General features: G+C 46.0%; 1 protein-coding gene across 2 annotated transcripts; it reads right to left on the bottom strand.

Annotated features, from left to right (window-relative positions):
- Positions 1 to 50,976: 50,976 nt before the first annotated feature.
- Positions 50,977 to 138,133, bottom strand: UACA (uveal autoantigen with coiled-coil domains and ankyrin repeats). Of its 2 annotated transcripts, none has more exons than XM_084782530.1 (17): positions 137,877 to 138,133; positions 86,407 to 86,540; positions 80,728 to 80,816; positions 77,781 to 77,845; positions 76,945 to 77,002; positions 75,898 to 75,968; positions 75,694 to 75,800; positions 73,234 to 73,415; positions 71,310 to 71,347; positions 68,213 to 68,281; positions 65,901 to 66,008; positions 64,072 to 64,104; positions 63,067 to 63,165; positions 58,115 to 60,820; positions 56,314 to 56,466; positions 54,555 to 54,620; positions 50,977 to 51,169 (listed from the first exon to the last, which is right to left on the bottom strand). In XM_084782530.1, the coding sequence occupies exons 1-17, from the start codon at positions 137,958 to 137,960 to the stop codon at positions 51,098 to 51,100; spliced, it is 4,134 nt and encodes a 1,377-aa protein (XP_084638656.1). In that variant the 5' UTR covers positions 137,961 to 138,133; the 3' UTR covers positions 50,977 to 51,097. The 2 variants fall into 2 exon arrangements, with proteins under 2 accessions (XP_084638656.1, XP_084638657.1); XM_084782531.1 differs by lacking the exon at positions 137,877 to 138,133 and adding an exon at positions 89,245 to 89,523.
- Between the last annotated feature and the right edge of the window lie 6,046 nt (positions 138,134 to 144,179).

Below are 144,179 nucleotides of genomic sequence, written 5' to 3'. Positions count from 1 at the left end.
CGCCCAGCCTCTGGGCCGGCTGGTGGCAAGTCCCTCAACAGGGACACAAGGACAGTGGACTGCCTTCTTGAAAAATAAGGCCACAAGGCCTAGGAGGCTAAACGCCCTGAGTCCCTGGGGACAGGCAGCTTTCGAGGGGTGCATCTTGTCACCAGGTAAGGCCTGAGGTTGGGGTGCAAACCTCAAGCTGAATTAAAAGCCCGCCAGCTTCTTAGATACCCAGTCTTTGGGAGGTAGCCCGTGTGTGGCACCACCTGGACGGGCACCCTCAATCCTATTTTACAATCCCTGGGTCAAAATGGTAGTAGCTTCTGCCATACCACTGGAGACGATCATTTAGAGTGAACTGCAGGCTGAGGTAGGCAGGACGCCAGACTAAAAACTGATACTGTGGTGGCCAAAAATGGACATAGCTCAGTCAGGTAGACCAATGTAGCCTTGGCTGGAGACTTTTGCACTTTCCAAGCCTGGAGCTGCTGCCTTGAACCTGCACCTCAGCATCAGACCACTCCCCTTTCTTTGTGTGTGGGATCAAGCTCTGAGGCCCTGTAGTGGTGAGAGTCCTGCTGAACTGGGGGGCGGGGGTGGGGGCGGGGGGTATAGAATTGGAGTAAGAAGAAGAAAGCAACGCCCAAGAGGATAACTTGGGAGCAGCAATAGCTCCCCAAGTCCACTTTCATTGCTTACTGTGTCCCTCACTGCCCACTAGGGGCTAGAACACTGGAGACAGTGTCCCCAACCCCCAGCCCAGCCCAGCCCAGCCCCACCTTCCCACAGCTCTGCAGTATGACTTGCTTTCTCTCAGCAGGTGTGTCTGCAGGGACAGTATAGACCCGGAGCCGGAAGTCCTGCATGGCCTCCCAGCCTCAGCATGGCTCCCATTCTCCAGGGCTCTGCGAGGCACATCTGCTGGCCTAGACGAGCTGAGTTCCAATGTCTTTACATGCACCCTGTTCTTTCCCACGTATCTTGTTCTGCCTACAAAACCTAGGGTAGATTCTTTTTAAGAAACTGACACTCACCTGAATCAGAAGCCGAAGAAAGCAAGTATGGATGCTTAGTTTATGACAAGGTCAGAAGCCAAAGGATAAAAGGAGGGTGAGGAAGAGGAGAGGAGAAAGGTTTCATGGGAGGAACCTAGTTCCAGCTTCCAGGGCTCCACAGAGCTCAGGCAGGCTTGCTAGGAAGTCTCTGGCCTACACACTGGTGCTCTGCTGTCTGCAATGGTGAGAGAGGCCCAGAAGCTTCGCCCAGCCCGTGGGCTGGTGGCTTGTCTCTTGGCAGACAGACAAGGATGGTGGTAAGTCCATTGCAAGTTGAAAATAGCTTTTAGTACACTAATCAACCAAGAATCATAGCTCAGCACCAGACTACATTAAATGTGTTCAGAGCACGTCCATTAGCCTACAGTTGGGCACACGTTATCCAGCAAAGTCTATTTTAAAGGATCAAGTATCTCGTATAATTTATCAAGTGCTTGCATCAAAAAAAAAAATGCTGGCACCGCTATGTACTGTGGACTGTGAGCTGCTTTCCCTCATTACTGAGAGCTACGGTTTTCCAAGATGTTCAGCATCAAGTACTATTGTAAAGCTAGAAGCCATGCACGCTCCTGTAATCCCAGCACTGGAGAGGCGGAGACCAACCAGACAGGCCAGCCTGCTTTCAAGCTTGTAGAGACCCTGTCTACAAAATCAAGGGTGGATGGCACCTGAGGAATGATACCAAAAGTTGTTCTCTGATCTTCACACAAGCGCATACCAACACATCTGTGTGCACCTTCACACGCACACTCACAAAAGAATACCATAGTATATAATCGAGATGCAAAATTTGAAGTTTATTTTCTATTGACTGCGTATTGCTTTTGTACTGTTTTGAGCTGAGCTATGGTACCACAGGGACCATCTCTATCCAATGAAGGCGTAGCCAATGATGTCAGTCATTGCTGAAAGTTTAAGATGGGAGTAGCGAAGCACCGTAGATTTGTCAGCAGGAAAGCATCCAGGACCTCGGTGTGAGCAATTTCTGTAGGAGGATGAGGGATCTGGGTGGTTGGGAAACTCTTTTGAGAAGTTCTGGTAGAAGAATAGAGAAATGATATTCTATCTAGAGAAAGAAAATGGCCCCGAAGAGGGGCTTTTAACACAGGAGACTTGAGGGCACTCTGCCTGCCTAAGGGTCACTTTACAGAGGAGGTTAATAATGTAAGACAAATGGGATGACTGCAGGAGAAAAGTTCTCGGAGCCAAGGGAAGAGAATCCAGGGTGGGGGATGGGTGAGCCTCTGAAAGGAGCTGTATTAGTCAGGGTTCTCTGGACAAACAGAACCAGTACAAGAGCTAGTTGGCTGATCCAACTTAAGACCTAGGCTACAAGAGGGAATGCACGCCTGACACCGCCTGGATGGTCAGGAGCCAGAGGCTGAACAGCCCAGAGACTTAGGATAGAGCCAAACATGACTGGCAATAAATAAATAAATAAATAAATAAATAAATAAATAAATAAAATGCTTCCTAATGATATTCTGCTCTACTCATATATGGGAGTTCATCAGAAAGGCTTTGTCAAGCTACTGATAGGAGCAGATGCAGAGACCCACAGCCAAATATTAGGCAGAGTCCCTGAGAAGAGGGGAAGGAAGGATTGTAGGAGCCAGAGGAATCAAGGTCACCACAAAAACATGGCCCACAGAATCAACTAACCAGGGCTCACTGGGGCTCACAGAGACTGAACCAACAGTCATGGGCTGGGTGGGGGGGGGGGAGCCTGCATGGGTCAGAGCTAGGCTCTCTGCATATATGTTATATTTATGCATCTTGGTGTTCCTGAGGGACTTCTAACAGTAGGAACAGGGACTGTTTTGCCTGCTTTGGGGACTCTTTTCCTCCTATTGGGTTGCCTTGTCAGCCTTGATACGAGGGTATGTAGCCAGTCTTATTGTAATTTGTTATGCCATGTTTAGTTGATAACCCTGGGAGGCCTGTATGAAGGGAAACAGAGGAAGAGGAGTGGATCTGGGGGAGAGGGGAGGCGGGGTGGGACTCAGAGGAGATGGGGGGAGGGGAAACTGTGTTCAGGGTGTAATATATGAGAGCAGAAGGAAAACAAACAAACAAACAAAACCAATAACAGGCTGCCTCACACCCAAGAGGCCGAGTCCCTGGTTCAGTCTGTCAGGATGAGCACCTCAGCCACTCCCATCTGGCACTGCAGCTGGAAGTTTCTTGGAGCCTTCTTCCTCAGTCATGATGGGAGACTGGCAACCCTGGTTCTGGTGTCAGTGAAGGATGTAGCAGATGCTGCAGCAGCAGCCACAGCCGCAGCACCAGAAACCAACTGGCAGGCAGCAATAGGAAAGGCCGAGTGAGCAAGCTGGGCGGTCAAGCAAGCAGAGGCTGAATAACCAGCCCGTGCCCCCTTTTATCTGGGCCACCGCACTTGAGGAGGGCGATCTGCTCCCACATCAATCAAGGCATCCAGAGGCAATTCTTCAAGCCAGCCCCCCCCTCCACCCCACCCCCAATTCCGGTGATTCTAATTTGTGGCAAGTTGACATTAAAACCAACCATCACAGCAGCAAAGGCGCTCCCTTCGCTGTTACCTGCTGGCCTTTGTTCCACAGATGGGAGAGCCAACCAGATGGCCCCCGAGAGTATGCATGCGGGAAGTGGATGAGAAAAGGTTGAGCAAACCAATGGGAGCCAAAAATTGGAGGCTCTGGTGCCAAAGCGAGGGATTCCAAGCTCCTCCTGAGATGCGGTTTGGTTGGGATGCTAGAGCATGTGGCCTCAAGGCCAGCTAGGTGTGATGCCAGCGATGGCACTGGGGACTCGGGTGGAGTAATGCATTGTGGAACGGGAGATGATGGAAAGGCTTTGAGTCCGCATGAATCTGGGTTAGAATCCCACTGCGAAGAGCCAGTAGTCTTGGGGAAGGGCTCCATTCTTGTTGGCCTCTCCTGTAAGCTAACGGGAATGGGCCTTCCCATTGGATGACAAGATACTGCGTACTTAGCTTCGTAGTGAATACATGGTCAATGGATAGTAGCTAGGAGATCAGGACTTCAGGAAAAGGGGCTAATTTTGAACGCAACAAGGGAGGTGATTCAGTGTTGGCCCTACCAGGGAAGCTTGTCTTGGGCTTTTCCTATGACCTGGCACTTATGAGGAGACTAAGAAGTGTGTGTTGAGGGGCTGGGGAGATAGCTCCGTCTACAGAGTGCTTGACATGAAAGCCTGTGGAGCAGAGGCTGATTCCTATCACCTGCCTGAGAAGGCCAGGCACAGTGGCAGGCACACCAGGGAGGTAGGACCAGGAGAACTGGGATTGGGGGCCAGCCAGCTGAAGCTAATTAGTGAGCCCCAAGTCCTAGTAAGAAAGCCTATCTCAAAAAGGAAGATGGGTGGGTATGAGAGACAATACCCAGGATTGACCTCTGCCCTCCACATGCACTCACACTCACGCACCTGTGTACACATGGGTTCACACATAAACATACAAAATATTAGACCTATTTATTGAATAATTTGATGATAGGCACCAGAGTAGATGAGTTGGTAAACAAATGATATATGTAGGTGGATGGATATACAAATAAATAGAATATAGTTAGGTAGGCAGATAGGACCCACCATAAAAAAAATTTAGTCTCAATTTAGAACACTGCAATCTAGAACTTTCGTTATGAGACTGTACCACCTTCCAGTAAAAATAGCCAAGCCATACACGAGAGTCGTTTCTTGTTTGGGAGCAAATGCAACAAGGAGGGCCCAGTGATCACACAGCCGCTCGCCAGGCCAAGCCAAATGAGCCACAGACTAACAGCTCTTGCAGCCTTGTTATCTCCTAATAGGGCCCACCAGGGTTTTCAGCAACATGCTGCCTAGCTGGTCTGTCTTCAACAAACTTCCTCTCTGGCAGCCAGACAATTCCGCTGGCCCTAATTACCCAGAATCTACTTCTGCATCAGATTCCTCCATCTCAACCCCAGATAGGGCAAGAAGAGTCATAATACACCCCATGTGCACACCCCCCCACCCCACTCCTGCCCCCGTCCGCTGCCCTTGCCGATCCCCAGCTAGCAGGATTCCCAGCCCCACCAAGGTCAAGGCTGACACAGGCAGAAAGAATGGCTCTCCAGCTGGCCCCTCACTCGTTCTCACCAACGTCTTGTCATCCGCCTAATTTATTAGTGTCTGAAAACCGAAGCTTTGAAATCCATCTAATTTAACTTCTTCTTCCCGCCTGCCTGGCAACTCTCCTGAAGTTTAAATAAGCCAGAATTGAAGTGTGTGGGGGCGGATGCTGGGCATTCAAGGAAGAAAGGCCAAGGAGAGGAAAAATAGGCTGCCTGACATTTTCTTTCAGGAGACCCATTTGTTAGGCTACTCCAACTCCCTCCTTGGCGTTCTAGGTGATTGCAGGTTTAAATATTCAGCCTCCTCAGCCAGGGTCGGCCACACATGCCTTCTTCCCTCCTGCAGACCAGGAATTTTGAAGGGTTAGTAGCAGCCAGGCTCAAAAAGCACAGCCTCTTATTAAAGGCTGGGGAGCCAGACTGCCCTTTCCAGCCTGCAGAGGCAAAGTCCTCCAGCACAGACCTTCCTGCTCTCCAGTGGCTGCAAGGGACTTATATATGTATATTTTTTTTTTCAGGGAATTTAACATTTTGAACTCAAAGCTGAGCTACTAATAAAGTCTGCATGCAGATTGTCAATCTAAATGATTTGGAATGGTATGGTTTTAGGGTTTTTTTTATTTTTTTGTTTTTGTTTTTTGGGGTTTTTTTGGGGGGATTTGGTTGTTTGGTTTTGTTGTTGTTGTTTGTTTGGTTTGATTTCTGGTCTGTTTCACGCGTCCCCCAGGACTGTCTCTGCGTCAGAGTACTGTAGGGAAAACAGGATAGGTTTTAAGATGACCTCAAACTACCTGGAATCCTCTCAAAACCAGAGAGTAAATTCAGAATATTTTTCCGTTTTTGTTTGTAGGTGATGGTGTGGAAGTGACTGGACTTGGGATCCTAGCCTGCCCATCAACTGGCAACAGAGATTCCTGCTGTGTGGTGTAGTCCTGGCAAAGCGCTTTAATCCTCTTGTAGCCCAGTGCTCTCTATCATAAGCCGGGTCGGGATGGCCCCTTCTTTAAGAGAGGCAGAGGAGCTAAAGGCGATCTCAGTTAAGGCCCCTCAGGCCTCCTGACCAGGGTGGCCAGTCAGTCTGAGTTAGGTCTGTCCCTCTCAGCCTGACCCGAGGTGTCAGAGCACTCTAATGGAAGATTGTAATGTCACAGTCGGAGCGGTCCTTAGCCACCCTTCCGTCCATGCGTAAGTTCAGCAGGCAACACCCTTTGATATGCAGAAGAGAGAACCTTTACATCTTCTTAGGTATGGTTAGAGCAACTCCAAGTGCAGCCCCTCACATTACCAGAAGAGACACTGGTGTTTAAGACTCCCAGCCAGATAAATAACAAAGAACTGATATATTAAGGTTTTTAACTGGAGGGATTATATTTGGATGTGGTGAATCAACTGCAACAGTGTCTTAGTTAGGGGTTCTGGTGCTGTGATAAAACACCATGACCAAAGCAACTAGGAGAGGAGAGGGTTTATTTGGCTCACACTTCCATATCACTGTTCTGCATAGATGATGTCAGGGTAGGAACTGCAACAGAGCAGGAACCTGGAGGCAGGAGCTGATGCAAAGGCCATGGAGGGGTGCTGCTTCCTGGCTTGCTCCTCATGGCTTGCTCAGTCTGCTTTCTTGTAGACCCCAGGGCCACCAGCCCACAATGGGCTGGGACCTCCCCCATCAATCACTAAGTAAGAAAATGCCCCAAGGCTTGCCTGCAGCCATATCTCATAGAATTGTTTTCTCAATTGAGGTTCCCCCCCACCCCATCAGATGACTATAGCCCGGGTCAAGCTGGCATAGAACTAGCCAGCACAAGCAGTAAATATCTTTTCTATCCATAAGGTTTCTTCTCGGTAAATGGTAAATTTCTAAATATGTTTTATTTCTCTTCCTGGAAAGACCTCTTATCCTTGGAAAGGAGACTGGAAGCAGCTGCCTTCCAACCCACCCCTTTACCAGGTTCCCTTGGGCCACATCCATATATGGTTGCTCAGACCTTGCTAGCACCTTTCCAATAGATTCGATTACATTGTAGACATCATTATAACTCTTTTTTTCCCCTTTGGTTTTCCAAGACAGGGTTTCTCTGTGTAGCCTTGGCTGTCCTGGACTCACTTTGTAGGGCAGGCTGGCTTCGAACTCACAGCGATCCACCTGCCTCTGCCTCCCAAGTGCTGGGATTAAAGGCGTGCGCCACCACTGCCTGGCCACCATTATACTGTTAAAGAAATGCAAGTACTAGACCAGTGGTTCTCAACCTGAGCATCTCGACCTCTTTGGGGGCTGAACAATCTTTTCTCAGGGTCACCCAAGACCCTTGGAAAACACAGATATTTACATTACAATTCTTAAACAGTAGCAAATTTAAAAGTATGCAGTGGTAACAAAAATAATTTTATGGTTGGGGGGGGGTTACCACAACGTAAGAAATTATATTAAGGGATCTCAATAGCCAGAAGGTTGAGAACCTCTGTCCTAGAGGCTGGCACTATTACACAGTTGTAGGATGCTTGCCTAGCATTCATGGAGCCCCAAGTCCCATCCCCACCAGTACATAAAATGGGCGCAGTGCTCACACCTATAAGCCCAGCACTCGAGAGTAGATGCAGGAGGGTCAGGAACTCAAAGCCATTCTTGACGACATAGTGAATTTGCAGCCAGCTGAGATACATGAGGTTATCTCTTTAAAATGAACTAATAAATAGAAAAGAAAGGAAACAGTGTCAGTAGCTTTTGAAATTTTTCCTTTTTAAACACTGTACAGAACTGTCTCAATGTGCTAAGCCATGGGCTTTCTGTCCCCTCTGAGTCCTGGACTCTTTCATGGTGTCCTCCGACCCCATTCTGATGTCCTGTGTCCCTCTATCCAGGTCCTTGTTGAAGTTCTGGCTTCCTATTCTAACCAGGATTGCTGGTTAGGAAGGAAATCCCAGTGGATAGGTATTCACCTAGTTTGCCTGATTCAGAGAACAAGCTAGTGTTCTTACATCCTCCCAAAAGTAAGCGGTTCAGTTTGGTTTCTGTTGGTATGGTAAACACCATGACCAGAAGCAACACGGGGAGGAAAAGGTTTCTGTGGCGCCCGCGCCACCGTGGTACTGAGTCGAGGGCAAGAGACTGCGGATTTAACACACACACACACACACACACACACACACACACACACACACCGGGTCCTTCGTGCTAAGAGAGCAGCAGCCGCGGCATCAGTTTATTATTCTCCTCTCTAGAGTTCCAAAGAGCTTTCTAGGCAGCAAAACAGAAATCCTCCTCCCAGGTGAAATCCCTCAAGAGGTGATCGCACACAGGAGAAAAAGTCTCAAGGAAGGGAGGGGGCGCATTCTCAGAGCAGTAAACACAATTAGCTAACCAAAATAAACACAGACATTCAAGCTGCTAGAAACAGGACATGAAACAGCAAGACAGGCAGGCAGCCCAGTCGGGCCTGGTTCCTACAGGTCCCCCCTTTATATAAAATACAAATGAGCTTCTGTCTTAGGTTGCCAGGACATTGGTTTCCTATCTTACCCTTCATTGGAAAGGCTTTGTACTTCATTTGGGACAAGTTCCAAACTTCTTAGCTGCTCTCTTATTTTCTCATCCTCGCTCCTAAGTGCATCTCTAACAAGACGCCATAACGAAAAGGTAGCGATAGGAACACTGTTGGACCCTTCATTTCGTAAAGTCCTCTGGAGATCAGACTTCACCTGATCCCAATCTTGGGTATTTAGCTCTCCCGATACCATAAACCAAGGACTACTCAATTCTATTGTTTTTATAAAATCTTTAACACTCTCATGCTTAATCCCGGTGCCTTGATCCTCTAACAATCTCACTGCTTGATCCACCAGAACCGTGGACAAACCTGTGGCACCTATTTCCAATAAACCCATTTCCTACCTCCCTGAGGCGCTGGCCAGCTTCCCTGGGCGATCTGTCAGCTTCCTCCCTTCTTTCCCTGATCTTGGTGGAACCTCCACTTGTGGTGCCCTCGCCACTGCGGTACCGAGTCGAGGGCGAGGGACTGCGGATTTAGCTCATGTACACACACACACATACACACACACACACACACACACACACACACACAAAATAACACAGTGGGTCCTTCGTGCTAAGAGAGCAGCAGCCGCAGCAGCAGCTGTGGCAGTGGTTTTTTGTTTTTGTTTTTTTCCTCTCCAGAGTTCCAAAGAGCTTTCTTATAGGCAGCAAAACAGGAATCCTCCTTCCAGGTGAAATCCCTCAAGAGGTGATCGCACACAGGAGGAAAAGTCTCGAGGAAGGGAGGGGTGCGTTCTCAGAGCAGTAAACACGACTAGCTAACCAAGATAAACACAGATGTGGAAGCTGCTAAAAACAGGACATGAAACAGCAAGACAGGCAGGAAGCCCAGTCAGGCCTGGTTCTCACAGGTTTCTCTCTACTTACACTTCCAGGTCAAAGGCCATCACTCTGGGAAGTCAGGGAAGGCACCTGGAGCAGAGACGGCAGAGGAATGCTGCTTACTTACCATGTTCTCTGGATTGCCCCTATACAGCCCAGGCACACCTGCCTAGGGATGCTGCTACCCACAGCGGTCTGGGCCCTGTCACATCAGTCATCAGTCAGGCATCTCACAGACATGACAACAGGCTAATCTATTCTGGACAATTCCTCAGTTGAGGGTCTGTCTTTCCAGGATCTCTAGATTGTATCAAGTTGATAATTAAACCAAGCAGCCCAGCAAGCGATGTTATGGTGTTCATCTTGGTACATGTGACTCTCTGGGGCTCTTTGGTATTCAAGAGAGGATAGCTAGGCCCTAAAGAACTGTCCACTCCATTCTACTCTGACAGCCTGTCGCTTTCTGCGGCCGATGGACTGGCAACGTCGTGTATCAGCTCCCGGCTTCACCCAAACCTAGCAAAGGAAGCTTCCCAAAGTGTGCCACCCTGCTGAGTGGCGCAGGCCTCTCATGTTGGCTTTGGTTTCCTCTTCTTGTGATTTTGGTAGTGTAAAGTGTCTCCCCGGTCTGTGAATTGCCAGTTCATATGTTTTGCCCAGTTTTACATAATTTGTTATCAATTTTTAACAGTCCTTTATATATTTTATATATTACTTTGTTGCTGTCATCTTCAAAATTTTGCTTCAAAGACTTTCAAACTAGGTTATATGAATCTTACTGCACAATTGATTTGTCAATCATTTTCCATGTGTTTCATTATAGATAGGTAGATAATAGACAGACAGATAACCCAGTCCTTAATTGATTATAATCCTATGCAATGACTGGTCAGTTATTTTTGCTTTTTCATTGTTTTGGTTTTTCAAAAAAATATGTAGCAAAATTTGCCATCCCCACCGTCTTTAAGTGTGCCGTTCAATAGTGTTAAGTATAGCCACATTGTTGTAAAAGTATATAAATGTATGATGTCAACATATTCGAAAGCAAGCAGCAGACTTTGGATTTCATGTAAATCTCATTACAACAATACCACATATGCAACACTAATTTCTAATTTGCGCTCACAGTCAGCATCCTTCATTTATCTCAATATTTTTTGACATTTAAAAAACTCGTCTCAATCTGCTACCTCCTCAGTTTCATCCTTGAAGACCTTCATGCAACAAAATCTTTAATTTTGTTGTCATCAAATGTGGTCTTTTTTTTTTTTCTCCCTGAGGATAAAGGTTTTGAGGGCCATGAGTTATTGGCCATTTCCAAATGGCAAAGGTTATTTTCCAGCAACATCTCCTGCTCAGCTTTACGGTTTCACCTTTCAATTTTAGACCTCACATCTAAATGGCTTCACTTATGTGCAGGAAGTGAACACTCAGTTTATTCCTCATGGTGGACGCATTTCTGCCAATGTCGTGTGTTCTCCTAGGTGGCTAGTGGGGCTTTAGTGAAAAATCTGCCGGTGTGTCTGTCCTCCAGCTCCTCCCTCCAGTGCATCTGCTGCTCCTGAGGCCTGGGACCTTCATGTCTGTAGCTTTGCCTCCTGCCTGCACATCTTCCTGTCCCCCACATCAACGTCTCTCTTTGGATTCTCCACTTTCAGCTTTGATAGCTTGGCGAGGGGGGGGGGAGGGTCTTCTATAATTCCAGACAAAATTTTACGTAGTGTTTCTTCAGTTCTTCAAACCCTGTGTCTGTAGCCAGCCTCCGTAGTCACCTTGACCCACAATTGCGCATCTGCCCCTGGTCTTTCTACCCGACAGATTCCTGGACACTAAGATATATATTTCTGTTCTTGAGAGGTTAATATCACGCCATATCACTAAAAACTTGCCATAACTCACTTTGAAAATAAATAAAAGCTCACATATTGGAAGTGGTTGTGAGTCCCCATGTACAAAGTCAAGATGTGTGAAGAAGAATGACTCCAGCCCTTGGGAGGTGGAGGCAGAAGAACTGGGGTTCACAGGGATGTATGTGATGAGTTGCACGAGATCCCATCTCAAAACACCAAACAACGAAGATGCCTCCATGAACATCCCTTTAGGGTTCCCTCTCCTGCTGTGAGAGCAACAGGAAGAAATTTCCTTTGGGTTTATTTTGGGGGACTGAACTCTCCAATTCTCTAGGATGGCATCTAGGCCAAGAGAAGATCTCCAGATCCCTGAGTACCATCGAGACAGGAAAGTGTCACAGAGATACTCCCTTGTCTCATATAGTCTCTGTCAACGATCCCCAAGTCTCCTCTGCGCCTTCTATCCTTCTCTCAGACTCCTGCAGTCATCCTGCGGCTGCATGAAGTAACCTGAGAAAGGCAAGGAGACTCCACCTGCCTGCACACTCCACCAAACCATTCGTCCTCTGGCTCTTAGGACTTTATAAAGCTTTGCCGAGAAAACCAGGCGCAGGTGCCCTCAGATCTCACCCATATGTCAAGGCCTCCGCAGGAGCTTGGGGATACAAAGGGAAGATGTGAAAGTTGCTGGAACCCAGGGCCTTGAAGGGTAAGCCACACAGAACTGGGATATTAACATCTCAGAGAGGACACCAGCCTGCTGGGATCAGCAGATTTGGGATTCTGGGAAGCGGAGGTCTACAGAGTAGGCATCCAGTCAGGGGATGTTGGCAGGGCTAAATGCTGACTTACAACAGGATCTCAGAAGAAAGGTTCTTCTTGGTGGGGCTCTAGCCTCTTAGGAGGCCGTGCTACTGACTAGCTGGTGCCTCTGTGGGGTGTGGTGAGCACATTGTGGGAACAAGAGAGATAAGGCCTAACGTGGCACAGATCTTGTTTTTACTTGTGTTCGCTGACGAGTAACTGATTTTTGTTACAATTACTTCCACCATAGATCTCCCCCCCTGTCTACGTGCCTGGTAGCACAATTCTAGAAATAGCTGGGTGAGTAACCGTGTTCTAGCCTGTGGCTGGCCTGGGCTGGGCTGAGCCACATGTGGAAACTGGGCTGCTCCGGTGTGGAGGGTGTCAACAGCAGTGTTGGAAGAGCACTGTTCTTCAATAAGTAGACTGGATCACACCGCAGCCCTGGGGTTTCCTCTTGGTCCTCAGACTAATGAGGGATTCCTGGGCCAGGTGGGGAGCCCTGGGTACATCATTTCATTACCCCCCACTGCAGCACTGCTCATAGTTTAAACTTGGAAATATCTGCCTTGATGAAGTAATGACACCCAATCAAAGGCAGGACCGCACTCACCTTCAGCATCTCGAAGGTCTGTGGAGACCCTAGATGAGACTTGGCCATACACAGGTGTGAGGCGCTCTGCTGCCTGTCTGATAAAGATGCTCATCTCTGTCCCACACTCTCACTTCATAGCTTCTTCCTCTGCTTACTCTAGGTAAGTAAATACTGTTTGATTTACCCAAGTGATGTCTGCATCGGGGGTTTCCTTTCATCCAAACCCACTGTTGACATTTATACACACACACACACTGCAGCACTTGTACAATTTCCTGTTGCCTGAAGAGCTTAACTTTTAAAATGTAAAAACAGGTGGGGCAGGGGATCCTTCTGCTTGCATCTTTGCTGTCATTTCTGTCCTAGAAGGAATCAGCATGCAATGGCCTGGTTGCTTCTTTCAAGGTAGAGTAAAAATACTGGGAAGATGGATTGGAGGGTAAAGCTCTTGCTGCATAAGAATCAGGACCCAAGTTCAAATCCCCAGAAGTCATGTGAAAAGCTGGGTGTGGCAGCGTACACCCTGACTCCCAGAGAGGCAGGACCTTTGAAGTTGCTGGCCAACCAGTTTCATTAAACTGGTGAGCTTCTGGATTAGTGAGAGACTCTGCCTCAAAACATAAGGTAGAGACAAACACATGAGGACACCTGGCGTCTACTTCTAGCTGCACCCTGCCTCTCTCAACAAAAAGATTAAGGTAGGCCAAGGAAAAGATATGTCTGTCTGTCTGTCTGTCTGTCTGTCTGTCTGTCTCTCTCTCTCTCTCTCTCTCTCTCTCTCTCACTCTCTCTCTCTCTCTCTCTGTGTGTGTGTGTGTGTGTGTGTGTGTGTGTGTGTCTCCCTCTGTCTCTGTGTCTCTGTCTCTGTGTCTCTGTCTCTGTGTCTCTGTCTCTGTCTGTCTGTCTGTCTGTCTGTCTGTCTCTCTCTCTCTCTCTCTCTCTCTCTCTCTCTCTCTCTCTCTCTCACACACACACACACACACACACACACACACACACATGCACGCTTTGGTTTTCATGTTCTGTTTTGTTTTAAAATGTGGCCTTGAACTATTACATCATATCGTGACTATATAGCGTTGGTACTCTGCACACAGACTAAAGACAGGCAGCTACAGAGTAGATATCCCTGCAGCCACTACACAGGGCAGGAAGTAGGACACAGTCGGAAATCTCTGTTTATCAGAGGCATCTTCTTCCCCTTGCTGACTGAGACTTTGGACTCAGTACCAACCTTGTAAGCTGCCACTGGACTTTAAGAAGCCCTGAATTACCTGGAGAATAACTCAGAGAGATTTCCCCTCTCTTAGCCCATCCTTGCACTCTATTTTTTCCCTCCTCAAGCAATCTTTCGAAAGCCGAGGTAAAATAGCTGGTTTTCAGCATATACACTGAGTGTGTTGTGTGGCGGCTTCTCTGGAATAGAAACGGTCCCCTCCCAGCAGGAAGAGTCTGGCAATGTCAGGAAACAAGTAAAACTTAGCAGGCTCAGGAAACACCAGAAATTTACAAGACTTGCAAGGACTTTCACTGAGGATTTGTAAGCAGTAACCTCTACTCAGAGGAGATGACTCTCCAGCCAGGCATCTGGCTGGGCTGCGGGTTGTTAGGGGAGCTTCAAGGAGGAAGCTGTTGTGAGTCATCTCCCATGCTGGGCTAGGGATTCCTGTGATTGCAGCTGCCTCAGACTCACCCGTAGTCCTGTGAGTTCTCTCTCACCCTGTTCCTATAGGCAACCCCAGGAAATGTGTTGGCACACAGAGCTACCTATGGATTGCATCATTTCTTTGGTCTGCTGTCAGGGCCCTGTCTTGGGTGAGTATACGTTTGTCCACAAGTCCCTTGGAAGTCACACAGCAGAACTGGCTCCTAAGCCAGGACAGACAGAACCAAAGATGAATTGGGAGGAGAGCTTACTTGGTCCCTGAAGTGGGTGACAAGACGTGTAACTAAAGCTGATCTCTCTGAGCGTGGAGCATTTGCGAAGGTAATCTTGTCATGGCTGCTGGCCTGGTTAGTTTTTGTTCTCTTTTGTTTTGGTTTTGTTTGTTTTGTGCCAACTTGACACAATATAGAGTGGTGCAGGAAGAAGAACCTCAATTAAGAAAATCTCTCCATCAGATTCCTTGTAGACAAGTCTTTCTGGCATTTTCTTGATTAATGATCTATGTGGGAGGACCCGGCCCAGTGTGGATGGTGCTATCCCTGGACTGGTGGTCCTGGTGGGTATAAGAAAACAAGCTGAACAATCCATGAGGAGCAAGTGTATAAGCAGCATGCCTCCATGGCCTCCTCTGGAGTTCCTGACCTGAGTTCTTACCCTGACTTCCCCTGTTGATGAGTTATGACCTGGAAGTAAACACTGAAATTGACCCATTACCTCCCCACGCTGTTTTTAGTCATGGTGTTTTAACCACAGCAGCAGAAAGAAAACTAACCCTACCCCACTCCCGATGTGGTCTGGGATGGAGTGCCTCCTGACTGTAGTGATCAGTGGCATGTTCCCTACAATGGGTAATAAGCACGTGACCAAGGCCAACTCATCTGATGGAGCATGGTGGGGGAGGAGGAATCAGGGATTTTTCTGTCTTCTCTGAATAGTATGGGGTAATGTGCCTTCTTAATGAATGGGGTCCACCTCTCAGGGATGGGCACTCCCCAAAGTGAGGGTCGACCATGAGGCTCTGGCAGCTGCTGCATAGCCTTTGCTGTGGGCAATGAGACATGAAGCAGAGGCTGAGTTGACTGCCCAGAAATGACTTGCCTGTGTCGGAGAGGGTGTCCAGTGGGGAAATGCATGCAGTTACTATCTTCTGCATTAGCCTCAGGTTTGGCGGGGAAGATGGAAAACGGAAGCTGAGTTGGAGGTGTTGGCTTGCTTCTTTGCACAGATGGCTAGTTGCAAGGAAGAGTCCAGACTAGAAGTGTGCTACAGAGTCCTTCCTGGGAATCCGGAAACTTGAGACCTCTGGGAAAAATGAGACAATGAAGAGAGAGAGAGAGAGAGAGAGAGAGAGAGAGAGAGAGAGAGAGAGAGAGAGAGAGAGAGAGAGGGCAAGACAGAAGGCATAGGAGTTACCCCTTAGACCCAATCTTTGATCCTGAGGAAGGGGAAAATCCATGGTTCCACACATAATCAGGGGCCTTAGTATGGCCCAGCTCAGGAAACTCTGATAATCAGAGTTCACTATGCATCTTAACTGCTTGAGTTAGGAAAACCTTCAAACAAGCAGCAAAGGCTCCTCCTCTCACAGCCTGCCTAATGGCCAGGGCATGAGTGTGGACGGGGTCAGCCTGAGTGCCAGGAAGCTGAGAAACTGAGTCATGTAGCTCCTCATCTCCCATCAAGACAAATGCTGCATGATCTAAGACATTGCAGGGGGCAGGGGCACGGCACCAGGCCTTGATGGACAGACAAGCGCTTCAGGAAGAAAGGGGTTACTTTTGGCTTACAGTTTAAGAAAAGATACTGCCTGTCTCGGGGAAAGTGTGACTATGGCAGTAGCAAGAGGCACAGCTGATCACCCTGAGCTCAGGAAGTAGAGAACAGACAGGAAGTGGGGCCAAGGTATAAAGCCGAAAGGCCCCATCTCTAGGCACCCACTTTCTCCAAGGGGCTCCACTTTCTAAAGGTTCTACATCTTCACCCCCCTTCCCCAAATAACCATGCCACCGGCTGGGGACCAAGTGTTTAAACATATGAGCCAATGAGAGACGTGTCAACACCTCTGTACTCAATGGGGCCCTTTTGATGAAGCAATCGATATCGATGATAGGATTGTTCCACACTGTGCTGGGCCCTGCTAATGTTTCTATTTTAGTATTCTCTTAGCCACCCAAGGCTAACAGGCACTTAGGATGAATGGCAGTGGGCTTTCAGAGATCCTGCCTGCCCTCTGAAAACTGTTTTCATTATATAATGATAAGCCTTGGGTGCCTTACAGATATAGAAAAACATCTGGAAGGACAGTAAAAAATAGCAATTAAGGAGTTTGAATGAGGCACCCTGAGTGAGGGAAGAAGGACACTCCCAGGATCCATAATGTAATTGGATAAAAATCCCAGTGCCAGAACGGCTTACCTCTCTGGGTTTTTTTGGCTAGGGCCACATAGTCCATAAGTCTATTGTCACGGCTGTTAGCTGATGCTGGAGTTAGATGGTAAGACTCTAGTGCTAAAGACACTGTATACTTTGGCTGTAGGACAAGAGTCTGGGACTCAGCTGGAAGCTCCCTCCCATGTGGTTGGCATGCATGGTGTTAGCAATGCATGTCAACTAATAGCAACTAATATGCATGCTATTAGTGGGAAATTGTCACTGAGAGCCCTGCCCTGCTGCGGACTCTGGGTGCTACAATACCAACATGCCAGCAGGTAAGATGTGTCCTAAGGTGTAATAGTGGTGTGACCATTAGGGGTAGAACCAGCTACTCTTTGATTGTATCTAAGGCCCATTTAATGTACAGTAACTCATGTTTAACACTGTAAACCCAGAGAGAAGCCTATGGCTTGGGAGGTGATAGGCCCCAGTGAAAAGCAATGCAAATATTTAGTTAAATGAATGTAATGTGTCTGTCAAATTGCCTTCTAATCATTAGCAAGGATGACTATAGGTTACTGCTGCTATTAACTTTACTTAGTCATGGAAGAAAACTTCTTTTTGTAGTGTGTGTGTGTGTGTGTGTGTGTGTATGTGTGTGTGTGTGTGTGTGTATGTGTGTGTGTGTGTGTTGGGGTTTCCTGCTGAGATGCATAAATGGCCAAGCCTATGCTGTAGCATAGAACCCAGTGCTTTGCCATAGATGGTAGAAAGTAATCAGACATCTGCTATATTCCCATGCCAAGACTTAGGGGACATCATAGAAATGGGGAGGGAGGCATGGTACGTGCTGTATAATCTCAATTACCCAAGTGTATGTACAAGTTGCAGAATCTAGAAGGCCACACCAGCTGAGCTACTTGTGACTGGGTGACTTAGTTCTTGGATTCTTGTGTTTTGTTTCCTGTAATGCACATACTAAAAAGTAAAAGGTTCTTTAAAACCTTTAAAAAAAAAGAAAAGAAAAAAAGAAATGGGGAGGGATTTAAGAGGCAGAGGAAGGGCTAGCTTTCTAGGGATACAGCTTTCAGGATTCATCGCTCTGCCTAAGGTGGGCTTTCCAGTGATACAGCTCACACAGGCTCCTGTTAGTCATCTTTTTCTGTGCTTCTGTAAGTCAGCCCAGTAAACTCCTTGGTTTGCCAGGGTAGACTTGGGTAGGATGGTTTCCTTGGTGTGTCACTGGTGCCCTGTCTGGAATTATTAAACACGCGTTCATGTCTCCCCAGGGAAAGTCATATCACTCAGGGAGACCCTGGGCTTGGGGACTGGTTCTTGTCTTTCTATGTTCCGCAGCCTGTTCTTCCTTCTAATTAACTCCATGCCACAGCTCACGATCGGACATCTGTCTATGCGGTCACTTGTGGTAGCTGTGGAGAGGCACGCCCTTCTACTGACTTCCTCCCTCCTGTGTGATGGTTTCAGTGAAATACCTTCATTGTCTTGGGCATTTGAATGCTTGGTCTTCAGTCAGGGGTGCTGTTGGGATAGGCTCAGGAGGCGTGGCCTTGTTGGAGGAAGTGTGTCACTTAGAGGCAGGCTCTCTCTGCTTGCGCTTGTAGTTCCAGATGCGGGACCTCAGCTTCTGTTCCAAATGTCTTCTGTCTGTCACCTGCTGCCTCTGTCCCATTATCATGTACCTTAACCTTACGGAACCATAAAACCAAATAAACTCTTTCTTCTGTAAGTTGCTTTGGTCAGTAAAGTAACTAAGACACTTCCCCAGCAGCTCTCCACAGCTCTACCCGGCAGATGCAGGGCCTGGGTACCAGATCTCCCAGGAAGGTCTGAAGCATCCACTGCATCCTGACAGTCTTGCAGGATGTTTTCCCAAAGATTTTTCTCCATGTCTTGAACCCTTTCCCAGACTTAGTCTTTCCCAGCTTCCCCCATGACTAAAGGTCTCATTCCTTTAATTGGTCCTTCATCCATCAGGGTCCACTTCCCTGATTGAACACAACTCCATGGACTTCCGTGATTACCACTCTCTTCCTTTCCCTACAGTGTTGTTATCAGGTAGGCACACATCCTTAAACAAAGCAGTCTGGTTGTGTGTCTCCTATCTTTGAAGTGAGTAAAATTGGTTTGTTTTCATTTTTATTTTTATTTTTTTTTGTCTTGCTTTGTTTACCCAACATTATGTTTGCAAGCTTTACCCACGTTGTTATGAGAAGCTGTGGCTTGCGTTCTCTGCTGAGAATGTCTTTGTCTGAATAGCTCACCCTTAATTTCTTGCATTCTGTTGTTGATGAACATTTGGGCTGTCCACTGGGACTATTTGAATAATGCTGCTGTAAGCACTCTTGCATCTGTCTCTCCGTGCACCTGCTCACTTTGGTTGAATGCATACCGGAAGGAGAACTGCTGAGTCATGGCACGTGGGTCTTCCAGTTTAGGAGGAAAGAATCAAAACTGGTGGGTTTGTTACTTCACATTTCCATCTTTACAACTGGTGTTATCAGTCTTGGCACGTCAGGCATTCTGATGGGTGTATAGGGAACACTCATTTGTATTTAAAGTTACTTTCCCCTGACAGTGAACTTGGACACATCTGCAATTATTTATTAGTCTTCCTTTAAGTGTCTAGTCTGCCCATTTTTTCCCATCGGGTCCTTGTTTGGTTTATTTTTTTTTTTCCCTCACTGAATTTAACATATCATTACATATTTTAATACCATTGAACATATTTGGAATATAAGACTCCACTTTCATCTGACGTGTCTAGTTCGACGAGTGTTGGCATATGTAGAATGAGTTTGTGAAAAGACAACCCTCCCTCAATTGAATTTTCTTGGTTGCCTTGACAAAACTCAATCACTCAAGTACAGTACGTGTAGCTCCATTTCTGGATTCCCCTCTGTTCCTCCACCTACCTCCCCACCGGCAGGCCTTGTCTTGGTTGGTTTCTGTCAAGTGGACACAGACCTATCAGGGGAGAGGGATCTTAACTGAGAAAATGGCCCCCATAAGATTGACCCGTAGACAAGCCTCTGGTGCATTTTCCTCATTAATAGTTGATGTGGGAGAGCCCAACCCATTGTGAGTGGTGCCTAGCCCTGGGCTGGTAATCCTGGGTTCTATAAGAAAGCAGGCTGAGCAAGCCATGAGGAGCAAGTCAGTGAGCAGCATCCCTCCATGGTCTCTGCTTCAGTTCCTGCCTTGAGTTCCTGCCCTGACTTTTCTTACTGACAAACTGTAACCTGTAAGTGTAAGCTAAAATAAACCCTTCCCTCCCAGAATTGCTTTTGGGGTCATAGTGTTTTATCACAGCAACAGACCTCTATCTTTTTTCCTCAAAATTATCTTCCTAATTCTTTTGTAATTTGAATCTTTTTTTTCTTTTCTTTTTTTTTTTTTTTTAACAAATTATCTTGTCAATTTCTGGTTTTAAAAACTCTGCTGGGAATTTTTTTGTTGACTCACAGATTCATCAACTCTACTTGGGAAGAACTGACATGTGGTACCATGAGCTCTGTAATACACAAATACAGTCTGCATGTACATGTATTTAGACTTTTACTTTCTGTCGATAATGTTTTGTGTATGCCTTTTACTACATTTAGTATAATTTCCTATGTTTTCTGACATTGTGTAAAATGAATCTTTAGTTTCATTTTCCAGTTGTTTGGTTCTAAAATGTAAGTTTACGATCATTTTATATATTTTATTTGTACCTGCGGCTTGGCTAAATTCATTGTTTAATTTATAAGACAGTATCTCATAGAGCCCAGAATGGCCTTGAAATTGGTCATGGAGCTGAATTTGGACTTGAACTCCCGACCTTTCTGGCTCAGCACCACCATACCTAACTGCTGTGTCTACTTTTTAATTGTAGTAGCTTTTCTTGAGAGTCTATGAAGCATCCTGTATAAATGATCATGTCACTTACAAATGAGGGCAGATTACCTCTTACCTTTAAAAAAATCTACATAAAGATCGTGTTTTTCCCTTATCTTATTGCAATATTTAGGATCTCTAGTTCAAAGCTGAACAGTTACAGTGAGCCTCAGCCCTGATTGGGTTTCCCAAAATGACCTACTACAGTTGGGGAAGGGTTCTTTTCTAGTTTACTTTTATGCAGTAAAATATAAATACTGAAATTATACACCTCTATTTATTATGTTAATATGACAAATTACATTGCTTGATTCTCAGATATGATGTTAATTAATCCTGCATAAAACCTATGTAGTCTTGGTATGTCCTCCCTTTTCTAGTATGTTGGGCTTAATGAAAAATATTGGTCTTCTTTGTTTATTTGTTTGATCAACTGTTTTGTCTTGACACTGTCTTGCTATGCAGTTTAGGCTGGCTTCCAGTTCATTCTGTGACCCAGGCTGAACCCCTGGAGCCCTGGGATTATACGTGGGTATTGATGCTCTCAATGGTCTATCTTGCTTATGAAGTGCTTTCGTTCTTGCCAATTTTTGGTATTAGAGCTAGGATGGTTTCTAATACTTATATAATGGTCCCAGATTCTACATTTTCAAAGGATTTTGTGCAAGATTGGTGCAACAGTTAATCTTCACTGTCAATTTGTCTGCACTTAGAATCTCCTAGGAGGGGCTGGAGAGATGGCTTAGTGGTTAAGAGCACTGCCTGCTCTTCCAAAGGTCCTGAGTTCAATTCCCAGCAACCACATGGTGGCTTACAACCATCTATAATGTAACCTGGTGCCCTCTTCTGGCCAGCAGGTAAACAAGCAGACAACACTGTATACATAATAATAAAATAAATCTTTTTTAAAAAATCTCCTAGGAGACGTTCCACTGAGAATGCCCTGAAGGATATTTCTTTCTTTTTTTTTTTTTTTTAAAAAGGGGGGGATTAAAGGAGTGAAGGTCCACTCTAAACAGGAGTGCACCATCTGCAGGCTTGAGTCCAGGACTAAAGAGAGGACAGGAGAAAGAAAGCTGAGCACTGGCTGTCACTACCCTCTGCTTCCTGACTGCGGACACAAGGTCACCAGATGCTCTACACTCCCAAAGCCAAGCCTCCCCTGGCACAAACACTGTATCAATGACAGCCAGGACCCAAAATAACCCCCACCATTTTATGTTGTCCCAACAATAGAAAGAGTAACATGTACAACTGGTGTCATTTTATTGAAAAAATTGTATTTTTCAATAGACTTTACCAATAAAGCTATTTGATCTTGGAGTTTCCTCTATGGAAATTTTCTTTGACTATAACAAATGAGGGTTTTTGGAGTGCCTCGGTTGGTAAAATGCCTGCTGTACAAGGGCAAGGACTTGAGTTTAGACCCCAGGACTCACATAAAAGCCAGGCATGGTGTTGCACATCTGTATTTCTAGCACTAGGGATGGGGCCAGGCAGAAATAGGCAGATTCCAGAGCTCACCGGTCAGCCAGTCTAGAGAACTGATGGGCTTCACATGGGAGAGCCTGTGTCTTATTCAAACAAACAAATAGGAAAGTGGCAAGTGTGCTGGCTAATCTTGTCATCTGGACACACCTAATCCAGATGACATGACCCTCGATCCATCAGGTTAGCCTGTGGCTTGTCTGGACTACTACTACTTCTTCTTCTTCTTCTTCTTCTTCTTCTTCTTCTTCTTCTTCTTCTTCTTCTTCTTCTTCTTCTTCTTCTTCTTCCTCCTCCTCCTCCTCCTCCTCCTCCTCCTCCTCCTCTCTTTGTTTTTCTTTTTCTTTCTTTCATCCTCTCCCCTCACTCCTCCTCTTTTTTTCCTTCTTCTTGAGATGTTTCTCTGTGTAGCTCTGGCTGTCCTGGAACTCACGCTGTAGACAAGGCTGGCCTCGAACTCACAGAGATCCACCTGCTTCAGCCTTCTAAGTGCTAGGGTTAAAGGTGTACACCACCACTGCCCAGCATGTGACATTTTTTTTCATTGCTAATAATGTGAGAAGGCCCAGCCCACTGTCAGTGGTGCCATCCCTGGGTAGGAGGATCTGGCCTACATAAGAAAGCAAGCTGAACTAGTCAGAGGAAGCAAGCCAGTGAGCAGCCTTCCTCCATGGTCTCTGCGTCAGTTCCTGCCTCCAGGTGCCAGCCCTCATTTTTTTTCTCTGGCTTTTCACAGTAGTAGACTGTAAATTGTAAGCTGAAGGAAGCTCTTCCTCCTAAATTGCTCTTGGTCAGTGTTTTTATCACAACAAGAGAAAGTAACTAGGACAGAGGAAAACATGAAGGCTCTCCAACCCCTACCTCTGGCCTAGATGAACACACACTTATGTATGCATGTGTGTGCACATGTGTGCGCATGCACACACACACTAAAAAAAAAAAAAACCAAATGAAATGTATTTAGAGGGGCTGTTCTAAGTTTCTGTTTCCCTGTTGCCAGCTTGAATATTTGATTTTTTTCAGTGATTATGAGTCTTTTGTTATAAAGCCATTGATAATACCCACTTCCCTCAATCTTTTAAGGCCTGTAGTCTAGAGAAATAACTCTCATTTATTCCTGATCCCAGTCATTCGTCCACTCTGTATTCAAGCTTAGTCTCGCTAGGTGGGAGTTTATCAATTTTGTCCATCCTCTCAAGGATGGCTTTATGAGTTCATCTTTATTTATCACATCTCTTCTAAGTGGATTTTCACCTTCATCTTTATTATATTTTTATACATAGTAGAGATTTGCTTTGCTCTTTCTCTTTGTGTTATTTTTAGACTTTAAAGGTGACTTTGGACCTCTCATCACTTCTAGCAGATGAGGTGAAAGCATCTCTATAAGCTCTGTTTCAGTCAAGTCTCTCACAGTGAGATGTATTCTCTCAGGCTGCGGTCTTCAGTAGTGTTGGCATTTATACCTGGGACGAGCAGCTGAGGTGCCCCTTTAACCAAAGTGGACCTGGCCCCCAGGTTCTCCCAGCATCCCTCAGTCCTACCTACCTGTTACAGGACATGGCTAGCACACTCAGCCCTCTCCCTTGAACTTTTCATCCCAGGGGCTGGAATTCCTCCCCCGCAAGAGCTCTTCGCTATATAATCCAGACATTTTGTGCTCTCTCTCTCTCTCTCTCGCTCTCTCTCTCTCTCTCTCTCTCTCTCTCTCTCTCCTTCTCTCTCTCTCTCTCTCTCTCCTTCTCTCTCTCTCTCCTCTCCTTCTCTCTGCATTTTCTCTCTTCTCCCTGTGTGTGTGCTTTCTCTCTATGGTCCCCACTCCTAACTCCCCCTGCTCCTGATTTTCTGTCTCCCTCTGCATGGTGACTTCTTTGGCCCTATTCTTGGGACCAGGGAACCTGCCTGAGAGCTGCCCCCAATAAACCTGCATTTCTATACTCTAGTTTGGCTTAAATTTTGTCAGTAGAGATAACCTATCAAATATATTTTTTCAATTTTCTTGGGATTTCTCTTCCAAAGTGTACATTACATAGAATTGATACTATCTTTAAATGTTGGCTTTAGCTGTTTTATTTTAATTTTATTCAATTTGTATGAGCGAACACATCTTACAAGTTTCCAATTCTGAATTTATTCATCTTAGCTATTTCTCCTGTTGGTGTAATAAAAAACACCTCAAAAAAGTAATTTAAGGGACAAACACCTTGTTGTGGATCACTCTGAGGGTGGCAGTTCATCCTGATGGGGAGTCCTGGTGGCAGGAGTGAGGCTTCTGGCCACAAGGCAGAAGTAACCAGGAAGCAGAGAGGGATGGATGCTCACTTGCACGCCATTCCCTGTCTTCATGTTCTTCCGTCCAGGACCCTATCCATGCGATGGAGCTGCTCATATTCTGGGTGTGTGTCTCCCTACCTCAGTTAACCTGGTTAAGACAGACATACCGAGGCTAACCCAACCTAGACAGACCCCGTAGGCCTGCCCAGACAATCCTTTCTTAGGCGACTACGCATCTAATCAGTTGACAATCAGTATGGACCATCACATTCCCTCTTTGGACCTTTGCTGCACCACATCCCACCAGCCACTGTGATCTTCAGTCTGATGTTTAGTACATATTTTGTCTTGTTTTTCTTATTGTTCCAAGGAGGGGAGAGAATCCAAATTACGCAGCCCCGTGTTGCATTTGCTTTTATAGTCACATGGGATTCAGCAAGGTCAATTCTTTAATATAAGAGCTTTGTTACAAGTGACCTTGGTGATCTTTGCCAAATCCAGTGAACTGGCTTTGCTCTTGAGATATGAGCCCGTTGGGGCACCAAGGTTTTTTTGTCTTTGTTTGTTTTGTCTTTGTTTTTCTTTGTTTGCGTTTTGTTTGTTTGGGTTTTTTTTTTTTTTTTCCTCTCTTCTGGTACAAAATTCAGGATCAGACATTTTTTCATGAGGATTTTCTTTTCTTTCTTTTTTGTTTTGTTTTGTTTTGTTTGTTTTTGTTTTTTGTTTTGTTTTGTAGCCTTGGCTTTACTGAACTCACTTTGTAGACCAGGCTGGCCTTGAACTCACAGCGATCCACCTGCCTCTGCCTCCCGAGTGCTGGGATTAAATGCGTGCACCACCATGTCCAGCTTCCATGAGGATTTTCAAGAAATACTCAAAGTGGGGTCTTCCATTCCAGCTGGTCTTTGTTTTCTGTTCAGTTTATATTTCTTCCTCTTTTTCTTATATTATTTGATTCCTGTTCTATCAACCTAAACATCTCTTTGGGGACTACATTCCTCTTCAACAATTAAAAGCATTTTCTAGAATTTTCTGTACAATTCTAGGTACTCCTATAGTTTTCCTAAACCTTGATGTCATTGTTAACTCCCCAGCCATGCATGTCTTTGAAGAAGAGACACCATTCTTTGTAACACTTCCAGTCCCACCCAGATCAGTGACTTAGAAAAAAAAGAAACTGGTCGTTTCCATTCTGCCTCTCCTCAGAACAAACTGCCTTGAGGAAGCATACCTGTTAGGCTCCTCCAAGAGTTTCGCTTCCCAAAGCAATAGTTCCAAGTCTGTGCAATCCACCAGTATCTGAGAGTCAGGACAAGAAAGCCCAGACATCAGGTGCAGTGTTAATAAGTAGCTATTCTCCTGGTGTGTGAGAGATTCTTTACTTATCACTATGTTCAGAGCTTGAAGGAGGGTGGAGAGCACTACTTACTGGACTCCTTGAATCCTACAGTTGGACCAACCTCTTCTTAAAATGATGCACCTGCCCATTGTCTTAGAATGAAATAGTCCCGTGCTCTCAAGCGTGCCATAAAGAGACCATGGATCTACTGAAGAGGGTGCCTCTTTGGCTCAGAGGCACATAGATCTAGTAATGCGTTCTTCATTAAATTTCCCTGAATAAAAATCTCATTTCCCACCTCATGAATTAGCTCATCTATCTATCTGTCTATCTGTCTGTCTATCTATCTATCTATCTATCTATCTATCTATCTATCTATCTATTTTTGTCTCAACTGATTGCCTGGACCAGGAACAACCTCATAAGATTCTGAAATCCACAAATGAGTTTAAATTATGAGATTCTTAATTACGATAAGGAAAGCCCAAACTAAGGAGCGGTAAAAATATCAAAATTGGGGTAAATTGAGGGGCATATATAATGAAAAACAAAACAGAGTTTCCAGTGTGAAGCGGCAGGACAGGGCACAGCTTACACCCACACACTATGACTTGGAGCAGATATACCTGGCCTCACAGAGGTCCTGTTCCCTCCCCTGTGGAAAACGGGGCAAGTTAAGCCCACCTAGAAGAGTCTAGCGAATGAGGCATGTACTGGAAGACCTGTGACATAGTAAACATTCAGTGATATTTCTTTTTGCTTAAAAAAAAAAACATAAAAAAATAAAAAAAATAAAAAAACCCTGACCCCAATTCCTTCCTTACTTAAGGAAGTCCTGAGGAAGGCTCTCAGTAATGCCAGAAACCAAAGAATCAGGAATACTGGCAAACAATACATGTCAAAGAAAATATGAGCCCGGAGAAGGAGCAATTCAGTCACCAGCACCCTGAGATCTTTGTGAAAGCCCTCCCAATACTGAGCTTTGATCCCAGAGTTACAACCATGCTGTGCAACTGATGGTGCCAGATACTACTAAGTCTACCTGAAACACAAGAGAACTAACGTAGGCTCCAATGTGCTATATGGCTTGCAACAGTTCTGCCTCCAGTCCTGGACGTTCTTCCCATGGTGCCCTTGACATGGTGTGGGTCACCCCGAAAGAATGGCCATCATGATTTCTGCCCCCACCCCAAACACACACACACACACACACACACACACACACACACACACACAGACTTAGTGTATGGCACTCCCATTTTTTTTCTCATTTAGTTCCCACAACCAGGAGTTCTGACCATTTCACAGATGAGAAGCCTCAGAGAGGCCAAATGGCCCAAAAAGCACACAGCTAACACAGGGGCTAACCTCGGGTCATCTGACAATCTGAGAGCCCCTGATCCCATGGGTCATGATCGCCGTAGAGCAGATGAGGACAAGAGGGTGGTGGACCATTGCACAAGGAGCACATCCTCCAGCCCCAGGGGAGCACCAATATGAGTGGCTCTGGCTTGCGTGGTCATAGCAACTAACGCATCCAGTCCTCTGCCCAGCTCATTTAGCATAATTCTCAGCAATCTGGTGATTTATTGATGACTCGGAGTCCCCACTGGGCCAGCGTGAGGATAATCAGATGAATAAGGAGCCTGTGAAGCTGGATGCGCTCTGAGCCAGCTCCCACAGAAGGGACTCATGCTGGGATTCTGCCTGGAGCCAGGCAGGCAGTGGATGCTTCTGGAGTAGGGTAGGCTCCGCATGCTCTTTTGACTGCAAGTTGCTTTTCTCAGGACTGGGAGTTTAAGAGGTAATGGCGCTGGAATTTCCTTGTTCCAAGAAAGGCAGTGGGAATAGCATCCATGGTCTTCCCCAGAGACAAGGGAACAGAACCCCACTTTGTGGGTGTGGAAAAGATCTGCTCAGGAGGAAGGTATCCCTGAGGTTTGGCAATATGTGAACAATCACCCTACTTGATCACAATCCATTGGCCCTTCATTGTGTTAGTTATCTCTGAATCCCAAACACCCCTCCCCCAGGTTACTGGGGCTTCAAACAGCCACACTGTTTTAGCTACAACTCCATGGGTCATAATCTACAAGGCTGGGGAGATGCTGTACAAGCCTGAGGACCCGAGTGTGGAACCAAGGACTTCCAGTGGCACGTGTCTATAACCCCAAGCACACTGGGGTGAGAAGGGGACAGAGGGTAGGGCAAGACAGATCCTCAGAGCTTGCTGATCAGCCAGATGAAGTCGTGGCATCCCAAGAAGGCCTCTCTCCAAAATGTAAGGTAGCAGCCAACTGAGGAAGACATCTGATACCAAGCTCTAGCCTCTGCCCACAAACAAACACATTAGGATGGCACAGTGAGACTAGTTGAGCAGACCATAGATGGCAATGGCCACTGGCTGGGTACCTCATTCCACCTACCACCTCACCCCCACCCCCACCATCACCCCACCCCCACCCCCACACAGCTCTCCAGTGAGGCAGTTGGAGGAATTTGTTAATATCCAGAGGGAGGGTGTTCAGGGAGCATAAGTGAAGCTGAAACATACCGAAACTAGGATTCCAAAGCCGGTATGATACACTGCCTTGGTCAAAGTAAGTCAAGAAGCCAGATTGGCTTGGAGAGGTGCAGATACACTCACTCTCCATCTGTGGCCAGGAAGGGCTGCTGTCACAGCAAAGAGGAAGGCACAGGGACGAGCATCACTGAAAGTTGAGCTAGATAAGAGTTAGCAGAGGATGAGGAAGAGATGCAATCGGGTCCAAAGACAGTCCAACCAGGAGGAGGGGCACTCAAAAAGCCCTTCAGAGTTGGCCCTGAATATGACCAGCCCACAATACTTACACAGACCAGGCCCATGTCTGCTGCGTTCCCCTGTTACCTACTACTGTGAACCAAGGCAGCTAGGAGTCAATGCTTCTGGAAGCTTCTCTCTGCCATCCAGAGTTGGGGAATTGGGAAATCCTTCCTATTCTTTGGCTGGGGGGACTCTGGGGTAATGGTCTGAGGGATCTCCCTGGGGTTGCCCACAGCAGCAGCCTGCAGGATAACACACACTCTGTGTCAGCTTCTTTTCTTTCTTGCCTCACTTTACTCCCCATTGTTTCCTAAGATCTCTTTCATATTCGTGTAGGGTGCGTGTGTGTATGTGTGTGTGTGTGTGAGAGAGAGAAAGAGAGAGAGAGAGAGACAGACAGACAGAGACAGAGAGACAGAGAGAGAGACAGGGAGAGACAGGGAGAGACAGGGAGAGACAGAGAGAGACAGGGAGAGACAGAGAGAGACAGGGGAGGGGACAACATCAGATGCCATTCATCAGGACCCATACACCTTAGTTTTTCTGACAGGGGCTCTCACTGGCCTGAAGCTCCCCCAGTAAGCTAGGCTGGTTGGACAGCGATCCCCCAGAGCTCTGTGATTACTGGTGCTCGATATCACATCTGGCTAACATGGCCCATAGGAATCCAGCTTAGGTCCCCGTTCTGCGGAGTAAGCACTGCATCCATTGAGTCATCCCTCCGGCCCCTGTCCCAACTGTTATTGTGCTCAAACTTCTCTTGGGATCTATGTCTGATGAGACTCAAACAAAGACAATGTGATAGGCATAAAAGCAAATTCTAGAAACCCAGAGCCACCGTAGTGACCAGTACAGGACTATACTCCAAATCAAACTGCCACCACCTTCATGAGTTCAGCTGTGCCTGCTTTGTAAGATTACCACAGCTGGGCTTGTAAATGGTTGACCATCCCTCATAGAAGGAGGGGCAGAGAAGAAAGAATATTTCTGCTGACATATGACATAGTTGTTATATACAAATCTAGCACAATTCTTCTAACACTATCATTGTATACACAATTCTGCACTAATTACCCATGACCTCAGGAAGGGGCTAGAAGTACACAGGCTGGGAGGGACGAGGGACCGCCTCAATCTATGTCTCCATGAAGGAGTTATGATCCCTGCCTGGTGCAGACTTTCTAGCACGGCAGCTGTAAGGTCGCCCACTCTGCCCACAGCCCTTCACTTACTGATCTGTTAGTAATTCTAATAAACGCATTCTCAGAATGAACTTTGCTTGACTCGTACCTGTTTGTTATTAGGGCCTTTTGAAGAGGGGAAGAAAATAGGATGTAGAATGTGTTGCCTAGCCCCCGGACCCCTGTTCCATATAAGGAAATTCTCACAACAAATAGCCATGCAATTCCCCCAGGTTGGGGAGACAGTCTGTGTTTGAATCTGCCTCACTACTATGCAAATATTTAATACTAACATGACTGCTATTTATAGACTCTGAAAAGAGGTTCAAGAGAAGCAGAGCTGGGAACTCTAGAAAAGATACTTCCAGAAGGATGGGTGACATCTTCCAATTATGAGAAGACAGAAATAAGTCATCTTACAGAAGCAATTGCAGAAATGCTGTGTTTTCCCATGATGCTTCAGGGGAGCCAGATTTTTGTTTCTGACAAAGGGCAAGAGATGCAGCCTTAAGAGACAGAGAACAAAGTTTTCCACCCTCAGCCTTTAAGATGAGTGATGGGGGCAGGCCAAACTCCAGAATGTGCTGTGGCTTGCAAATCCCCGAGAACAGTAGACAGGACTTTGTTAGGGTGGGCTCCACACTAAGCCAAGAAGGAGGAATGGGCATTCCAGTGCTGAGGCTGAGTGTGCACTGCTCAAGGTAGCAGAGAAGGCCACGCCCTGCACCTCCCATCTTCCTCATCAGGCCAATGGCCAAGAACACAAAAGGTGAAGACAGGCAGAGTGAAGAAGAAATCAACACCAGATTAGGAGCCTAGCAGGCTTCTTGGCTGAGCAGCCAGCAAGACCTTGGGCTCCTAGGCTGATAAGCTCTTGGTAGCTAAGGACCGATTCAGGGCTTTGTTCTCAGTCCCAGCAGGTTTGCTGAACGGCTGAATGAAGCTGAAAACCGAACACAGCACAGACAAGGCTTGACACCAGCTACTGTCAACACGGGACAGTGTCACACCCACTCTCCCTGCCTACTACACGCCTTGCCAAAGGACTTTGGCCAATGTCTAGAGACCATTTGGGGCTATCCCAACAGATGTGTAGGGAGAACTGATGGTGCCTAGTGGATAGAACCTGGATGGGGCTGCATTACTTCCCAAAATGCTAAGCAAAAACTGACTTAGCCCAGCACATCAGTAGCAGCGAGACTCAAGAATCTTTGGTCTAAAGAAGTGATGATAAGGCCGAATGCATGAGTGAATGAGCGAATGCGACTCAGGACTGTGTGAGTCCTGCAAACGCAGGTGGGTAACACAGTCTCTCCCCCAAGAGCTCCCACTGCAGAGCAGAAGGAATGGAAGTCAGGCCAGGACATGAAGCAGAGATGGAGGATCAGCACGGACATGGCATGTTCTTGGCAAGTTGTAGACACCACATGCAACCCAGTGTGCCTGGACAGCAACTGGGAAGAGCAACTGAGACAGGCCTCGGATGGCGCTGGTGCTGCAGTAAGACCCTAGGAGCTGTTGTCCAGGCACAAGGCTCAGGACGGCTACTGAGCATGGTAACGTGACCCGATCCTGTTCACGGTAAATATACTTAATAGCTCCGGTTGAAGAATTATTCCCTCCAGCTAAGAATTAGCACAGGAATCTCACCCATAAGTCTACCACGATGACCTCATGCACCAAACAGAATATCCTGGAACCTTGGAGAATACACTGGAACACTCTGCCCATACAGATGTGTCAGATTTTTTTTTAAAGTACAATTCAGTAATTTTTAATAAATCTGCAGAACTGTGCAATGATCACTATAATCCAGTTTCAGAATATTTCTGTCACCCCAAAGAGTCCCCTGTGTGCACTTGTACTCAGTCACCGTTCCTAAGCCCAGCCTGAGGCAGTCACCCATCTGCTGCCTGTCTCTTCAGAGCTGCCATTTCAAAACAATTCAGATAAATGGAATCATGCAATACCTGCTCTCCTGCCTGCAGCTTCTCTCGCTTAGCATGAATCAGCAGTCGGTCCCTCTTTATTGCCAAGTGACACCTCAGTCCCGTGCCCACTTAAAAATCTGTGCTGGGTATAGAATGAAGGATGCAGCACAGAGAGAGAGGGTAGATGCTAAAAGACCAGTTAGGGGACTGTGGTGGCCAGAGAGAAAGGATGACTGAGCATCAAGCAAGAGGGATGGCGTAAGAGGCAGCAGGGCCTGAAGGTAGCTAACAGTAGGGCAACCCAGGAGGCTTGCTCACAGGGCGGGTCTGTCTGGGCAGAGAAACTAGGATAGAGCTGGATTCCCACAGGGCTAAGAAAGGGAAGGGAGCACCAGAGGTATCCATACCTGTATGAAGGGACCTGGTGCTGATCCACCAGATCCAAGCATGGCTGGGCCCTGATGGTGGCCTGCTGGGAGACTGGCTTCTAGGGCTTTGCTATAGAGATAAAAGTAACAAGTCTGTGGAATGTAAAAATGACACAACTCTGTGCGGGGCAGCAGGCTGGGGACAACAGAAGTCTAATCAACCTCAGCAGGTTCAAATGATGGGCCACAGCTAAATCATGCTGTCAAGGCCCAATGGCCAGTGTTGCTCTGGCCACTTACTGTGTCTTCCAGGGTGTTGTGACTACAGACATACAGGAAAAACCGTCTCAAGACTCGACGCATGCTCTGGGTTAGCAGGGTCAGCTTTGCTCAGTTGCTTGCAAAATGGAGGGCGTCTTCACCCCAGAAGGAGGAGGAGTTGTGCCTGCTGGAACCCCCAGGATCCCCAAGTGCATGACCACTGCTCGCTAGGTCCACTCCTCTTGGGGATTCTATCAGGCAAGCCCAACAGATTAGCCAGTCTCTGGCATGCCTCCCCACAGAGTGCTGAAATGAGAAGACTTCCTGTTTTGTTTTGTTGTGCAAACTGTTTTTAGTTCATCTTGTGCTGCTACAACAGAAGGGCTAGGTCTGGGTTACTCGTAAGTTAATGAAATTTTTAAAGTTTATGATCTGGGGGCTGAAGTGTTCACACGGCATGGTGTTGGCATCCTGCTGAGGACGTGTGGCATGGCCTGGTGGAGAAACAGAGAACTGGCCATTCTGTAGAAGAGGTCACATGGAGAGGCAGGAAGCCAGTAAGGTGTAGGGACTGCGGTGGCTTTCTTACTATGGTTCTCTGCTAGAACAAAGCAGGGTTCCAAGACGCTGCCCTCCCCACAACAGCCTAGTTCTCACTCACCTCCACGACTTGAAGGTGCACCGCCTCCCCAAACTGCCTCACCCTGGCCTTTACTTTGCAGCTCTACAGTGACACCTGTTGCCTAGCCTTCCTGCGTCCTGGAGCAGAAGTTTATCCCAGTCTCTGAGAGCTGGCGGGTAGGAGAGTGAGGAGAGAGCAAGAGGGAGCTCATCATCCTGTTCCTCGACACCAGCAGGGTGACTCAGGGGCCACAGAATGTCCAGACCACTAGGATAATGGACAGCTTCCTTTAAGAAAGTCTATTCAGATTTCTGAGTATTTAAGCGAGAACCTCAGCCTTCTGTTCTTTGTGCCCTACTCCTTAAAAGAAGAACACCCTAGAAATATCTATTGCATTTTCTAAATTACACAATTAGCACGAGCTCGGTTGGCCAGATTTAGAAAAATAAGCATTGCTAACTTTTGATCATTTTCATTTTCCTCTCCATATAGACTGTATGGCCTGAATATTCATTCGTTCATTCATACATACACATAAACACACACATACTCCACAGATTTTCTTACTACATAAATTGGGATCAACAGTATAATTTTCAGCTTAAAATTAAAAATAGCTCTCTATCATTAAGAGATGGCTCGGTTGGTAAAATGCCTGCTGCACAGGCTCAAGGACTCCGGCACTCAGAAGCCAGGTACAGTGGTTTGTGCCTGTAATCCCAGTCCTGGGGAGGTGCCTACAGGCTCACTGCAGCAGGCAATAGAGGAAGATACCAGTCATTTATCTCCTGATTCCACTGCTCTACACACACACACACACACACACACACACACACACACACACACACATGCACACGCACACACATGCACACGCACACACAAGCATGCGTGCACACATGAGCACACGAGCACACAATGGAGTCTTCCACGATACCCTTTATAATCAGGGTGGCTGGTCTATCTATTTCCCTGTTCTAGCCTCTGTAGTGTCTCAGGACCTGGGTCTGGCTTTGGTGACAGCTATGTCTGGGGCTGCATTGCTGTGTGGGGCTCACGAATCTTTCCCCAGACACCTCATGAAGCTTCCCCCCCACCTCCCTATCTTCTCATTGGACCTGCACGTCCCTTCTGGTAGCCTTGTCGGGGTGTCTGCACCCTCCCTTCACACATCAAGGGTGAGCTCTGCCCTGGCTCCTTGTTACTCCCATGGACTGGTTCTTGTTACTCTAAGGTGGCACAGTCCTGCCGAGGCCACCATGGCTCTCTCCTGCCACCTTCTGCCCACTTGCAATATATATATATATATACCACTAACATCACCCTTCCACAGCAGGGAGGACAAGGAGGGAGAAGACAAGTTTGAATCAGCATAGTTTAAGGGACTTAGGAGTAAAGTCCCTGCACAGTTTCTTCTCAACAAACTACAACTGAACACTTCACCAAAACAGACTCGCCCTAGCCATGCCAAAGCGGAGCTACAGGCCTTGGTCTGAAATCGCCAAGCAAGGATTCAAATGGGAACGAGGCTGTCTGAATAAACAGAAAGAAAGGGAGAAAGGAGGGAAGGGGGAGGGGGGAGAGCAGAGGAGGGAGGAAGGGAAAAGGGAGGGAGGGAGAGAGGGAAGGAAGAGAGACAGAAATGGAAGGAGGGGTGAGGGAGGGAGAGGACAGAGAGGCCCGGTCTAGGCACTCCTGTGTTCTGCTGTCTGTCAGGCTCAGCACCTGGGGAGAAAAGCCTCTGGAAGACAGCTCAGGTCAAAATGGGGAAAGGGCTTTGTAAAAGGAGCTGTCCTCCGTGGGCAGATCTGTTAGGCAGTTGCCAGACGTCGTGAGGTTTGAGCAGAGGTGGCATCACTGTGACTGTGAAGATGTAGTCCCTTCTTCTTAAGAAATGACTGGAAAACCAAAACCTCTGTGGGCCCTCTTTACTGGGGTCACTTGGGGGTGTAGAGGCCTCGAAGGCTGCAGAGAGATGTGTGGTTACTTCCTAAAGGTGAGTCCTGGAACAGAGTCCGAGGCTCTTTGTTCCTGAGAGAAAAGAAGCAATGTTTGGAGTCACTGGGTCAATCACAGGGTGCTCCATGCTCTGCAAGCCATAGCCACGCCAAGGCCAAAGGCTTGAACTCCCATGATCCTTTGCCAACACCCCTGTCTGCACCCATACACACCACAGCTACTGCAATAGACACCCATGTGGCACTTACTCATTTCCTTCTAGTCTAGTGCAGAGAATGGCCAACCGAGACGACACGTGAGTGCCTGAATGGACAGTTCCATTTGCATTTGGGAGAGGTGTGAAGAAAGCAGATTCCTGAAGGGGGCCTGGGGGAAGGCATAAAGGCATGAGAAGGGATGAGACTGAGACAGGAGTTTGACAAGACAGTGGCCTTGCGGAGCCACGCATGGGCTGAGCAAGGTAGAACACAAAGCGAAAGAGGCGGAGACAGTGTTCCGCATTCTCATTTTGCCCATAAAAGACATGGGTGTCACCGCAAAGGCCACGGAGGACAATGGCAGGAACACGGCGAGAAGAAAATGATGGTGGCAGAGCCTCAGTTCCAAGGCAATCTGGTAAGACTCCTTCCGGGTGCAGTAGAGACAGCAGCTCGTGGATGGCTCCCACCCAGATTTTCACCATGGTGTGTGGCTCAGGGGAGAGGTGTCTACCTGGAGATGCTGCAGCGTGGATACCATCTGGCCTAGGAGCAGGGTGGATCACGGTCAGCCTTCTGCACTCAGACGTACACAGTTTCACAGATGGGGAGCCATTGCTCTAGAACAGTCCATTCGCCTTTACTAGTCTGCTTTCACAAACTGACCCAAAACAAGCCCAGCACACCACTGATGGTGCGACAATTCTATACAGAGAAGGACTTTAGGGAGCTAAGACTCCCTCTTCAACAATAAAGACCAGTATTAGCCAGGCGGTTGTGGCATATGCCTTTAATCCCAGCACTTAGGAGGCAGAGGCAGGCGGATCGCTGTAAGTTTGAGGCCAGCCTGGTCTACAAAGTTAGTCCAGGATAGCCAAGGCTACACAGAGAAACCTTGTCTCGAAAAAAATAAAAATAAAAATAAAAATAAAGACCAGGGTTGTTATTCCTGGTTGAAGAATTCACTCGCGGATGTGTTAAAGTGAGTCCTAATGGTGCAGATGAGCCAAAGTTCTAGGTATAGCCTTGAGTCCATTTGCAAGCATTACAGCTGGACCGGCTTCCACTATGCTCATAAATATTAACTAATTTCCCTTATTGTCCTGTCATTATGCCCCCATCTTGGTGTCATTGACTTTACAATCAAGTCGCTAGACCAGAACATAGAATTCTGAGAAAGAACTTGACAGAACTAGAGACGGGCTGGTCAGTCCCAGAGGACCTGGCCACAGCTTTGAGGACACACTGGGATGTCTCCCTTGAGGATAGGGCTAAATCTCTTATGGTGTGAGGGTAACAAGGTTAGGGTCTTGTTTTTGCATATTTTGAAGTGTAAGTGTGGACATTGTTGGTTCAGGAAAATCCCACCACAAGCACCATCCCAAGGTTGTGAATTCATGTATGTCACAATGCATGAGCGATGGCTGTGACCCCCTAGTGACCTTCTACTGATCCTTTTCTTAGTTCATGCTTCTACAGCAAGACCAGGGAATGTGGGGCTGAGAATAAAGCAAGGAGGGCAACGGCAGGTGACCTACAAGTGGAAAACACAAGACGATGAGCGTGGCCCACATCCCTGTTGCTCTTCCCAGAGCAGGACAAAGAGATGGGGACCAGGCCAGTTGGGCAGTTTTAGAATCACTATACTCTCCCAGAATCCCTTCTCACTGAGGTCCCTGGCTGTCCTGGACTAGCTTTGTAGACCAGGCTAGTCTTGAAGTCACAGAGATCCATCTGCCTCTGCCTCCACAAGTGGTGGGATCACAAGCATGTACCACCACACTGGCCATTCTTCAGACATTTAAACTAGAGCCAACAGATCCCCCAGATGGCCAGACACAGCCCTCAGGATCTGGATACAAGTAAGTCCTGTGTGGGACTCTCAGAGCCTGTATCCAGGTACCCAAGCTGCTCCTGCTGTTAAGCACATTTTTCAATAACACAGCCCGCATTTCACAACTGTTTATATAAGAAGACTTTCAAAGACAAGTGGGTTTTGTTTATTTAATTTTGGCCTTCCAGATCTTAGCTGATTTCTCTAACTGGGGGTTCCCATCTTAGGGGACCCTGCTGATAACCTCTAGCACCCACTGTCCTGGACTCCTTTGAAACCAGTGTCTCAGTCACATAGCCCAGAGCCACCAGGATGACAAGCTTTCCCTGGGCCTAGCATCTAGGAATAACCGTGGTCTGTGTAATAACTAACTTCTGAGACTTGGCTGCACAGATTTTAAAGCCAGCCTTGTGTCTTTCTGGTTATCCCATTAACTGTGTGATAACTGTTTTCAACAAATACTTCTCCTCTTTCATAAAAATTCATGTATCTGAAACTCTTAGCTCCCACTAAGTAGACACTGAAAGGAAGTAGCGCACTAGCCACAGGTGAACCACTTGAAGTGGAGCGGGGCCGCTTCGCTCAGAAGCCTGCTTCTAGTGTGCGGTTGGCACTTCCTGTCTTTAGTCTCTCCTTTCATGCAGCGTCTCTTCCCATCGCTGTCATGGGGACGACATGGGGCTCTGACCTCTAGAGCTGCTGGATTCTGCTCTGCTCAAGGGTTCAAGACCTCTGTGATCACATGTACATCTCTGCCAAGCTCAGTGGCAGAAACGGCGACTCCAAGGTTGGTAATTCAGAGAAAAGGATGAGAATATTATTAGTTCAATATTGCAGAGAATGGATAATCACAGCAAGATTAGAATCTCATAACACGGGTGTTCTAAAAAGTGTTTTTGTGATATTAAAGTATCTCTCTCTTTATTCAGGTCCAGACACCGGGTTAAGTTAGCTATTCAAGGTCACACCAATAACCAGTCTACCTTAGAGCCAGAACCGAATCTTGCTGATGCTTTGCCTTTCGTGGAGCTTTATAATTCCTCATCATTAACTATGTCCTGGGGTGGGAGAAATTGCTTCTTGGCTTTTGGCTAAGGTCAAGACCACTGATTCTACCTACTCCACACTCACTCACAGGGTGTCCTGTGAGGGAAGTGAGCTAAAGATTTTGCATGCTCTGGGCAGATGTCTACCAGTGAGCTTTCTCCCACAGCCCCATTATTTTTATTTTGAGACAAGGTCTCACCAAGTTGTTCAGGCTGACCTTGAACTCACTGTGTAGCAATCCTCCTGCCTCAGCCTCTAATATCTAGGATATAGGCCTGTGAGGAAGAAACTTCCTGCATAAAGGCAAGTCCTTTGCTTAGCATGACTGAGGCCCTGAGCTCCTGTCCCGTGTGTCATAAAAATAAACAATAAAAAACAGAAGAGAACCCCCAAATTCCAGGTGAGCCCACTGAAGCAGAAAATATATCTCTCACTTGTTTCAAAGTGATGTCGTCCCACCATCCGTTTATGTTCCCACTAGTCCAGTGCTCTTCTAGAAAGTTCTTGGCAAGCTTTTCTCTTTGGCAACTCTACCGCATTTGTTTTTGTGTCGTGGGCCTCGGCTTCTCCTGTTGCACTTCAGGAGGATGAGTAAAGGAGATAGAGTCCTTAATATACCAGAATGGAGCACAGAAGACACTGGTCCGTGAGGACAGTGCTCAGCTTTCCCAGTGACATGCTAACCCACAGAGAGCCTCTAGTTCCCACAGTTCTAAAGATGCTGTCCTCTACCTTAAAGGTTGCTCAGGGTGAGGCGTAAAAACCCAACAGTCTCAGGTTTCTCTGGGGTCCTTGGAAAGCTCAAGGCTGAGTTTTCAACCCAAGATCAGTTATTGAGTGTGACCATCAGGACAGGTTGGAAAGACGCGGGCTGCAAGCCAGGGGATGCTGGCGGCTCCCAGAGGCTGAGAGGCAAGGACTGGATGCCGCCCTGGAGCGAGCTGCAACCCATGGACACTTAGCTTTTTAACCTAGGACAGTGGTTTCTGATCTCTGACTTCCAGGCAGAACTGTGAGAAAATAAATTTCTTTTGTTTCGGGTCTCCAAGTTCAGGGTAATATATTAAGCCTGACCATAGGAAACTAACAGACTGCCTAGTCAGGGAGTGAAGAATAAAAGGGAAAATTCCCTCACGAGGAACTTCCCAGGAAGCTTCCAGAAGTACAACCTGAGTTGTTCCTTGAAGACAGAGGGAGTTACAATAGAAAGGAATTTCATGAAGGGAACAGTCAGTATTTCACCTGGTGGGGATGAGCTGGGCAGAGCAAGGAGGCCAGAGAACGTGGGTGATGTGGTGATGACTGGGGAACTGTGTGGGGCGTTGCTGTACCTTGGCTCCTTGCTCAGTCCACACAGTGGCTTCCACAGGCTCTCCTCAAACACACTTAATAGTGTCAGTGGTGTCAGCTTGCTCTTTTGCTGCCTGCCAACAAGCCACAGCGTTCTGATCCGCTGTAGAAAAGTACTACCTCTCTGAGTCCATTTGACTCCTTTTTGAAAGAGCTATTAAGAGCAAATGACTGACCAACTGTTGATAGTTCTCTTAATCACCTTTGTGGGATGGTCCTGAGCCGTGCAGATCATGCTTGACGTGGGCATAGTGACCCACGTGGCAGTCAGATGGATTGGCTTCCGTAAAGAGAAGCGCATCGCTGATCTTGGCATTGGAGAGTGTTGTGATGTCACTCGAAGGTCCCAGCTGAGCTGATAGGTTGTCAAAAACAAACCAACTCTCTTTCATACAGTTGCTAATGCACCAGAGTCCAGAGATGGTCTGAACACACTTTCTCCTCTCTCGTTGGCAACTACACGTTAGCAACTAGTTTTGGAGGAAGACGGAGCTCTGTCAGGTGAGGCTTGCCTCGAGAGTGCATGGATCACCGGGTTCCATCCTCGGAGCTTCACAAGCATGTGAGGTCGCAGGCGGTCACACTGCATCCTATCACTCTGAGAGTGGAAGTGAGGAGACCAGAAGTTCATGGATACAGTGTACAGGCCAGTCTGGGCTTACGTGAGACCTCACCTCAAAAACAAGAACAATGACAAATAACAAAACAAACAAATAAGCCTCTCGTTTTCCTTAAGGGCATTCCTCAGCTCACGGGTTCTCCTAAATCCCTATCATCGGTTCCAGGCTGTCATTTACTGTTTTCAGACACAACTGTGGAAATACTTGAGAGAAAACAATAGATTCTGAAACGGAAATAAAAGACTCCTAGAAAATGATGACGGAAACAAACAGGCAAACCAGCCCCAGACATCAGCGATGGGAGGGAGCTGCTCACTGCTTCACGTTGTGCAATAAGTCAGTAAATAAAAGGAAGATCAAGGGCTGGGCATGGTGGCGCACGCCTTTAATCCCAGCACTCGGGAGGCAGAGGCTGGTGGATAACTGTGAGTTCAAGGCCAGCCTGGTCTACAAAGTGAGTCCAGGACAGCCAAGGCTACACAGAGAGACCTTGTCTCAAAAAAACCTAAATAAATAAATATATAAATAGATTGAAGATCATTGAGTAAAAAAAAAAAAAATTTTTTTTAATGTCTGATTAACCAAATCTGATAGCAATTTAGATGCCAAACTATGAAACAAATATCAAATAATGGTTTAAGAATCAACAATAATATATAAATACTAGGGAAACTGTTAGATGCAGGGGGCCACGGAGACACCTTGGGGGGAGGGGAGATAAAGTGCTTTCTGCACAAGGACCAGACTTTGGCTCTTCAGAAGAGATGTAGAAAGTTGGGTGGGTACGGAAACCACCTGTCACCCAGCGTTTGGGAGGCAGAGACAAAGGACCTCCTGTGTGAGTTAGGTCGCTAAACTAGCCTAGTCAGAGAAGCCCAGTTCAGGGAGGGACCTACCTCCATGAATAAAGTGGAAGTGTTATAGTTAGCTTCAGCTGTCAACTTGACACGCCTGGGAAAAGGGTCCCTTTAGATGGCCTGTGGTCACATCTGTGGGGCATTTTCTTGATTGCTAATTAATGTTGAGGGCCCACCCCACTAGGGTGGTGCTTTCATGGCAGGTGTTGCTATGGAGGCAGGTGAGCCTGGGTTCTGTAAGGAAGGTGGCTGAGTAAGCCACGGAGAGCAAGCAAGTAAGCAGTGTTCCTTGAGTTCCCGCCATGACTTCCCTCAGAGACGGACAGTGGTCAGGACATGTAAGCCAAACAAACCCTCCCCCCACCAAGCTGCTTTTGGTCAGTGTTTTACTGAAGCAACAGACAGCCAGTGTCAACCTCTGGCCTCTGCACATGTGCACACATACATGAACATGCATTGCACACATGCACGCATACACCACACACACACACAGACAAAATGCTGTACCACTGTATGGAGCGTTGATGATGTGATACCAATGCCAGATACAATGAAAGACTGACAAGATTTGACTGTAAAACTATTTTCTAAACCTCAGAGTGAAGAGAAAAAATTTAAGTGTGTGTGTGTGGGGGGGGGGCGGGGAACAAAATTAGGAAAACACTGCAACTGTATAGCAGAAAGTTGGCGTAAGTAGATGACTCTTAGATGCAGAGGCCAAGGCAACCTCCTACATCTTTCTCTTCTTGCCCACATCCACAAATGGGACAATATGGGATACCCACGCTTTGAACACAGGGAGGACCAGCCAAGCTCTTGCTTAGATGCAACAGAACTGATTCTGGTTGACCTAACCAAGCAAGCGATCCCAGCTGATTCATGGATGTGCTGAGAAGGCAAGGAACCAAGCATGGGCCAGGGCAACCAGAAAAAAAAAACTTCCAGATAATGCGGAAAGCATGCCTGGTGAGAACACAGCGGTGGTCTCACCCTACATGAGATGCCCTTTGCGCCAGGAGCTGAACTTTGGTGTGACCCCAACTATCCCTATCAGAGAAGTGGATTCTTACTGTCACTGCTGTTTCTTTGCACTGTTCTCATTCTGTGTGTGTATGCGGGCACACACACATACATGTCTATGATCTTGTATATACGGCCTGTGCATGTGCACATCTCTGTGTGTCTAATTTTCTTTGTTTGCATGTGTGTACAGCAGATTTGTTAAACTGGGAACGCCCAAGGATTCTCCCATCTCACCAGAGGAACACTTGCAAGTATAGATGTGTGCCACTGCACCAAGCTTTATGGGGATGCTAAGGATTGCAATGGAGGTCCTCACACTTGGGCAGCTGGCGCTTGACCCATAGAGTCATCTCCCCAGCTCCGTCCCTGCTTCTTAATGCTACCCAGTCCCATCATCAACCCTAAGGGTAGGCCAATAAAATGAACTGGTGTCACACGCCTGCACCAGAAGCAACTAGGTCGAGGAAAAAGCACCTATTTGGCGTTTTCAGCCTCTCGTTGGGCAGATGGCTCTTCATCTTCTCCAGACTCATAAAGCAGAGGGTTTTCTAAATATCTATTATTGGTGGCTAGACACGTTTAAAGTAAAATTTGGTTTACAACTGTTAACATGTTAGCGATAATTTATGGCGATATAGATTAATTTGGACACAATGCATTTTAGTCCCTGCCTCAGAAAATGTTACAGAGTTCTATCTCTGAGCAGAAGGAAACTACAGCACAGGGTATGGTGGTACAAAAAAATGGGGGAATTTTGGGTATGCCCGAGTATACTAAAGCAAAGGGTGTCGATGACACTCATTAAAGCAAGGGAAGGTTCTACGAGGAGCCACTGGGTCTGGAAAGGAGATGGGCTCCAACCAGAGGAGCCAGAAGCAGTGGGAGTTGGTATCGAAGCATCAGGGTGGGGTCAGGGAGCAGAGAATCACTAGGAGGAGAAGGTGGCGTTGGGATTCAGAGGGATTTCAGCCAACTAGATTAAACCCGATTCTTCCTGAAGATCCAGACCTCACCTGGGGAAATCCAGAAAGAGGGGTCTGAGCAGCTCTCTAGGGTGAGAGACAGAACTTGCGGCGCTCTTAGCTGTAATGGAAGTTATCAGGACTTAGATGGGGAGGGGCCCAGGGGAAGCTTGGGGAGTCCACCTTTAGTTTGGCCAAGCCCCCACCCCCACCCCACACAAAAATTTTTTTTAGCACAGAGGCATAAAGGGGAAGACTTTGGTGGTGGAAAGAGAAGAAGGATATATATATATCCAATACGTAGGACTTTAGGAATTTGTTTGAAAAGTGAGAAACAGGATGACATTTCCTTGTGCACCCAAGCCGACTCAAAGTATAGACACCTACCCCTTAAAGAAAACACACACACACACACACACAGAAGCCCAAGAGACTGCACAGAGACCGGAGTTCAATCTCATGAATGTGCAGCCATGCATGTTGTTCCAAAGAACCTGTTTTGGTTTTTGTATTTATTTTTATTCATATGCCTGTCTGTCACACGCATGTAGGTGCCCATGGAAGCCAGAAGAGGGCACCGATCCTCTGGAGCTAGAGAGTTGGTGGTGAGCTATAAAGGTGGGTACCGGGAACTGAACTTGAGTCCTTTGAAAGAGCAACAGGTGCCCTTAGCTGCGGAGCCTTCTTTCCAGCAAGGCCAGTGGAAGAAGCACGTTGGCAAGCTGTGCCACCCACAGCATGTGCCCTCCCAAGTCGGCAGCAGCTTGAGAAGATGCCAACTGGTGTGCTGGACCCACAGGGGCAGAAACCAGGAACAAGTGATCCTAATGGATGCTGCGTGCGGTGCAGCAAGCGTATGCTCTCATCCTCCCGTTCGGTACAAGGAAGTTCACACTGAGGTCAGTTCCAGAAAAGCAAGCAGGACAGGATGTGTTTAATCAACTGTTTTCTGGGTCAAAGTCACTGCTTGCTTCCCTACCCTTTTTAGCACTGACTATCCCCACCTTTTCCTTTCTCATATTGAGGGGGAAAAAAAAGCGCAAGTCACTTTAACCTAATAAAATAAACACAGTGGCATTTGTTTGGGGACCTAGAATACACACAGAAAGGCACTAGCGCTTTATTCCGGTTAGACATCAAGTCACAATTAAACCTTCCTCAAAGTCTCTGTTGTCCTGGTAACTGCTCGCTGCTTAGAGAACATGGAGGGTGCGATTGCCCAAAAGGGTCTGGAAGGAGAGCAAGTGCTTATTAAGGAATTCTTTCTGGTGCTCACAGCGCGGCAGCCATGTCAGGCGGCGGCGGCGGCGGCAGATCTGGAGGAAAAGCCCTCCTTCCAGGTCCTCCCCACGCTGCTGCGATGGCTCCGGGCTCTGCTGCAGTGAAGTGGCTATGCATATTACAATAACAAGCCCGCCGCCGCCACCGGTACACCAAAAATATTGACAACAAATAGTATTTTGAATAAGCAGATGGTAAATCTCCTTAAACACATTCAGCTCTGACGGATATATTTAGACGCAGATGAATAGTCGCTGGGGATTTTTTTTTTTAAAGTGTCAATTGGTGTGAATGAATAAAGATGGTTTTAAAGGCGCTGAACTGCTTAGGGATTAGGGCCAACTGGAACAATTTACTTAAAGAAAAACGGAAAAAAAAAAAAGGGGCCTCCAAGCTAGAGAGAGTGTCTCGGTTTCTAACCGAAGCCGGTCCTTAGCCCTGAGTCTTTCACCTGTGCCAGGTCAGCACTCTCCACTTGCCCACCTTTTTAATTGTGCATAAATGAGACCTTGCAGCTCCATGGAGCCAATGATTCTGGCAACGACAAAGTGGGGAGGGTTTAAGTAGCAGCCCTTTTTATTGTGGTTTAACAGATTTTTTAGCAAGAAGACTGAGAATATAAATTGGCTTCATTTTTAAATCCTGAGGAAAATGCCTAAACAGCCCATAAGGTCCCACTTCAGGCAATTAAAAAATGCTTAGAATAGCAAGCCAGAGGGAGGGGGGGGGGAGCACAAAATTTATTTGGACACTGTAGAGGGAAAAGGTTACCGATGAGACCAACTTCGTTCCCACATTGTCTCCGAGTCCCTTCTGTGAACCTGGCTCCCAGTTTGGGGTGGGGGTGGGTGGGGGTGGGTGGGGGGTGGGGTAGCAATGGTATAAGGAGTAAGAAAAGCATGTCAGATATGACATGTTTTTGTCCCAGCAACGTAAAATATGTTCCGAGCATGTCTGTAATAAAAATGGTGGTTCAGACTCTCTCTTCACTAGCATGCCTGGGCCAAATTCTAGTCCTTCATGACTGTGGAGGTGCCAGTAGAAGGTAACGCCGCTAGGGGAGACATAAGGCACACGTTCCAATCCCAGCAACCCACAGAAAGAAGCAGGCCTCGTGGTGTGTGCCTGTAGCCCCAGATCTTTGGGGACTAGCTGGACAGTCAGGCTGGGCAGAAAAAAACATGAGCTCCAGATTCCGTTGTGAGAACTTGACTCAAAAAAGTAAGGGTGAGGTCAGTGGAGGCTCTGGCCTCCACATATGCACATAGAGGCAAATGTGCTCACACACACACACACACACACACACACACACACACACACACACACGAGAAGAGGGGGAGAGAGAGAGACAGAGACAGAGAGAGCGCCCATTTATTAACCTCTGTCATTCTCACACTGATCTGTAACCTTCAGTACCCACTCAGGAGGGAATAGCTTTTTTTCCCCAAAAAGTCCCATCCCCACCGAGGCGATGCTGTCACTCAGCCTTTTGCAAGGTACCATTTGGAAATGGCCTTCACCCTGTGCTCCTCATCTCAGAGAAAGCTACTTAATGATGCATAAAACGAATTATTATAAAATAAGACGGACTCCGCACGGCAGCTGCTCACAATGTGGAAAATCTCAATTTTTCATGGCCTGTTTTCTTCGAAAATGTGTGCCCTTTCCCCATCCTTAATGCGTTCTGTATATGTAAAATAAATACTCCTCACAGCAGGACCCTGGCTCAGAGGCCTTAAAACCTAATAAAAGAGTCCTGTAGTTTAATGGTCCTTAAATGCTCAACATCTTTTTCACTTAATGTAAAATCCATCTGATCTAATAGCCGTGACTGAATTATAGATATATAATTTTTTCTATTAAATGTTAATCTTCTGACTTGGCGCAGCCATAGACGCTCTAAATTATTAAGAAGGCAATAACCTCTCTAAACTCTTGCCAGACTTCACGATATTCCCAGGTCTGCTATCATAAAAAATAAATCTGCAAACCTGCATACAATAAATAAGAGTCTTGCCTATTAAATAAGACAATTCAATAGCAAATATCAATTATGAGGACCTTTGTTTCCTTGATGTCCCCTCCTCTTTCACTGAATATAAATTCATATATACACATAAATATGTATACATCTATATGTGACTGAATGCCATGTCTATATAAGGAAAGCAGCCTTTAAAAAGTTTTCCTCTTGGCCAGGTGGTGGCGGCACACACCTTTACAGTACTTGGGAGACAGAGGCAGGCGGATCGCTGTGAGTTCGAGGCCAGTCTGGTCTACAAAAGTGAGTCCAGGACAGTCAAGGCTACACAGAGAAACCCTGTCTCGGGAAGCCAAAAAAAAAAAAAAATCCTCTTTTTCATTTACATACGACGCTTTTGTTATCTTCTTTTGGTCGGATCCATTCATTGGTGATGTTTGTTCAAGCAGGCATAAATAATGAAAGTGCCCTCTAATACATAAGGGCTGCCCAATTATGCTAACCACAGCTCTTCCACTGCCCAGGGAGGCTTGTGGGAGGGCGGTCTCTGTCCTGGCTTCATCTTTTTATTTGAAAAATCTATATACTCACTTAAGGTGAAGGTACAGGGTCAGGGAGAGTGTTCTGTGGGTACCATATCCAATGCCTTAACATCCTTCTACTGGGCCCTGCTAATGATTCCTCTACCCCCACCCCCACAGCACCACAGACTAGTAACCAAACTCCCCTCCTTCCCAAGACAGGGTTTCTCTTGTGTAGTCCTGGCTGTCCTGTATTCACTTTGTAAACCAGGCTGGCCTCGAACTCAGAGATCCGCCTGCCTCTAACTCTGAGTGCTGGGACTGAAGGCATGCGGGACTGCACCTGGCGGTAACCAACCTTTAACACATGAGTTTGAGGGGACATTTAAGATCCAATCAGTAACAAAAACTACACTAATGCCACCAGAAATTTTAGAATATAGGTACACCTAGTGGTTAGTCACTGTACCAATATTTAATTTTAATAGATAAAGACTTGGCAGGGATGGTGTGTGTTGTGTGGGCACATGCCCCATTTTTGCAAGTATGTGAAGGTCAGAGGACAGCCTGAGGGGACGGGTTCTCTCCTTCTACAATGTGGGTTCCAGGGAGGCAAGTCAAATTTGGTGGTAAACATCTTCGCCTGGTGAGCCATCTTGCCAGACCAATCTTTAACATTTTACTTTTGTGTACGTGTGAGTATCTTTACGTATGTATGTGTGCCATGGGCATGCCTGCGGCCCTCAAAGACCAAAAGGCGGCACTGGATCCCCCCAGAACTGGAGTTACAGTCTGATGCGAGCTGCCTCTTTGTGTAGAATGATCTGGAAGCCAAACCAAGGTCCTCTGCAAGAGCACTGAGTACTCGTAAGCACCGTGCCACTTCTCCAGCCCCTCCCCTCCGCTGGCCCAGTTCCAATGGATAATCCTTAAGATTGACTGTAGGTTAGGGAACAAAAAAAGATTGAGCTTGCCTAATGAGGCAGTAATGATAAAAAAAAAAAAAAAGAAAAAATAACCCTAAGGACTGAAGGATAAAGGACCACATTCCTGTGAGAATTCAGTGACTCTCCCAGAGAACTTGCAGATCCTTAGATGATGGGTCACCTCAGGTCTCACAGTCTTTCTGAACATAAGTGGCAAAGGCCAGCATCTTCCATGATCTATGCTCCACGGACTTATGACTAAAATACCTTAGTCGTCAATGCTTCGAGTGCCATTTCAGCCTGGCACTTCAACAGGTGAGTGGGTGACTATAGGGTTGGCCTGAGAGGGTCACAGACAGACAACAATGGCTGCCATCTTCCATGTGTGGGACCCTATCAGCTTTTACTCTAAATTCTCCAAAGGTAAGAAACAGAGCACTAACTTTCCACTCTTCTATAAGGATACTTCAAGGCAATTCTAAAGAAAAGAGTTTTGACAGGTGAAGAAATGCAGACACGGGGAAGAAGGCTCAATGGCGGACAGCACATGATGCTCTTCCAAGGGGACTCAAGTTGTTCCCAGAACCTGTGTCAAGAGGCTCAGAACTACCTGTAACTCCAGCTCCAAGAGGATCTGATGCCCTCTGCTGGCCTCTATGGGCACCTGCACTCATGTGCATAAACACGAAATTAAAAATAAAAACGTAAAACACAAAATAAAATACGCATAAGGTTACTTACTTCCCCAACTACCAAGGAAAACATAGTTCTGAACATGTTTTCAGTTCAAAACATCACTCTGTTGGCCATCAATGCATGGTCCAAAACTCTTTAAAATGGAATTCAGGACAAAAAACAAAACAAAACAAAACACTATTAAACATAACTATGGAACCAGATGCCACTCGTGTAAATTTTATCTACCTCAAGAATTAAAAATAAATCAACTCTGATTTTTCATTGTTTACACACTGAAGAAATGTGGAACATGCTGACTTATAAAGGATGAAGTTATGCCATCTGCAGGGAAACGGTGTAATGGAGATTGCTGATGGGGGCAGGCGTCAGGCTACGAGGTGAGGATTAACATCCATTATGTGCTCGTGTGGAAGTGCCCCTACGTAACCTCGTGTTAACACACGCTTTTTCAAAAAAAGAAATATGGTGGCAGAGCCTTGGTATGAGTGGTGATTTTTTTTTTAAACTGTATTCTGCAAAGATCAAGTTAAAGAAAAAAACTTGGTTCAGAATGCTCAGGGATTATTCAGACACAATTTGCAATGGAAGCAAACTAAGGGGCTGGGAAGATGGCTCAGTGAAAACCTGTCACACACGTGTCAAGAGCGGAGTTTGGGTCACCAGAACCAACTTATAAAAGCCAGACAGGAATAGTGGCCACCTATAAGCCTGGCACCAATAAGGCAGAGACAGGGGCTCCTCAGGGCAAGCTGGCTCACTAATCTAGCTGATTATCAAGCTCTGGGTTCTATTGAGAGTCCCTACTTCAATAAGTAAAGTGGTGAGCAATAGATAAAGATACCCAACATCAGTTTAGGGTCTCTATGTGTGCCCATACATACATGAACATCCATATGTACAATAATACACACAAGCTCAGCTGAAGTCCATTTGTGCAATTACTTGCTAACCATCAAATTAGTGCCTTTTAGTGTGGACAGTAAACAAAATATTAATCAAAATAAAGACATAAATTCTCCATAGAAAGATGTGGTTTGTGAAAATAGCTGGTTAGAGAATTTACCATAAATATGTCTAATCCCATTATCTCCTTGCTGTCTTATTCTGGCAGCATACTGCATTGTGGCCCTGTTGCCTAAGACTTCAAGATGTTTCCCCAGATCAATTCTCTAATGCTAATTTTGAGGAAAAAAAAAACCCTTGCATCTCACATTATTAATCCCATTCGGATGATGGTCCTATAAATAAGCCTGAAACATTTGGAGGACGCAAGTATAATGAGTGCTTATTCACAACAGTCGCAAATGTCAAAGCAATTGCAAAACCAAAAAAATAAAGTCAAGTTTTTGACACTTTTGAGAAATTTCGCACATCATCTCTCATTGTTCTCATTTGAAAGACTCATGGCGAGACGGGCCAACTACAGGTTAACAGAAGGCTAAGGCTCCACTGAGGACACCAGGAGTCAGTCTTCTTACCGCTTCCTCCTCGCACATCCTGACCCCACCCGTTCTCGAGCTGTGTAATTCAGCACTGCCAAACAGTCACGAAAAGGAACCTACTATAAAAAGTATTCATATAAGAAGAAACGAAAAGCCGAGGGCACTCGTTGCAGTGCTCAATAAAGATGCACCTCGGCCAGCCACATAATCCACTCCTCCAAAGTATGGGAGCGAGGCTTGAGGGTCACACGAGGAAAAGCGATTTCTGTTTGTAAGCCTGTGTGTGCTCATGTGTACATGTGGAGGCCAGAGGCTGCCTATCCGGCAGCATCTTCCTCAGGCTCTCTCCACCTTACTTTTTGAGACAGGGCTGCATCCTGAATCTGCAGCTCACTGGCTGGCTGGCCTGGCTAGCCAGTGAGGCTTGGAGACTCTGCTGTCTCTGCCTCCTTGGTGCTGGGATCCAGGTGCACATGAGATCCAGGTGCACATGGGATCCAGGTGCACATGAGATCCAGGTGCACATGGGATCCAGGTGCACATGGGATCCAGGTGCACACTGCACTGCTGTGCCTGGGGAGTGGGGGGAGAGGGGGGGTAAATCTGGATCCTGGGGATTGAACTCAGATCCTCATGCTTGTCTGGAAAGCACTTCACGGAGCCATCTATCTCCTTAGCCCCTGGAAGGTCTTTTGATCCACTTAAAAGTAGCTATCAGCTAAGTTAATTTCTCCAAAATCCATCTTTCAGTGCTTACTTCATCCTACACATTTTATATGGACCCACTCAGATGGCTCATATTTTATTAGGGACTCAACCATTTTTAAAATGTAGTTTTAAAAATAGTATAATAACTAGAGTGTGGAGACACAAGCCTTAAATCCCAGCACTTGGGAGGCAGAAGCAGGGCAGATCTCTGTGAGTGTGAGGCCAGCCTGGTCTACAGAGTGAGTTCCAAAATAGCCAAGGCTACACAGAGAAACCCTGTCTCTAAAAGCAATAAAAAAGAATTTTTAAAATGTATATAGTTGAGGCAAGACAAAGTTCATGCTTATGTCACCGTGGGAACTGAATGTACATAGAATATAAGCTTCGAACTGACTGGAAACTCAGTGACATACTCATCTCATTAGAAAAATAAAATTCCAGGCTGGTGAGGTGGCTCAGTGGTTAAGAGCATAGTCTGCTGCTCTTCTAGAGGTCCTGAGTTCAATCCCCTGCAACCACATGGTTGTTCACAACCATCTATACTGGGTACATGCAGATAGAGCACTCATACGATAAATTAATCTTTAAAAAAAAAAAGAAAAAGAAAATTTAACAATGGAACAAAATATATTTTATTTTATTTATATTATCAGAGTAAGGCCCAGAAGAGCCACAGAGTTGCACCCAGAATGCATAGCACCAGCAGGACAGGCTCCGGGTCAGCTGATGCTAACACTGAAGGCCTTGCCGCATCTGTATGATCTGCATTAAGATTGTCTGCACATCTTCATCCATGTGACCCTGGAGAGAAGGACGAGGAGAAGAGGCCATGTGTCATCTTTACTAACTCCAAAGGTGAAGCCTTTATCCTTCCTAGGGCACGCCTGGCTGTGCCTCCCAGGTGAACCCATCGTCCTGGTGAGAGGACCCCACACGAGGGGCTCTTAACCTTAAGACCAGAAAACCAATGGACAGCAATGGCCTCTCCTGAGTAGCACTGTACGCATTAGAAACAGGGTGAGCTACAAGAACATCTCCCATGGCTGTTGTGGGTCTTTCTTAAAGTGTGTGTGGCATGCATGTGCGTATGTATCCTCGACCGTTGTCTACCTTCTACACAGAGGCAGAGTCTGTTGCTTGAAACCAGAGCTTGCCGGCCTAATCAGCCTGCTCCGGGGAGCCCAGCTCTATTTCCTAACAGCTGGGTTTAAAGGCTGGCTGCCACACCCACTCAGCACTTCCTTGGTGCTGGGGAATCTGAACTCTGGTCCTCAAGTGCGCATGAAAAGTGCTTTGCCCACTCAGCTGGCTCCCTGCCCTGCTCCTTCAAGGAGGAAAACAACTGAGGAAAAAATAATTTCCATACTTATAATTTTTACATAAGCAGGATGACACATCTCTGCAGCTTGCCTTTTCAGTCAAGATTATAGCAGTCTTTCTCCAGAGTCAGTTAACTGTTAATTTTTTTATGTAATATCCACTATATACACATATTACATTTCTTTGCCTCTTGCCTAATGTCAGACATTTAAGATAAAGATAGATGATAGATATACATCATATATATTCCTATATCCATATACATGTATGCATATATATACATATATATATATAATTTTGCAACTCTACAACATACATATATATGTATAATCCTTAACGCCAGACACTTGGAGAAGAACTAACTGGCTCATAAGGCAGGCTCAGCACTGGGTGTATTGTGAACAACTATAATGCCAGTGCTCAGTGCTCAGTGCTCAGTGCTCAGCAAGTGGAGGCAGGAGGATCAGGAATTAAAGGGCTGCCTGGACTTTATGAGACTTGTCTCAAAAACAAAACAAAATACAATAACAAAAAGCCAGATCAATGTTTCATTTTTAAAAGTACTACAGAAAGTTCCTTACTAGAAATAACAGTTTACACTTGCACCCAACAGGGTAATAAAAGACCCATTTTCCAAACGCTCGGGCAAAACCATAGGTAAAGAAAGGTACCTCTTATACATCTGCATCGCCCCTGTGGCAAAGTTGAGTGTGTCAGTCATTTATATTTTAAAGGAAACTGTTTAAAAAGTTTAAAAGTGGGGGCTGGAGAGATGTATAGGAATGGTTGCTGTGCAAATGTGAGGTCCTGGCACTCACATAAACACCCTGGGCAAGGCTGTAAGTTCCTGTAAGGCCAGCATCGCAGGGCAGAGACAGGTGGATCCCAAGCACTCTGTGGCCCATCAGCCTGGCTGAACACAAGCTAGCTGAATGTGAGCTTCAGGCTCAGTGTCTCAAAGCAAAAAGCGCAGAGCACAGAGTAACAAAGACACGCAATGTCCTACTCTGCCTCTACATGCACCTGCATACTCCTGTGTGCACAAGACACACACAAACACACACACACACACACTCTTTTTTTTTTTTTTCACACTCTCTCTTTTAAGTATCAGGGCTAAGCAGATGTGAGTCTGTGGTAGGCTCACACACCTCATCTTTATTATTAATGTATTTCTGCAGTGTCTAAATAGGTTTCAGGAGGACCTATGAATATAAGAAGTTTTGTCTCCCAAATCTGTTCTTACAGCAGCAGGGTGTTTAAATTGCAAACGTTAGCCACAGTTGACTAAACTGGATCCATAGTTAACTGTAAGATGCCAGACGGGCAAGACGACTTCAGATGCCAGCTGCTGTGGTTGCTTCATTAGGACTCAGCAGAAGACAACTTTAGATTTCAGAAGCAGCCATTATACACAGTAGAAAGGTCTGAGAAATCGCCATGTTTTCTTGTTCTGCCCCCTCTGGCCAAGACCAGGATGTTTCCCATCCTTTCTATTATCAAGCTTGTGTGTGTGTGTGTGTGTGTGTGTGTGTGTGTGTGTGTGTGTGTGTGTGTGTCTTGCTCTACCACTGTCTTCCTTATCCCGGTGAGATAGCATCTGTCACTGAACCTACAGCTAGGCTGGTGGCCAGCCTCAGTGACCTACCTGTCTCGGCCACCCTGGGAGCTGTGTTCTCGGCACTTAGGTAGTCATGCCTGTCTCTTACCATGGGTTCTGGGATCCGAATCCAAGTCCCCATGCTTGACCAGCAAGTGCTTCCACCCAGTAAGCCACCTCTCCAGGCTGCTCTGTGCATCTCTATTTCCCTCATAAGCTTCCTACTCTGTTGCCCATCCGAGAGGCAGCCGGGAAGCACCCTCCATGTCAACCCTCTTCCTTCAGTGCTCCTCTATCCATATAGAAAAAGGAGACTGTTGGTTTTAAGAAGCCAATGTCAGAAAGTATGTTTATTATTTAACTGGGTTCTCTGTTTAAAAAAAAATGTTTCTTTGGAATTTGCTCTCAGCACCCATCTTTTCTACTCCCCCCCCCTGGTCTTTTACAGAACAATGTGGCCTAACACATTTCAAATTCAAATAATTTATATTATCCACCCCCCCCCCACGCCGCCCCCTCCTTCCCCCCCCCCAAACTTGTCATTCCAGCATTTGTTTCTTTCAGGACATCTTCCTGAACAATCTATTCTGAGAACTAGGGAGAATATTCACATGGCTGCCACCGAGCAGACACAATCCATCGTCCACACCCAAAACATTTTCTTAGCATACACTTTTTTTTTCAGGCCTTCCGGGGGAACACAAAAGAAGGGATTTACAATCTTTTGTTTCACCGAGTTTAAGGCGCCAGAAGTAAGTAATCAATTATCTCATAACAGATCTTTTCTTTTTTCTTTTTTTTTCTTAATTACTACAACTCTGTGCATACCTCCTTTGTCCTTTTCCGACTTTTCAAGTGTCCCCTACTTCAAAGAACGCCCCCCCTCAGCCCCCAGGAAAAGTATGCACCCCTCTACCCTCACTCTTCCCGCTGACAGCCACGTGCCATGTCAAGGCACCGTCCCAGCGAGCGACACTGTTAACGTGAGCTGCCATCATGTGTTGCCAAACTGTCTGGAGGATGAGTGACAAGCAGATGGAGGCAACACTAAATTTAAGATGTTGTGTTGCTGTGTAGCTTTGTAAATTGTTCTGGGAGATAGGCAAGCCATGATTAAAAGAAACACAATTATTTTTAAATAAGCATATGGACGAGAGCAACTTCAAATGTCAATTATATTCATGTTAAGTTTATCCAAAACATAAAAACACTATTTCTTTTTCTCAAAAAAACGAACAGTCTTTCCAGAGACGCCGCTGTTCTTACCTGGGCGGCGCTGAGGAGGTGTCTCCGGTAGACAGCAATGACTTCCTGGTGTTGTCTGTCAGCCTCCTAGAGCCACAGGAAGGCAGACGAGGGCATTAGCATGCACATAGCAAGACCAGGAGGCTCATGGCAACGCTGTGCCGAGACCTCCCGCAGACTGGCAGCTCAGTAAAGGGCTCCTTCCACTTTAGAACAAAACCACAGATGCTGAACCAGGGGCGATGGGGCTAGTGTAAGACTCTCCCACAATCCATAGCACTATTCCTGGGAAAGCACGGCCACTTGCCCTAAGTCACTGCCTCAGCTCACTTCTGCTGCCGTGAACCTGCCAAGCCATCGGCCATCTTATGCTTCAGGCTACCGTAAGAACCTCCCAGCTTGTCTCCCATGTCCCCTTTGTGATGTGCTAGTTCTAAGCTAGGTCTTCCTTTTCCCAGTGCTGGCTTAAAGTCCTCAGGAGGGTGCCTCCTCATGTGTGAGAGAATCCAAACTCATTAGCTTGGCCTTTGGAGTCCCCACAAATAGTAAAAGCCATATCTTCTTTTATATTTATTTTCATTATTTTAAGTCTATGTGAGTGTGTGTGTGTGTGTGTGTGTGCTTGCATGCGTGTGTTGGATGCATGTCTGTGTGTGTGTCTGTGTGTGTCTCTGTCTCTGCATGTGGTGTGTATGTCTGTGTGTGTTGTATGTGTGTCTCTGTCTCTGTGTGTGTGTGTGTGTGTTGCATGTGTGTGTGTGTCTGTGCGTGTGTATGTGTGTGTGTGTGTGTGTGTGTGTGTGTGTGTGTGTGTGTGTGTGTGTGTAGAGCCCACAGAGGCCAGAGGTATCAGATCCCATGGGGCTGGAGCTATTGGTCTTGTGACTGCTCAGTGCGGCTGCTGGGGACTGACCCTGAGTCTTCTTTAACAGCAGTACATGCTTTTAATTGCTGAGCCATCTCGAAAGCCCAGGCCTTCAAAACAAAACAAAATAAACAAAAAGCCTGTGTTGTTGTTGTTATTGTTATTGTTAATTATCACGAGTCCCCCAGCACCTCTGCACTGCTGCACCCTCCTGCCTCCTGTCACTCCCTGGTCATGTTGGCTACAGCCCACCTCTGTGAGTCTTTCCACAACCATTTTCATGGCCTGGAAGACCCTCTCCCTTCCTTTCACCCACCAAATGCTTTACAGGTTCAGGCCAAGTTCATCCTTCTTCGGGACCAGTTCCCAATAGAGATGCTAGCCTTTCCCTCCTGGGAACAGCTGTTCGAATGTGACCCCCGACTCCATGGGTGAGAAATAGTTCCCTGTCACCAGCGCCCATAGGTAAGAGGCGATTAGATCTAATTGATAGTGACATGATTAGTGTCATTGTTACAGGCTTCTTCCTGTCAGAATGGAGTCTGTATGAGAGGTGAACCTGGCCCCTCTTGCTTCTGCATTCCTGTGTGATACTGCCACCATTCCGTGACACAGCCAGCCGGGTCACCAGAGGCAGCCCCTCCAGAGCCACGAGCCAAGTAAGCCTCTTTAAACTATCCTGGCCTGTAGGACGGTGGCGAAGGCACAGTTCAGGGAGAAAATGGCACAATGCTTACTGTAGTGGCATACAGTAGGCACCAAATAAATGACACTATCATTCTATAAGTAATGGCACTATTAAACAAAGATTACACACTTCCGTGTGAAGTCAGCCACAGATGCACTTGATCTACACACACACACACACACACACACACTCAGATGGCCCCGCCCCTCAGTGCCCTGGACACTCACAGCCAGCTGCTGCTGCAGATCTTTCACTTGGTGTTGCAGAGTATCCACCAGCTGGCTCCGCTGCTTGCTGGGGCTGCCGCTCACGTAGGGGAGCTGGGAAAGGCCACTGAGCGCCTGCTTTAGCCTTTCTACGTCGTTCAGAAGTTCACTTATCTTTTGAGAGACAGAGAGAAATTGACATTGTAGGAAAACATACACCGTCATTTCTAATGAACATCCTTGCACGGAAATCACTCCCCACTTGAGACAGAAACTTTCAACAGCTGCCAAGACCCCACCAACAGAATACACGGCATACGATTTGTACAATCTCTTGGACTTAATTCCCTTCAGTAAATTTCTTCCAAAGACAATACCAAATTGAGAATAAATATATACGCCCTAAGACTGGAGCATGAACTTAGTTATCTATGCATAAGAAAGGGCCTGAGGCATAAGAACTGTCTTCCAGGTGATGTTTTGAACACTGAAAAGGGGTTTTATTAGATGGAACATGAAAGCAAAAGAGCTTGGCTCATTTGCACACAGAATTAACTTATGTGTTTTCTTCTCATCAAAGGTTGTATTATCCTGTTTTTGGGGGGAGGGTTGTTTTTTTAAATTTTTTTATTTTTAATATATTTTATTAATTTATTCTTATTACATCTCAATGGTGTATTGTCCTGTTTTAAAATTTTATTTGTGTGTGTATGTGTACACGCATGCACACAAATACACATACACACAAAAGCACACTTATGTGCGCAGTACCTATAGAAGCCAGCAGATGGTGCCTGTTCCCCCAGAGTTGGAGTGACAGGGGTTGTGAGCTAACCAACATTGGTGCTGAGTCCTCTGGAAGAACAGCCGGCAAGTGCTTTTAGCTGCTAAGCCATCTCTGCAGTCCCAAGAGTTGTGCTGTTTAATAACTGGCCACGTGTCTAAGCAGAGGCTGGAATTAGCTATCACAATGACGGGTTGCTGCTGCCTAACAACCTTGCACATAAACGGAGAGGATTTGAATACTAGGTCTTACGGGAAGCTGTGCTGCTGCTGAGGGCTGGGTCTGAGCCTCCTTTCCCTCATTCCGGATTCCCCCAGAGGGGAGTGGCCATTTCATAATCACTTAGTGAACGCATTAAGCTGCGAGCGGTCTTCCTAGCTCATCTCCATGGTACAAACTAGACATTTACCACTTTCAAAAATAGTATTGCGCACCTATTCTGTAAAATTGGGCCGTACAGAAGAAAGCCGAGAGAGAAAGATAAATTATAAATCCTGCTCCTAAAATGTTTTAATGAGTGGCAAAGCTAAAATGAAGCCTGCGATTTTGGAGGAACTGTGGCTCTGGGCTAGACTGGGCACTGAGGATTTCAGGGTAAAGACGAGATGCACAGGGCACAGCAGAGCACAAAACGAACAGAGCTTGCCAGGCCAGGGCTACGGACACACCGTCGGCTGGAATGCATGCTGGCTTGAGCTCAGTGTAGTGGGACGGGTGAGAAGGGAGGTGGGGGCTGGATGCTCCCCAGTGACTTGTGTTCTCTCAGTCAGAAGCCACTAGATTCTTCTGTCTCCTCACTACAGGAAAGTGGACCTTAATCTTCTCTTCTTCCCTACTTGTGAGCTGAGGGGACAGAAAAAAAATGTCTTTGATCTTTGTGCTTTTTCAATTTACTTTTTTTTTTTTTTTTTTTTTTTGTGCTTCAGCAATGGTTTTGTAGGCCTGTCTGCCGGACTGTCTGCTGAGGAGTCACACCCTACCATGCAGCCCTATGCTAGGGCTCCTCCCCATAGCGACGCAGTTTAGTGTCATGCCTACCTTACTATCCTTCGCTTCGATCTGCTTGGCAGATTCCTGTATCCTCTGCTGCAGTTCCATGACCGTTGTCAGGGACTTGTCACATCGCTCCTTCTGATCCCTGATCTCCTGGTCAATGCTGAGATGGAGCAAGTCCTTCTGGTCCTTAGCAGAGGACTTCTCCTCACACACTTGGCTGTACTTCCTGTTCAGACTGGCCAGCTTGTCGTTTAAGTTGGAAATCTGGGTCTCCAGGTCATTCTTTGTGTCTTTATATTTCGACATGTTGACGACCTCTCGGGTCTCCAAATTCTTGAGCGCCTGCTTGGTGTTCTGCAGCTCTGTCTGGAGTTTGGACACTTCCTTGCTTTTGTCCTGGCTTTCCTCTTCCTTTTCTCTCAGGCTGGCTCTCAAGGTTCCAATCTCCCTCTCGAGGGCCTCCTTTAGCCTCAGGTGGTCTGCCAGGGGCATGGAGGACGTCTTCTGCTTTTCCAGCCGCTGCTGGAGCGTGCCCACTGTCTGCAGCTGGCTCTCCAGAGACCTCTGCTTGCTTCTCAGCTCCTCCTCTAAGTGTTCAATTGTGTCATTGAGAGACTTTTTTAGCGCCTCCACCTGCTCCAACGGGACGGGCTGTTTCTGCAGAAGGCTTTGGGCTGCGAGGACCTCGGCGGTCTGCCTGGCCTTCTCTTCCGCCAGCTTCTCTCTCTCGCTCTTCACAGCGCTGTATTTCTGGGACAGGTCCTGCAGCTGCTTGCTGAGTTCCTCTGTCTTCCCGCTTAGGGCTCGCTGCGTCTCCCGGGCCGCTTCCACCAGAGCGCTCCTATCCTGCAGCTCCCTCTGAAGGGCAGCGAGGTCCTGCCTCAGACTCTCATTCTCCTGTTTGCCCTTCTTGGCCTCTTCGTCCCTCAAGCGACACTTGTGTGTCTGCTCTGACAGCTGTTCCCTCAGTCCCTTCTCTGTAGCCTTGAACTTGCGTTCGCACTCTTCCAGTCGGGCGAGGGGAGCGTATTTCAGCTTGATGCATTCTTGGATGGTGTCGAGCTCCTTTTTCTGGGCCTTAATTTCAGCATGCAGCGTGACGATCTCCTCTTGGCCTCGGCGGTAGTCGGCCAGGACGGCCGTGTTGGCATCCTGTGCCTCCTTCAGGCTCTGACTCAGCGCGCTCACCTTTCTCGAGTGTTCTTCCAGGCTCACGTAGTCAGCCTTCATCTGATTCTGAGAGTTCTCCAGATTCCTTCTCAGGACCTCATTCTCATCTCTTATTTTTGAAAACTCCTGGCTCGTGTCATCAAACTTTTTCTTCATGTCAAGTAAGGCTCGGTTGGTTTTCTCCAATGCGCTGTTCAGCGAGGCCTTCACTTCCTCGTGGGTTTTGGCAGGCACATACTGGCTACTCAGAGTCTTTTTCAAGCTGGTGTTTTCGGACGTAAGTGCCCGCATTTTCTCCTGATCATCACCACATTTTTTATTAAGTTCAGACAGCTGCTTTTTGAGTTCAGCAATATTGGATTTCAGACCCATTAGTTCCTCTTCATGTTTTTCGGGAGCTACGAACACAGCTTCCAGGCGGCTGACACTCTTGGTCAGCTGGTCCTTCTCCATCAGCAGCCTCTCTGCTTCTAGCTTCTTCTCCGTGTATCTCTGCGTCAAGTCAGAAAGCTTCTTATTCAGGTCCTCCACGGTTACATCATGCGACTTCTTCATCTCCTCGCTGACCCTTACAGGCACGTAGCGCGTTTTCATCTCCACCGTGAGGCTGTGCACCTGCTGGCTGAGGCGCTTGTTGTCCGCGCGGGCGTTCTCCACTTCCTTCTGCAGTGCCTGGTTTGTGAGGGTTAGCTCGGTGACCTTCTTCCCCAGTTCTCCCGACTTCTGCTCCAACCTGCTCCTGAGCTGCTCATGCTCCTCAGGTTTGACGTGATGGGCGAGCTTGGCCTGAGCGCTCTCCAGATCCCTCTTCAGCTGTCGGATCTCCCCCAGAGAGTTTTCATAGTCTCGCCCCACCTCCCCCAGCCTTTTCGCTTTCTCGTTGACCTCATCGGATAACGAGGTCTTCATGCCTTCAAATGTCTCTCTGGGGATGCAAAGGGCCAGCTTTGCCGCCAGCTCTCTCAGCTGGCCCTCCAACTCCACCACCCTTCTCTCCTTCTCCTCCCGCTCCACTCCGCACGTGCTACATTCCTTCTGCAACCTCCTGTTCTCTTCCTTCAGCCTGCCTTCGTCCCTCTTAAACTCTTCCACCAGCATCTCGCTCTGTTTGACTTGGTTTCTCAGCTTTCCCACCTCTGCTGAAGCGCCTTCGTACTTGGCTTTCATGTCCTTCAGCTCCTCGGTGAGGCGGTGGCTCCCTGTGGCTGCTTCACTGGTCAGGTGCTCTTTCAGGGCAAGGAAGTGGGTCTGCATTTGCTTGACTTTCCCCTCAGACTCATACATCCTCTTCTGCACATCCTTGAGAGCATCCTCCAGCTGTTTGATCTGATAGTCCGACTCCTCCTTGACTCTGTCACATTCCAGAGCGAAGGCCTTGCACTCTGCCACCTTGTGAGCCAGTTCGTTTTGGAGCTTCAGCTGTTCTTGCTTGGCCGAGTCACAGAAGGTTCGCATAGCTTCCAACTCTTTCTTTAAAATCTCATTTTCAGAGTATGAGGTCTGACTGTGTAAAGACAGCTCCAGAGGTCTTAACATAGACCTGCTTTGCATATGGGTGGGGATGCCGGGAGATGAACACTGCAAAAGAAAAAAAAAGACATCAACCTCAGAGCCCACAGACGACACTGTGCTGACTAGTATTTCATAGAGGGTTCTAGACAGTATCCACGTCAGCAATCAAAGGGTTTCCATATTAGTAAGATGGGAGAGATGGGAAGGGGGAAATAAAGGAGTAATTTTTATAGTAGGAAAAACAGTTCTGGGTAGGATTTCCTTAATACACTCAAAACATTTTGAGAGTTCTTTTAAGGCAGTTTCTAAAGAAAATAGCGGCAGTCCCTGGGCTCAGTTTCCTTTCTCCAATCAGCATGCTTCCATTCCATAAGAACACCAGTTCTAACAAAACACACTGTTCCATATGTTATAATATAGACCCTGCCTGGAACTTCAGGCTCTAAAGCAAGCCATCAGAACCCCCAAGTAAAAACTGCATTTTAAATGTGTGAATTATTTCACAGAACTATATACTATTAAACTTCTATTTATGTATTTGTTTGCGTGTTTCTTTGTTTTGTGAGGCACGCATTTGTGGAGGTATGACGACAAGTTTTCAGAGTCGCTACTCTCCTTCTACTGCGTGGGTCCCAGGGTTTGAACTCAGGTCGTTAGGCTTGCAGGCAGCTGCCTTTACCAGCTAAGCCAACAGGCTGATCCACACACATTATTTTCCCAATATGTTTTATTTACTGCCCTTTAATTTACAGATGCAGAGCCCAGGAACATGGATATGGAATGTTAACTATAAATGAGTCCTGGATTTAAATGGCACTTTTCACAACTACTTGTAAGTAGGCCCTGGGGTTTTCTTTTTGCTTTAAAAAAAAAAATTGCTTATATAAAAGTCCATCACAATGAATGCATACTGACTGAGGAAAATGTCGCCATTGTCCTGATGGGAAAGTGACTAAATAGGGCACACAACATGATCACACCCACTGAAGGAGGAAGGAGGAAGTAACAAATTATGGTAAGGACATAAAAGACACTGGCCATGCGCTCTCAACACTAAGCCTACAGTACCTACACTTTTATTGTAACTGAACTTTTTATCTGAAAACATAACTACAGCCATTAAGGGCACCTCATTGCTCTTCCAGAGGGTGCACGTTTGATTCCCAGCAGCCACATGACAGCTCACAACTGTGTGTAGTTCCAGGAAACCCAATGCTCTCTTCTGGCCTCCATGGGCGACTGGTATGTGGTGCACAGATGTACATGCAGGCAAAACACCCATACACAGAAATACAGTTCTTTTTAAAAATGCATACTGATTTTGAGGTAAGAAAAATTATTTTTCTATAGTTTATCATAGCCTTATTGAGAGTTCTAAACTTGACTCCTTTGTCCAAAACTTTAGAAGAGTGTGATTTTCAAAGCCTTCCTGAATCTGCGTACTAGAACTGGAAAACAAATGACACCCAAATCCCAGGTGCCGGCGCTGATGAACATGCCAGCAGCCCTAGGACAGTGGAGAGCACAGAGAAGTCAAAGACGCCTGGTTCAAGGCCTACATATGAGCCCCTTACTGGATAAATCTCTCTCCTGCCGCCCTTTAAGTCTTTGTAGGGGATCACATGTGTATCAATGCACACACAGTGCACAGAGCAGCACCTCCACCAGAGCTGTGAATACATTGCTTACTGCTCGGTTTCACAGGCAACCTCAAAGTGTCATCCATGAACGTAAAGACAGAAAGCAATATCCTCAGCCTATTAACTTGTCCTAAATTTTAAAATGCACATAAGTGTCCCAATGTGCTTGTGTAGTGCAATGGCCTTCCAGATGTACACATCTGTCTAATCATAACCCAGATCAACATAGAGAAGTTCGCAGCAGCTCAGGAGCATCATCATCCTCGACTGCAGCAAGAGAGAGAGCCTTTTCCAAGAGGCCTGGGGTGTCACTGCTCACTTACATGCTATTTCCCTATTTTTATAGTCACACCACCACAAGTTCACAGGTAAAAATAATGTAGGCAGTTTTGAAAAACTACAGATGCTGAAGATGGTTGAGGAAGAGGGCCTGGAAGGGAACTCCTAAAGAGAGGGGAAACAGAAGTCTAGCGCGGCACCTACACGCCACCAGCTGCATGCTCTCACAAGGCCTGCAAGGGGCATGCAGTTAGGGCAAGCCATCCAGCGCTGCCCAAGTGGCAACAGACACAGAGACGCTAAACAGAGAGTGGATTTTCAACTCAAGTTCAGTTCTGACAGCGCTACCTGCTGTGAAGAAGAACAAAAGAAAAGAATTTAATCGTTCTGTACCTCGTAATATTTGAATCTGTTTTTCAGAGTCTCGATGGTTCTTAGGCTTTCCTCATGCTGCTTTTCTTTAGCTGCCAAAAGGGACTTCAGCTTCTCTCTCTGAAACAGGAAGGAGAGTGCAGAGTAAACGGCCCTGAGCTCAGGGTGCAAGGGGTATCTGTCTCCCCTGAACGTGGGAACTGGAGTTATGTTGGGACCTGGCTGGAGGGATTCTCCAATCTGGTGGATTTTAATTATTAGCAGAGTTGCTAATCCATAGAAATATTCCAACAAAATGTATCTCTAGAGGCAGTAGTGTCAAATATTTGAAATTTTGTTGTTTTAAATTTTTCAGGCATTTTCTTTATAATTAATTAGAATTGTTTGTTTTCTTAACAAGTTTCATGAAAGCTACATTCAAAAACAGTCTTCCAATGCTAGGCGTGACAGTGCATGCCTTTGATCCCAGCACTCGGGAGGCAGAGGCAGGTGGATCACTGTGAGTTCAAGGCCAGCCTGGTCTACAAACTGAGTCCAGGATAGCCAAGGCTACACAGAAAAACTCTGTCTTGAAAAAACAAAAAACAAAAAGCCAAACAAACAAACAAAACAGTCTTCCAGTCACACACCAGTTCTTTTCCCCTTTAAAATTTTACTTTAGTAATTGAGAGATTATTCTAAATGGTGCAGATGAAGAAAACATGATGCAATTCTACTAGCCAGACCTGAAGTTGACATTATGTATGTCTGTGTGTAAAGTCTATATGTAAAATGTCTATATGTCATGTCTTTATGTAAAGTTCCATGTACAAAATCTATACCTAAAGTCTATACTATGACCAGGTCTATATGTAACATCTGTATGTAAAGTCTATACTATGTGGAGTTCTATATGTAAAGTCTATATGTAAGCAGAGTCAGAAACAGCACTCCTGTTCCTCTCAGTCAGGACGCACATGTTCACTTCTGTACCAGCCTCCATTCACAAGGCACCTGTAGGCTTCAAATTATAGCGTAGCACCCTACCTCGCTTTCCAGGTCATCGGCAACCATTACTTCCTAAGGGAAAGAAGAAGAAACATGTTTTCATTCTTGAGCATTTACCTTAAACAGCATGAGCCTGGAAAGTAACCTGAGAATGCGTGGTGCATGTCCTTAAAATTGGGGACAAGGATGTGAGGAGACGTGTGTGTCCTGCGTGCTGTCATTCGTTCTACTCGCTAACTGCCACAGCCTTCGGTCCTTGTGCTGATGAGCATCACCTTGGTCTCTCTTTCTTGGGTACCTATTAGCTCAGAGCCCCTTGTGCTGATGAGCATCACCCTGGTCTCTCTCTCTTGGGTACCTATTAGCTCAGAGGCACTCATCTGCTCTCCATCTCCTACTTCCCATACTTGCCAAGTCTTTACCTTTCCCTAGATTGTGGGACATTTTCCCCGTTTTATTTTTGGAGTCAGAATGTTCCCTCTTTAAAACATCCTATTTTTAACACATAGGTAAAGCATCCTCTTGTCTCATGGATAATACTAACAGTGGACAGTCTGGAGTTTTATTTTTGGATTTCCTTTCCCTCCAGAATGCATTGCTTCTGTACCTCTCCAGTGTGTGCTTGGTACCCATGACCTGGGACTGAGACTCTCCAGGGATTTCTGACACTTTGGTTTTTCCTCATTTCCAGAGTGAGCGGAGGATTCAGGAGCTCCACACCTGGGTGTAACAAGGCGGCTTCACTGCGGGATGATCTGATTGGGCCTTCCAGCTAAAGGGCTCCTCATTACAGTGTCTAAAATCAACTGCAACATTAGAGAACAGCAGCACCGAAAAGACAGCCATGGCATACCTCTTCCTCACCAACAGAAGCATCTTTCAAGACTTCGCCATGGCAACTCATCCTGGATAAGATGGGCACTCAAGGAGCGGCGCAGCTAAACTACACTACAAGTACTGTTTCCTTTCCCCCCTAAAACAATGGCTTGTGGATATTTCTTACATTTGACATTTCTTTCTTTCTTTTTTGGGGTTTTTGTTGTTGTTGTTGTTGTTGTTGTTTTTTGTTTTTTGTTTTTCGAGACAGAGTTTCTCTGTGTAGCCTTGGCTGTCCTGGACTCACTCTGTAGACCAGGCTGGCCTCGAACTCCCAGCAATCCGCCTGCTTCTGCCTCCTAAGTGCTGGGATTAAAGTCGTGCACCACCACCGCCCGGCTTACATTTGACATTTCTTACACATCCATTTGAAAAGGGGTTTTGTTTTGCTGATGTGTGTTTGTGTGAGCATGTGTGCACATGAGTGCAGGTGCCTGTGGAGGTCAGAAGACGGTGTCAAATCCTCTAGAGCTGGAGTAACAGGTGTTTGTAAGCAGCTGGGTGTGGGTGCTGCGCCCTTTGAGGGAAGAGCACATGCTCTTAACTGCTGAACCACCTATCCAGCCTACACGTCCAGCTTTGTACACGCCAGAGGAGGCACCACAAGTCACTGCCTCTGGGATTCTGCCTGGAACAATGCCCCTGGTCTGCCTCCTCACCCCATTTGGCTTTCCTACAAAATTCAACAAAGCAAGCTCTCCCGCCAGAAAGCCCCTCAGGTACAGCAGGCCATGGTGACCTGTCCTCTCATCTAAATGGTCAGCCTGTCAAGTGTGTGTGTGTGTGTGTGTGTGTGTGTGTGTGTGTGTGTGTGTAGTAAAAGTTTTGGCCCCAATAAGATTACAACACCCAATAAGGGCCATGGCCCAATGTCACCTCCTTCAGTAGCTTCACTTGAAGAGATGAGCCACGGGCAATGACGGACTGTGGATGACTGTTCTGGATGGTAAACAGATTTTGGATTTTTTTTTTTTTTAATTCAGACTCCTTACCTCATTCAGCTGTAACTGTAAACCATTGACTTTATCCAGGAGTATTCTTTGCTCTTGCTGAGTTTTCCTCAACTTCTCTCTCAACTCTTCGTTTTCAATCTCTAGAGCCTTTAATCATAAAGACGACACAATCAGCCTGACAGGGCAGTGGCACAGGGAGACTTTGGAAGCGTGCTGCTGTCACATACAGCCGTGAACAGAGAGAAGAGTCTTTAGATGATACAACATACAACAAATGTTGTGGTTGCTGCCGAGAAGGTTCAGCAGTTGGGTGCTCACTGTTCATGCAAAGGACCTGAATTAGGTTTGCAGTACCCATGTTGGGCAGTCACCACCTGCAACTTCAACTCCAGAGGAGCTGAGATCTTCTGGTTTCCAGGGGCACCCACATTCACATGCATGAGCATGCATGTGCACACACACATATGCACACACACAAATAATAAATATAAATAAATACAACAAAAAATATTTTTAAAAGTTTTCCGTGCATTTTGTCTTGTTGGAAATGCTGGGCTTCACTCAGGGCCCTGCTCATGTCAGTCTCACTCACAACATGATAGTTTCAACACCTCCAAACACAACTGAGAAATCTAAAAACCAACAGTAAATTCGCTGTATGATAGCTGGAAAGTAGAAGCAAAACAAGAACACATAATTGTCACTGTGATCACTGAGAAATAAAAGGAACTTATGGAAAGAAAGTAGCAAAAAGATGTGCTTTTGCTTAAGAATTCTCAGAATTAATCAGGCGCAGTGGCACACACCTGTAATCCCAGCACGCAGGGAGGCAGAGGCAGGTGGAGCTCTGTGAGTTCAAGTGCAGCCTGGTCTACAAAGTGTGTCCAGGACAGCCAAGGCTACACAGAGAAACCCTGCCTCAAAAACAAAACAAAACAAAACAAAACCCAAACTTATGAGAACATTCCAGTCCTTTTCCTAAACTGATCGTTTAAGGTGTCTCTGATAAAATATTATCATCTCACACATAAGGGCTTAGTTCACGTGTTTTGCTTTTATTTTTAGGTGTGCATGTGGGGGTGGGGAGGGATGGAGGGAATGCAATGTCACCCAGAGGCCAGAAGAGGGTGCAGGCGGTAGGGGAGGTAGAGGAGGCTGTGAGGTGCCTCTCATGGATGCTGGGAATTAAACTCAGGTTCTCTGCAAAAGCAGTGCATGCGCCTAACCACTGAGCTGTCTTTCCACCCCCACTCCCAAGCCTGCTTTTTGAGACAGGGTCTCCCTCTGTAGCTCAAGCTAACCTTGAACTCATGACAGTCTTTGTACCTAGCCTCCCAAATGTTGGGATGACAGGCATAAGCTACCGCATCCAGCTAGAGTCTACTTTAATGCTACACAACAAAGTAAACACTCAAATAAAATGGCCTCGTTCTATCATACTGAAAGCAGCTGCTCAATTTAGTTTGATGGTAGTTCAATCAAGGAAACTAATTAAGGTTCTTTCTCCAATATAACCCATGTAATAATGAATTCCTTCTGGTAACCAAGCGAAAGGGTAGTTAGTGAAGTGCAATTATTTTTCTTAATCAAGACAAATACTCCTTTAAGCTCAGGTTCTATTTCCTTAACAATTAGTGGCTCTCACTTCTACCACCACAGTTCTCTAAAATGAACATAAATGTATGGTGTATATGACAATAATATATCATATCAGATATACATTTTTTCTTTTTAAGCTCCTTCTGCTTCTACACAGTCTTTTTTTTTTTAATTTTTAAAAAAGATTTATTTATTTATTTTATCTGTGAGTTTTCTATCTGCATGTACACCTTCACACCAGAAGAGGGCATCAGATCCCAGTATAGATGGTTGTGAGCCACCATGTGGTTGCTGGGAGTTGAACTCAGGACCTCTTGGAAGAGCAGCCAGTGCTCTTAACCCCTGAGCCATCTCTCCAGCCCCAGATATACATATTTTCAATGCTCTAAGATTTAATTACATAACATTTGTAAGAAAGGTCAATTCCTAAGGAAGGAAGGGTGAAAAACCATAATTTTCCTTAATGCCTCATCCATTTCACCTGCCATCTTGTTTACTCTCTTCTTCTCACTATAAGCAACATTCAAATTATTTATTTATTTAATGAGAGAGAGAGAGAGAGAGAGAGAGAGAGAGAGAGAGAGAGAGAGAGAGAGAGACACCAAAGCACCCAGGGAGGTCACCTGCAGAAAGCGTGTCCCAGGGTTTGAAGTCAAGCTATCACACTTGGCAGCAAGCACCTGGCTGTGCTGAGCCACAGACTCTGCAGTGCTTTGTAAGGCGGGTGACATGACATGCTTTTCTCTTTTTACCTGTAAGTTGTGGTGGTCCCTCTGATTTGACTTCATGTTTCCTTCATCTTGAGTGTGTGACAAATTCCGCTTTGGTAAAACATTACAAAAACACAGGTTAGAATGTATGAGGTGACATAAAAATATATTTCTCTTAATGCAGTGTTTCTCAGCCTTCCTAATGCCGAGACTCCTTAACACATACAGCTCCTCATGTTGTGGTGACCCCAAACCATAAAGTTGTTTTCACTGTTACTTCATAACTGTAATTTTGCTACTGTTATGAGCTGTTATGTAAACAGCTGTGGTTTCCCATGGCCTCAGGTGACTCCTGGGAAGGTGTCGTTCCACCCCCAAGCTTGAGATCCACTATCTTAATGGGTGTTACACTCATAGGTGTCTTCTGATTCATATTATGTACCATTTCCCCATCCACACCACAGGGTGGCAGTGTTTCTACTAAAAATCCCCAAATGGACTGCTTCAGAGATACAAGCATTAAGTAAATCAGATTTTTAAACTTCTACTAAAGATGCTGCTTAACTAAAGTCACAAATGTTTAAAAATAAAAAGATGTATAAGAGACACACAAAACAGAAAGCCATTCTATAAACTGCCACCCACTTCCTCACAGGAAGGAATCCATTTAAAAACACTGGTGGAGGGAGGGATCACGGTAACTTTGAAAGACAGACAGCATGGGCCTCGTTACTTCTCTGAGCATGGCCGGAACAAAACCTCCAGAAGCCAGTGAAGGAAGAGGTGGGGACGGTGCAGCCAGGCTCACAAAGAGCTCCACGGGGCCAAGCTGGGTACGGGGTCTGCCTCTGTACACCTGCTGCTGTGAAACTCTACTCCAGCTTAGCGTTACCAAAACCACAATGCGGCAGCTGAAGACAAATAACCTCCCTTACCGTTCACTCACATCCATCTATAAATCTGCACAATAATCCAGCTAATCCAGCAAGCTATTTCTTCTGTTCTTGAATTGCTTTTATGTCTTAAAGCTACTGGTTCAAGGTTAAATTCTCCAAGAATCTTTCTTCTTTCTTTTCTTTTTCTCTTTCTTTCTTTCTTTCTTTGGTATGTTATATTACTACTGGTTTGAGTTTTGTTTAATCAAGTTTTTAACCATCATCTGAGCAGGTCTGGATGGAGAATCAGAAGGCAGGACTCCACTGCAGAGGTACTGTAGCCACAATGTGGTCTGCACTACGTTCCCAGCTTCATCCATCAGATGGCACACGGCATCCCCAGATGGAGTGCCATTTGGCCATCTCTCTGCCTTCCTCCCCTTCCTAAGCCCTGCATCACCACTCTCACCCTGCCAGGCTCAAATATACCACAGCAACTCCACCCACTGAGACTCGGTAGCCTCTTCAGGCACCTCTGGCTGCCTGTGGCAGTGCTGCACACGGACCGGGGGCTTCCATCCTGTCCCCTGCTAGTCACTAGCCCTCTGATGAGACACTTCCAAAGTCTGGAGCATGCAAAACCCTTCTTAATCTGGCATCTGGCCTCTTTGCACCGTGTGCACACCACTGTTGTCACACTGGCCTTAGACACACCCTCTCAGCAGAGGCTTTGGGACAGGCCCTTCCCCAGGAAGTCTCCCCCAACAGCTTCCACTTTCTGCATCTTGACTCCTCCATGCAGCTGGTCTTCACAGATCTGCCGCGCATCTGTTACTAACCGGAGCACTCCAGGAGGGCAGGGCGCAGCCTACCATGCATCCCTCAGCACTTAGAATGGCAGCTGGCACTACCCGTGTTCCACAAAGGCTGTCTGCCCCTGACCACTACATCTTGGCTCTCTGGCACTAGGCACACAGCCAAGAACAAACCCAATCTACAATTATCTCTATAAATATATTCAGTAGATCAAAGAACCATGGGATTTGGAGCTGTTTGTCTTACTGTTCCCAGCAATATATTGATTCTGAGCATTTGCTTAGGTAATTGTTATATCCACGGAGCAAAGTTCCATTTCCATATGGATAATCAATAACTTTCTTTTAAGTAGATGTGCATTTCAGATCGTTAGCTTATCTGAGGAACAGGGAAGACAGAAGCAGTTGCTCCAGACAGAGACGTGAGCAGCAGACAAGGCCCATGCATGAGTGCGCGCTGCGTTCTGACGGAGTGAACGGGAGCCCTGTGAAGCCTCAGCCCGGCCTTCAGATGACATGGGAGGTGAAGGTGATGCAATGAGGAGGAAAGATGCCAGCAAAGTACCTGGTTCTACACTCCCCGCCCAGAGCAAAGCGGGGAGCCTGGGAAGGAGTGGCCAGCAGAAGAGGAGGGCTGCCAGCTGCCAGCGTTAGCTTTGGAGCCAGGGTGTCGTGAACCAAACCCAGCACTAACTTGGAGAGACGAGAGGAGAATGTAAGACTTTCACTCAAACCGGGAGGCCAAAGGGGAGAGTGGGCCACAGTGTTTGTTAAATGACCTGTTAAAACTAATACCAAGTAAAGTGGTTTCTTGTGTTATCCTGCTACTTTTTAAATAAGTTAAGCCCTCTGTTAAATGCACACAGCAAAGATGCTAAAAAGAAATAAAAACATTAACAGTAGCATCTCAGTCACAACATATGATCAGTTTTGAATTGTTTTCAGCAGGGTGTGCTGGTATATGCCTGTTATCCAGCATTCAGAAGAGGCTGAGGTAGGAGGACAGCCAGACCAAGGACAACCTGGGCTACATAGCAAGGCTCTTGTCTCCCAACACAAAAACAAACCATTTTTTTCTTCATTTATTTCATTAGAAGCATCTTCTAAAACAGTATAATCAGCACTATTGTTAAGGCCAAATTCTCTTGAAGAATCTCAGTAAGGCCTGCATCTCATACAGAAGAGGTGGGATGTACCAGGCCCCAAGCAGATGTGACTTCCTCCTGGAAACTGGGAACTAAAGCCCCTTGTCTGAGGCTGAACAGCACAGCATTATTAACAGGACCTCAATGCCCTGAACACCTACTTTGTGGGCACTGACTGTCTGAGGGCAGACAGCATGTGGTTAAAATCAAAGGAACCCTGTGTGTAACCACTAGCCAGATTTAAAGAAGACATTAGCTAAATGGTACAAAAAAATAGTTTTTAAAAGTTAAAATGAAGGCACACCTGTTGCACAGACGGTCCTTTCCTCCAAAGCTCTCGCCCTAAGGATTTAAAGAGAAAATCCATGAGACAGCCGCAGAACAGCCTAGGCTCTCCCCCGGCCCCGCCCCCGGCCCCGCCCCCGCCCCACCAAGACAGCACCCAGTTCTCCTTCACAGCTTTACTTTTCCTTAAAAGCTTGCCACTTTTTAGTTTACTCCCAAAACTTGTTTGCAACAGTAGTGAAATAGTCTGTTTTGCCTAGCAAAATAGCAAAGATTTTTAAAATGTTGATATTCAAATAAATAGAAAGGCAACTTGTCAGCTTATACAAAAGCTTAAATAAATACACATGGCTGGTAATTCCATAATTCAAATTGTAAGGAATGGTCTTCTTTTAAGATTTATTTTATTTTATTTTATTTATGAGTAGGTGGGGGGTGGGGGAGAGCACATGCACACAGTGCCCAGCAGATTCCACGGAGCTATAGCTACAGGCAGTGGGAGCCACCTGACTTGGCTCATGGAAACTGAGCTAGGTCTTGTGGAAGAGCAGCAGGTGCTCTTAACTGATGAGCCATCTCCCTCCAGCCCTCCAGCCCTCCAGCCCTCCAGCCCTCCAGCCCTCCAGCCCTCCAGCCCTCCAGCCCTCCAGCCCTCCAGCCCTCCAGCCCTCCAGGGACAAATCTAGGTAATTATAAAACATGTAAATAAGTATTTCACATACATATTAGTAAAAACCTAAATAACTTAAATACCACCTATCTAAAGTTGCTTCATTAAGTTAAATTTAAATAAATGAATTTTTGTGCTTCACTAAAAATTATGCTACCAACAAATTTTAGTCAGGAATAGCCTTCCAAATGCATCACATGGAACAGCTAAGGGTGGTCTACATGTCACTTTACAGGTAAGGAACAGACTGGAAGGGGTAGGCTTCAAAATGTTAACAGAGGCCCCTGGAAGCACAGCAAGCTGCTAACTTTACTGGGTTGTTCTGTAGGCTCTAGCTTTTCCCTAAGAAACAGACATATTTGGCACAGGCCACTGGCACATGCCAGATGAATATTTTAAATATCCTGATACTTTCTTCAAAACTTTTTTTTTTTTTGACAGTCTAGGGCTAGAAAGATGGCTCAGTGGTTAAGAACACTTACTGCTCTTGCAGAGGACGCAAGTTCAATTCCCAGCACTCACTCTGATGGCCGACAACTGCCTGAAACTCTAGCTCCGGGGGATCTGGCACCCTCACCTGGCCTCAATGGGAAACTGCACTAGTGTGCACATACCTCCCCACCCTCAGGACACAGATATATATACACATAATTTTTAAGAAATCTAAAACAAGCAAACCCAAAACAACTTTAGGATCTCCATGGGGCCAGCCTAGTCTACATAAGTTCCAGGGTGGCCAAGGTGACATACTAAGACCTTGTCTCAAAAGCTCAGTAAGTATAAAAATTGATCACCTCACTCCCCCTTATAATAATTAGCATTAGCACAGGCAGTTTTTATTGGCAGGACACTCCTGCTGTCTCTTCCTCCTCAGCTTGAGCCAACCCACAGTGGTCAGGGGCAGCCTGAGGAATCAGACAACAGTGCAGCCCAGCGGCTTTGAAACAGAGCTCAGTTCACACCTCTCGGCCTCCGGGGATCTAACACTCTCCTCTGGCCTCCACACTACCTACACACACATGCACAAACAGGGGCATAGACCCACATAATTAAAAACAGAAACTTCCAAGCACTTAAAAAATTTATGTCCCAGCCGGGCATGGTGGCGCACACCTTTAATCCCAGCACTAGAGAGGCAGAGGCAGCCAGATCTCTGTGAGTTCGAGGCCAGCCTGGTCTACAAAGTGAGAAACCATGTCTTGAAAAACCAAAAAAACAAAACAAAACAAAACAAAACAAAACACTTCCATCCCTTATAGGAACCCGCTTGTACCTTTGTTGGTGTTTTCCGCCACCGTCTTCAGTAGATTCAGGACCTCTGGGCTGTCACCAATTCTTGCGTAGTAAGAGCAGTCGTGGCCAAGGGCATCCAGCAAGGTCACGTCAGCACCATTTTTAACCAGGACTTCTATAGCATCTCTGCAGCCATACTCACAGCCCAGCATGAGAGCCGTCCTGAAAGCAGACAGAGCAGTCCATGAAAAAGCCAAGAAATACCCTGTTAGGATACAGACACCATGTCAAGAAGCCATATTTCACATGGATCCAGATAGCATGCTCTATCTTTTTGTATTTTTAACTCATCACATTTCCAAAGGAAACTAAAACTGTGTTGTGTCTAGCTACAGAGAGGAAATCCTAACTTTTTTTTGTTGATGTTTTGCCAGCCTCGGCCTCACTGTGTAGCAGAGTGACACTGCCGCCTCCTCCTCAGTGCTGGCGGGCAGCACCACACCACACCTGTCCTTCCGCCATCTTACACACTTTAACCAAGTCAGCCACTAAGCCAACCTAGCGTATTCCAGTTTAATGGCCGATAAATAATCACTGCAAAGATCTTCCCTAGCTATAATTGTCACCCGATGTGCTCAAAACCCAACAGTTCCAAGGCTTCTGGTGAACTAACTCCTCAGAGCCACACAAACTTTCCCTACGAGCCCCTCCCCCAACTGAGGAAATCAAACTCTGCTCTTGATGTCCTGTTTAAAGGAGCCTTGCTGGGCTGGGGATGCAGCTTGGTTGCAGGGTGCTTGCCTAGCATCCAGAAGGCCCTGAGTTTGGTCCCCGGTACCCAGTGAGCAGGGCTGTACATGCCTGTGATCCCCGCGCCCGCCAGATAAGGGCCTGAGGATCAAAAGACCAAGGTTACCTTTAGCTTCATGGCAAATGTGAGGCCAGCCTGGGATACAGGAGGCACTAAATCAGGAGGGAGTCAAGAAACAGAGCAAAGGTGCTAGGATGAAAGCATCTTCTTCCCCACGTGTAGGCCTTTCAGAAGCACCCCTTACTAATCATGAATCTAGTGTGTCCGCACTGAACAGCCAGGTGGCAATGCAACTCAGTTCTCAGGGAGAGGCAGCAGGGCCTTCTAGAAACAGTTTTTCCAAATCCGTCCTTGCTGCTAGGGAACCGATCCTTGATGAAATAGTGACCGATCCTACATCTGCAAAAGTGACTGAACCAACATCTAATAAGATTTGGTTTTAAAGTTAAATTTAGGACTAAAGAAATTTAACTTTAAAACCAAATCTTCTTAGTCGTGCCTGGAACCAGAGTGTAATATCTATGCAAACAAAGTAATGCAGGAATGCCACTTTCTCAATAACATTGGTGACTTAGGAATCCCCTCCTTTGAAATATATGAAAATGCCCTTATATATGAAGATGCCCTTATGTAGCAACCATGTTCAAGGAATATATACCATAAGAATATTTGAAATAAGATATTTTAAAATATCTGAATAAAAATTCAAGCAAAAAAATGTGACACCTAAAAACTACTTTATTGTATCTGTCTACTTCCAATAAGTTATGCATGTTTAGAAGAATAAAATTAATTAAAGGGGCATTTTTTAGTAATTATAAAAGCCCAGTAAATATAAAATGTTATAATAAATAAACTAATTGGGGGAATATTTTCCAGTTTGTCATCAGAAAGTAGGTGAGAAAAATCATCATAATTCTACTGTAAGTAAGCATTGTGACATAATTGGTCAAGAAATGAGACAATTATGGTTAGAAATTACCAGACAATGTCAACTGAAATGGCATTAAATACAGAAGTAAATATCAATAAAGAGACTGTTAGCTTTGATTGACAACAGAGCCAGCCTAAAGTTATTTGAGAGAGAAGCCTCAACTTCCCTAGACCAGATCAGCCAGCAAGCATTATCTGTGGGGGATTAATTAATATAGGAGGTCCCAGCCCACTGTGGGCAGCACCATCCCTAAGCAGCTGGGATGGCACCCTGTAAGCTAAAATAAACCCATCCCTTCCTCTCCTGAGCTGCTGTTGGTCAGAGTGCTCTATCACAGCAACAGAAAGGAAACCAGAGCACAAAGCGAACTCAGACCTGGAGGCAACATGGCTGAGCCCTGGCAGGCTGAGAAGCAACCCCAAGGCAAACCCAAAGTGACTCACTGTCAAACTCCAGGGTCCCCAAGAACCACTTTAACCTCAAGGTTATTCTCTCTTTTAAAGAAAGACTGTAGATATAATTTTTAAATTGTCTTTATTTGTACCTATTATTTTAAAGACATTTAGAAAGCTTTAAATAGCCAGGGTAAGTAGGAGTCTTCTTTTCTTAGTTTTCTGACCCAAATATGGGCCCTAGCTACTGCATTTGCTCAGCATTCATCCAAGGAGAGCAAGGCAGGTGGGAAGACACCAGGTCATAGCAAGTGTCACAGACCTCCAGCTGCTACAAGGAACCACCTGAAAAGAATTACCTACCTGTTCTGTTTGTCTCTCGAATTGACATCTGCCCCTCTGTCTATCAGCAATTGACAAATAGTCGGCCTGCACATCTGGGTCGCCAAAATCAGCGGCGTCCGTCCATCCTAAGCAACGAAGAAAACAAACTGATGTTAAGGCAGAGAGTCTTCCAGAATGTGTATGTTACAATGCACGAGTTGAAATGAGAACAAACCAACTTACTATATCTTTGGCATTCACGGAGGCCCCGTGGTCACAAAGCAGCTGGATACTAGAAGGACAGTCTGCCATCGCTTTGAGAAACAAGGGGACAATCATAAACGGTGAACCTCTGCAGACATGTGGCGCATTCCTAGGTTCAAGTAAGGCAACCTAAATCCCTCCCTTTTCAAACTACCAAAGTCCACACCCCTCACTCCCAGCTTAGCAAGGCAAACATCCACTTTGTATCTTAAAATGGATCATCAAAGAGGATCTCTGTATGTTGTACAATTTGTCATTTGCTTTGCAAACAATATCGTGCTGCATACAAATGAGATAAAAAGGCAATGAACGAGAAATTAAAATATCATACAAGTACCAAAAATGGAAAAAGAAACTGAAATTAAGCTATATAAAAAACAAACAAACAAAAAACCGGAAAGGATAGAGAGATAAGATAGCTCAGTGGTTAAGACCATTTGTTGCTGCTCTTCAGGCTGTGGAGCCCTCCTCCGGCCTCCATAGGTACCTACACACACACACACACACACACACACACACACACACACACACCATGCTCAGCGCTCCTGGCCAACAGAAATATGCATTATTCCTGCTCACATCTTCCCTATCTACCATACTGACCAACCTGCAAATATTGGCTGACTGAATTTTTTTCAAGATTTAATTTTTATTTTACTTTCAATTATAGGAAGAGGTAGAGGACTATGTATGTCCATGCAGTCCCCACAAAGGCCAGAAGAGGGCAACAGATTGCCTAGAGCTCTTGTTACAGGGGGTTGGTTGTAAGCCACCTAACACAAGTCATTGAGAATTAAACTCAGGGCCTCTGCATGAACAGCAAACACCCTTAATTGCTGAACCATCTCACCAGCCCCTGAACGAATCTTCTTCACCTGCAATTAGTACGTTTCAATATTCAGCATACAAATTTGCTAAAACTTTTTCTCCACAATATCCAGATGAATTAATGTTAAACCCTTAAAATTACTTTCAGGTACCCTATGTTTTCAGAAAGCGTTGAGTCCGGGAGGGAACGTATCTCACCTGCATCGTGAAGGGCAGTTCGTCCTTGAAAGTCCGCATGCTCAGTGGGGCAGTTGTACTGTTAAAAGAGAGTGATGCGATGATGTAGGAGGGCTTTGTTTTAATATGCGAGATGCATGCGCAATTGAACAGCTGTTATTTAATCTTAAAATATTCCACTTATCAAAGAAAGTAAAGACATCCAGACAATCCACTAAATATTTTGACGTGAAACAAATAAAATAATGCCGCATAACTGTGAACTGAGCAGTACTTCACCCAACAGGAAACATATGCCCATTACAATAGTGCAGAGAATTGAAAAGATGTTATTGTTTGGTTTGCTTTGGTTTTTTTTGTTTTTTGGGTTTTTTTCCCCAGCAAGAGGTAAAGTGAACTATTGAACCAGGAGAACAGCGCAGGGCTGAATACTTTGGCAAAAGCCTGCACACAGCCACGTGGCTAGCACAGTCCTGCAGCTGCCTGTTAAAAATTCAAGATGCTAATATCATGTTGTATAAAGTCATCTGTGTGGAGACCCAGAAACACCTAAGCCTTGTGCTATGCTCTCTCTCTCGGGCCATGTTCTAGGCAACAGAAAACTCTGGTTCCCAGCTAACATCAACAGGAAGGTCAAGTCTTTATTGTTTATTTTTAATACACTGAGTTATGTGACTCACTTCCCTCACATTTTTGTCCCTTATTGTTCACATTCCTTCACAAAGGATGAAAAACTGACCAGCTAAGTGAACGGTTAGGACTGGCCTGCCACTCCTTGATCTCAGACTCCAAATACACCAAGAGCACGCTCAAGCTTTACAAACTCACACTGAGGCGAGTGTGCCCATCACATGTACCTGAAGAAGTTTTTGCAGGCACAGCGCGTGTCCATACTTAGCCGCCAGGTGAAGCGCATTCCTCCCTACAAAAGCAAACATTTCAAGTCTGTGAGAAGGATTATTTTCTTCCTACAGGAATTTTCATAGAAATACACCATTTTCTTCCCAGTTGGTTGACAGGATATTTAATTTGTAAGCGGGCTGTCAGTTCCTAAGATGTTTGACATTTTAGTAATGGACTACACGCACCCCCAACATTCTGAAGGCAGCAAGAAAAATGAATCCTGCAAGTTCATAAAAGGGAGGAAATGTGTCCTCACGTGCCACCCAACCTCCATCACCAAGAGCAGTGCCTGAGACACAGTTACACAAGGAAAGAGAGAGGTAGGAAGAGGAGGGGGCTGCAGATGCCTCAGTGGCTAAGAGCACTGGCTGCTCTGGCAGAGGTCCTGGGTTCAATTCCCAGCACCCACATGGTGACTCCGACCACCTGTAATTCCCATCCCAGGGGATCTGACACTTTCTTCTGGCCTCCCCATGACATACAGTCATAAATGCAGGCAAAATGCCAATCTACATAAAATAAAAAACAAATACATTTTTTAAGGCAAGAAAGTGAATACAGAAAGGAAAAGAAACCTCTACATTTCTGGCTAGCTAGTGAAGGTACAAAGAATGGAGGACGCTAAGAAATTGATGCCTCGGGCTGGAGAGATGGCTCAGAGGTTAAGAGCACTGCCTGTTCTTCCAGAGGTTCTGAGTTCAATCCCCAGCAACCATATGGTACCTCACAGCCATCTATAATGACATCTGGTGCCCTCTTCTGGCATGCAAGTGTATATGCAGACAGAGCATTGTATACCTAATAATAAATAAATAAATCTTTTTTAAAAGATTAAAAAATAAATTAAAAAAAGGAATTGATGTCTCAAGATAATTTTCTCTCATTTGTAAGCTTCAGCTAAGTTTCAGTGTTGCTTAAGAAACTATGGCTCTGAAAACCAACTTGTTCAAATATAACTAATTTAAATGTATGAGTTTCTTTAAAGATTAAAAATGTTCTTACATGTATTTATATTTATATGAGGAGGGGCATGTACAGGTAATGTTGTGAGTGTGGATGTCAGAGGACACTTGAGGGAGTTGGTTGTCTCCTTTTGGGGGTCCTGGGACACTGAACCACAAGTGTTTTACACATCTCAAGGGCCCCAAAATGTGTGCTATCAAGGAAATGCCCAAGAAGCTGGGGAGGGGAGGCTGTGGGTGTGAGAGGTCGGGAAGGGAGGCTGTGGGTGTGAGAGGGGGGAGGGAAGGCTATGGGTGTGAGAGGGGGGAGGGAAGGCTGTGAGTGTGAGAGGGGGGAGGGAAGGCTGTGGGTGTGAGAGGGGGGAGGGAAGGCTGTGGGTGTGAGAGGTGGGGAGGGGAGGCTGTGGATGTGAGAGAGCCTGAAGAAGATAAACTTGCAAAGAAAAGAACCTCTCCTCTCTGTCTGTCTGTCTCTCTCTCTCTCTCTCTCTCTCTTTCTCTCTCTCTCTCTCTCTCTCTCATCGTTAACTTATCTGTGAATGGAGGTGCCCATGCGACATAGCAAATGTCAGAGGACAACTAGAGGAGTCAGTTGTCTCTTTCCACCATGTGGTCCATGTGGGGATCAAAGTCATCAAGCACCTGTGTCCACTGAGCTGTCTTGTCCCACCTGGGCCTCCTTACTCATGCACCTCACTCGGATGGTGAAGGGTTAGGGTTTCACTCGGCTACAGCAGCATCCGATCTATAACGCTCTGTAGTTCGCTTCAAAATCACAACTATCTTAATGTGACGCTTAGTTCCACATGCACATTGGCTGGGAAAGAAATCACATCCTGATTACCTTGGACTGACAAATACACTGACAGCTTGGTGACAAATACACTGACAGCTTGGGCTGTCAATGTGCATACAGTTTTATATGCGTTTAAGTCAGCTGTGTGCTTCCCCAGGTCTGATCAGCGGGTTCTAACACAAAACATGGGTGCCCAGATCTGTGAGCAGGTCCAGATACAGCACAGCCAACGGAACCCACACACCTCTAGTTGGCCGGACAGGACTGTTTCACATTTCAGTTCAGGAGATGTACCTCAGAGGGCTGGCAAGAAGGCTCAGTGGGTAGAGGCCCTTGCTACCCAGCCTGATGGTACAAGCTCCGTCCTCAGGATGCACATGGTAGAAAGGGACAATCAATTCCTGCTTTTTCACTCTGCTCTCCACATGCATGTGAGTGCATGAGCCATGTGAGTGCTAACTTGCACATGGACGTGGGTGTGCATACACACACACACACACACACACACACACACACACACAAACTAAAAAATATAAAAGTAAGTCCGAGAAAACTAACTTGTCCTAGTTAGTTAAAGTCTAGTGCTCTCATTGAAGGAAAACCAACAGCTGGGTTCAAACACTTGCATATTTTCCTTGAGTGTGCAAACTTAAAGAGACAGAGGTAAGTAAGAAACGAGGGGAAAAATAATAAGATTCCAACTGTCTATAAGAACAATTTGTGGCTGGACATGGTGGTGCACGCCTTTAATCTCAGCACTCAGGAGGCTGAGGCAGGCGGATCTCTGTGAGTTCCAGGCCAGCCTGGCCTACAAAGTGAGTCCAGGACAGCCAAGGCCCCCACAGATACTGAACTCAACATGGTGCACATATATACAGCCAGGCACATAATACATACATGTAAAATAAATCTAGAAATAAATGGTAGGTAAACAAATAAACTACAACATAAACTTAGCGATTTTGCTTCTTAAGTTATATTCAGGTCTGTGAGAAGTGGCTGAGGGTATACTTACTGGTAGAGTGCTTGCCCAACATATGAAAGGACCTGGGTTCAATCTTTAGCAAGAAAGAAAAGAAAGAGGGAGGGAGAGAGGAGATAATAATGAGTGGGCAACGCAACGCCCTCATGGAGGAAGCATACCTGCACTGTCCTTGACAGTAATATCAACTCCATGTGTAAGGATGGCGTTCAGACACTCCAGATTCCCTTCGGAGGCCACAACATGAAAGCTAAGTGAAAAAGAACATCTGTTAGGCCATGGAAACTAACAAAGCAATGTCATTGTTCATGGAGCTAGAGATGGCTCAGTGGTTAAGAGCAGTGGTTGCTCTTCCAGAGGACCTGGGTTCAATTCCTAGCACCCATATAGTAGCTCACAGCCATTTGTAACTCCAGTCCCAGGGGATCCAACACCCTCTTCTGGCCTCCTTGAGCACAAGGCAAGCACGTGGCGCATAGACACACAAGCATGTAAAACACCTGCACACATTTAAAAAGATGTTGTACCTACATCGTTCCTCATTTAGCATAAACGCATGCGCACACACCCAGTGTTACAAAGCCTTTGCTTTGATAGAGTAACTTTACAAATAGAACATTTTTATGTCCCAGACCTGAAATGCTTAAAAGTCTGATTCCCAAAACTAGGCAAGGCATTCTAGAAAGATCTCATTAGTGTGAGACATGTGCCACCATGCCTGGCTTAGTATAAAATATTTTAATATTAAACAGCTTTAATAAGAATGTATTAATTGGGCACAGTGGCGCATGCCTGAATCCCAGCACTCTGGGAGGTAGAGGCAGGAGGATCTCTGTTAGTCTGAGGCCAATCTGGTCTATAAAGAGAGTCCAGGACAGCCAAGGCTACACAGAGAAACCTTGTCTTGAAAAACAAAACAAAAAAGAGAAAATGTCATTATATAATATCTTTAGCCCTGTAATTTATTCTTTTTCTACCAAAACCCCTGATGCTTGGAATTGAATAAATGCACCCTAGATGAATTTTTCCTTCTGTCCTGTTTTGGGGTGTGTGTGTGTGTGTGTGTGTGTGTGTTTAAGAATGTGTGAGTGCATGTGGAAACCCAAGACTGACATTGGGAGTCTTCCTTGATCAGGCTCCGTCTTATTTAACGAGGCAAGGTCTCTCATTTGAGGCCAGGACTTGCTGATAACGATGTTCTGACCTGACAAGCTAGCCTGCCCAGGGACCAACCGTCTCCACTCTCTGAGCTATAATAGTTCAGGATACGATAGGCAAGCTGCCACACACAGCCCGCATTGCCATAATTTCAGGGATGAGAATTCTGGTGTTTGGGTGGCAAGTGTTCACTCATTAAGCCACTTTCTCAGCACCCACAGTGGAACATTTCTATAAGGCTATTTTGTTTGATTTAAAATATACTGAAACTGACTCCCCTCACCTCCCGGGGGGAAAAAAAAAAAAGAAGCAAAGTTACAGATGAGGGTTAAGACCAAAGCAGATCAGAAACTTTCTTCAGAATTATGAACCTAACCCATGCTTTCTCCCTCCACAGGGGCAAACATCAACACTGAACTCTTCCCCCCCTCCCTGCCCCCTCACCATGTGATTGAAGTTTCACAGAAGCTCTGTTGACCAAGCTCCCTAGCAAGGTAAGCCGAGCCTGCTTAAGATGCTAACTTTGGTGCTGGAGAGAGGAGACCACAGTTAAGAGTACTGGCTGCTCTTCCAGAAGGTTCCTAATATCCTCGTCAGTCCCCTCACCACACCCAGCGGCCCCGCCCCTCCTCCTGCTCTCCACAGGCTCCCGTCTGCAGGTGTGCACACACACGCATAAAATGAAACCTGTCCTTAAAGAGGGACGCTAACTCTAAGCATCTAAGCACTTGGAGCATCAGCTGACAGGTGCCCCATTCTCTCTTTCCGCATCTAGTAGTTTACTAACCAACCAACACCTACAAGCTTCTTGTGTGTGCGCTAAGAACTGGTCCTGACTAGAACTCACCCAAATCCAACCCATGTATAGACGGGCATTGTGGGTAAAGGGGGGGGGAGGTCCTAGACAAGACAAGAAGACACCTCGCTGAAGACATCAGGAGGACATCAGCATACAAGACCCTCCTTTGGGCTTACTCTCAGCAGGAGACTCTTTCTCTGGCCACAACAGGAGTTCATATTCCTGGAGGCCCATGCCTGCCTTCACCAGTTTCTGTTGAAGTAACATTTTTATACCATGTAAGTCCAATACTGATTCTCTTTGTGGCCTGTAGTTCTCTTCCCACTCAACTGCAAACTCAATAAAAGTAAAGTTAATATGTCTGTTTACTTTCTGTTCTATCCCCAGACACAAGTATCAAAAGTTACTCTCAAAGGTCTGAATAAGTAAAATGCCAAGAAACAAAAATCCACAATAGCTTGCAAGCTCGTTCCCAGGTATCAGGCCATCACGTTACTCTAGTAATCCTATGACAGAGAAGATGCAAACTAGAGACCAAGCCCTGTAAGGACAGCAGAGCTGCACTTAAAGTAGACCGAGAAGAAGAGGTGGTCTTATGAGACAAATCCATTCTCCATTTTGAGAGGACGAATAGATTTGGGCTATGGGCATCATTCACTCTCCTGAGACATGGAAGCAGTCAATCAGACCCAGAGCACCTCCCCACACCAGGGGACATAACCTCCTAAGACCGCAGCATAAGTGCCAGTTCAGGGTCGTTTGTTTTCACTCCTCAGCTCACAAACTTTGAAAGACTGTGGTCTTCAAAGTAGCCCAACACGACACAGACAGTACACGAGAGGGCAGGGGCCCAGCTAATCCATGAGCACTGCCTCGGCTGCTGAGCTATAAATAACGCAGGCGTGTGTGAGGAAGAAGACATGTCAATCATGGAAACATATGTACAGGGCTATACATGACATATGAGGAAGCGCTTTATAGAAATACTCCTTTGCAACCAAGAGAACCTCTTCTTTTAAAATATATGTAGTATATGTATGTATGTGTTTCTTTATATGTATCTATGTCTTTGTATGTTTGTATGACTTTGCGTGTGTCTGGGTGTGTCTTCATGTATCTGTGTATGTGTGTGTATGTGTGTGTGTGTCTCTATGTCTCTGTGCATGTCTGTGTGTGTATATGTGTATATCTGTCTGTATATATTTGTATGTATATGCCTGGGTGTCTGTCTATATTTAGGTCTCTGTGTGTGTATGTCTGTTTGTGTATGTCAAAATGTACATATTTGTCTGTATGTCTGTGTGTATATCTGTGTGTCTGCCTGTATGTAGTGTATATCTCTGTGTGTGTATCTTTGTGTATGTGTGTGTGTCTATCTGTGTATATGTCTGTATGTGTGTGTGTGCCTATGTATGTGTACACTCATATATTTGAGGATGTCTGGAGGCCAAGAGGATGTTGGATCCCCTGGAGCTGGAGTGACAGGCAACTGTGAGCTGCCTGACATGAGTAGTCTGGACCACTAAGTTTGCTTTCTATCTACCACCACCACCACCACCATCATGCCCTGTCCTTCTAGAAGCAAAATGAGTTCAAGAATACTTGTTGATTCTTTTCTTAAAAGAATTTCAAAACCTGTGGTCTAGAGAGATGGCTCTGTGGTTAAGAGCACCGACTGCTCTAAAGAAGACCCATGTTCGATTACCAGCACCTATATGGTTGCCCACCACTATCTGTACCACCAGTTCCAGGGGATCCAATGCATTTTTCTGGTCTCTGTGAGTTCCTATATGCTTCTGATATGCATGCATACATACATACACACACACTCACACACACACACACACTCGGATGTATGTACACATACACACACACACAAGATAAATCTTTTCAAAAATAAAAATACAAAATTGAAAACAAAATATTTTCAAAATAAAATTCTTTAAAATTTTCAAAATTGCCAGGTGGTGGTAGGGGCGCACACCTGTAATCCCAGCACTCAGGAGGCAGAGGCAGGCAGATCTCTGTGAGTTCAAGGCCAGCCTGGTCTACAAAGCAGAGTCCAGGACAGCCAAGGCTACACAGCGTAACCTTGTCTTGAAAAAAAAAATTCAAAATTGAGCCAGACAATAGTGGCACATTCCTTTAATCTCAGCACTTGAGAGGTAGATTTCTATGACTTTGAAGCCAACCCAATCTACAGAGCAAGTTCCAGGATAGTCAGGGCTACAAAGAAAAGCCCTATCTCAAAAAAAACGAAACAAAAATTCAAAATTGAAATTAAAAATTTTCAAATTAAAATTGTTTTACTACTAGAGATAATACAGAAGATACATTTACAGCACACACACACACACACACTAAAGCTAACTAAATACAAAATGCTTTCATTAAGAAAGAACATGTAGCTCATACATTTAAACAAAAAGGGGAACATTTGGCCCTGGAGTCCCAGGAGGAAGGCTACCTCCTACAAAGAAAACCTGACAGACCAACAGGACTCACCGGGTCAGCAAATGATGCTGATTCTGTATGGCTCAGTTGGCACAGACAGCGCCATAACTGAACCTTTGACCCAAGAGAGCCCACCAGATACCCAAGCAGCTGCCCGTCCCAAACACAAAAGAAATAAGGGGGGGGGGGGGAGACATAGGACTTACTGCTCAACATCTTAGCACTGGGGAAAGAAGCGAGCAGAAAGACAGCTCACTTACAGAGATTGTTTTTACCATCTGTACCAGGAGCCACATCAAACAGCATAAAGTTTGTAAAAAAAAAAAAAAAAAGAAAGAAAGAAAAAGAAAAGAAAAATAGGAGAGGACTAAAAATAATTTATTTCCTGTACTTTAAAAGTGCACACCTTTTAGTCCCAGCACTTGGGAGGCAGAGGCAGGAGGGTGTCCATGAGTTTGAGGTCATCTTGGTGAAGTCAGCTAAGGCTACATGGAGAGACCTATCTCGGTGAAAACCAACCAACCAACCAGAATGCTTCTGGATAAAACTGAAAGACTGGGAAGCCAACAGTTTCAAGCTTTATTGCTATTAAAATTGAATTTGTAGTCATACTTTGCTCTATTGAAATAGTAAACATTCCAAAGTCAAGATCTACATCAAACATTAGTGATTAAACTCCTAATACTTCTATATTTAGCATCTGGCTTTCAATTATAAGATTGGGGGGAGGGGGAATTCCCCTGCAAGGCTAAGACAGGGAGTTTAGGAAATGGGACTTTTCACCTCTGGTGCTGGAGTCTTAACGGAATCAAGATCTGCCCTTTCACCCAGCTGCCTCCCATGCTCAACAAGAAAGGAAATGCTGCAGACCTAGCACGGGAGGGGAAGAGACTCTTGCCTCAGAGGCATACAGCAAGATGGGAGTCGGTTCGCACAAACATGGAGGGTGGGCTCCCTCACTGGGTCTCCCTAAGGCACACTAGGTACCCCACTCTCCTCTCTGCTCTGCTCGGTCTTGTTGAAACTAATGGTCTAAATTAAAAAGTCAAACAAATTGAGGCTCGGAGGAAAGGCCACTGTCCTTTACAGAATGGGGCACATCCCAGCTGCAGGATGCCTGAGGTCAGAACAAGCTGTTTAAGTCCTACAGACTTTTCCCTACTTCTTCCACTTGCCTGCTTCAAAGATCAAATACGATAAGGACTGGAGAAAAGTTGCCAATGAAGATACCCCAAATAGCACAGGCTGGGCTTTACTGAGGCAGCTGGACACGGGACAGTACTGAATGACAACACTCGCTGGTGTGTCTAAAGTAGTCATTGTAAACAGCTCTGGGTCAGCCGTTTAAAGTCACAACGGGGACAGTCACAGTTCACAGGTGGTGGGTCCCAAGGCTCCACCTTGACCTCTGTGACAAGGGCATACTCACACTGATCTGCCTTCCACATCTAGCTTGTCTGGATGGACGCCCTTTTTGGCAAGGATGGAGGATACTTTCTCCACATCCCCCCTTTCAGCAGCCTTCAGCAGCCGGTCATCGTATTTATTCCACTCTGTTGAGTGCTACAAAAAAAATAGAAAGAAAGAAAGAAAGGAGAAAGGAGACATGGCATGATGTGTTAGTCGGCTCTCCTTCAGAAGGAAGGGAAAGAAAAGGGGGAAGGCTCTGTCTACCAGTTTTCAGATGCATCCCAAATTCCTTTCCCTCTGCCTTGCTCACTTCACCAGAATAGCAGATTGTTTGTTTGTTTGTTTGTTTGTTTGTTTACTAACTTATTGGAGACAGGGTCTCTCTACATAGTCCTGCTGGCCTAGAACTCGTTACATAGACCAGGCTGGCTTCAAACTCACGGGGATCCACCTGTTTCTGCCTCTGGAGTGCTGGGATTAAAGGCATGTAAATCTTTCCCAAATCATGACCATGCGAAGTCTATTTACCTTAAACTTATGAGAAAATGTGTGTTTTGTATGTTCAGTGTCCTGTCAGCTGTCTTTGGGACAAAGAAAAGTAATTAATAATTACTGAACACCCACCCCAAGCCAGGCACAACACCTCAAGCCACCCAGAGAACTAGAACCCTGACAAGCCTTAGGAGAGAGAGGGTCGAGCTCCCAGCATCACATGACGAGTGGTAGAGCTTGACTCTGACAGCTCCCTGTCCCCCAGGGACTCATACGTTCACAGCTGTCTCTGGTTACTATCTCTGAGCACCCTTAGGAGCAGTGGGACTCTCTAACACTTGTGATGCCTCCTATTTCAAAGGTGTCATTAGAAACACAACTATACACACACAATACTCAATAGAATAAGGGATCATACCTGCACAGTAGGATAAAAAGAAACTTTTATGCAGAAAAGAAAACTAAAGAAGAAAGACTCTTAAGTCCTATCTGTTGGTTTGTTTGTTGTTTAAGAAAAGGGTCGCCCTATAGAGCCCATGCTGGCCTCAAACTGGGGCTACTCTCTTGCCTCAGTTTCCCAACGCATGCACCACCACTGCCAGCAGATTTTGTTTGTTTTGCAGGAACAGTACAAATAAACTTAAAGGGGAGGTGAAGAGAATTTCAAAACCAGAAGAAGCAGCACACAATATATATTTTAATTACATCAAGGTTACATTGGCTTTGCTCTGAGATCACACCATGAGGCTAATAACTTGGCTCTTTCCTCAGTACATAGATGTGCCAGATAATGGGTTGAAAATATAAATATCTGGGACTGGAGAGGTGGCGCAGTGGTTAAGAGCACTGGCTGCTCTTCCAGAGGACCTAGGTTCAACTCCCAGCGACCACATAGCAGCTCACAACTGTCCAGTACCAGGGAATCCAACATCCTCATATAGACACAAATGTAGGCAAAATACCAATGTGCATAAATTACTAAAAAAAGGAAAATTTTTAGGTATATAAGATTTAATCTTGTAAGGTATCACCTTGAGACTAGCGAGATGGCTCAGACACCAAGTCTGACAACCTGACTTTAGTCCCCATGTCCCACAGGCGGAAGGAGAGGACCACCCCCTACAAGTTGTCCTATGTCCTCAGTAGGAGAGCCATGACACTCTGACATGTGTACACATAAAGCTTTTTAAAGTGTAATAAAATATTACTGCTAAATTCCATCACTGCTAAATAAAATCAGTGTGATTTCTGTCACTCTACAAGATCTAAGCATTTCACATAATTGGCAAAGTCAATCAATCCTTTGTCCACAAAACCCTCTAAATGTTGAAGAAGAAGAAGGAGAAGGAGAAGGAGAAGGAGAAGGAGGAGAAGGAGAAGAAGAAGAAGAAGAAGAAGAAGAAGAAGAAGAAGAAGAAGAAGAAGAAGAAGAAGAAGAAGAAGAAGAAGAAGAAGAAGAAGAAGAAAGCACCAACATCCTAAGGTTCTATAGCAAATTCTACCAACTCACGAAGAACTTAAAAGAGAAAATACAAAAATTGAGTATGAAGACAGATGTAAAAATTCAGTTTCTAACTCACTCCTGAGATTTATTTTAATAACTCTGGTTTGAACACCCACAGACTTCAGAAATGACAAACTGGGGTTAAATTTAGTTCTTAGTCCGCCTTACTCTAACTTTAAAAGTCTGACCTGCCGACATGGAGCAATGCCTGCCTCCTGACTCAAAACCCAACCACAGTTTACTTTCATTTTAGAGGCAAAACAGCCCAGCATGGCTGAGGGGCTCGCAGCCAGCTGTAGTGGCTGTGGGTTTAGTGGGAAGCTGTCAAATGCCCTGCTCCCTGCACAAACACCTGCCCCAAACTGATTAGTTTATTCAGTTGCCATGATCCCCAGGATACTTACTGGGTAGGAAAAGGCTCTGCATAGCTCACAAACCACTGTAAACCCCAAAGAAAGACTTCAAAAACCAAGCGGGGGGGGGGAAAAAAAGGAGAGGAGAAGAAATCCATGTGATTAAAGTCTCATATGATTAATTTTAAGTTCGATTTCATTAAGCACCAGTTCTGGCCCAGAGTCAGTTAACAGTCCTACTGCCCTGTCACTAACATTCTATCCTGTGCTTCCCCCCCCTTTCTTTTCTTTCATTATTTTATTTCATCACTTACAGCTTGATGTCCCCTCCCTCTCCTCCCAGTCCCACCCTCACAAGGCCAGAAAAACAAAAGCTTTTGTCAGCTGCCTTAATCACTGTGGAAAACCAGAAGAAGATCATCAGCACAGAGACCGTCAATAATAAAACAGGGCACTTTAAAACACACGGGAAGCCTGTGTGCAGGTCGCTGTTCCACAAGATACCTACTCTGTGCCAACACTTCATGGTCAGGCTTCTGATCCGTGTGGCAGCAGTGAACGATCCTGCCTTGAGTCACAAATCTCTGTGGATTCCTAGCAAGGCACTCAGCCCTCACATGCTAGGCTGCACAAAGCTTGGATCTCCGACATAATTTCTACATCTTCTGGATCGTGAAAAGCTGAAAAAGCAGAAAATCTCTCCTCCTCCTTGCTGCCTGTCACTGGATGCAGAGCAGCCCAGGTCAGGTATGTAGCTTCTCCTCTTCCTCTTCCTCTTCCTCCTCTTCCTCCTCTTCCTCCTCCTCCTCTCCTCCTCCTCCTCTTCCTCCTCTTCCTCCTCCTCTTCTCTTCCTCCTCCTCCTCTTCTCCTCTTCCTCCTCCTCTTCCTCCTCCTCCTCTTCTCCTCCTCTCCTCCTCCTCCTCTTCCTCCTCTTCCTCCTCCTCTTCTCTTCCTCCTCCTCCTCTTCTCCTCTTCCTCCTCCTCTTCCTCCTCCTCCTCTTCTCCTCCTCCTCCTCCTCCTCCTCTTCTCCTCCTTCCTACTTTCTTGCAAGTGGCTGCCTTTCAAAGTTGTCCCCGTTCAGGGACTCCCCTGGCAGTCACCTCAAATTCTGGACACAGCCGTGCACAAGCCTGGCCACCTCCGTAGCGACCAGTAAACAGTGTGTGGCCTGCATCACATTAGGGCAGTTCTATTTTAGATTCCATAGAACCTGACAGCTGAGTGACAGCGACGGGCTGAGAACTTGTTGTCAATGCATGCCTTCCCTCTGAGTAACTAAACTCGGGTCTCCTGAGGAAATGACTCAAGCGCATTGTGAAACACGCTGACCACGTCAGTTCAGTCAGTGCAAGTGTGTGATGAAGCGACCAGGAGGCGCACAGACAAATCTGGTTGTTCAACACAACAGTATTTAAAGTTGGTTTCAATCTTAGGGCCATCGATCATGGAATTAGACTAGCCAGGACAAACAGCATATAAAATTCTATTTAAAGCAAATGTGTCATGTTTTCATTTAAGGAAACTCTGTCTCTCTCTCTGTCTCTCTGTCTCTCTCTGTGTCTCTGTCTCTGTCTCTCTCTCGCTCTCAACCTTGAATGTTAGTACCCCCAGGAGGATAGTTCTGCCTTCAACCAGGTTTCAGCTTACAACTGCTGCCGGTCTGTCTCCTCATATGTCAAACAAGAAGGGACGAGGTCACTGCCACGACAGCATTTTAATTTAAAAATTTAAATTTAACACTCAGTTCTCTGCATTTCCAAGCTTAATGCCCTGCCTGTGAGATCAGCTTTCAGTGGAAAGTCAAATGATCTGGATTCATGAATAAGAGCAAAACACAGTAAAATAAACTGATTAAAACTAAAGGAAGCAAATCTGTCCCAAAGCCAAGCTTCGTTATAAACATAGCTATGTGAGGATAAGGTGACAACCCCTCAGCAATCCCTGCAATACCAAGATTCTCCGCATTGCCTAGGCTGCTCCCTCCTGCAGGCCAGGGTGTATGTGTGTTTGTGTGTGTATCTGTCTGTCTGTCTGTCTGTCTGTCTGTTTACTGTGTTCTACATACCACAATATCATGAGAATAATTTATAGATACTCTAAAAAGACATATTCAGGAAACCTGTTTTGTGGAAATGTGAGACATTCCCCAAGGCTTAGAGGAAGGAGGTGACTGTCCCACCATAGATCACGCTGCCTGTTGAAAATGCAGCATGAACTCCAATGAGGAGTCAGCTCCCTCCGGTTGCAATGTAAACCATGAGGCCCGTATTCTAATTATAAAGCATATATAGTCACACACCCTGATGAATTCTTTTGGAAACAATGGGGTGTTTTCCTCTCAGACCACATGAGATACGAAGGGGGTCACTTGGCCCCAGAGACTCTGCCCAGCCTATTCACTCTTCTTCAGGGAAGATCTGGGCTAAAACTCAGGCCCTGGCCTTTTGGATAAGAAAGCAAGTGTATTCTTTCTAGAAATAGTCCAGCAAAGGCAGAGAAAATTTAAAAAGGGGGAGGCTGGAAAGAGTCTCCAAAGTCAGCAGGGGGAGGAGCAGAGGGGTGTACCTGTGATCCCAGCACTCAGGGAGGCAGAGGCAGAGGCAGGCCGATCTCTGTGAGTTCGAGGCCAACCTGGTCTACAAAGTGAGTCCAGCCAGGACAGCCAAGGCTACACAGAGAAACCATGTCTTGAAAAATTGAGAGAGAGAGAGTGGGGCAGGGAGGGAGGGAGAGGGAGAGAGAGAGAGAGAGAGAGAGAGAGAGAGAGAGAGAGAGAGAGAGAGAGAGAGAGAGAGAGTCCAAAGTCACAAAAGGGGCTCTAGGCTCAGGAGATGGGCTGTGTGCCTTCATTCAGATGACTGCCTCAGATGCCACCATCCAGCCCTATTGACACCCACACCACCTCTGTCCTTGTAGCCTACATCCACCCGTGCCTTCATGAGCCCCTCCAACTCTATGACACAGCAGGGGTCTCTGTTCTATCTTGAAGCCATGAAACTGATCAGGGCCTGAAGAATTGCAGTCCCTGAGTCCTCCCCCACTACCCACCCACCACACCCACAACGCTCCCTGTTAACTGGGCAGGGTCTGTGCTGCCCTGAGAAACAGTGGGAAGCTGTGGGTGGCTCAGCTAGTTGGGAGTGGGTCCACAGAGCTTCCAGTTGAAAGAGGATTCTCCTGGCCTTCCCCTCCTGGGCCACGCACCTTGGGTGTACCTTTTCTTCTGGCTTGGCAGAACTCGCTGGGCCCCTCAGAAACCTATCAGCTGAAGTCTGGACCTTTGGGCTTGAACAAAGCTGAGCTCGCTCCCCACCTGCTGTGTGCACCAGGAGAGCGGTTTATACCCGGAGCCTCCTGCCCCTCGACTACAAAGCAAAGAGAAACACCAGAGAAGCCATCTGCAAAATAGATAAGTAAATTAAATAAAATAAAATAAATCAAAGACTGGGTGCATCTGAAAAGCTTGGTGGTGGGGCAGGCAGATGGTAGTGTCCAAAGTGGAAGGGACTGGTCAGTTATGAGTACTCCTCGCCAGGGACACTAACACAAGAAAATGAACAAAGAGGGAAAAATAAAAGAAAAACAAAATCAAGTGCCTCCGCCTTCTCTCCTATGTCACTTCAGGGTGGTTTATCTTCTTTGGTTTGTTCTGTTCTTTTGAGACACACAGCCCAGGCTGGCTGGGATTCTATATAGCCCAGGATGACGTTAAACGTCTGCCCTTCCTGCCTCCACGTCCCTAGTACCAGGAGAACAGGTGTGTGCTGCCATGCCCAGTGTGTGGAGTACAGGTGTGTGCTGCCATGCCCAGTGTGTGGAGTACAGGTGTGTGCTGCCATGCCCAGTGTGTGGAGGACAGGTGTGTGCTGCCATGCCCAGTGTGTGGAGTACAGGTGTGTGCTGCCATGCCCAGTGTGTGGAGTACAGGTGGGTGCTGCCATGCCCAGTGTGTGGAGGACAGGTGTGTGCTGCCATGCCCAGTGTGTGGAATACTGGGAGTCTAACTGGGGGGCAGGGGGGAGGGCTGCTGCATGCTAGGCAAACACTGCCAGCTGAGCCCTTAGAGTATCTTTATATGGGTATTGGACACAGAATCTTCAATCTTCACTCAGTCAGTGTCTCTGGGCCAGGATCCTTAGGACCTGGCACCACACAAAGGTAACCTCCCACACTTACATCTTCTGGTGGCCAAGCACACCACCGCCTTTAAAGTAGTCTAAGCAAAAACTTAAAAATAAAAACCTAGCCAAATCTTTTTTTTTTTATTTAATTGTATTAAGCTAATAATTTACAAGAATTAGAGGGGGAGAGGAATATAATAAACCATAGATGCATCGTGGGGTGTTGCAATGTGATTGGGGGGGGCAGAAGGCTTCTCTTTGTTTTGTAATTGAGGGACCTGAGGCTCAGTTATAAACTATTCCCCAGGGCACACAGAAATAGAAATTTGAAGGAGGAGGAGGAGAAGGAGGAGAAGAAGAAGAGGAAGAGGAGGAAGAAGATCAGCACAGGGAAGATCATGGTTTCTTAAAATACAAGAAAAAGGGCTGGAGAGACGGCTCAGGTTAAGAGCACTTGTTGCTCTTCCAGAGGATCTGAGGTTCAATTCCCAGCACTCATGCGGCAGCTCACAACTGTAGCTCCAGTTCTAGGTGATCTGACGCCCTCTTCTGGCCATCAGGGGCACTGTACACACATAGTGCACATACATATAGGCAGGCAAAACACTCATATACATAAAACAAGATAAATCTAAAAAAAAATACAGCAAGCAAAATGAAAGTGGATAGATTAAAAGCACACTGGAATCTTAACAGCTGAACACACAGACAGTAAATGGTAGTCCCTGTGCAAACACACTCTTTTAGGAATGTGACTACTGACTAGACACTGGAGGACACTAAGCAATTACAAAAAAATGGAGGGTGCTGGTGTGGTAATATTGCTGTATAATTGTTAAGCCCCATTTTTTAAAAAAACTATACATTATGTCATGTTCAGATACAATAAGATGTCTATTACATGCTTTGAACACAGCCAGAATGATCAGGGTGAAGCATGTTCAGCAGCACATTTGAAAGTTGAAGAGCTATGGTGAAGTACTGACATATCCCATCTCTGGAATGCAAGGAGGGCGAGTGATGTGAAAATAAGGCAGTGCCACACAGCAAGTGAATGGACAGACAATTGCATCTCAACTATTACAGAGGACCTATTCAGGCTGGTGTGACGGCTCAGCAGGTAGAGTTCAATGCCAGGACCCACACGGTGGAGGAGAGAACAGATTCCTGCAAGTTGTCCTCTGACCTCCACATGTGCACTGTGCATGCACACACACAATAAAAATCTGCCTTTATGAGGCAGATAATTTACAGGCATTCTGCCTTCTCACTCGGCGGCTTGCTTCCTGTACTGGACAGAGGGCTTACACTGGAGAGGACTCTTGGCTAGTTTTTGCTTTGGTATCATATGTGGGAAAGTCTCTCCTGCATTTCTCCTGGTTTTACAGTAATAAGGCCTGTGTCTATATCTGTAAGCATGTGAATGCGGCTGGATGGGGGGGGTTGTTGTTTTTCCAACTGAGTGTAGTGTAAGAGTCTAGCCTCGTTCTTTTGTGGGTAGGTAATCAGTTTGTTGAGACATTATCTTATTAGAATAACTAGTATCAAAAGAGAAAAGAGGAGGTTAGGGAGCATGGGCCTCTCCACGCTGGGCATCCATTCAAAAGAAACCCCATGCCCATGGCAGCATCCCTCCCAACACCCAGGGGCAGAAGCTGCGGACGTCCTTGATGAGTGACCCAATGGAATAGTATGCAGTTCTTAACAATGAAGGCAATCACGTCCCATGGGAACACTGTGCTGAGTGAAATGAGTCAGCCTCCTCTTCTCTCTCTGCCTCTCTCCTCCCTGTTTCCCTCCCTCTCTCTTTCCTCCTCCCTCCCCCACCTCTCTCTGTCTCTGTCTCTCTATCTCCATCTCTGTCTCTCTCTTCACACACACACACACACACACACACACACACACACACACACACAGTTGTTGTATAAGGCCACCTTCATAGTAATAAAGTAGTTAAATTCATAGAAACAAACTAACAAGGAAAAAAAAAACCAAATGGTGATTTTCAGATGTCAGGTAGAGGTGGGGGAGGGAGTGCCTGATGAAAAGGGTGAGTTTCTGCTTCAGTCCCGCAGGCTGAGAGCAGAGCAGGCTGCTGGACACGACACCTCTAACACGGAACTGCACGGAGCTGCACTCTTAATGATGATAGGACTCTATGCTACAGTTTGTAGTGGAATGATTTTACATTATGTTATGATTTGGGGCCCAGCAATAACTCAAAAATAAATATGATATCTTAGATACAATTAACATGATTGATATAAACAAATATAACTTTTTAAAACAAGGCTGGTGAGCGTGTCTTCCAGCTGACCGTAGCTGTAAAAGCTCTGCCCAGGCTCACTGCTGAGTGTGATCTGAGCTGGCCTCTCCACCTTGAACACTGCATACAGGGCTCACGCCTGCTTCATCTCTGGATAGCAGGGAAGCGCTATAAAGCATCACTAACAGCAGAAGCATCCCCCATGGCCTCCTCTGCGGGAGCTCCTGCCTCCAGGTGCCTAGCTAGAGTTCCTTCCCTGACTTCCTTCAGTGATGGACTGTGACAAGGAAGTATATGCTGAAATAAATCCTTTCTTCCCCAAGTCACTTTGTTTGTGGTCTTTATCACAGTAACAGTAACCCTGAGACACCCCTAAAATCAAGTAGCCCATCTTTATTGAGAAACATCAGTGTTTACCATAGAGTATAACAAATATATTTCTTTTTAAGTTGTAGGTGTATGTGTATGCACATATGTGTTTATGTGTGTTTGCACATGTGCACTGTGTCTGGGAGCTGGAGGACAGCCTCTGGTGTCATCCTCAGGAACACCACCCACCTCTTAGACTGGCTGGCCAGTGAACCCCAAGGCCCCTCCTCTCTGACTGTCCATTGTTGGGGTAACAGGCCCATGCCACATCACCCAGCATTTCCTCATGGGCACTGGGGGGCTAAACTCAGGTCTTTGTACTTGTAAAGTAAGAGCTTGAATCATCCCCAGCAAATCCAGTTCCCCAGTTAGTTACTGTGCTGCTTTGCAAAGGAGATGATCAACTCCAAATGCAGCTATCCAAAACACCTACGGTAAACTCAAATTACAGTTCACTCTAAAGACTAAAGACACTGTTCTAACACAAAACCACACGTTCACTGGGTGGGTCTAACTGGGCAATTCTGTCCTCCAAGGCTCCGGCATTTGAAGACTTGGTCCCCATTTGGTAGCAATATTTAGGGAGATTATGGATCATTTATAGATCCTTGCTGGAGGCAGCAAGCCACTGGGGGCAGGCTTTTAGAGTGTATAGTCCAGCCCACTTCCAATTCACACTGCTTTTAGAGTGTATAGTCTGGCCCACTTCCAGTTCACACTGCTTTTAGAGTGTATGACCCTGCCCCCACTTGCAGTTCACACTGCTTTTAGAGTGTATAGCCCTGCCCCACTACCAGTTCACACTGCTTTTAGAGTGTGTAGCCTCACCCCACATCCAGTTCACACTCTCGGCTTTCTAAGTGTAGCTGGATTGGGAATGCAATCTCTCAGCTTCCTGCTCCAGCCACCTGCTGCCAAGCTTCCCCTGCCATTACTCTCCCTCTGGAGCTGTAAGACCAATAACTCTTCCTTGGATAAGTGACTCTGGGTCCTGGTGTTTTCATCACAGCAACAGAAAAGCAACTAATACAAGCACTAAGCCAACACAAAGTATCTCCCAGGTCTTAACACGGATACCTCACTCATACTAAGTGCAAATTTACAACTTTTTCAGAAATAATGTAAAATTTAAACATTTTTAAAGCAATGTATATTTGGCCAGATGTGGGGATGTACACCTTTAATCCCAGTACTAAGAGGCAGAGGCAGGCAGATCTTTGTGAGTTCAAAGCCAGCCTGGTCTATATAGTGCATTCCAGCACAATCAGAGCTACACAAAGAAACCCTGTCTCAAAAACAAAGCAGCAATAAAAGAAATGCATGTTCAGTACAGAAAACCCTCAATTATATCCATGTTTACAAACGAAAACCCATAATCTCCCTGTTACGGTTTGGTTCTCAAATGTCCCCAAAAGCTCGTGAGTTGAGGGCTTGGGCCCCAGCACAGTCCTTGGTGTGGGACCTTGGAGAGGTGACTGATTTGATTTGTCCATTAATGCACACATACTGGGCTATCTGAGGGCAGTGAGCACCGCAGGCAGGGGGAGTGAAGGAAATGGATCACTGAGGGTGGCCCCTTTAAAGGTCCTCACTATCTTCATCCTCTTCCTCATCTCCCAGGGCCCTCTCATCCTGAAAATAATGAGGGGTGCACCCCCTGCTCACCCCTGCCCATATGATACCTGCTATGCTAAAAGGGATGGGGCCAACCATAACACGGAACTCTTTTTTTTTTTTCTTTTGGTTTTTCGAGACAGAGTTTCTCTGTGAGGCCTTGGCTGTCCTGGACTCACTTTATAGACCAGGCTGGCCTCAAACTCACAGTGACCTGCCTGCCTCTGCCTCCTGAGTGCTGGGATTAAAGGCGTGCACCACCACCACCACCACCCCTAACCCGCCCCCCCCGGTAGCATGAAACTCTTAAGTATGAGCCAAGCGCCTAAGTTAATTGTCTCAGCCTGTAGGAGCTGGTACTGTCTCAAGGTACTCAGTTGTCAGACTGAGTTAAATTACACAATGCACAATTGAGAGTTGCTAGAAATTTCTTTGGCATGTGGGGAGTGTCCCCTCCTTCCCCTCCCACCCCCAATCCCCAGCCGGCCTCCAGGTATCTGTCTGGTCATAGAATGTTTATAAGTTGACAGCCTCAGGTTGTTTTGTCACCGTCAACGAGAACTAAATAGCATAGCCACCATCAGAAATGACCATTATTAAACATTTCATCTGTATCTTTGCTTAAAGACAAATCTGGAGGGGTTTTTTTTGTTGTTGTTGTTGTTTTTGTTTTGTTTTTTAATCTGTGTGATTAGGATAGAAATTCCTGAGGAAAAAAAGCTCTAGACGTAAAGAAATAGGAGGATTTTAACATACAGGCAAATTGGGGCCAGTGAGGGGCTGAGCTGGTGAAAAGTCTTTCTGCCAGGGCCAAGAATAGCCTTGCTCCCCAGTATCTGCGTGGGATTAGGAGAGAGCTGACTTGGCCAAGCTGTCCTCTCGGCCCCATTCCCACGTATGCCATGGCTTTCTCATGCACACTCTCGGATCCCTTTCCTTCTAACACTTGGATAGAAGCCACGGCCCTCACTTTAAGGCCACTCTATGGGAGCAGCAAAGCAAAGCTGACCTCCTCCACTACTCTCAACTTCCCCACAGAACACTTCAATGCCCAAATGCATGGGAGTTTGCCACGTGCCAAGCAGGTGACACCTGGGTGTCCTGTAGCTAATCCTTTGGAGGTAGCTCTGGCTCTCAGGGGTTAAGAACCCATCGGCCCCCACCTCCCAGATGCTGCGGTTTAAGCAGGTGTAACTGTTCATGCTCAATTTGGTCTTCAGTGTGACTGGTGATTTGTCAATGACAGGGACTAAGTTCTTCTGGAAGGACTGGGTTAGTTATCTGTAGAGCCGCATGTTAGGAGGTGTGGGTGGTCGTGCCCTCGCACTTGCTCTCTCCTCCTCTTTTGCCTTAGGATGCCCTCACCATCTTGACTCCACGCTCATGAAGTCCCCAGCCTCTGGCACTGAGTCAAAGCACCACTGTGTCTCGGGTACTCTTCTCCAGCCACAGAAAAAAACAGACTACGACAGATGCCAACTGCCATCCCAATGGCCTGTGTTCCTGGCAGGCTGGCTACAAGTCATGGTCTCCACAGTCTCTTCCTCCACTTGGTCAGTCAGCCAGAGCAGCCAGCAAAGTGGCTGCCCTTTGGACACACTGACTCGTTCATTTGAACGGGAATGGCCAGAGGTTCAGATGGATGGTCAGAGTAAAGAGATGCGCAGGGTGGGCTCATCTCCTGGGGTGTACAGGAAGCGCTCCCAGCCCTGTCCAGCTTCTATGGAGACTGTCAACACATCTTCTGGCCCTGGGTCCTCCCTGCAGGATTCCCTCTGTTCTGAGGCAGCCATGGGTAGCTACAGAACACGTAGAAACCTTTAGCACTTCTTGACCAGTATTCTTTCTACTAGCTAGGCTATTTCCACTTCCCTGAGCAAACGAGGCGGGGTGGGGTCGGGGGGAATCTTGATGTAGAAATGCAAATATCTCATATAAATTTAAACCTCATATGGACACACGCCTTCGATCCCAGCACTCAGGAGGCAAAGGCAGACAGATCTTCGTGAATTTGAGGCCAGCCTGGTCTACATAGTGAGTTCCAGGCTAGCCAGGGCAACATAGTGAGAACCTGTCTCAAATAAATAAACAAACATACTGAATTCAGATGTGATGTCTTTCACAGCAAAATAAAGGGGGGGGGAATGGTGTGTGTGTGTGTGTGTGTGTGTGTGTGTGTAAGTGAACCTTTCTGAAATACATACTGTATGAAGGGATGGCCCTGGGAACGCTAAGCCCAAATCTCCCTCCAATTTGAAGGAGATGCTCTAATGGAGAAAAACAAAGGGTAAACCAGGAGAGTGAGGAACTATGCAGCAAGCACAGGGAACTAAGGGGAAGAGCTGGGTGGGACGGCTGGGTACTCAGCAAAGGCTGCTCTGAGGCCAGGCCTTTGGAGCGTGAGCTGTGAGTGATGAGAAGCAGCCTCGTGGGTTTGCATTGCAGACAGGGCACCACTGCTGGTGGAGCCTGGTATATTCCAAAGGAAGCTGACGGTGTCCCAGGGGAGACACATGATGGAGGGGCAGGCAGGCACCCAGGCCCAAAGTGTGCACTCCCCAGCTTTAGCATTAACATTTTCCTAGAGGAACTTCTGCAGAGACTAAGGGACTCCCTTCACGACATTCTTTGGGCATGTCAGAACTGTCTTCAAACGCTTCATCCTGGAGCTGAGGAGGAAGCTCAGGGGATACACTGAGGGCACAGAGCGTGGGTTTGAATCCCCAGCACCATATAAAAGACAGGTGTGGCCTCACATACCTGTAACCTTAACACTGTGGGGTGTGGACAGACAGAGCACAAAGGCTCACTATTGCTACCCTAGCTCCAGGTTCAATGCATACATTACACACACACATACACCACACATACATGCACTACCCACACACATACACCACACACACACACACACCTACAACACATACACATATACATGTACCACACACACATACACATGCACCACACACACAGGCACATATACCACAAACATGCATGTATACCACACACATTCACCAAACACATTCACAAGCACCACACACACAAACATATGCATCACACGTACCTGCAACTATACCATATACACATGCACCACACACACATATATATACACACATGTGTATGCATATACCATAACATAAGCACATATACACATACCCACACCAAAGCTTCTTTCCTATCCTGGCATACTATGTTTTCACTTTCAATTTTTTTATATTGAATAATAACCACTTGAAATGTTTACACTAGATGTCATAATCTACCTCACCTACATCAAACCTAAAAACACAAACAAAATGTTCAACTACACTAAAAAAAGAAAAAAATACAACAGTAGCATCTTACAATCTCAAGGTAAAACCTTTCAGGGGGTGGGGGGGCACTATAGAGACAAGTAAATAAAATCCTCTCCAGTGGAAAATATATGAAGATGCTAAATAACACGTAAGTTTAGACAGACTCTGTCTAATTGAAGGCAGGCTCCACCGCTTCTCAGAAGCAAGCAGCCAAGAGCAGGGCTCACGGGTGTGGACATTCCTCATGGATTAGGCTGCACAGCAAGACTTGCTCTACAGCCCACAGGGCTGGTGGTTAGAAATATTTCCTGGGTTCCATTCAGGCCAGAGGTCATTTGGCCCCCCTCTTATATAACAGCAAATTAGAGCTGACATGACAGAAGAGGAGAAAGAGTGAGCTAAGAAAACAAACACTGTACAGGCAGCATCTGTCTCAGCCCGGGACTCTCCGCTAGGATTGTTTCCTTGTTCCTGCTTGCCCACCTGATGCCCTGTACCTCACTTACCTATCCTGCCACCCTACACCCAGCAGGATGCCATCAGGACTCATTGGAGCAACAGAGGGAAGGGCAGGGTTGTTCCTGCTTATCTTTTTTCTGACCAAGGCACTAAGATTTCACCCACTTTACCGACTTCCTCTACTTACTGTCAAGGCAGGGCTGGGGACATGCGCAGTGGGGAAATGGCTTGCACACAATCACCAGGATCTCAGTTCAGATCCAGCATCCACTTAAGACACCAGGAAGGCAGCACCCCCGTCCTCCAAGTGGTGGAGAAGCAAAGACAGGATCCCTTGGACTTCACAGCCAGTCAGCCAAACCAGAGAGCTGCAGCTTCAGTGAGAGGCCCTGCCTCAAAAAGTGGGGTGCAGGGGGTTTCTACTGCTGTGACAAAACACCGTGACCGAAAGCAACTTGGGGAGAAAGGGTTTATTCAACATACGGTTTCACATCACAGTCCATCACTGAGGAAAACCAATACAGGAACTCACGCAGGGCAAGAAGTTGGAGGCGAGAACTGATGCGGACGCCATGGAGGAGTGCTGTTTGTTGGATTGCTCCTTTGGTGGCTTGCTCAGCCTACTTTCAAATAGCAACCAGGACCATCCCAGGGATAGCACCACCCACTGTGGGTTAGGCCCTCCCACCATCAATAATCAATCAAGACAATAACCTACAGATTGCCTGCAGGCCAATTATTATAGAAGTATTTTCTCAATGGTGGGTCCCTCATCTCTGATAAGCTGAAATAAAAATCAGCAGCACAGAGAGCAACTGAGGAAAATATTTGACATCAACCTCTGGCCTCCACACACATAAGCATAAAGGCACAGGCATGTGCGCATGCCCATGTACCTGTGCACCAACCCACACTTGCACATGGACAAAAGAAATAAAGATGCAGGCAAAAATGATGATTTAAATAACAAGCCTGACCTCTCCAGGATCTCAAGTGGCCATGAAATCTGAAAGAAAATGCTTTAAAGAACTAGAATCTAGAGAAAGCAGCACTGCGCCAGAGCCTCCGGCCTCCCAGCTCGACTCTATTCTAGGCTGCTGCTTAAATACCAGACTGTCCGCCCCTCCCTGAGGCAGGCCTGTGCTCCTTTATTAGCACTGTCTGGGTCTTCAAAAGAGCTTATTTAAAAAAATAGAGAGCAGCCAGGTTGGTATGCAGGTCTGTAATTACACCTCGTAGGAGGCTGAGCCAGGAGGAACACAGTTCAAGGCCAGCGTAGGCTACAGGAGGAAATTAAGGACAGCTAGGACAATGAAAAGTAGAAAGAGGGCTGCAGACATAGCTTAGAGGCAGAACACTTAATTAGGGTGTCTGAGGCCCTTGGTTCAAAACAAAGAAACAAGAGAGGAGACCAATCAAGACTGGAAGGTGCCAGTGTTAGTTAGGGTACGAGTGCTGTGATAAAACACCATGACCAGAACAACAAGGGGGGGTTGTTATTCCTCTAAACTACTACATCACTATTCATCGTCAAAGGAAGTCAGAACAGGAACTGAAACAGGGCAGGAACCTGGAGGCAGGAGCTGATGCAGAGGCCATGGCGGGGTGCTGCCTTAGAGAACCCAGGACCACCACCACAAAGGGCTGGGCCCTCCTCCATCAATCACCAAAGAAGGAAATGTCCTACAGGCTTCTCACAGCCCATCTTCTGGAGGCATTTTCTCAGCTGATGCTCTCTCTCTTCTGGTGGCTCTAGCTTGTGCGGACTAACTAAATTAGCTAGCACAGTACCTCTCCAATTCAAATAAGTGGCTTTGGGGTTGTTTATGGGTTTTGTTGTTGCTGTTACTTTGTTACTTATTCCACCTCTCGGAACCCCACTTCCCACTCCCAAATTCCAAGGTAAATTCTCTCATGCATCTTAAACAGAACATACTATAGTACACAGGACAGAGGTCCTGGGCTTGTCAGATTTTGTTCAGTGTCCCTTTTAACACATATAGCAACTGATAATTAAAAAAACAAATTGCTTAATATTTTGAGAAAATGTATTCAAATTAGAATCTTTAAAATGCCTTAAAAAACTTATGATAAGTTTTTGTTTGTTTGTTTGTTTGTTTGTTTTTAATATATAGAAGTAAAAATCAAGGAGTTTTTTCTTTTTTTTTTTTTCTTTTCTTTTTTTGTGGGGGTTGAATACTGGTTTTGTTTGGTTCTGTTGTTTTAAGACAGGGTTTCTCTGTAGCCCTTGCTGCCTTGGAACTTCAGGCTAGTCTCAAATTCACAGAGCTCCCCTGCCTCTGCCTCCTGAGTGCTGGAATAAAGGTATGCAAACACCACCACTGCCCGGCTAGAAGGGGCTTTTAAAACCTTCTGCCCTTTCACACACCAGACAACAAAAAGATATGGAATGTTATAACAAATATTTTTGCCAGTGTCAAATACTAGCCACTTTTAGGAAGCACCAAGTGAAAGGCAAAACAAACACTAGCTAAAGAGTCTCAAACTGGGTCACAGTAAAAACAAACAAACAAACAAAATAGCTATTGCAATGTCTAATTCTTCCATATGCTGCTTTTTGGTACAGTTTGCAAAGAAGCAACAATGAAATACAAATACACTACCAAGAAGTCAAAAGACTGTTCAAGAATCAAGTAGAGGAGCTGGAGAGATGGATGAGCATCCTGACCTGCTCTTGCAGAGGACCCAAGTTCAGTCTCCAGGATGCAAGACAGGCAGCTCACAACAGCCTGAAAATGCAGCTACAAAGGAGCTGATGCCCTTTTCTGGACTCCATGGGCACTGCGCTGACATGCACATACCCACATTCAATACACACACACACACACACACACACACACACACACACAAATATAATTAAAACTAAACTCTTCTTAAAAAGAATGAAGCTGAAAGTAAGCCTTGTAATTCCAGCCAATATATATTTTTAAATGAAAACATTAAAAGTATCACAGAAGCCGGGTGTGGTGGCACATGCATTTAATCCCAGCACTCAGGAGGCAAAGCAGGTAGATCACTGTGAGTTCGAGGCCAGACTGGTCTACAAAGCAAGTCTAGGATAGCCAAGGCTACACAGAGAAACCTTGTCTCAAAAAAAAAAAAAAAAAAAAAAGTATCACAGGAAAAGAGATAGTTGTAAGAAAGTGGTTTCTTCTCACACATCGAGTCAATAATATTTCTACCCAAATGTTTGGTTCTTTCTGCGTAGCTGTTTTACAGAGGATTTGTCCTGGGAGTCTTAGCATACGCCTCACATACTTAGACGTATGTGACCAGGGCTAGAAAGACAGCTTAATCAGTAAAGGGTGTGCTGTGCAGTGAGCTCAGATCCTTAGCACCCATCTTAAAAAAACAAAGCCAGGTGCTATGTCTGTAATCCCAGTGCTGTGGAGGCAGAGGCGGAGTAGTGGGGTGAGGGCAGGGGGCAAGCAGCCCAGATAATTGGCATACAATAGACTCAGCAAGAGACAGTTTCAAACACCGAAATAAAACAAGGCAGAGAAGTGCCTGAGGACAGTACCTTGACTCCCACCTCTGACTTCCACATGTATGTGCACCTCCACACACAGATATGCATGAGCACATACACATATTCATAAGAAACACATATAAGAAAATTAAAGTGTATGGCCTGCTGTCATGTTTACATCTATCTTAAAAATACAGCGTTTCTAACAGCTTGCTTCTTCAAAGTTGTCTGAGAAGAACTTCTAGGTGCAAATATAACTGCTAAACTTTGAGACAAGCCTCTTAGCTTGGGTTCAACTGCTTTCTTTTCTCCCTAGTAAATGAGATATAAGGAAGCCAAGTCGTTTACAGTGGTGGATGGTGACACACAATTGCTTCCTTCCCCTCTAGTAAGCTAATCCCTGGGAAGAGTGACTTTCCCGCTCCTCCCATCAGAGCCTGGCATACATCTCCTTGCCCACTGAGTGTGAGCTGCACTGGGAACTTGTTTTACTTGACCAACGGAATGCAGCAGAAATGACCTGTGGGACTCTAACGTGAGGCCTCAAGGGACGTGCGGCCACCACCATGGCTGTCTTACACTATCACTGGCTCACTGGACAAGGCGGACCCCTGAGAATAAGAGATGATGAAAGAAAAGAAGCCATGCAGCCGCCACCCAGCCATGCAGCTACCCAGCCATGCAGCTACCCAGCCACGCAGCCGCCACCCAGCCATGCAGCCACCACCCAGCCATGCAGCCACCACCCAGCCATGCAGCCATCACCCAGCCATGCAGCCACCCAGCCATGCAGCCACCACCCAGCCATGCAGCCACCACCCAGCCATGCAGCCACCACCCAGCCATGCAGCCATCACCCAGCCATGCAGCCACCCAGCCATGCAGCCACCACCCAGCCATGCAGCCACTCAGCCATGCAGCCACCACCCAGCCATGCAGCTACCCAGCCACGCAGCCGCCACCCAGCCATGCAGCCACCACCCAGCCATGCAGCCACCACCCAGCCATGCAGCCACCACCCAGCCATGCAGCCACCCAGCCATGCAGCCGCCACCCAGCCATGCAGCCACCCAGCCAAGAAAGTACTTTGAAGTGTCAGAAATATCAGTGCCACCATGTTTGCTGGTTTAGTCCCCATGGTCCCACTGCACTACTGTCACCATGAGAGTGGCCTGGACCAGCACAACATGCACAGAACAGAGTCCAGACTAAGAAATGGCCTACAGACCAGTTACATCTAAAGTATTGTTTACTTCAGGGGAAGGCAGAAGAGGGTGACGGAGTTACAGGCGAGGATGAGCATCACAGCACGGATGCTGGGCACACTGACTGAGGCTGTTACGCTAGTGTTTGCTCTTAACCACTAAGCCATCTCTCCAGCCCCACCCCCAACTTAAAAGAAGAAAACAGACACACCTCAATAGTTATTTGTAATAATATAGTGTGCTGATAAACTCGTATAGAAAAAGCACTTCTTCCTCTTTCCCCAAAGGCGCACAGGCAATTCTCCCCTGCTCTGTGACAATCCTCCACCGCCTGGCAAATTCCTTGGTGTAACGTTTTAAGCTTCACAGATACAGTCTCTGCTGCAGCTTCTCTACTCGGCCATTAAAAATAAAAACAGCCCCAGACAGCGTGTGCAGCATGTCCCCCGTAGTCTAGGCTACTGGAACACTTGGCTCCCAGTGATGCTCTTTCTGGGGGGGGGGGGTTAGGTGGTGCAGCGTTGCTAGAGGAGGACCACACTGGAGGTGGACTTGAGATGAAAAGCCTCAGGCCAGTTCTGCTTTGTGCTGCAGTTCCCCATGTAAGCGCTCAGCTGCCTGCTCCTGTCACCATACCTGCTGCTTCCTGTCATCCCTCTGTCCTCCCACAATGGACACTTGTCCTTCTGGAACCATAAGACCAAATAACTTTTTTCTTCTGTAGGCTTCCTTGGCCATGGTGTTTTAACACAGTAACTAACACAGTATATCACTTCCTGGGCTCCACTAACAGGTTATATTACAGGCAGTGGGTTATAGTTTGCATGCCTGTTTTAGGTACCCAACACACTGTCTTCCGCCAACCACACCTAGTTTGTTAGCCTGGATCAAATCAATCCATGTGTGAACTCTCCACGAGGATCTGTTATCGATCAAGTAACACAAACCCAAAACTGAGGCCAAATCCGACCTATAGATCAAATTGAAACTTCTGAACTGATGTTGCTCCAATATTCTCCAGCAAGAAGCAGCCCGAGAAAGCTGCCCAAGCCTTACTTCACTTCCCAGTCAGAAAGGATATGTCCCCCAATCCTCTGTCCAATGTGGACAAGGATGATAACCCTAAATAAAAGACCTCACAGAACCATACTGTGAATGACCTAGGGGCACTGCCAGGACACGGAAAACAGCATCATGACCTGTGCCCAGCAGACTTTCAGAGCTGCAGGGACCTGGGCTGCCATGTGCTGTCCAATTCCTCTTTGTTTACAGGAACATTTACAGTGTGGTGGCCATCCCACCCCTGCCCCACCAAGGCATATCAGAGCAGATAGGGAACAGATTATACCTGGCCTTCTCATTCCATGTTTTCTGGCTCCAGAAAAAAATCTAAATCTATCTACATAAGAGATATCTTGTAAAGAGTTTTCAATTTGTGCAGCTGTGCACATATATCTGTGTATGAGTGGCTATGTGGATGCATGTGCAGTACCCACAGAGGCCACAAGAGGGGGTCTAATACTAAGGATTCAGAATTTGAGGAGCTTGTGAGTCATCCAACATAGATGGCAGGAACCAAAAAGAGCAGCACGTGCTTCATCTCTCAACATCAATGTGTAAAATGTTAATGAAGGTTAAATGTCAAGATAGCCGCCCCCAAAAAAAAACAAAATAAAAAACAAACAAAAAAGATCCCAGTGACTGAAAATCTTGGAGGGCTTCCTGCAGGAAGAAATAGATGTATTTTGGGTTGGGTTTTTTGTTTGTTTGTTTGTTTTGTTTTTCAAGACAGGGTCTCTCTGTGTAGTATTTTTTTTGGTTTTCAAGAAAGGGTTTCTCTGTGTAGTCTTGAGTATCTTGGACTTGCTTTGTAGACGAGGCTGGCTTTGAACTCAGAGATCAAATTGCCTCTGCCTCCATGAGTGCTGGGATTAAAGGTGTGTGTGCACCACCACACCTGGCTTGAATAGATGTATTTTGAATGCAGAGAGGAAGAACGTTGGATCTGTGGTCCAGAGGAGAGCTTAGGAACTACTCTGCACTGCTGACCCCATCCCTGGCAGAGCATGCACACCCTGCTTTGATGTCTAACCTCAAAGCTCCCTGCCCTCAGCTTTCTCCACACCCATCAGGAGCTGGGGGAAGGATGCCAAGTTCCAGCCGGCCCAGGGTTCTGCACGAACTATGTAAATGGAAGGTCGTCTTAGGGGAAACTTCTTCAGTTGGAGGTCAATCTTAGTCAGGGTTCTCTTACCATGAAGAGATGGCCCTGATCACAGCAAGTCTCATAAAATACAACAGTTAATTGGGCCTGGCTTACAGTTTCAAAGGTTTAGTCCTTTATTATCATGGTGGGATGCACGGTGGCATGCAGGCAGACACAGTGCCGGAGAAGTTGAGAGTTCTGCATCCAGACCCACAGGCAGCAAGAAGAGAGAAACTCTGGGCCTGGCTTGGGCCCTCGACAACTCAAAGCTCATCGCCAGTGCTGCAATTCCTCCCATATGAGGCCACATCTCCTAAACCTTTCAAATAGTGCCACTCCCTAAAGCTTTAAAATGTATGAGCCTGTGGGAGCCATTCTTATTGGAACACCACAGGGTCTTAGCAACTCTGTAAGACAGCCAAAGCCAGAATATGGTGACAGCCCTCCAGGATTTGGGGGTTATACTACAGCAAAGTTGATTAGCACAGAAATAGATAAACTACAGAGAAACTGGGTAAATGCAGGTTCTTCAAAGGGTAAATCAGTTCAACTGGTTGCTGAAGTGAGGCCCTGGCCAAAATTAACCCAAGCTGGAGCAGATGGCTGGTGTCAGTCATCAAGGATGGAAGGTGGGAGACAGATCTCTGGGAATGTCTTTGGGGAGCGTCCTAATTATACTAGTTGAGGTGGAAAGACTTGCCCACTGTGGGTGGCACCATTCCCCTGGGCAGAGGGCCCTAGCCTGTGTAAGAATGGAGACAGCAGGCTGAGCACTCACATGCAGGAATTCGTCACACACTTTTGACTGTGGATGTAACATAACTAGCTGCTTCCAGGCTTCATGCCTTGACCTCCCCACCATGAAGGGCAGTATCCTTCAACTGTAAGTGACAATAAATCTCCTCTCCCTTATGTTGCTTTAGTCACTTGCACGGTATCACAGCAGCAGCACCTCGCATGGTTCCTAATGATAACCAAGCCAGTTTTATTAGTGCCTTCACTCTGCACTGGAAAGAATCCAGCAGCGGCTCAGTGACTGTCAGCATTGCACAGCTGCCAAATGCCAGTTAAAACTTTGACCCAAGGCTAGCCCCAAGCTCATTTTTTCCTTTGTCATTCAGTAAAAAAAAAAAAAGGTAAAGATTAACTAATTGGTCCATAAATGTGGCTAACAGGGGAATAGAGAGATGGTTCAGGATAAAGCTTTTGCACACAAGCATAAGAACCCAGTCAGGTAGGTGTGGCGGCCTACCTCAAGACTGTAGATCCCCAGGCAAGCTGGCTAGCCAGGCTAGCTGATGGCAAAGCTCTGGCAGAAGACCTTGCCTCAGCATATGAAGAGGGACTGGGGAAGTCAACCGTTAGCCTCTCCTCACACACATGTGCACACATACATGTGCACACACACACACACACACACACACACACACACACACACACACACAAGTAGTTACTTGTGTTTACAGCATTTATCAAATCTAATAATAACAGATATGGGAGGAGGTGTGTACCTAAAGTCAGCCCTATGGCTGACTTCTGCTGGGTAAACATATTACTCATCACAGGTTGTTTTTTTACACTCTGTTCTTACTGATGCACAAGAATCTAAAATAGTATATACCTTTGCCCTCTACTCAGCCAGTCTGAAGTTTATGCCACAGATATCCAGGCTCTGCAGATCCACGTAAGTGATGCCCTCAGTGTAACTTTTCAAAATGAAAAAGAAAAAAAAACCCATTTTTGAGGCAAATTAATGATGAATCAAAATAATGGGTGATGCATTTGGGGCATTTTAAGTACTCCATAAATCATCTGGAAGCCTTGAGCTCCCTTTCCAAACGTCATGTAAGGTAATTTTGTTATGTAACAGTACGTTCACAGTAGGAATAAAGAATAAGGAATAAGATGGTGAAAGACAAGAAAAGGAGAAAGGAAAATTGCCATGAAAATCATAATATTAGGGGCTGGAGAGATGATGGCTCAGCAGTTAAGACTGTGTAAGCTGTTGCTGAGGATCTGAGTTCGATTCCCAGCACCCACATCAAGAAGCTCCCAACTGCCCACAGCTCCAGAGTGATCTGATGACTCTGGCCTCTGTGGGCACTGCACTCACATGCACATCCCCACATTTGGACGCATATATATAATTACAAATAAATCATTTTTTAAGATCATATTAATGCTATATTTTTGTTACTGATCTTCCAGACTTTTCAATACCTCGATACACATTAAGCCTTTAACTCAAAATGTGACCATAGTATGTACACATTTCACCTAATTATTCTTAATATGACTTCAACAGAAGTGCTGATAGATACTACCTACTTGGAAACTGCCAGTTTTTATTAAAATAACAATCTCTCTGGCTCCCTCTAGTGGCCTCTAAAGGGCATCTGGGTGAATAACTTGGTCAGGCCTTGTGAAACAGACATTTTTTGAGTGAACATCCTTTATTTTCCAAGACAAATTGGGCAGCATAGGTAGCTGGATGGAGCTCTCCGCTCAGACACTCATTGTTGGCCTTGGTCTAATCACTTAATGCTCTGGGCAGCAGCTCCCCGGCTGTTAGATGACGCTAACACCAGATGCCTCCCTCATTAGACGAACCGGAGTCAATGTATTGGTACTTTATTGATGCTCCAAAGTAATACAGAAGAAATGCAGGCTTGATGGAAGCGGGGACCACTACCAACATCCCGAGACGCTTGTTAGACAGCACAAAGGATTACGGCCCTGATCCCAATAAATGAACTTGAGTGTAATTTCGCTGACCTCACAACCTTTCAATGACCTCCTACCATTCTCAAAACCAAAACCCTCCACATGGCCTCGGTGGCTCTTCACAGTCTGGTCCTCCTGACCTCTGAACTGCGAGCTCAAAGATGGGTGTCCTTCAGCCCTGCAATCTCTCTCTCTCTCTCGCTCTCTCTCGCTCTCTTTTTTAACATTTGCATTAGTTGTGCATGCGTGCACCCCGGCAGCACCACCGTCCTTCTCTCACACAGTGACGTTTTTAAAGTATGGAACTCCCCACAGAGTTCCTAAGAACGGAGCCCGCTTCCCGTTGGCAGCACAGCTCTAACTTGGTGCTGATGCCTCAACTTAGCCTTTTCAGTGACATTTTCCCTGACTTTGCAGACCAGGCCAGGCCTCCCTCCCTGCTACACGGTGTGGGGAGCATCTCTCGGAGCAGCTTGTCCCACGGAGCTGTAGCCTTATATTTAGTTGAGCAGCACTGTGACTCGGTCCTCCACGTTTGTCTGTCTATGGGAAACATGCTCTGCTCCCCACCCTTGGCCCCCGAACCTAGCACTTGTCAACCTATGTAGGAACGTAAATACTTGTTGAATCACTGGATGAGCTAAAATCCACAAGTACTGAAGTCAGAGAATTCTTGCTAAGCCTGACTCTGTCAGGGGAGCCTTATACCATTGCAGGTGTTATGAGCACACACTCTCTAACAGCAGTGGACTATCTTTCTGATGTACTTCTTATCATAAATACTCAGTTGAGAACAGTGGTTGGTAGCTGTGCTGGGGGGCTCCCCCTGAGATTCTACTCTTCTGCAGGGAGTCAGCAGTGGTACAGATGCCAAGCTGAAGAGTCTGCCTCGGAGCTTCATGGAAGGTGTGTGGCCTGCACTAATTCAAACCGAGCGCACACCCAGGGCAGCCTCAAATGTGATTCTTATTCCGTTACCATTTTCTCCTTGTAGCAAGCCATCCCAAGCAGAGAGTGGAGGGGTGGCCTCAAACAACTCTCCTTCTATTTGTTTGAACAGTGACTCCTGAGGAAGGGAGATGGCTCAGTGGATAAAGCACTTGCTATGCAAGCATGAAGACCAGAGTTCGATTCCCCAGAACCCAAGTAAAATGGCAGAGAGGAATGGCTTGTAATCCCTGCACTCAAGAGACAAAAGTGAGGTACTGCCTCAGGACCTGCTGACTGAGGTTAGTAACTTCCAGGTTCATGGACAAACCCTGACTCTGTAAACAAAGGGGAGGGTGGCCAAAGGATATGCCCCTGTCACGCTTGGTCCTCCAGATGCACACAAATGCATGCACACCCAACACTCATGTACCCAGGCATCTGCACTCATATCATCCCACATACGCACGCAAAAAAAAAAAAATGTGTTTGAGAAAGGAGACCCAAATTCCTCAATTTAAAAAAGCCTCGAGGGGACTTTAGCAAATTTAATGGCTTCAAAATAGTAATTATTTCCCCCCACAAGCTGCACAGTGATGTGTAGAGTAGCTAAGAACTCTCCCTTGTGATAGTAAAGGACTTTAGACTTTTAAATATAGCTCATATTTGCTTATGGCAGAATTGGGCTTCCTAGGGGACCATCTTGTCCAGCTATAGGAACTAGTCTGTGGTAAACGTGTGGGCCTCTCCGATGGAAATGCAGACATTTCAATCTTAGCACTGATTCCTCCGCCCTAGACCACGCTGGCTCCTGAAGAGTCAGTCACATAAGAAAGGCGGAGTCCTTTAAATTGTTGCAGGGAACACAGGCTGCTGAGCGGCTGTGTGAGGAGGCAGCCAACACTTCCGGGAGCAGACCCCATCACCTTTCATACTGCCCGTCCAACCTGAGCAAGCACCTCTATGATGGAGCTAAGTCAGCACTCTCTGTGCAGGTGGTGGACTCTGGCCTGATTTTATGTACTTCCTGAATTATCATTTAACCAAGAAATGGGGACCAAGAGACTGCACTACAGACTGTACCTGGACGAGGAGAGAAGGGTGTTTGGGGCAAGTTTCAGGGACCCCTGCTCCAGCCACGCAGAGACAGAGAAAGGAAGGTGGAGCGCGCACACCGCTGACAGGGTCACTTTACAAGTCGTGGCTCTCAGGGATCCGTCCACCTCACCACGCAAGCTTCCTTCTCCCCTGGGCGCTGAAGGAAGCACCCCCCACCGGCCAGCTATTCGCCTCTCATTATATATTAATAAGATGAAGTTTAGCGCATCAGCAAAATTTCAACAAGATGCTACTCCTAACAACACAGCCAGGACTGAGTCTTAGATTAAACAAAACTAAGGTGAATTTATTGTGGTGGTAAAAGGAGGCAGCCAATACTTCCTTCCTGGAGGAGACCCATCACCTTTCACACCGTCCTTTCAACCTGAGCAAGCGCCTCTGTGGTGGAGCTAAGGCAGCAGTCTTCTCCTGGCAATCATTGGGTGTAACCTAATAAAACTTTTTACAAATTTCTAAGCAGAGAAAACTGAAAATTATTAGTACTGATTTTTCTCAAGAGCTAAAAGTAGATTCTCTGCTGTTCCTTTATCATGCAAGCAAATCCCTCTAAAACTCATATCTTAAAACATAAGTTCATAGCCAGACACGGTGGCCCACACCTGTAATCCCAGCACTCAAGGAGGCAGAGGCAAGCAGATCTCGTGAGTTTGATGCCAGCCTGGTCTACAAAGTTCAAGACAGCCAAGGCTACACAGAGAAACCTTGTCTTGAAAAAACAAACAAACAAAAAAAAAGAAAACAGAACAAAACAAATGTGTGTGTGTGTGTGTGTGTGTGTGTGTGTGTGTTCACTAAGTAGTTTCTCTAATTCTCTTTCAATTGGCTTCAGTTTCCTTTTCATCTGGACTAGGATTAAGATCACAGAGCCTGGCACATTGGACGGATAGGTACGACCTCAATTTTAATAGATTAAATACTCCACAATGCAATGTAACATTGAGTTCACAGCTGCAAGGTATAGGACAAGAGGTGTGTTTTCCTTAGATCCTCTGGGTTTGCCACATTTTCTACAGTGAGCATTGCTGCCCAGGCTTCTTCACTAGGAAGGGATTTTAAAAAACTATTCAGTTGCCATAAGAAAAACAGGGTACATCTTAGACACACAAAAAAAAAACCACACAGGAAATCTTCCAGAAAGCTAATAATGGTAGAAGCCACCATGGCCGTTAGCCCTAAGTCTGAAGCCAGAAGGTGGCCAGAGAGCTACAGCTGGGAGGCTTGGAAGAGGCCTTAAAGGGTGGCTGTCCCAGGCCCTGTCAGGCTCCCTCATCAATTTGAGGCCAGGCGTGTTCCTCCTGCCTTACTACAAACACCCTCACCCTGCCTCCATCCAAACTACAGCCTTTCTAAATTCAGCTCCACACAGGTATGACAGCACACACCGGAATACCATCACTTGGGAAATCAAGGCAGAACAGCCACTAGTGCGACGCCTGCCTAGGCTAGATAGTAAGGTCCGGGTGTACCCGGGCTGCAGAGAGACACTGTCTCAAAAAACAACAGAACAAGGGAGTTTGGTGGATGGGAAGACAGCTGTTGGGTAAGGACGCACTGCCATCATCAGGCAGCGTGGAGCTGGGAGCACACACTTCCTCATGAACGCAGTTCAGCTCTTACACCTGAAACCTTCCTTTCGCACTTCAGGACACAGCTGTGGAAGGTATCGAGCGTCCTCAAAGGGAACCTGCAGGTAAGACTGAGGAGCTTCATCGCTCATCCCAAGCTTGGGAAGAAGATTCGAAGCTACATGAACAAGGGTCGTAGGCTCTACCAACCACAGCCCAAGGTTCAAACCAAGGCGAAAGCCACAGCTAAGGCCCAGGCTGCAGCCCCAGCTCAGGCTCCCAAAGCTGCCCAGGCCCCTGTGAAGGCCCCATAGAAAAGGCTTCTGCCTATGTGAAGACAGATGGACTGGTGTGACACACCCACCTACACACTATTTACAGATGACCAGTGTCCTATGCTGTTTTTACAAATAAACATGAGGCAAGCAAAAAAAAAAAAAAAAAAAAAAGACTGAGGAGCTTGACGTAAGGCAAACCGTTGAGTAGCCCAGCTTCTTGCTCTTCCCTATCAAACTATTCTATATTTTACAATGTAATTAGAATAAAATAAAAGAGGGACAGAGAATGCCAAAGAATGCAACCTACTTTCAAATTGCTGTTTCAAATTGCCTAAAGTTCAAAGGTCCTTGTTACTTTAGTATGAGGCTGTAGATACCTATATTGATCTGAGCATCACAATTACAGTGCATAAGTGCTGACACTCATAACCTCTTGTCTGATGATGGCAAGTGTTATGGTCTTGGCTGGCCGAGGGGTGTGGGGTTCTCTGTGTAATAGGAGTTTTAGCTCACTGGGTTTTCACATGTTGACTAACAACATTCTGGTATTGTCAGGTGTGGCTAGCTTTCATATCCACCACGTTATTTTTTTTCTATTCAGTATTTTATAATATATATATATATATATATATATATACATACACACACACACACACACACACACACACACATATATATATATATATATATATATTTTTTTTTTTTTAAAGGCAGGATCTCACTATGTAGCATGGCTGGCCTGCACCTATATAGACCAGGCTGTCCTCTAGCTGACAAAGATCTTCCTGCCTCTGCTCCTGGGGGACTATAGGTGTGAGCTACCACATCTGGATTTTTTTTATTATTAAAGTTTAAGGGAAATGTTTAAGGAAAATAATGAACAACTCTGAACTAGACAGTTGTGTATTTTTCTATTGTTACCATTCTGAACCAGCAGAGCCCTGGCTAAGTAGGTTCTAGGGCTCAGTGTCCAGGAAGCCTCCATAAGCAGTATCAGAACATATGCAGATTAGCATATCATAGGCATTTAATCAGAGGTGCTTGCTATTCCTTTAGACTTGTTTGTTTGGTTGGTTGGTTGATTTGGTTTGTTTTTTCAAGACAGGGTTTCTCTGTGTAGCCTTGGCTGTCCTGGACTGACTTTGTAGAACAGGCTGACCTTGAACTCACAGAGATCGGCCTGCCTCTGCCTCTGACTCTCTGAGTGCTAGAATTGCAGGCAGGAGCCACCACACCTGGCTCGAAATATGAGTTTTTAATTAAACTTGTGTGTATATTATATTTAATCACCATCTCAACAGTTTTCATTACTTCAAGTGAAAATATATGGAAATATGCAAATGAACACTTTAAAAATAGCACAGAATAAAACCAACATGTTATCGGATGGCAGTAAGGATGGTACCGGCTCATACCATTTCTTGTCTCTGCATCATGGACTACATTAATTTTTTTTTTTTTTTTTTTTTTTTTTTTTTTTGGTTTTTTGAGACAAGGTTTCTCTGTGTAGCCTTGGCTATCCTAGACTCGCTTTGTAGACCAGGCTGGCCTCGAACTCACAGCGATCCGCCTGCCTCTGCCTCCCGAGTGCTGGGATTAAAGGCGTGCGCCACCACGCCCGGCCTGACTACATTAATTTTTAACTAGTTTCCCTGGCCCTGCTTCTTCCTCATCTCCTCCACAGGTTAATTCTACACACACTATAGTATTTTCTTTTCTTTTCTCTTCTTTTGGTTTTGTTTTGTTTTTTGAGACAGTGTTTCTTTGTGTAGCTTGACTGTCCTGAACTCACTTTGTAGACCGGGCTGGCTTCAAACTCACAGAGATCTGCCCTCCTCTGCCTCCCGAGTGCTGGGATTAAAGGCATGCATCACCACCGCCAGGCTGTATTTTCTTTTTATTATGTGTTTAGATGTATTTATTTTTTGCCTGCATGTATGTGCACTATGTGCATTGCAGGCCTGGTACAGATGGGAGCTAGGGTTACAGAGAGCTGTGAGCCACATGTGGTGCTGGGGATGGAACCTCGGTCCTCTGTAAGAGCGGCAAGGGCCTTAAACAGATGAGTCATCTGTCTAGCCTCGGAAAATGTGTTCTTAAGCCCATCCCAAATCATGCCACTCCTTTGTTTAAAACCCTCTGGTGGCTAATATTCTTGTCACTAATATTTACCTAAATCTCATAATTAATAAGTAATTATACAAACTCACATTGTATTCTGCTTTATTGAAGCTGTAGTGTGTGTGTGTGTGTGTGTGTGTGTGTGTGTGTGTGTGTGTGTGTGTTGCCTGAAGAGGCCAGAAGAGGGTCCCCTGGAGTGACAACAGGTTGTGAAGCACTCGGTGTGGATGCTGGGAAATGCACTCTAGTTCTCTGGATGAACAGCAAGGGCTCTTAACCACTAAGCCATCTTTCTAGCCCAGGAATGTCAGTTTTAATCAGTAAGTTTCATGCAAAAATGAGGACAGATAGGGTTCTCCTCTTCAGAGCACAGAAGCACCCTTCCCTAAGCACGGTCCCTCTTAAGGAGCAGCCTCAATCTAAGCAGTCAGAAGCAACCACAAGAAAGCATGTCTGCCAGGTCAGAACCAGCGTAACAAAACAAAACTCCAGGACAGCCTCAGGACTTAAATGAGACATTGAATTTTCTAGGGTGTACACAGGACCGCACCCTAAAGTGTCTGTAATAAGTCCTAAGTGCAGTTCCTTCCTCTTCCTGACTCAGCCTCACCCACAATGTCCAGAGGTTCCCCCAGCTAGAATGCAATCAATGCAGAGCAATCGGGAAACCTCCATTCCACATCCTCAGCTGTACATGAGGAAAGGCCATGACCAACAGGGCCGACCTGAAGCTACAGGGACAAAGATACAGATGCTTTAATGCCTCCATGAAACGGCTAATTCCAGCTTCCATTTACAGCCCTACATGGAATGTCTTTTTAAAATAGGTACAGGCCTGTGTATCCCCCATACCAACGTTGGGTAGTAAAAGCCATCTCATCGGGGACTGGAGAGATGGCTCAGTGGATGAAGGAGCTTGCAGCCAAGCCTGAAGAGCTGAGTTCAATCTCGAGGACCCACGCAGTGGAGGGAGAAAACCAACTTGTGTGAGTTGCTTTCTGACATGTGACCCATGGACTAACAGATATGTGGGCACATAAAATTATATATATACACAAAATTAATGTTTTAATGTGCTAAAATGTGTTTAAAGATATTTCAATGGTAGTCTAGTGAACTGGCCCATATTCTAAATGTAAGGTTTTTATTACCTACAGATTATGGTACCAATTATCTTATTGATAATAAAACAATATTAAATAATCAATATAGTATCTTTATATGTACCTCTAGCAAGTGTTTCATATAGTAATAAATCTCCAAATAAAATCCTAACATTATACAAATGTTTTATACTAACAGAAATCTATCTTAATTACAAATGCATTATAACAGAGAAATAGAAAATCTTTACATTTTTCTAACCCTGCCACATTTTTTCTGATCATCTGTGGATCTTTCCATGCCTTTGTCCATGGGAAATATTTTTCTGACTCTTTTAGAATTATGCCTATACCTTCCTCTAATCTGATTTTCTAACCTAAAAGATTTGTTTACAAATATCTCTATATACTTGTATGAAAGCTACCCATATTAATTTCTATGCCGTATAACAGATGACTACAAATATGTAAGTTCACAGTCCTGTAGGTCGGAAGTCTAGGTAGGACGGACACGCTCTGCCTGAGGTCTGGTCTCCTGAAGCCTAAAAAGGCACAGTGAGGATGAGCTCCTGTCTAGAAGAATCCACCCGGGGTCGCATAGCAGAACAGAGTTCCCCAAAGATACAAAACTAAGGTCTTTGTTTCCTTACTGGCTGTGATCCGGAAAACTCTCTCACCGCCGAAGGCCACCCACTCTTTGTCCCACGGTCCCAGACATTATCAACCCAGTTAGAAGAGGACAACCCTTCCCGCTCTTCTCATCTCTCTCTCTCTCTCTCTCTCTCTCTCTCTCTCTCTCTCTCTCAGGTCTATTTGGAGGCAGAGAAGAGTACACCGATCTTTACATGGGGGGGGGGAAGAGATTTATTTACTTGTGTGTGTGTGTGTGTGTGTGTGTGTGTGTGTGTGTGTACACCACATGTGTGCAGGTGCCTGAGGCCAGGCGAGGGAGCCAGATGTCTTGGAACTGGAATTACTGGAGGTATAAGCCCATTACACGGGTACCAGGAACCAAACCAGGGTCCTCTGCAAGAATACTATGCACTCCTAACTGCTGAACCATCTCTACAAAACCCTTTGAGAAGGGCTGGTGTATTTAGAGGAGACCCACTCAGCTAACATCCCCTTTGGCTACATGAAAGTTGTCCCAGTGGATCAGAGGGAGCTCTCTAGAGCACAGGGGAAGAGTTGGTCCTGGGAAACACTGAGACTGTTAAGTTTTATGTTGAGCTTTCATTAAGCCTTTATTGCAAGCTCCCTTTAATGGCTTTTTTTTTTCCTTCAGTATTTTTCGTTTTCGATGAATGAGAGAAACTGCCAAGTACGAGCCAATCAGGCTTTCAGATAGCATGGGAGCCCTCTTGTCCCTCGGCCGGACCCCCTCAAGGCAGCCGGGTGTTCTGGACACTCTGTGCTTTACTCTAATAGCATTCCTGCTGGAAAGCCCACAGCAAATAAGTCCTGGCTCCTTCAGGAGGCCTCACCCAAGCTGCAACCATTCCAGACCACCCCAGAGGCCTGGGAGGCCATACCAGGCAAAGCAAGCCTTGAACTACAGATAACCCTGATGCTATTCTCCCTCCTGCTGGAGCCTGAGCGGCCTGACTAACTCAGCAGGGGGCCAGTGACTGGGGCGGCTGTGTTTCATTTGTATGCCCCACCCAGGCTTTTTTGGGGTTTTTTTTTTTTTGCATCAGTGGTGAGACACCCTTCCATGCTGCCCTAGATTATTACAACATTCCACCACCAAGAAGGTTTCTGTGGGTTGATTTTTTACTTTTTATTTTTTGTCTGCTTGTGATTTTATTTTTTTTTAAACCAACATAGTGCAGGCTAAGCCAGTGGCTGAAACAGTGGTCAGCCTGGGCAAAGATGGCATCTACAATAAAGGGCAGTAGTATACAAAACAGGCAGGCGCCCAGAGTCCAGGCTAACAAAGGCTGATGAGAGGTGATGAGAGACTACAGGCTGCGGATGCTGGAAGGCTCCAAGGACCTACAAAGTCTTGAAAGTCAAAGATCCAGCTTTGGAGGCTGGGGGATGGGGTGGGGTGAGGCAGGTCTGTAAGGGTCCCAAAATCCAAAGATGCTAGCTGGTATTAAGGACCAAAGTGCTAGCTGGTACCAACAGCTGCTGTGTATAACCAGGGATTTCAGTAGTTCCCAAGCACCAGCCGCTGGCGATGTCAGTCACGCTGAGCAGTAAGCCAGGCACCAACACCCAGAGCCCTAAGTGCAAGTCTGTAGTTGGAGCTACCAGCCTCTGAGTCTGTCAGCCCGGTCCATTAGCCTTCATCTGAATAGAGCTAAGACTCCTGAGCCTCTCGCTGGAAACAAAATGACTACGAACCTTCACTAGCCATGAGCACATGTCCTCACCTCATTCCAGGTCCTGGGCCGGCATTAGGGACAGAGTCATCCATCACCTCCACATCACACCCTGGGGGCTGCAGTCAAAAAGCTCAAAGGTCACCTAGCCACTGCTCTAGAAAACTGTAAGGTCCCTTCAAATCATAAGATTCTAAACATTTAATAAATACATTTTAAAAAATACACACACACACACACACACACACACACAGCCAGGTGTGGTGGTGCACACCTTTAATCACAGCACTCAGGAGGCAGAGGCATTCGGATCACTGTGAGTTCGAGGTCAGTCTGGTCTACAGAGTGAGTCCAGGACAGCCAAGGCTACAGAGACCCTGTCTCAAAAAAAAAAAAAAGAAAGAAAGAAAGAAAGAAAGAAAGACAAAAACAAAAAACTGAAAAGGAATAGATTGATCTGAATTATAAAGAATGCTGGAGCAAATGGAAACATACACACATTTATTTATTTGTTTGTTTGTTTGTTTGTTTGTTTATGGCAGAGCCATGAGAGGTGTGTGTGTGTGTGTGTGTGTGTGTGTGTGTGTGTGTGTGTGTGTATGTGTATGTATGTATTTAAGGCAGGGTTTCACATAGCCCAGGCCGGCCTCAAATGCACTATGTAGCCATGGATGATTTAGGATTTGTGATGTTGAGGTCACTGGTGCACATTACAGCTCTGGGATTATATGGTGGTGCGGATCAAGCCCAGGGCTTTGTACATGCTAGGAAAGCACCCTAAAAAATGAGCTGTATCTACAAACCTCTAAAGATGTGGTGTGTGTGTGTGTGTGTGTGTGTGTGTGTGTGTGTGTGTGTGTGTGTGTGTGTGTGATGTGTGTGTGTGACAGATCGTATCTCAGGAGAGGCCAGAACCACAAAACTCTGAACCAATGACAAAAATGACAATTTCCTTAGTACAAACTTCAACCCAATTCTAGCTGTGAAAACCAGAGAAGGTAAAGAAAGGAGCTTGATGGAAACCAGGCCATTTGCAGGGCATCCCGCCTAAAGACAGAAAACCACAATAAAGGACACAAGTAGGGATGGGCAGGCAGGTCTCTGGACAAAGAGGGCTTAAGCTGACAGACTTCGTTTGAGATAGCCCATCCCTATCAGGAAGTGAGTGTAAGGAAAGAGGAGGAGAAAAGGAGGGAGGGAGACAGAGGAAAAGAACAGGGCCTTAGGTAGGGTTTCCATTGCTGTGGAGAGACACCATGACCATGGCAACTCTTATAAAGGACAACATTTCATTGGGGCTGCCTTACAGTTCAAAAAGTTTAGTCCATTGTCATCAAGGCTTCATGCAGCAGACCCACTGCAGGAGAGGGAGCTGAGAGTTCTACATCTGGATCAGCAGGCAGCAGGAAGAGAGAGACAGAGAGAGACACTGGGCCTGGCGTGAGCATTTGAAACACCAAAGCCCATGTCCAGTGATACACTTCCTCCAACAAGGCCACTCCCACTCCAGCAAGGCCACACCTCCTAACCCCTGTCAAGTAGTCCCACTCCCTGATGACCAAACATTCAAAGCCTATGGGGACCATTCCTATTCAAACCACCACAAACCCCTGGCATACCTCGCCTAGTAAATATAAGCTGCCTGAAAGCAGTGTCTGGTAGACCATGAACAGTGAGATAAAGAAAGAAAAACCTACCTATAATAGCAAGCTATGCTGGCACTATACTCAGAGAGAGGCCATTTACAAGGGGGCTAGAAATAGTTCCCAGAAATAACAGGAGGACATTGGGGTAGGCAATAAAGAGTTGAGATTAAAAAAAGAAGAAGAAGAAAGAAAGAAAAGAAAAAAAAAAGCCTAAAATCTTTGCTGGAATTATTATTCTCAAAGGAACTATAACTTAAACACTGGCAAATCTACAGGTTGGTCCAATGACTCATTCTCAATTAAATGAGCCCGGACTGTGCCCATTAGTGTCAACCAGTTGAAAGAGCACATTGACAACTATGAATTACACCATGGAATGCGACACTCCGACAGTCCTAAGTATAAAACCCGTCATCAAACAGTGTTCCACTCTGTGCTGAAAGTTAGCGGAGGGAAAAATGTGCCCTTTGTCACCTTTATGAAGTTCGTTCCATATCAAGCAGGCTTTGTTCAGCCAACCACTGAAACCAGCTCTGCAGAGAAATAAAAACTGTGCTATTCTCCACAGGAAAAGCGGGTTGAACTAAAGCCCAGGAACGTTTTCTTCTGGATCTAGGCACTCTTCACTTTACCTCAGGGTGTGAGCGCCATTTTCTACTTTCAGAGCTGAGCCAATCCAGGCCTCAGACATGCCTGACAAAAAAAAAAAAAAAACGAACAGTTGACAGATTGGCCACTGATGCTTAAATTTCTCTACACATTGTTGCACAGCTTCCAAAATGTTCCTTTTATAGACTTTAAATTTTCTGGTCAGGGGCCTGGAGAGATGGCTCAGGTTAAGAGCACTGCCTGTTCTTCCAAAGGTCCTGAGTTCAACTCCCAGCAACCACATGGTGGCTCACAACCATCTGTAATGTGATCTGATGACCTCTTCTGGAGTATAGGTACATGCAGGCAGAGCACTGTATACATAATAATAAATAAATAAATCTCTTTTTAAAAATTGTGGTCAGGTGCAAGATAAACATCAGAGGCTTACCCAAGTAAAGTGCTCTGCTCCAGACCTGAGCATTTTAGGCATGTGCTTGGAGCCACAGCAAGGGTTTCTTCCATCTTGCCATGGGTCTCCGCCACTCTAGGCTGTCTCTGATCAATAGAGCTGATGGTAAAGCTCAAAGGCACTGGTTTTGGCCATTTCTAAAATTTTCTTTTTGCATAAAAAAGTAAACAAAAACACAAAGTAGGGATGCGGGGGAGATAGCTCGGCAGTTAAGAGCGCTTGCTTGTTGCTCTTGAAGAGAATCTAAATTCCTAGCACCCAATGGTGGATCGTTGACACCCTGTCTTCCAGACACTCCTGTGGGATGCATTCATAAACATAAAGCAAAGAATAATTCACATCAAAGAAAAATTTATTTTTATAAAAATCCTTCTTAAATAAACCAACAGAAAATGAGCTTCTATTAGCTAAAATTATTAAGTAGAAAGTTTATTTTAATAGTCAAAATATGAGACACAATAATCTAATTTCCAGATTCATTTGAGCTATTCTGAATATTTCAGTAATTTATATATCTATTTAGATATTTAGAGACATACACTGAATTTTTTGTTTACATTCCCTAGGCAACATACACATATAAATAAAAATAAATAATACATTTGTTTCTGTTTTGGTTTTTTGTTTTTTGGGTTTGTTTTGTTTTGTTGAGACAGGGTTTCTCTGTTTAGCCGTGGCTGTCTTAGACTCGCTTTGTAAACCAGGCTGACCTTGAACTCACAGAGAACTGTCTGCCTCTGCGTTCCTAAGTGCTAGGATTATAGGTGTGGGCCACTGTGCCCAGCTTCAATAAATACATCTTGAAACAAACAACAACAAAAAAAAGTGAGGTCACACCACACACTTCTCTAACACATGAGGATATATACATATACCACACAGACACACACAGACACACACACACACACACACACACACACACACACACACACACACACACACACGTACATCAGCCCACAGCAGGAAAGCATTTACTTCTCAGAGAATAAAGGAACAGAGCCCCTGAGTGTGGTGTTTATACAGCTCTCGGACAGCAGTCTCCTGGAGGTTCCATCCCAAGTTTCAGATCTTTCAGTGTGACCTGCAGGGCAGTGGGCTGCAGGAATGGGGTCTGGAGCATGACATTAGGAAAAAAGAAAAAGAAAGGAAGGAGGGGAGGGGGGGAAAGAAGGAGGAAGGAGTGGGGGGAGAGAGAGAGAGAGAGAGAGAGAGAGAGAGAGAGAGAGAGAGAGAGAATATGAATGAATGAAAGAAAGGCAGGCAGGTAGGCCGGCCAGAGGGGAGCCAGCTTCAAAGCTCACACATATCCTGAGGCCATCTGCTTGACACCAACTACTCTGTAGATTGGGGGAACACCAGCACCCCTTGACTTGGCGGCCGACAGAGAATTTCCTGCCTAAGTGAGCATCCTGGTATTTATATTGCCTTAGGGGAATCAATATAAAAACACATTACCAGCCAGCATGACTGTCCCACAGGCATGGTAGAAGCCATCCACATCGTGCCTTAGCATGGCTAGACTTCGAAAGCTAGCCTGAGAACAAAACTCATTCTTCTTGAGACTCTTATCTATACCACCTTTGTATGTCCTCATCTTTGAGTTATAGTTTCATACAGCACATCACACTAGAGATATTTAAGATGCCCTGTTCTATTTTTTTTTTTTTAACGATTTATTTTTATTTTGTGTATGTGGGCATTTGGCCTTCATGCAGGTCTGCACACTACATGTGTGCAATGCCCACAAAGGCCAGAAGAGGGAGTCAGATCCTCTGAAAATGAGGTTACAGCCAGCTGTGAGCTTCCATGTGGGTGCTGGGAATTGAACCCAGGCCCCCTGGAAGAGCAGCCAGTGCTCTTAACTGCTGAGTCATCTCTTTAACTAAAGCTGACCCACTCAAGTGGTATGTGCTATAGTATTTATGCTGAAATATAATTCTATATCTTACCTCCAAATGGTTCAATGAAAAACAGTATATAAACTCTATATGTTTTGTATACATCTTCATGTGTAGAGAAAATATAGCCAGGGCCGTGAGAGAGCTCCGCATGTAAGGGCACTTGGTGCCAAGCCTGCTAGTTTGAGTTTAATCCTTGAACCACACGGAAGGAAAGAACCACCTCCTTCAAGTTGCCTGCTGACTTCCATGCACATGTAGGTGCATACACACACACACACACACATACACACACACACACACACACACACACACGTACACATATCAACTTCTGACCCTAACCAGCAAAATCACCCTACTTCACTGTGCTAGTCTCCTTAATTAAGTTTCAATTTTTCATCATAGAAATGGAAGAAATTGAGCACATGTCTGCTAAAACTCCAGCTTCCAGGGACTATTAGCTACTAACTTCAGCTGCCAGGGGTATTTTTCCAAACTCTAAGAGCACATTGAGCCATTCATCTCAACTGTCTACAGAGAAGACTATTTAAACAACCACCTGGGCTGCTGATGCATGGGTACACATCAGGTCTCTACCCAGCTAAGAGCACAATTACCAGGTAGTCACAGGCCAGCTTCAAACACGGGGACTGTGGGAAGCTCTCAGGTGAGGAGTGGGTGGGATTCTGGATGGTGGATCTCTTGTGTGGGTCTTGGGTGGCCGTTTCTCCAATCTCCTCACCACTGCATGCTCTGGGCCCTCACCAGCTCCAGTCTACAACAGTCTGTAACAGCTGGGAACTGCTACAAGCTTGATCCTCTCAAATCTGTTCTCATCAGGGAGTCCACAAAGATCCACCCATGAAAACCGCACTTGAACATGGGACTCCCAGCTCTGCATTCACAGTACAAGCGCAACTCTTTTCTTTTGTGTTTGAATATAGGTAACTGTGTGTGTACTTGCATATATGTGTTTGGAGAGACAGATGACAGGTAGACAGACAGACAGATGCTAGAGAACATATAGACATATATTTCTGTCTATGGGTGTTTTGCCTGCATGGATGCCTGTGCACCACAGGCACACCAGGCCAGCTGGATGCCCATGGAGCCAGAAGAGGCCATCAGACCTCCTGAGTCTAGAGTTACACCCACTTGTGAGTTATCACAAATGTAAATGATGGAAACTGAACTCAGGTCCTCTGGAAGAGCAACCAGTGCTCTTGACAACCAGTCCATCGCTCTATCCTAACCCCAAGTGCAACACTCTTAAAGATGGCATCTTTTAAGACACTGCCTACTTCCCGCGCAACCTTCTGGGTAGTATTCTAGGATCCAACAATGCTGGGTTGCCGATCTGACCTCCAGCTAGCTCCCTCACTCCGCTCTGTTTCTCCTCTCTGCCTTAGCCTCTCCCTCTGGATGGTTTCTGCCCTTTCCTGGGCAACTTCCACCCACCTCTGTTAAGCTTCAGATTAAGTGGTTCAGTCAGCAGATTGGTGGTTGCCAGGGGACAGGGAAGAGGAAGGAGGAAGAGACCACTTAATGGACATGTGGTTTCCTTCTTAGGTTTATTCCTAAGATGATGCAGGCAGACTCTGATAGCACTGTGAGTGCACTGAGAGTCAGGGAGCAGCTCGGAATAAAGGGACACCTGACTGACTCCCCACTCCCACGCCTCCGCCCCACCCTGGGCCAGTAGCTTGCCCTGGCTCACACACTTGCTGCTTTATCTTGACAGAGGCTCCTTCACAAAGCTGGGAGCCTCTCAGCTCCCAGTGCTCAACCCAGGAGACTGAAGGATGGAGAAATACTACTTCCCTGTCACTGATAAATAAGAGACTGCAGTCACCTCCTTCAAGGCAGCTACCAGAGGCAGATGTGGGTGAATTTTGGAAGTCCAGGCTACATAAGAGCCTGCAAGTGCTTGACTTCCTCAGTAATGAAAAGATTGAAAAGGCGTTTGCATATGCACAACTGGAAAGGCAACAGAGCCAAGTGGTTGCTGCTGCTGGCTGTGACAAAGTCTCTCAAGGAAAGAGGTGCCCACAGGACGGGTACTAAGCATTGGCCAAGCACTGATTGATTATACTGTATCTTACTTAACACTCACAACTGCCTGGCAAAACAGTTGTGAATTTTCCAGATTCAGAAACAAATATGTGCAAGTAGTTTGCCAAAGGTCATGAAACCAATTACCAGGAGGGGCAAGGCCCGGGTCAAGCTGCCCAGGCCTCAGAGCTCGCTCCTGAAGCACCAGCGTGCTAGCTGCCCCTTCCCGCTGTCCAGGCGCTTCCAGAGGCTGCAGCCAGCCAGCCTTTGGCTCACGATAGGCCTTTGCTAAGACAGAAAAGTGCCTTCACTTTCCTCACTTACCTACTTGTCCTTCACTGTGATTTCTGCTTACAATTTACAGTGGGCTGGGTAGTTAGCTGGCTGCTTAGCTGGTTTTTTGCTTTGTTTTGAAGTGGTTAAAAGCACTTCTTGAGCCGGGCGTGGTGGTGCGAGGCTTTAATCTCAGCACTTGTGAGGCAGAGGCAGAGGCAGGTGGATCTTCTTGAGTCTAAAAGTGAGTCCAGCGAGGGCCTATCACACAGAGAAACCCTGTTTCAAAAACTGAGCCGGGGGAGCACTTCCTGCTCTTGCAGAGGACCAAGTTCAGTTCCCAGCACTCATATTGGTGGCTTGAAATAACTACAGCTCCAAGACATGCTCTGCTTCTAGCCTCCTCGGCCACCTAAACTCACACGCACATATCCATAGACACACAGTTATAAATAATAAAAAATTAAGATATCTTTTTTTTAAAAATCTGTCAAGAAAAGAGAAATGAATCATAAAATGAATCACAGTTCCGAGACCTCTCTCTAGCTGGGAGCGGCTATACCTGCCTGGAATCCCAGCACTTGGGGGCAGAAGGCTCAGGGTTCAGAGCCAGCCTCCACTACGTAGTCTGAGGCCAAGCTGAGCTAGATAAGTCTCCTCTCCCCACTTTCATACAGTTCAAGGTACAAAGGCCCAGCTTTAAATTTTTGTTCTTGCTTTTCTGAGACAGGGTTTCTCAGTATAGCCCTGGCTGTCCTGGACCTAGCTCTGTCCACCAGGCCACCATTAATGGTGCTGTAAATGGACTCCTATTCGGCTGTTTATCTTCAACTATACTTTGTCTTCTTCAATAAACACGCATGATCAGCTTCCTGGTGCTGAAGATAAGGGCCTCACACAGGCTCGTCACAGCCTGCTTTTCCAGGATCTTTGATTGAACTAACGTGTTAGCTCCTCTTTGGGGCACCATGTTGGAGACGTCACCATTTGGAGATGTTCACCATTTATAACTTTCAACAAAACCCTCTGCGATTACAAACCATCCGATTGGTCTGGGGTGGTTGGGTTTTGGTTTGGTTCAGTTGTTTGTTTGGCTGGTTGGTTGACTGGTTTACTGAATTCCTAGCTCTAAAAGAACATATATCCATTGTTTAACTATGGAACAGCTAACAAGAACTTTCATTGCCTTACCATTTAGGGGAGGGGGCAAGGCAGTGTGAGTCAGCCATCCCACTCTCCAGCCATCTGTTCTGAGAGCAAGTTCCCTAAAGAAACCACGTGGGCCTATCTCCCATGACTGCTCATGCCTGTGGGAACATTAGCACCCTTAGGTGGCAGGGCAAATACTTGCCTAGCCCTGATGGGGAGCAGGAAAGGCTTCTTGTGATGGGGAGAGGGTGCGCATGCTGCAATGCTTTATCTATCTTCTTAGCTCTCTCTTCCCGAGACCCCACTGTAAGTTCAGCATGGCTGACAACTTAATTCTGCTCATCTTTAGCTCTCTCTAGGAGAGGAGAGAGAGACGAGGTTGTTACGTCGCTATGGTAATCATTTCTGAGGAAAAAAACTCCAAAGCCCTACCAAGATTTCTTAAAAAAAAAACAGTTTAAAGTGTCAAATAATTAAAAACTTTAATTCAAGTTTTTTTTTAAGGAAAAAACAAAACAACTCCTATATGTCGTAAGATAGCCTCCTGCCACTTTCCTGCCTCCCAAATTCTTTGTTTGTTTGTTTGTTTGTTTGTTTGTTTTTTGAGACAGGATTTCTCAGTGTAACCTTGACTATCCTGGACTCGCTTTATAGATCACACTGGCCTGGAACTCACAGCTGGGATTAAAGGCATATGCCACCACACCCCGCTGCCTCCCAAATTCTTAAATCCTAATACTTATCTTTCACCAACACTGGTTTCCAGAGCTGGTTTTTAAACCTACTGCCCCCTCAGAAAGCTGCTTAACTTTACACACACACACACACACACACACACACACACACACACACACACACACACTGCTCTTCTGCCTCAAAGGCCATTCTAATTGTTAAGCTTCCAATCTTTCCTCTGAACCCACCCTACACATCTATGCTCCTACAGCAACGCCTGCACACCTCTTGTGCATAGACTGTGAGAGAGAGTGTGCACAAGGTAAGTACATGCTCATGCGTGTGCAAGTGGAATTCAGAAGACAACCTCACATGACCTTCCTCACCTAGTTGCTTGAGACAGAGGCTCCCAGGGGCCTGGGACTCACCACATGTCCCGCTGTGTTGGCTGCCCACCCAGCCCCAGAGATCCCCAGCTCCACCTTCCCAGTGCTGAAATTACAAGCATGTACCATAACTGGGCTTGAAGATCAAACACAGGTCCTGACACTTTCAGGCACTTACTGGCGAGGCACCTCCTCAACCCCGGATTTACACAGACCTCTGTCATAGTTTGGATGCTATCTCTTTTGTCTGTTTTTTATTTTATTTTGGTTTTTGAGACAGGGTTTCTCTGTGTAGCCTCGGCTGCTCTGGACTCATTTTGTAGAGCAGGTTGGCCCTGAACTCACAGAAATCTGGCTGCCTCTACCTCATGAGTGCTAGGATTACAGGCGTGTGCCATCACGCCTGGGTACTGACACTATTTCTTGTTAAGGTTTTATGTCTAATTTATGTTCAAATTCTTGGAGGCTATGACTAGATATTTATTATAGAAGCTTTCTAGTGAGTGAAAAACGAGAACCTGACCACTCTGAGGTATGAATGAGAAGGTTTATTGTAGGTATGAAGGAGAATTTAGCCAGAGGCATCTGGAAGGCTGTAGACTGAACAAGGCCAGCAGACTGGACTGGATGATGAGGGTGAAGGAGAGAGATGGGGGCAAGCTGACCAGGATGCCAAGGGGCCAAGAGAGTGCAAGTCAGAATGGCTAAGTTATATAGGAAAGAGAAGCTGGTGGGGGTGGGGGGGCAGGTGGAGGGACAGAAGCCCAGCCCCTAGGAGAGAGAGGTTTAGGGTACAGGGTTGGGTGAGAAGTGACGGGTGGACACACAGGAATTGAGTGAGGCTTGTTCTGGGTTCATTTAGAACATTGGCTAAATTGTCAATAAGACCATTAAAGCAAATGCATTCATTATGAGCACCAGGTTCAGTTGCGAAGTTATGACCAATCCTACTTCAACTGTATGCCCTCTCACCACTCCAGCACATTCTGAAGCAAACGCTAGACTTCTATCCTTTCATCTGTCAGTGTTCTTCTAAATATCCTCTGAGAGACAGTCTTCACAATCCTATCACCTCCACTGTCACACTAAAATCTGTTAAAGGATTCCATACGCAGTTTCCAGCTGCTGGTTACACTTCCACAATTGTCTACGGCTATTTACTCAGGGGCTCCAAACATCCACCATTTGGTTAATGGATTGGTTAATAATGGCTTCTAAACCCTTACATCTCTTGGGATCTCTAGGCTCCTCCTGTATCTCTTCCCTTTTATGAACAAACTTAGTTTCACACAACCAGAATTTTGATGGCTCCTTCCCATGATCCTCTGTCCTGTGTATTTCTAAAGACACTGGCTATGAATGTGAAGTGCTTTTGTGTTTGCATGTGGCTCTTCTTATTGGAAATCCAGTGTGGCACTGAACATAAATAAATGGCTGCCGGTCTTTCTTTATTGAGACATTGGTAGCCCCTAATGGTCACTCTGTCCAGACTCGAAATCCGTTACCTCATTCAGAACTGTAAAACTGTAAGACATGAAGCCCATCACCCCTTTCTCATTCATTAGCTAAAACAAAATATGTGATGAACTAGCTCAGCCCTTATTCATCTGTTGTAAGGGCTTCCCAGTTCAGGGATGTTGTTAAGCTGAGATACAGTTCACAAAGGCAAAGAACCAGAAACATTTTATCTGTCTTTATTTTCTCTAGCTTAAAAGAATGTCTATCTGTAGGCAGGCAGTGGTGGTGCACACCTTTAATCCCAGCACTTGGGAGGCAGAGGAAGACAGATCTCTATGAGTTCAAGGCCAGCCTGGTCAACAGAGGGAGTTCCAGGACAGCCCAGGGTTACACAGAGAAACCCTGTTTAAAAAAAACAAAAACAAAAACAAACAAACAAAAAAAACCACCAGATATGCATCTATCTGTGCCCTAGAATCTTCCAAGGTAACTAATGATGTTATTTTATTTGTTTATTTTGGTTTGATTTTTGGCTTTTGAAGACAGGGCTTCTCTGTTTGATAGCCCTGGCTGTCCTGGATTCACTTTGTAAATCAGGCTGGCCTCGAAATCACAGTGGTTTGTCTGGGATTAAAGTGTGCTGGGATTAAAGGCGTGCGCCACCACGCCCGGCTATTTTAAATCCTTGTTAAAGTGCAGTCCATTGGCCTTATCATGCTTAAAAGGCCCCATCCCTGCTGGGGAGGAGGGCCTCGCCATTGTGGTTTCAAAGTCCAATCTTTGATAGCATTCTTCCATTCCAGTATGAAAAGTGAGTCCAAGCTTTGCTCCCTCTGCCCCTGCCTTGGAATTATCTAATTCTCCAAAGAGGATATAATTATTAACCCATTGTTGATCCCAACTCATGTTTTCCATAGTTTTTTAAGACTAGATAATGTGACTACGGGCTGGAGAGATAGCTAGGGTGGTTAAGTGCTTGCCTTGCAAGCCTGCAGGCCTAAATTTGAGCTCCCAAATCCATATAGAAAGCCAGAATAGTGTGTGCTTGTAATCCCAGCCCTGGGAAAGTGGAGACAGGAGGATTGCTGGGACTCGATTCAGCCAATATGAATCCTGTCTCCAAGGGGTGCTCCTGAAGTTGTGACATCTGAGGTTGTCCTTGGCTCTCCACATGCATGAGCGTATACACTCAACACATGCTCCCTCACATGTGTGAAAACATGCACGTGTAGATTTAGAAAATAAAGTAACTTCCAGTTTCTAACCTGATGCTTTTGAATGTGTATGCATAATAAGGTAATTAAAGTCCTAAATTATCACCCAAGTCTGTGGACTATGGGGGAAAAGACATGAAGCAGGGAGGAAAACATATTGAGAGGATGTGGACAGAGTTAAAGGGAAGAGTGGAAGTGGTTAAAAGACTATATATACATATCCATATGTATATATAGTACATATATACATATACATAAGTATATATAGTACATATATATATATACATAAATATATATAGTACATATATACATATATATATGAGCTTAAGAGGCTGGAGGAGTGGCTAGAACACTGGCTGGTCTTCCAGAAGATGTTAGTCCAGTTCTCAACATTCATGTCAGGTGACTCACAACTATCTGCAAACCCAGCTTCACTGGGTCTGACACCCACTTCCCACTTTGGGCTTCGAGAGCACATAAACTCATATGTGTAACATACACACACACAGAGACACATATAATTAAAAATCTTAAAAGCTAAAAGAAAAAAGAGCTTAGACACTGTGGGGAAAAGAATCTGCGGTTCAGGTATGGATCCATTTCCGGGTGAACCTGAGGCAGCGTTCAGCCTGAAGCTGAATTATATTAAAAAAAAAAAAAAAAAGAGCTCTGTGGGTGCATGCGTGCACATGTGTGCACCCAACATGTGAAATCAGAGGGCAAGCTGGACTGTCATTCCTCAGCAGCAACGGCCCTTCTTGTTCTGAGACTGGGTCTCTCATTGGCCTAGAGTTTCTAAGTGGGCTAGCATGTGTGGTCAGCAGTGGCTAAGGATCTGCCTGTCTCCTCCTCCCTGCATGGGGATTGTAAGCTTTTCCCACCTGGGTTCTGGGGCTCTGGGTCCCCATGCCTGCAAAGCAAGCATTTCCCCCAACTGAGCCATCTCCATAAGCTCAAAAAAAGAGCCTCTTCCTTCCTAACCTCCTTCCAGGGCCACAAGGCAGTAACATGGGGACACATGATAAGCTGTCTGAACAAAGCATCAATTAAGGTAAACGCTTTTCATTAAAGGCTGGGCTCTGTAATGACAGTGAGTAAACTGTGCTTATCCCAAATTTAGAATAAGCATAACAATTTGAGCTCTTGATTATTCACATTATCCCCAAGTCACAGCAGTGTTAACATTAGCATCATATCAAACACACTCAAATCTCAGGGCCTAAGACAGGAAGCCTTCGTTCTCAGAACTACAACTAAAACAAATGCCTGGTTAGACCCTTCTGCTTTCTAATACATAGGAGCTAATAGCCCTGACGGGAACAAAAAGGAGTGCATTTTGATTTTTTTGTTTGTTTGTTTGTTTGTTTTTGTTTTGTTTTGTTTTGTTGCTTGTATTTTGTTTTGGTTTTTGGTTTTTGTTTTCCCAAGTTCCTCTATTTGTAACTTTAATCCTTTAGAAACATCAGTTGTTTGGACAGGTACTGACTGAGACTAGCAAGATGCTTCAGAAGATATTTAGTTGACTTATTCAATCCACAATGTTATATAACAAGTAGCCTAGAGAAAGATTAGCAAAATGACGTTTACAGTCAAGGACTTAATAAACCAGGCTGCAGTCAGCGGTTAAGAGCACTTGATGCTCTTGCTTGGGATCCAAGTTTTGTTTTCGGCACCAATAACAGCTCATTAACTCTAGCACCAAGGGATCTGACGCCCTCCTCTGGCCTCTACAGATACTACACCCACAACCACACAACTCACATGCATATGCCTAATGTTTTTTAAAGAGCTTAATAAATTATAACACAGAAGGTACATAAGATGTAAAGGGGATAGATAGTCCTGCCAAAAGATGCCTCAGTATTTGTTTCAGCACGTCTACTTCATCTAGAAATATAGTCCCTTAATTTTGTTGCTCAAATGTCCTAATCTGAACTCCATGAAGATGAGCAAGCCTAGTATTACTGTACATCATATAACTGATAAAGATCTGATGCAGTACTGCCAGTCATTTAATGACTCCATTGGGAAGCTGAAGCTCCAATTTAGAAATTAAGAATAAATGTGTAGTTCCAGGGGATCTGACACCCTCACACAGACACACATACAGGCAAAACACCAATGAATATAAAATAAATAAATAATCTTTAAACAGAGAGAGAGACAGACAGGCAGGCAGGCGTGGTGGCACATGCCTTTAATCCCAGCACTCAGGGAGGCAGAAGCAGGTGAAAGTGTATTCAAGGCCAGCCTGGTCTACAAAGCAAGTGCAGGACAGCCAAAGCTACACAGAGAAACCCTGCTACCAAAAACAAAAAATGGGGGGAAAAATCATTTAAAAGAAAAAGAAAAAACCAAGAGAGAAAGAGAGAGGGAGGGAGAGAGAGAGAGAAAGAGAGAGAGAGAGAGAGAGAGAGAGAGAGAGAGAGAGAGAGAGAGAGAATAAATGTATGTCAGGTGTGGGGGCTCACACCTGTTAATTCAACATCTGGGAGGCAGAGGCAGGGGGATTGCCATGAATTTGAGGCCAGCCCGGGCTATATAGTGAGTTCCAGGCCAGCCTGGGCTATCAAGTAAGACCTCCACTGAGAACAAACAAATATAACACAGAGATTTCCAAGCTTGTGGTTAATAGATGCTACTAACTCCAAATACGAACAATAGATGATCAACCTTCAAATAGATACTACCAACATGTACCACTGTCAAGTGCACTTCCCACATCGTAGTGAGTGAATTCTAACCCCTTGGCACTGATCTAACACTGCTGCTGCTGCTGCTGCTGCTGCTGGTGAGAATATTTAAACATACTTCTGCATATAACTATACTTGGCAGGGAGTGATGCTGTGTACTGCACACCACCATAAAACACTCACACATCTACATCTCGAAGTCTGTTGCTCAGCTAGTTAAGCTGAGATAGAAGCAAAGACAGCTACAGTATAAACATATCCAAGTTGCTCAGAGTCAATTATGATCATTGCCATGAAAGTTAAATGAATGTTTTAAGACTCACATTAGGAGACTCGAAGCCTGGAGGTGGGGCAGGAAAAAGAAACCAGGCTGTACACCCTCTTACATTACAGGGAATAAATCTTTAAAAATGAAACTGAGCCAGGTGGGGTGGCCCACGCCTCTAATCCCAGCACTCTGGGAGACAGAGGCAAATGGTCTATCTATGTAGACAGCCTGGTCTACAGAGTGCATTTCAGGGCAGCCAGGGCTACGTAGTGAGATCCTGCCTAAATAAATAAGTGTAACAAAGTAAAAAATAAAAAACACACCACAAGAAATTTGGAAGGGTTTTGTTGTTCAATATTGCCATTTAAGAAACCAACATGTAACATAAAGTCATAAAACCAAAAGTTAAATTGTATAAAAACAACAATTTTCTGCATAGGGAATATTATGACCATAAAGAATCATAACAAATAACTAAGAATTAATCTTAGATGTTTGTACAAAAGGTGTCAGTTTCCTGGATATGAAGTCCATACACAAATCAACAACACACAGAAAGGTAGAAAGGACAACTGTTTCTAGCAAAGATGAAGGAGGTTCAGAAGAACAAGGAAAAAAGAGTCGGGTTCACTCACAAAGGAAATACAGATTGAAAGTACCCTGAGGGTCTGTGAGACAACACCATAAGTAAAGGGCTCTGCCACCAGGACTGACCGGAGTTTGATCCCCAGGATCCACTAGGACTCCTGCTAGTGTCCTTTGACCTCTACATACACACTGTGACATGCAGTGCCCATACACAAGCAAACACAAATAAATAAACAAAATTTAAAAATTAAAGTACCTGGAGACACTGCATCTTACCTATCAGATACCTGTGCTGCTATTTCTATAAAAACTGTGTGTGCGCGTTTGTGTGTGTTTGTGTTTGTGTGTGTGTATGTGCTTATGTGTATGTGTGTTTGTTTGTGTGTGAGCATGTTTATGTGTGTGTGCGCTTGTGTATGTGTGTGTTTGTGTGTATATGTGTATGTGTTTGTGTGTGTGTTTGTATGTGTGCATGTTTGTGTGTATGTGTGTGCTTGTGTTGTGTGTGTTTGTGTGTGTGTGTATGTGTATGTGCTTGTGTGTGTGTGTATGTTGTGTGTGTGTGTGTGTGTGTGTGTGTGTGTGTGTGTGTGTGTGTTCGAGTTAGCTGGGATGTGCTTTCCCCTGGAGGATCATGAAGGCAAATAATAACCCTGTGGCTTCTGAGGAAGGTGGGGCTGAAGGACAGAGATAAGAGACTGATGCTCTGATAGTCCGTTGTAAATATTTTTGTTCCTGACAGACATTAAGTCATGTGCTGGATTTATTCAAAAAAGTTTAAGGACAAAAGGAGAGATGAAGAGAGGGGGCCCGTCAGTCAGAACAGAACACACACACACACACACACACACACACACACACACACTACAGGGTCTGTCCTTCCCCTTCACCCACATGACACTACTGGTGGCTGGCTGGCTCCTGCTGGGCTACTTTCATTTCATCCAGCTACTTTCATTTCAAAACCCCTACAAAGTTTATTCTGCACCTCAACAAACTGAGAAGTGTCTGCTGCTTCAGAGAGAACAGCTTTTGCACCGTGCATTTAAGTGTTAGCGGTGTTATTTTAAGAAACGGCAGAACGCTCGGTGTGGTGCGTGCTGAAGACAAACTCATGAGTGTACCAAGCCAAGGCACACACTGACAACACTAACAACAGCTACAGCCTGGAAGCTTCTAGAAAGCAGGAGTGAAACGAAGGGACATAAACCTCCAAGTGAGAACATAAATCCTTGGTGCAAAGCAACCTGGGGAGTCTGGAGAAAGGGAGCTCTTCTGCTATGTTGGGGAAGAAGCTGATCTGTAACCATGGCTACACTACATTTTCCTGCCAAATAGTTTTTAAGTCAAGCGAGAGAAAAACTTTTTTTCCTGTGAATTTACAAAGCACATTCAGGCATGGTCAAACACCAAAGACCATGCTTCCGGCTCTATTACCACTTCTTTTTCAGCCCCTGCCTGTCCCACCTTGTTTGTTTGTTTGTTTGCTGGCTTGCTGGCTTGTTTTGAGTCAGATTCTCCTATAAGCCAGGGCTCCAACTTCCTACATAGCCCAGGCTGGCCTTGAACTCGTGATCCTCCTGCCTCTGCCACCCAAGTGCTGGGATTACTAACAGGCATCACCACACCCAGACTCAGAATCATTTTCCTCGTTTTTTTGTTTTGTTTTTTTTTAAGTCTAGTTTCTCCAGTTTCCTTTAAGGCCAACTAAACTACTACTAGGGTGATCCTTTAGAGAGACAGAGATCTGAATTAATTCAAAACCAGGCACTGATTAATTTGTATTCTTATAAGAAGCTTATTAGCCTTTGGTGAAATATATAAAATTATAAAGGTCCATTTTAATTACGACCACCAGCTAATCGGGCAGTGTGGCACATTCCCTCTCCTCTGTGTTTGACTCTGTAAGACTTTTAAAATGGAACTTCCTCAATGACAGAATTTTGATGATACGGCCATTCTAACCTGCCAAATTATCCAAGCTCCAACATCTGCAGTCAGGATGTTTCCCAAGATTTCTGTTCCCTCTGCCAACTTACAGAGAGAAGCTGTACAGCTCCACTTCTCTCCGCCCGCACACAGAGGCCAGGCTCGGCCGGCACCCGTGTTCCGCACCCACCTGCCCCATAGGTGGGATTTACTCAGCCAACAGGACAATCACCTCGAGGGTCAAACACAAGCGGGGCTTTGTCTGCATACGAGATCCCTATTCTTGCCCAGCCTGGCTGAGAACCAGGCTTCCCCTGTGACAGCCTCCCTCCAGCGGAGAACACGTAACGTCTCTCCCAACTCTGGCCGAAGTGGAAGCCACGGAGCCTGGTGGGTCCGGAGTCCGCACCGGCGGCACCGGGTGGAAGACCGGGGCCACCTGGTCTCCGGAATCGCGGGCGCCTAGCGCGATGGGGACACGCGAAGAGCAGGGTGGCACCACGGCAAGACAGAGAGAGGGGTCCCCTTCCCCCGCGGAAAGGAGTGGGAATGGGATACCCCGCAAAAGTCAAAGGGAGAGGGTACGCGGGACTCCTCCAGGAAGCTCAGAGCCTCGGTGAGGAGCGCAAGAGAGAGGGTCCCCGCCACAAGAACTGCTCACCGTGCTGGCCACTGCGGTGGGCGATGAGGGCGACGTGGGGGCGGGCGCGTCCTGCCTCCACAGCCGGGACTTGAGGCTCTTCATGGCCACAGCTCTCAAAGGTTCTGGATCCCCCACCCGGCTGCGGGCTGTGGGCTGCTGGCTGCAGGCTGCGGGCTGTGGGCTGCGAGCGCGAGAGCCAGAGCAGCGGACGCCCCGGAGCGCGCCGGGCCCGCCCCACCTGCCACCTGGGGCCCTGGGGGCCTCGCTCGACCCGGTCCCTTCCAGCAGCCAATCGGGCCCACCGCCTGGCTGGGGTGGGGTCGGTTCTGACCAATCATAAACCGGGAAGAGGGCGGGACTTCCCTTTTAAACTTCATAACACCCTTCCTCTCCCCTCTGGAGGAAAAGTTAGGGAACTTCGGTTTTTCGGCGCCTAAAGTTGAGATCCAGCCTAGACCGGTTCTTATTTCCCCAGATCCCCATCCGCGAGCCCTTTATAGGGTAAAATTATCTTCCTGCCGTCAGGTTCCAGGTTACCTACACACAAACCAGCTTGCATTCAGGATCCTCATGAGAACAGGAACCCCAGAACCCCAAATCTCACTGCCACACACACATGGGAAACTCTGGGACAAACAAGCCTGTAAGAAAAGGGAGCTGGTTATGCAGATGGACGGTTAACAAGCTAGGGGTGCAATGCATGCCTTGCAGCTTGGAGAGATGGCTTGAGCAGTTGTTAAAAGCACTTCAGAGGCAGAGGCTGGAGGATCTTCGTGAGTTCGAGGCCAGCCTGGGCTACAAAAATGAGTCCAGAACAGCTAGGGATATTACACAGAGAAACTCTCAAAAATCCGAGGAGAAGGAGGAGAAGAAGAGCGCTGGCTTTTCTTGTGGAGGACATGGGTTCGATTCTCCCGACCCACATAGCAGCTCACAAACTTCTTTAATCCCAAGGGATGCCCTTTTCTGTCCTTCGTGTGCACTGCACACGGGTGGTGCATAAACATGACACTCATAAGGCATACACCTAAAACTAAATCTTTTCTTTAAAAAGCGATCACACTTATCACACAAACTTAGTAGTATAATTCAGGGCATATGTTAGGTGTTAGGGTACAGCTCTGGAGGAAATGATGGAAAAAAGATGTCCTTGATAAAAAGTACAGTAGCCAAAGTGATAAATTGACCAAGAAGAATTGGAAGGAGAAGAAGTTAGGGATGAGTATAACTGAAATATATTGAATATTAAATTCTCAAAGAATACATGAAAAATATTTTTTAAAAGTGTCGTGTCCAGGCAGGGCATGGTGGCGCATGCCTTTGATCCCAGCACTCGGGAGGCAGAGGTAGGTGGATCAATGTGAGTTCGAAGCCAGCCTGGTCTACAAAGGGAGTCCAGGACAGCCAGGGCGACACAGAGCAACCCTGTCTTGGGTGGGTGGGTGGGGAAGTGCCGTGTCCTTTTTGTAGACACACAGATGTAAGTATACAAGGCATTATTAGCTCATCCGACTCAGAAGCCTGAGTCAATGAGAACCATTTAAAGGAAGGATGAAGAAATTGTGTGGGAACAATACCCAATGATGTCCTGTTAACAGCATGGCTTCAAAAATCTTCCTTGGAGTGAGATTCTCCCAGCAAAATATTTATTCTCACATACATCCACATGAAAAGACAAACAGCCCACGCTTCTCACAAAGGCTCTTTCTGTCTTTCTTCAGCTTTCCCTCAGAGGGGCCCTAGATTGTATTTTTTAAAAAGAGACCCCTGAGTCCTCAGCAGAAAGTCAGTAATGAACACCTGAGAAAATGGCTACCGTTTTTCTTGGTTAGATTTAGGGACCCTTGGCTCCCCCTCCCTGTGAAGGGCCACAGCTGTTCTGACTTAGGTCACTATGATCCAGCTGTCTGTGGGTGGCAGGCTCCTCTGTCTTCACTGCTGCAGAGAAAGCCAGCATTATCTTATGCCGGGCTCCTAGAGACGGTCCCCGTTTCTGGTTGTCACCTTGCCCATCACAGCAAGTCACTAACTGACTGCCATCTTGGTTGTCAAGTTGCACACTTGGGAAGAGGCAGCCTTCGCCGAATAATTACCCCCATCATATTAGCTTGTGACTGTGTCTGTGGGGCATTTTCTTGATTCCTAGTTGATGGAGGGGGGTCTTGCCAGGCAGGTGGGCCTCAGCTGTAGAAGATAAGAGTTTGGAAGCAGCCAGTAAGTGCATTTCCTCCATGGCCTCTGCTTCAGTTCCTGTCTCCAGATTTTTGCCTTCAGTTTCTGCCTTGACCTCCCCCAATGATGGACTATAGCCTGCATGCCAAATAAACCCTTACTTCCCCCAACTTGTTTTGCAACAGAAAGCAAACTAAAAAAACAAAAAACAAAACAAAACAAAACAAAACCCCTATGCATCACCAAAAAGGCTTACACAGTAACCCCCTTTGCTCAAGACTCCTCAGGTGGAATCTCGGGGTGGTAGTGTGTGCATGTAGACTAGCACTCAGGATAATATGTTAGGTTTTTGTTTGTTCGTTTGTTTTATTGCTGACAAAACATCACAGCCAAGGTAACTTACAGAAGAAAGTGTTTATTGGGGCTCATGGTTGCAGCGGGTTGGAGGCCGTGATAGTGCAGCATGTAGCAGGCAATTATGTCTACAGAAACATCTGAGAACTCGCTACTTGAACCACAGATGGCCAACTCAAATGGCTAGGGTCTTTGGAAACTTCAAAGCATGTCCTCCAGCAAGGCCACACCTCTTAATCCTCCCCAAACTGCCACCAAATGGGGACCACATATTCAAACGCCTGAGACTTATGGGTAATGTCTCATTCAAACAGCCATAGATGACTGAGGCTGGAGACTTGGGAGCTCAAGGTGAGATACACACTAAGACACAGATGATGAAGGAGGAGTAATGGGGACAAGGGAGAAGGGAATTAGAAAAAAAGAAAAAGAAAAGAAGAAACAAAAGAAAAACTAAACAGAAACACACACAGGGACTCTTCAACAGCTTGTGAGTAAAATCTAACTGCTTGCCACCCAAAGCTCTGCAGCACAGACTAAGCCTTTTCTCCACTTGGCCCTGGAAGCAAACTGCCCTGGGCCCATTTTTCAGTCATGGCTTCCAGTGTCCACAGAGACAACCTTCTAGAAGTTTCCTCTCTGTCTGCATTCACCTCACAAGATTCTATTCTTCAGGAGTGGTTGGAAAGGTCCAAGAGGCACAGGAGTACCCTGAAAGTCTGCACCCCCATGTGTAGGTAGGTGCCTGTCACACAATCAGTATGCTAGGTTTGTCACAATTCAGGGACATGTGCACTCTTAAGTGTTAGTTTGCTAGCTTGTTTGTTTGTTTGTTTTGAGACCAGTTTTGAGATGTAGGTCAGGCTGGCTGGGAACTCCTAATCTTCCTGCCTCTGTCTCCTGAGTGCTGGGATTACAGGCACCACCACACCCACCTCATTTGTGCTACGGTTCAATTAAAAGGCGATTTAAAAAAATAAAGCCAGAGTCCTTCCCAAGTATGTTTCTCTAACAATAACTTCCCTGATTGCTCAACTGGACGCAGTCTACCCCTCCTTCCACCCCACCCTCCTGAGTAGCCACTGCAATTTTTCAGATGTCACCAGCACTGAACATTATTCTTTAACATAAGAGAAAAATGACATTTTTAATATGTATTTTCATGTGGAGGTCAGAAGTTAGCATCCTGTGTCATCCTTGATCACTCTTCACTCTGTTCTCTCTCTCTCTCTCTGTCTCTCTGTCTCTCTGTCTCTCTGTCTCTCTCTCTGTCTCTCTGTCTCTCTCTCTGTCTCTCTCTCTCTCTCTCTCTCTCTCTCTCTCTCTCTCTCTGTCTCTGTCTCTCTCTCTCTCTCTCTGTCTCTCTCTCTCTCTCTGTCTCTCTCTGTCTCTCTCTCTCTCTGTCTCTCTCTCTCTCTCTCTCTGTGTCTCTCTGTCTCTCTCTCTCTGTCTCTCTGTCTGTCTCTCTCTCTCTCTCTCTCTCTCTCTCTCTCTCTCTCTCTGTCTCTCTCTCTCTCTCTCTCTCTCTCTCTCTCTATCTCTTCCCAGAGGATCTCTCACTGAACCTGGGGCTCATTGATTCAGCTAAACTAGCAAGCTTCCAGAATCCACCTCCCAGAGCTGGGGATACAGCTCACAGCCTGTCTGGTTTTCTACATGGGTCCTGGGGATTTGAACTCATCCTCCCGCTGACGGAGGAAGTACTTTACCCACAGCCCCACAGCCATGTACTTGAATGCTCTGGACTGCTAGCATGGTGAATATTTACTAAATACTTCTGAGTCAGTTGATCCCTTGTTTGTCCTTATTGGGGTGAACTATGATTGTTCTTTCTGATTTCCCATGTGTCCTTTAACTGGGACCCCATCAGCTGTGACACAAGTGGAATAGTCTGAGGGCTATGTTGCTGACCAAATACTCAACGCCTATGTTCGGGACGTGAGATGAGCACCCTGCCCTCTGTACTCTGGTCCTCTGACTGGTCCATCTTACACACGTGTCCTTCAGGAGCATGTCTCCCCTGCACAACTGGCTGTGAAGTTTATTGTGGCCTTACTCTCTCCTAGTGTCTCCTGGGAATAGTAGGAGTTATTGTAGCCCGGGTGACTGGCTTCTTTTTGTCTGTTACTGGATAAAGCAAAGGAAACAGACTCAGCCACAAGCATAGTTTGCATCAGGTTCCAAGAATGTTGGGCAAGTTATTTTTATGAACTGTCTGCATGATGTCCCCATGGTGTCTGTGCCCAGTGGCCTTCTGGGATGTTTCCAGTCTAGAAACTTGATCACTGATGCCTGTGTATTCCCATTTGGGAGCAACCAAGGAAGGAGCGCCACTCTGAACATGAGGCAGAGCTTTCTGTGCTGATCTAGAAGCACGGTGAGCTCGAGCCACCTTTCTCAGCAGTTAGCCAGATGGGCTTGCTTTGGTTCAGTTTGTTATTCTCACTTTAAAAAAAACTATTTTATCAGCCGGGTGGTGGTGGTGGCACACACCTTTAATCCCGACACTCAGGAGGCAGAGGCAGGCAGATCGCTGTGACTTCAAGGCCAGCCTGGTCTACAGAGTGAGTCCAGGACAGCCAGGGCTGCACAGAGAAACCCTGTCTCGGAAAAAACAGAAACAAAAACAAAACAAACAAACAAACAAAAGAACTATTTTATCATCTCTTCAGATAAAATTTAAATAAATCTTATTTCTTACCATACTAAATCTGTAGAAGCCAGTTTTAGGTTTTGCTTCCTAGCAATATATGTAAGCAGAAAGGACAACGTACTTTAAAAAAATAAATAAAGGATTTTTAGTTATGTGTAGGTGTGTGTGTGCCTGTGTGTGCAGATGCCCAAGAAAGTCAGAAGAGGGCATCAGATCTCCTGGAGCTGCAGTTACAGGCAGTTGTGAGCTGCCCAACATGGGTGGTAGGAACTGAACTTGGGTCCTCTGGAAAAGCAGCACGTCCTCTTAACCACAAAACCATCTCTCTAGTCCCCAAGTGATGTACTTTAAAAAGTGTTTAAGTAGCCATCTGTTGGTGGCACATGCCTTTAATCCCAGCACTCAGGAGGAAGAGGCAGGCAGATCTCTGAGTCCAAAGCCAGTCTGCTGACCAAAGCAAATTCCAGGACAGCCAGGTTGACACAGAAAAGTCATGTCTTGAAAAACAACAACAACAAAAGGTGTTTTAGTATGCTACAATACATACACTGCTGATGTATAGAAACAACAAACTAATAAAGATGTCTCAACACTCCAAAGGGCTCACATTGCCTTAGTACCCTGTTCCTTTGACTTCCTGTCAAGAAACGTGTACACTAGATAAGGGAGCAGAGCCAACCTACAAAGCTTGATTGGGTGTCTACTTCCTAAATGATATAACAGGGTTGTAGATGTGACCCATGCTCAGGAGGGAAACAATTAGGAGATAAGCCTGCAGGGAGAGAAGAGCCCAAGCTTGGACACCCATCCCTTGAATGGGCATGAGTAAGAAGGAGAACCAGGTAGGTCAAGATACCCAGGGGACCTGGCAAAACAGGGAGGAGGGCACAGATGAAAGAGGATCAGATGACACTGATGACAAAGATGGCCTCTCAGGAGGAGGAATGTAAACAACAAACGTAGTGAACCTCACCTCACACTCCAAACCATCCCTGTGCAAATAGGACCATTGCCTTCCATGCACGCCCCAGGGATCGCATGCCTGGTGACTCTCAATGATCTTGGCCAATGGAGGAGAGGCCAGGACATCAATTCTACCTCCCCTGGTTCAGATGCCCTCTAGCTGCCAGGTCCTGGAGAAG

This window comes from Acomys minous (genome assembly GCF_964271855.1).
Source record: "Acomys minous genome assembly, chromosome: 5".
In the NCBI taxonomy this organism is placed as follows: domain Eukaryota; kingdom Metazoa; phylum Chordata; class Mammalia; order Rodentia; family Muridae; genus Acomys; species Acomys minous.
Note: the sequence above shows the minus strand (reverse complement) of the source record. Positions and strands in the feature narration are given on the sequence as shown.

Bases quoted from the DNA above. Each gene is read 5' to 3' on its own strand.
- UACA (XM_084782530.1), bottom strand. From the start codon at position 137,960: ATGAAGAGCCTCAAGTCCCGGCTGTGGAGGCAGGACGCGCCCGCCCCC. The intron at 86,541-137,876 runs GTGAGCAGTTCT...TTTTTTTTGTAG, and splicing joins CCACCGCAGTGGCCAGCACG to CACTCAACAGAGTGGAATAA. The intron at 71,348-73,233 runs GTACAAGCGGGT...TTAAATCCTTAG, and splicing joins GGCGGAAAACACCAACAAAG to GGCGAGAGCTTTGGAGGAAA.